This window comes from Chironomus tepperi, unplaced genomic scaffold (genome assembly GCF_022539635.2).
Source record: "Chironomus tepperi strain 1889 unplaced genomic scaffold, CSIRO-AGI_Ctep_v1 contig_429, whole genome shotgun sequence".
NCBI classification, from domain to species: Eukaryota; Metazoa; Arthropoda; class Insecta; order Diptera; family Chironomidae; genus Chironomus; species Chironomus tepperi.
Window position 1 is genome coordinate 542497 of NW_027226551.1, and position 144179 is coordinate 686675.

A 144179-nucleotide genomic window follows, 5' to 3' on the forward strand; every position below is an offset into this window, starting at 1 on the left:
GAAGAGAAATATTTTAAAGTTTGGAAAAACATTGTAGAAGGTGGCAAAACATTAAAGAATGTGGCAAAACATTGTAGAATGTGACAAAACATTTTAGAACGTGACAAAACATTGTAAAATGTGGTAAAACACTGTAAAATGTGGTAAAACATTGCCAATTAATGAATCCTTCTATCAATTTTTGGAAAATCATTTTAAAGCATTGAGGATCGTTGTAGAATATTCTACAATGTGTTAAATCATTGTGCATTCTGATAAAGCATTTTGCAATGTGTTGAAGCATTGTACAATGTGTTAAAGCAAGCATTTGACAATAAGCATTTTAATAAAGCATTGTTAATTCAATGTTGTAAAGCATTGTTCAATGTGCTAAAGCGTTGGAAAATATTTAAAAGCATTTTTCAATGTTGTAAAGCATTGTTCAATGTGTTAAAGTATTGTTCAATGTGTTAAAGCATTCTACAATGCAGTAAATCATTGTAAGACGTAATAAACAATGTAAAACATCCTAAAACATGCCAAAATAATGAAATTTACACAAAGCTATTTTCCCCCTGTCAAAGGATTTAATTAAAATTCACAAAAAGTACGTGACCGACTAGTTCAAAAATGAACGTAAAATAATATAATTAATGAATGTTTAGTTCAAAAAAAAAATGTATATCATAAAAAATTATCATTTATTTTACATGGTCATTCACTCATGACATCCAAGCATTTAAAGGAACCCACTTCAAAATCTGTTTGACAGAATTAAATTCTGCAGCAGAAAAGGGAAAAAGGTTTTAAATGACGTCATTTGTGAATAACCTTTTTAAATACAAGGAAGGATGTAGATGAAGAGTAAGCAGATATCATAATTGGATATAAAAAAAAAAAAATTAAAAAAGGAAAATTAAGATTGGCATTTCACCCCGCATAATGAAAATCAAAGGAAAAAAAGCGTTGGTCATTTCTTGATTCTCCAAAATTATTCTCAAATTAAATGGAAAATTTATCATAACTAAGCATAAAGAAAAAATGAGGAAATATATATAAAAAAATTATGTACATTGAATGGGATTTAACTACTGCACATAAAATCTTTTATGATTAATGTTTGTTCTGAATCTTAGAAAATTTATAATTTTGAAATTTTTCAGTTTTCCAGAAACTTTTCTACATACACAAAAAGTCTTTACTATCTAAATGTCACAAAAATATCAATCCAGTCGATGTAGAAATGAAAATATTTACAAAAAATAAAAAGTTTTCATTTTCATACTTTTTTATTTAAAAATAGACTTTAGTAGATGTGGGAAAACCTTGAATAAAGACAATTATTCAATCAAATATTTTTTTCACACATGAACTTGATAAGCACTTAAACATTTTTTTATTATATCCCCAGTAACCAAAATGTGATAAAATTGTTGACGTCTGTATAGAAAGGCTTTTAACTTGTTGATTATGGATAAACATACATGTACAATAAATTAATTATGTTCAAGACAACGGTTCCAGAATTTTTAAAAAACTATTTATTGTCCTCTTGTGGACATCAGTAAAGCAATTGGAATTAGTTATATTTGGGTCATTGATGTTATGCTGCTAATTTCTGTTAAATTTCACTTATTGTTAGGGTACATCGAAGTCTCGGCTTTAAGATATTCTTGAAGTCGAGACATAGACCGAAACCAAGAATCCAAGGAAAATTCCAGAACTCCAGGAAGTCTTGGTCTCGGTATCGAGAACCCTTGCATATTGGTGCAATTTAATTATGAAAGCAGTATCAATCCGTAAAGCACAAATAAAATCTGACACTAGACTGACGTCACTTACTTACATACTTACTTGGCCGTATAGATCAATTGTGACTCATAACATCGTATTAGCCTACGATCTACTTATCAATCAGACATTATGTCAAGTCGTTCACTAAATAAATAGATGCCACCTGAAGCTGGCTTAATCGTTGGCTTTCACTTACCAATTCAAGATTCCTAGTGTAATACTATCTCGATCGACAGCCTCTATCCATGAGGTCTTTGGCCACTTAGTGATCTCTTGCCAGATTGACGCAACAACAAATCGGATAATTCTGTCTTAAGTCCTTATTTTTGGACTTTTAGTGTCGTGTGCTATCCGGTGAATTCTATTGAAGAGTAGACTTTTAATAACTCTAACAGACAGCGAGCATACTCAGCTACATGAGCATGCTTATGAGTGCTTATGCTCAATCAATATAATTGGGCATGCTTCTTGTCTGTTCGAATAACAACTAGAACACGAAGTCGACTCGGAATTTGTATGAAAAAATCGACTTGAGTCGATTCGTCTTCATGAAGACTTCATGGAAAACTCGAACCGACTTCAGGTTATGGCATCAACTATTGAATATTTGAACAAAACATACATCATCAAATAATACCCACATTCTAAGAACTAGAGGACAATATCCATAACAGCAATATACAAGCTTCCCTGCAATAACACAATTCGATTAATCGACCAAAAAATCCGGCCCCAGGTCGGCGTGACTTTGACTTGGTCCTGGGTTCGGTTTAAATCCGGCACCATGGCTGAGTCACGCTAGCTTGCCGGATTATCGATCGATTAACTGACTTGTGGGATTTAAGGATACTAAGTTAAGGTTAACCGTGCATGCATTTTGGTTACTGGGAAGTCTTACAAAATACAAAGAAAAAAAAAAAAAGGAAATCGAGAGAGCATGAGCGACTAATAAATATTTTTATATTGAATGTTATTGTCAAATAAATAAAATAAAATTAAATAAATAATATTTCACACTTTAACTACTTAATCAATCCAAAAACTAGCATGAAATGTAAGTTTGATGGAAATTTATCAAAGAATTTCGCTAGAAATTGAGGAATGAAAAAAATTGATTAATTATCATTGACAATTATCTTTACAAACTTATTGTGCTATACATATATATATATATATTGATATATTTAATAAATGACAAGAAGAGACAACCTTTACAGAGAATCTTTATTATAGACAATTATTATCACACATATTGACAAAAAAAAAGAAGTATATATATACATATTATTAATTATGCAACAGCTGAATAATCATTTAGCTCCTTTTGTTCCTTAATTTATTAATTAATTTTTTGTAATTGTACAGAATTTATGAATTATGAATTTATTTGAAGCCTATTTATGAAGTATATATGTATATTATACATACACAGAAAGGAAAACAGATGAAATATATAAAATATGATCATTATTCATCATAAAAATGCAAAGTTTTATTCAATTTTTTGGTATTTAATGGAATTTTTGGTTAGATGATTTATTAGCTGGAAATGGAAATGGTATTGACTTTGTTTTGAGTATATCCCTAATTTAAAAAAATGTCAATGATTATAATAAACTAGAAGAAATTGAGAAGACTTCATACAATAATATAGCCACGAGCGACATAAATGAAAAAGACTCAGAAATGGAGCATTTAAGGCTCTGCTTTAGAATTTTTAAAGTTTTGGCTTCAAAATTGAGCTTTAAAAGCTCTGAGACAAAGCTTTAAATGCTCTTAAGCGGAAAGCTAGCTTATTAAATTTTAAGCTATTTTGTCACTTCGGAGCTTTTAAGACACAAATTTGGAGCTTTTAAGGCTCTGATTTGAAGCTTTTAAAGTTCTGATTTGAAGCATTTAAGGCTTTGATTCGGAGCTTTCAAGACTCTAGTTCGGAGCTTTAAAGACTCTAATTCGGAGCTTTTAGGACTCTGATTCGGAGCTTTTAGGACTCTGATTCGGAGCTTTAAAGACTCTGATTTGAAACTTTTAAGACTTCGATTAGGATCTTTTAAGGCTCTGATTCGAAGCTTTTAAGACTCTGATTCGGAGCTTTTAGGACTCTGATTCGGAGCTTTTAGGACTCTGATTTGGAGCTTTAAAGATTCTGATTCAAAGCTTTAAAGACTATTATTCGGAGCTTTAAAGACTTTGATTTAAAGCTCTGATTCAAAGGTTTTTGAAGGTTTGTTTCTAAGCTTTTAAAGCTCTGGTTTGAAGCTTTTAATGCTTTGATTAAAAGATTTTATGGCACTGTTTCAGAGCTTTGAAAGCATTGCTTCGAAGCTTTTAAAACTTTGCTAAACACCAAATGGAAGCCGCCAAATACTGCTGTCTAAAAATTTGGCTTGTATCAATAAAAGAGCTTTAGACGCCCGCTTAAAGCTCCATGTCTGAGCCTTTTTTATTTGTATCGCTCTTGGCTATATATGCTTGTTAAGTAAGCAAGTCTTGATTCAATTCGAAAATGTCAAGCGAATACAAATTGAAGAAAAATCAATTGTACGCATTGTAAAAAGTACAAATTCAATTCCATTACCATATTCAGCATCCTCAATTTATGAATTTTCATTTAACAAAAAAAGTAAGAAAGAAGAAAATCGTCCCCAAAAAATTATTTGTTTTGTTATCTTTCATCAAATCAAATTTTATGTTATTTCCTTTCCTCATTTTGATGAATGGTACGAAGTAGGATGAATTGAATGACAAGATGATGGAAAGAAGAAGAATTTCATCGAATATCGCCAGAGTAGGGGCGTATTCGCAAATACATCAAAAAAGTTTTTACAAATTAAGCTTTTGTGATAAGACAACAAATCTATAAAAAATGATGATGAAAATACAGAATTTCAAATCTTTTGTTTTATTAAAAAAGTCTAAAAAACCTCAAAATATTAATGACTTTTAATTTTAATCAACTTTTAAAAGTTTTCAGGCACGACAAGTATGCTGTTCATGTTAAAAAACTTTCTTTAAAAAGAATCAACAATCACGGAGCAAAAATGTTTCTTGAAGGCACATCAAGGTCGAATTTCTTGTAGTATCTTGCCCGAGTGACACAAATGACGTAAGATTCTCCACTGAGATTTTAAGGTTCCACTTCGGAGCTTTCAAGGTTTTGCTTTGCAACATTTAATTCTCTACTTCGGAATTTTTACGATTATATCTACTTAGGAGCTTATAAGGCTTTGTTTCAGAGCTTTTAAGGCTCTGCTTCAAAGATTTTAGAACTCTGCTTCGGAATTTTAAGGTTCTCTCTACCTTAGGAGCTTTAAAGGCTCTGCTTTGAGCTTTTAATTTAACTCTGTTTACTTAAGGTCTGCTTCGGAGCTTTTAAAAGCTCTGCTTCATAGCTTTAAAAGGCAACTGCTTCAAAGCTTTAAGCCTTTGCTCTGCTTAAGAGCTTTTTTAAGGCTCTGCTTCGAAACTTTAAGAGGCTCTGCTTCGGTACTTTAAGAGACTCTGCTTCGTGACTTTAAGAGGCTCTGTTTCGGAGCTTTAAGACGCTCTGCTTTGGAGCTTTAAGACGCTCTGCTTTGAAGCTTTAATACCCTTTGCTTTGGAGCTTTAATACCCTTTGCTTCGGAACTTTAAGACGCTCTGCTTCAGAACTTTAGGTTAACGTCAAATAGAAGTCAACTCGGATTTTAGCGTCGATATGGCTGCCAAAACATATGGGTTCCTAATATGGACTCTGCATATAAATACTGAACCGAGGTAACTACCAAATAAAGGCAGCCATATCCTTGAAGCTAACCATCCTTGACCAAGGCAATGCAACCTTAAAGATATCAATTCAAGGCAGCTTCCATTTGGTAGCCATCTTCACTTGTGTCGCTCGGGACTGTTTTGATCTGTGATGTATTTGAATTAATTTCATCACATAATTGAGAAATACGTCAGTACAGATATAACAACACTACATACAAACAACATGCTTGCTTCGATATTAAATTACATTAACAAAATGACATCATTCTTCGTTGATTTACTTAATATGTTTTTTGTACCCGCAAGCTGCATTGCATGGCTTTAAATTTGTAAATTTAATTTTAAAGAGTTTAAATTAATATCAAATTTGTGAAGACTTGATTATGAGTAGAAATAGCAGTTCACAACCTTAGTAAGCAACTTACTGAATTACAGACGTACTCTATATAGAACCTTAAGAATTTGATTTCGTTACAGATATCTATCGGACATGTACATACTTGTTCAATCAGTGGTTTTCAAATTGTGTATCATGAGCAATGACATAATGTTGAGAAACATAAAAATTGAGTTAGAATGAATTCAAGTATCTGCAAATTTGTGCTTTTTCAGATGTTTAGATGCTTCAATGTCTTAATGTAGATAATCAAGATGAAATTGGAGCTCTGGTCAACATTGGATTAGGGAACTTACTTACTTATTTGCTTACTCACTTACTTACTTAACTGATGTGCACGTGGGTCCATTGCCGTGAGGAGAGAACATCTATTGCCGACTCTATCCTTTGAAAACTTCCGCCAGTTTAGAATGTTAAGTACTTTAAAATATTTTTGGACACATTTAATCCAGGAATTCTTTAGTCTTCCTTGAGATCTCTTACCATCCACAGGATTATTAAACATGTCACGAAATGGAACCTGTTGAAATGGCACTATACTTTAGACCTAAATAATGGGTTCAATCTCAAGTCATGTTAAACTTTTTCATGTCCTGACAATGTGTAGGGTTAGCAAGTTGTTACGAATTCCGAATTAAAGCAGAATTGAACAACCTGTGTGCCGCGGCATTATTCTAGAGCTGAGTTTTAGCCATGACATAAGAACTGTTGCTCTTCGCTGGTCTTAACCATGAAATTAAACAATAAATATATATTAATGGAGCCTACTAGAAAGTATTTGTCAGACTAGAACAGTGGTCACCTTATAATTTTGGTTTCACACTTTGGTGATGAACCTTGATCGAAACTGCATTCGGCACACGTTCGACTGTTCTACTGTTATAGAAGTTCGAAAAGAGAGCTTAAATGTACAAAGGGATTGGCAAAAGAATGAGATTTAAGTGTCAACGCTCTAGGGCAGTGGTGAGCAACCTATATGCTGCGGAACAGTAGTGTGCTATCGACAACGTTTGAAAATGTCATGAACCGTATGTTTTAGTCAAGACTAATAATCAAAGTATGCCACGAAAAATACAAGGTTGTCCACCACTGCATTTAGAAATCACCCTTAACTGCATTATAATGCAGAGATTCCGAAGATTATCTTGACAAGTTAAGTTAAACAAACCTAATAGCTCTATAACAACATTTCAATGCAGAATTATGCAGTTTTAATCTGTTACAAACCCAAACAAACTGCATCAGTTAAATAACATTTAAAGTTCTTCATCTTCCATAACTCTATTATACTTATTCATTAGAACAGAATTCATGACATACGAAATTACGTACTTGACACATATCTCATACGCATGCAAACAATCTCTGTTTGTGACCACAAGCAATTATCAATTTTTTTTTGAGAAGTAAATATCTCTTTATCACAAGCTTAGTAAGAAAAAAAAAATTCAGAAAAATATTGTGACTTGCTGACAGTTTTGCTTATCAGCTCATTTGTTAAAGACGTGCAAAGAGCAATTTTTAAAAATTTTTTTATTCCTGAAAAAGTTAGTTGGATCTTCTGTAAAAATGACAGACGAACAGAATGTGACATTTGAGGATATGGATTGTGCGACAAAGCCTGACACGACAGATGTTACTGAAACAGTTCAAGATCCATTTTGTGATGAAAAGAATCCACGCGTTATAACATTTCAAGATGTTTGTCAAGCTGCCTTCATGATAAGAGGTGTTTATATTTTACATACCTAAATTTCAATTCAATTATCAGGCCTATAAAGTGATACTTGACATTTTTTTTTTCGTTTTAGGCGGAATTGAAACAACACCATGCACGGTAAGAATTAAAGGCAATTACTTGTCTAGTCACGTATTTTGCTAATACATTTCAATTTCCCCTATTTTTTTCATCCATTCTTGTGGTAAATTTACATACATTAAAGCGTTCACATTTAAGTGATAGTCTGGGTATGGATATATATTTGAAAAAGGAATTTCTGCAATTCACTGGAAGTTTTAAGGAACGTGGCGCTCGTAATGCTTTATTGCATTTGACACCCGAACAAAAGAGAGCTGGAGTTGTGTCTGCATCGTTAGGTATGTCATGATTTGTGTGGATTTTATGAACATGTATGTTGCCCGAGCTGCACAATGGTGTGAACTACAGTTTTTGCCTTAAAAGTTGTTTGAAATCAGCCATCAAGGTGCCGTTAGAGCAACTTTGCCTCTGAAAGTTAATACGGCAACTGAGCGGTGCCTTATGAACAAATTGTGCTGTTCGGGTAACTCAGAATCCTTAGAAATTCAAGTATGTCTTTGTGCAACCAAAAATAGAGATGGATCTGTAAATTTTACAAAAAATGCTAATATTCCTCGTATTGCTAATCGAGGGAGTTAAGCGCAGTTTTGCATAGTGATCAGTATTTGATTAACAAATGCAAGTTACTGTATGCCTTTCCAGATCATAAAATTAGAGATTTGTCTTTTAACGCTTTTTTCCATTTTAAATTTCTTAACGGTTATTAAAAATTCGAATTTATCATTCCGAACCAGAGTTGCAAAACTGGTGCCTGTGACAGGCTAAAAAACCTGATGAAAAAACGGTAACTTTTTTTGCAAATTTTTGTTACGGTTTTTGCCTGTCTAAGGCACCTGTTTTTCTACTCTGTTCCAAACTAAAAAAACATTGAAAATCGTTGCATTTAAAAAACAAATGAGAAAACCATTCAAAAATTTCTTTGAAAAATAACGGTTTTTTTTAAAAACTTACGGTCAAAAAATATTAAAATTTTGTCGAGGGGAAAGTTTCCAAAGAGTTTAGTAAATAAATTGGAAAATTCTCAGAAAAGTCATTAATTAAAGCATTTAGAGATAGTTTTAAGCAATCAAACCAAGCGAGTAGCCAGTAACTTGATAGTACTTAGCTAATTCTTCAAACAAGAGCTCGCAACGATGTCTGATTTTGGAGCCATCTTTAGCGCTGGATCATAATTGATTTGTACTGCCAGCAAAGTAAGTAAGTAAGTCTGGTTTGAGAGATCTCGCGTCTCAACCAGACAGCCATCAGATCAGTCGATCAAAGTGAAATTATAAGCTTCAATGTCCTCTAAAAATGCACAAAAAAGTCAAATAATGATTCTAAGGACGACAGTTCATAAAGTACCTGCACTTAAAATCCCTCCGCCTACATACTAATATATAATAAATGAAAAATTCAATAGGAAATCACGCGCAAGCAATTGCGTATCATGGTATGAAGCTCAATATACCAGTGACTGTTGTTATGCCTAAGGAAGCATCCATCATGAAAATACAAAAGTGTAGAAACTTCAAGGCAAATGTTCTTGTGCAAGGTAACATCGAGTCTAATATTTTACAAAATGATAAAATTCGGGAATTTAGTATTAAAATTTTTATTACAAAAGGCGCGGATATGGCGGCTGCAAAAAAGATTGCTATGGAAATATCACGTGATAAAGGAATGCCATATATCAATGGATATGACCATCCATACAGTTGAGTTCTCGATAACTCTTTTGATATGTTTTTAGATTTATTAATTGTATATTTTTCGATAGTTATGGCTGGACAAGGAACAATTGGACTAGAAATTGTGGAACAATGTGATGGGGCTGATGCTGTTGTTATTCCTGTTGGCGGTGGTGGTTTGATTGCTGGAATTGCTACTGCAATAAAGACACTCTCGCCTAATACTAAAATCATTGTAATTATTGAATGGAATTAGGCTGGGTTCTACCCGAATAGCTTAAATCGGTTAATCGATCCACTGTCGAGCATCAGGCTGGCGTGACTCTGACTTGGTGTCGAATTCGGATTCGGGATCATGTTAGAGTCAAGCCGTCTAGATGCCGGATTAGGATCCAAGATCATCCTAGAGTCACGCCAGTCTCATGCCAGACTATGGATCCATTAACCGACTTGTCCAATTTGGACCAATGACTCTATATCCTTTCCTTTAATTTCCAGGGTGTTGAATCCGACAAATGTCCATCATTTTCAAAAGCTTTAGAGAACGGAGGTCCAATTTATACTAAAAATTTAGCAACATTAGCTGATGGTCTTGCTGTACCGAAAGTTGGCGTTAATGCATACAAAACAATTGTGCCTTTATTAGACAAGATGATTGTCGTCAAGGAGGAATGGATTGCATTGGCAATTTTGCGTCTAGTCGAGATGGAGAAATGTGTGGTTGAAGGTAGATATGATTGATTATGACGGATAGGCTAGATTGGCATGATTCTGACTTGATGCTGGATTCGATTTAAATCCAGCAATATCTCAGATCCAGAATCATATCGGTCTGGCTATTTGGGTATTATAATCCAGTAATAACAATCTAAATCTCTTTAATAACAGGTGCTGGCGCCAGTGGCTTAGCAGCTATACTTGCTGGTCACTTAGATGAATATAAAGGAAAGAAGATTGTACTTTTGATCTGTGGCGGTAATATAGACACAACAGCATTAGGAAGATGTCTTGAACGAGGTTTGGCTGCCGAAGGACGATTGATTCGTTTTTCAGTTACAGTTTCGGACCGTCCAGGAGGTATAAGTGAATTATGTAAATTAATTTGCTCAGTTGGTGTTAGTATAAAGGATATAATGCATGAACGTGCTTGGTTAAAGGACATTTATTCTGTGGAAGTTAAAATAGTTGCAGAAGCAGCCGACTGGGAAAATAGTCAACAACTAAAGAGAATATTGAATGAGCATTACGATCATGTTGTTTTTAATGACATTCCAATGGCTATTCATCGTGCAGAAGCACTTTGAACTTGTATTTGTATTATATTCAAAAACATTAATCTCATCTGTAATAAATATGTTAGTATGTACGGAAATTTCTAGAATTTTGATTTCATTCCTTAGTTCCAGAGCTTGATGTCGACTCGATTAAAAAATAATAAATGAACAAAAAGTTATTTTGAAAAAAACGGTCAAATTAGTTTTGAAAAATAACGGTTTTAAAAAATTCAAATCTTTGACGAGGGGAAATTTTTGAAAAGTTTTGTGAATAAATTGAAAAATTCGAAGAAAAGTCATTAATTAAAGCATTTAAGGAAAGTTTAAAGCTATCTAATCAAGTGATAAGCCAATATTTCAATTAAACGGAGCTTATGTTTCAAATCCTAGATCTTTAGACGCCTGGTTGTTGAAATTTCACGTTTTCACCAAACATCCAGCACAACCAGGACAATAAAAGTAAAATTATATGCGATAATATTCTTGAAAAAAGCACTAAAGACCGAGCCGACTCAACTTAAATACAGTCAATTTCGAGTTCTGCTTAATTCCAACATGTGTTATTGATGTGAATCCCGCAGAAATATCCAGATTATTCTGTATTGTTGAACAAATCTTTTTATAGCAATCAAAAATGACAAAATCAGGAATAAGAAGAAATGTTTTGTAATATCCGCTTCTCGTGGCTATACTCCCGCAGTCTAGCATCTAAAAATTCTTAAAATGAAGGTGAATTGAAGTCAAAGTCAAAAGCCATTTGTAAATCAAATAAAATAGAGAATTTAAAATTCATTGAAGAATGAGCGGAACTAACTCTTATGAATCAGAAACATATATCCTTCCAAGAAAGACACAAACGACCGTTTCACATGAACAACTTCAATGGGGATTTTTACATGCCGTTCACAATGTTCAGTGATTTCACAGAATTAATCTTCGATTCAATGAACTAAATTACACATTTTTTTTTTTTTCATTTCTATTTGCGGTGAGGTAATGGATGATTTAACATGAATGGAAAACAACAAACAGGAACAATATAGCTTCGGGATCAAATGAAATTAAAAATCAGTTGTTCGTAAGAAATAAAGAAAGTTCAATATTTAATTAATCAGAACTTTACGCGTATTGAATTACTCCTGTCTGCCTACGTGTTTAGTGAGCATTACGTCACAATACAATGCTGAGTTCATTCATAACTTTTTTATGAATTCGTTCCTGGAACTTATTAATTTTCAATGTTTGAGGGTCGAGTGTAGGAAGGGAGGCCTTAAAAAATGGATTATGATTGTTGACTTCACGCAAATTTTCTTAGAAAGCATCATGCTGCGATACTCACTACATGCTAAGTGTTTGTAAATAACGTCTTTAACAGATGAGATTATGAAGGCTTAAAATTGATTTCAATTAACGGTCATTTTGAAATTCAAATTTGAAAACCTTACAAATTACACTCAAAACCGTACAAATTATTCAGTATTTTAAAACATTTGTATTGTTTTCAAACAGATTTTGAATTTAAATAATCCGTTAAAAATTACAACATAATGAACATCTGGCTTTGCATGGAAAATGTCACTTTTATCTGTTTGTACGATACCTAGTGAACTTCTTTTTATTGAATTTTATTCAGTCTTTTATAAACAGAGAAGCTTAGTTACAGCATTGAAATATATATTAAACATTATTAACTTAACATGGTAAAAATATATTAAAGTATGGCTTTCGAGCTCCTAAAGCCTTTTTACACATCGGACATTTTTTGGCATTTCCAAGTGCTTGTATAATGCACGCTTGACAGAATATATGACCACATATTGTTGAAACAGGTGTTCGATTGACAACTGAATCTAGACATATTGGACATGTTAAAGTAATTTTTGGCTGACTATCGTTCATTGAATCGTCTAAATTTAATCTCTTGTTTGCATTTGGCGTTGATGTTGTTGGTCTATGAGTTTCTGGTGCTGAATTATCATTTACATATTCAGGCTGTTCATTTAGTCTACTTCTTCTTCTTCGTCGACGAACTGGACCAGCATGACTATTATCAGTTCCTGGACTGTCTGTTATATCTATGACTTCATTACGTAAACGGAGTGGAATAGTCATTGCTTGTGTACACAAATCAATTGTTTCAATATTTTGCGGAATTAAAATTACATCATCATCATCCTGGACATTGGATGGCATTTGTGAATCATTAATTTCAATTACTGGAACATTATTAGCACGTGCCATTTCTTCTTCTACATCATATGTTTCTGTATCATTTGATTGAGATGATCTACTCGAATTGTTTGATAGATCAGATTCACTTACATGACTATGACTAGCCGAGAATGACTGATCGCTAATATCAATAGAACTTTCTGAATTATTATTTGTGCTTTCAGAAATTACTTGATTATCACTGGATGATCCTGAACTTTGTGACAAAAGATTCTCCAATCGTCCTCGTCTTGTTCTTCCTGCCATTGAACTATCGTCAGATGATACAGAACTGTCAGATTGTGATGAAATTGAACTTTCTGATCTTGCTGCTGTAAGTTTAAGAAAAATGTCATTTGTTAATTCAAATTACGCTGTAATGTGATGAAATCAAGGGCTTACATTCAAATGTCGACTCCGAGCTAATGTCTGAATCCTCAAACAGTTCTGAAGAAGTCTCAAATAAACTCATTGGATAAAAAAATATAAAATAATAATAATTGTAGATTCTGTTCCCGAAACTTAACTAATCACATCACTTGAACTAATTATTATCTTAATTTCTATTTTGTCTTTAATTTAATCAATTACAAATCTATTAAATTACAGTCTTTTTTGCGTACTTTTAATTTTAAATATTTTATTAAAGTTATTGTTGTGTTTTTTCAGATTTTTTGTTCGTTGAACGTTCAATCGGTTTTGCGCGGGAAAATTTGAATTTTTTCAAACCGTTAAACTTTTTGTATGTAAGAATTTGCAGTTAATAATTTGTGTGTCTATGAGTGTGTTTATCAAGTTCCTGCTCTAATTATGACAACAAAGTATGCAAATACTAAAAGGTATGAATCATAGTCATTAGAATTTCCAAAACAATCAGTTCATTTTGTTAATTTGAACACATAATCACAGTAAGTTATGCATTTGGGTAAATAAATCAACCAAAAGTGCCAAATTCCCACTTAATTTGAGGAAAGGCAGGAAGATTGTTTGATTTCGAAATACAATTAGCCATTCAATTCACAATTATGATTACCGTTTGTGACTGCTGATTGAAATTTGTGGATATTTGTGCAAAGATTGTTGCAAATTTCTATGAGATTCACAAACAGGTTCACAAATGTATGGATATGAATAAACACAGGCATAATGGGAAACAACTATCGTGTGGTGCATTATTGAAAGCCACAATAAAGCTTAACAATAATAGTAATCAACAAAGATTCGGAGCAGAGCAGCAGGACAAATTATTTCATCGACATTGCTTCTAGAAACCTACATTAAGCACTGCTTTCAAAAGATACATTAAGGAATAAGTACATTCCTAGACATCTATCTATAAATGTCAGATTTTACAGCGTGAAAAGTACAAACTTTTTATAAATTAATATCTCACAACATGACACAATTCACACTGTGTCACAAAAACACACTTCCCATTCAGCTAAAATTCAAACCTTTTTATTGTGTCTCATATTGATTTATGTACAGTGATAAAATATTTTAACCGCAAACATTACGCGTTGTCATTTGCTGGAAAAAGAATTTTTTGAAAATTTTAGAAAATAAAGAATTTGACGTTGATAAATTAATCAAATATTCCACGAACTAAGAGCACGATTACTGTGGTCAACTCAAGCAACAGGCGCATTCATCATTTAATAATTAAGAAAAATCTCGAGATTATTCATCTAGTGGGCTGGACGGCTGGATAAGACGTGAGATCTTAACAACCAAACTTCTTAGAAAGCTCTAGTTTGAAGCATAAGCTCTGTGACATCGAGTTATTGCGGTATCGACTGGTCTGGAAGTGCAAAGCCTTCTCTAAACACTTTAATTAATAATTTTTCAATTCAAAAACAATAAGTAAATTTTAAAGCGTTGCTTTCAATAAGTTTAAATTTTAAAAAACCGTTAAAAATATGAATTTTGAAAAACCGTTAAATGGAAAAATTCTTTAAAGTTATAAATTTATTGAACAGCGATCTGGAATCAACTCTATCGCTTCCGTTGCCATTATTATTTTGTTAAGTTACATCAAACATAATATTACATTATATAACAATAATTGTGTTGGTTGGTGGCGTATTGGTTTATGGTTCAATAATTAATTATCACACATCAATATAGCGATAATCAATTTAAGACTACGTAAAATAATTTACATGCAGCTATTTCGAACGATGTATAGGCTTCAGGCAGTAATCTATTCAAAGATGTAGTTTGAATCCTATTATAAACTGAAGGACTAAATTTAAACTATCAATAACCCCAAAACGACCTTGCTCATGCTTGCTGATTGTTAAAAATAATCTCATGTCTTTGATGGTGCTGCTTCACTTTATAAAGAGTTTAATTAATATGAAAATTTTCAAATACAATTAGGGATACAGAAGATTCTAAAAATATTTTTAGTTTGATAAACCAAAGAAATTCTCTTCTAATTTTTTAGTGCCTTCTGTGAAGGAATTGAAATTTTTTTGACACAAGAGAGCTTTCATTCTTTTGATGGTAATTAAGACTTATTTTTCTATTTTTACTACAATTTTAATAAAAAGGGGTAACTGGATATTTTTAGTTTTGAACTTAGCCAGGGTGCGGTTATTGTTTAACGTTATAAAGGAAAGAGTTGGGACGACATTTTGTTATGACTCAAGCAATGAAATGGAGATTTTGTTACGGAATGGGTGAATGGTCCTCAATTGCCATATAAATTATTCGTGATGTGAGCATTGAATGATTTGCATTTTTGAGAGCTTGGATGAATCATACAATACTTCATTTGATATAAAGCCAGACGTTTAGATAATATGAATCAAACGAAGCAGTTTGTTCTGAAATAGTTACAATTTCTTTGGATGATCAGTGACAACATTCACAAAAATTGTACAGCCGTATGTTAAGATTGTTCCAACATAAGACTTATAGATTCTGAGTTAAGAATCTGTAGATGCAATGTATTTCTAACTTAATAAAGACTTAAAAAAACTAGCAAGAGCTTCTTGAGAGCTTGTGTCAATGTGTTGCAGGATGTGTTGTTTGAATGTCATGAATCTAGTAGTGTGCTAGACTTTACAGTTCACCAAGAGATATTTGAAATATTAACAAAACTAAAAAATATGCTGCCAAAAATTTATAAATGCAAGGTTCAAAGCCAAATTGAACTCGTCACAGTTAGCTAAAAACCGATTGAAATTTGTATGAAATGTTATACTTCACAAGTGTAAGCAGAAAAAATTCCATGCAAATTTTAATCTACTCGATTGGGACAAGTTTTTCATGACAGCCAGGTGGCAGCAGTTTTGAAAATTGCTACTTGGACTGCATATGGCAGCCAATTGTTGGAAATGAATAATTTGTGCCGATCGGTCTGTTTTTGAGCTCAGCTTAAGTTCTTTTATTTACACTAAATGGAAACCGATATCATGTGGTTTACATATGGCTCTTAAAGCTCTGTGGAGGAAGCTACTACATTTGTGTCGCTCAGGAACGCAAGTAGACTTTGACCTCTGACAAAATTTGGAAACAAAGAAGTTCAAAAACATTAAATTATGAAATTATGTAGCCATAATAGGCATACTTTGATGATTGTTTAATCATGACTGCATAAAATGCCTAAATCAGCATTTCAAAGATCATAAACAGACTTTTTTAACACGCGATGTGCATTAAACTTAAAGAAGAATAAATGATGACGCAAATCAAGGTATTATCTTTCCCATAAATTCTTAACGATGTCATTAGAAACCTTTCATAATTATTTATGACAGACAAAATTATTATGAAAAGGAATCTAGCATTTTATGATGGGAATGGAGTAAAATTTAAAAAGCTTCAATTAAAACTTCGTCTGAACTGTTGTGAAAAAAGTTAAAATCATAGCAATCATGAAAAATAATGAAATTTTTTAATTGAATGTTGACTTTTCAGCTACTTCTTACTTCCATTTGTTTATAAAATTCTTAATCAAAGAGAAATTTTCATTTTATTCAATAATAAGAAGTTTCAAAATCCATTAATGATTGAATTTTAAAATTCAAGCTTCAATTGTTATCTCTTGTATTTATATAATAACAATCAAAAAGAAGCAGTTTCAATCGAATGATAATAGTTTCAATTCAAGTATTATTCTCTGTTTTATTGGTACTGCAATCATTTAACAACACAAGAGAATCATTTCCTCAAGTCTGTAAACATAATATTTAGCTTTTCCTTGATATTTTCACAGTTCAGAAAACATGGACTTTCTATAAATTGCTTGAAAAATATAATTGAATGTTAGCAGGTATTTTTCCATGGGGGAAATAAGATGAAACTTAATAACAATTTCTATAAACTATTTTGGGGTTAAAGATCAAACCTGAGATCAAAGCAAGATGCACAAATACTCTTATATGTACGAAAAAATCGCCATTTTTACAGCCAATGATTTGAGTTCTGTGTAAGCACTAACACTATGAAACTCAACAAAGTCAAGATTAAGATTCAAGTTTCCGTAAAAAGCAGCTACAAACGGATTCTCAGAATCTAATTTACTGGGAATCTGGAAGATTGAACGAGTAGCTAATCTACAAATAACAGGACAACAAGGTATCCATGAGAAATTTCAGATGAGGAAGTTCGGCTTGATAGTAAAAAGAATTCCAAAGAAAATTTCATTTTTGGAACAGAATTACAAGTTTATTTCACCGCCATTTGTTAGAATCTGTAACAAAAACGTCGAACAGGAACTCCAAAAGCTACTTCGTGCAAAACAATTATGAAAGAATGTGAGCTCAACGTGTGGACAAAATAGGTGTCAGAGCCAGCAATTGAATCCGATGGAGCGTTTTTTTGTAACGTAAGATTCACAAAGGTTACAGCAAGTAACAAAATTTGATTTCGAAAAATTCTACTTAATTCAAATAGAAAAACCAATTATTTGGATTTTCCGGGAAAACTAAGGAAAACGGCAAATCATGATCTGTTGCAAAAAAGTTTGTAAGCGAAATTCTGCTTCATAATCGAAAATCAGATTTGAAAATAAGAAAACAGTAGAGAAGGAGGCAGAACAACAACAAAAGAATTTAGCAGAAGTAGCCGTTATAGCCCGGAACAGAGATCTGTTCAATCGCTTTATTAACGCCCTACAATGGACAGTGGATCAATAGGAAGCAATCATCAGATTTGAAAATGGTTGAGGAATTGCTCGCGTTACGTAATAAATGAATAGTTCCATGAAAAAAATCCATATGGTCGAGTAAACTCTACATCAGAGAATCTACATATATGTATGCATATCTTGGTTTAATGATTCAGATCTTATGATAGATCCAGATATACGCGTTTTATGCTTCACGTGGCTAATGAGAAAATAACGAGTTATGATTCCCTAAGACACCGCACTCACACTCACATTTACAATTTATAGTAGATTCTTAATCAATTAACCTCCGAGCAACACAAATGAAGAAGGCTCCGCCACGGAGCTTAAAAGGTTGCGCTAAACCTCTTTAATTTATAGCAAATGGAAACTGCTTAATGTGGAGGCCAAATGTCGTCGTAATGGCCACCTAACGGAGATGGCTTCCATTTAGTATTATGGCAAGAGGTTTATCGGAGCCTTAAAATTTACGTATCGGAGCCTTCTTCATTTGTGTCGCTCGGAACCAACCATTAAAATCCACAGTTCATTATTCTACGATTCAATGAACATTGATAAATAATACAGTCATAACAGCGAGACATTAAATTTGTGCAAGTAAGCTGACTAAAACGCAAGCAATAATAAATTCATAGAATAAAGTCAGATAATAATCTTCTTCTATTGTAATCTCATTTAATTTAGTGGTGAGCAAACTTTTATTTTTCGCAGCACACTTTAGTGGTCAGTCTCGACCGCCAACCGCAAACGACATTCCTCTCATGAGATTTGCAAAAATGTTGCCGCGACACACATATCGCTCTCCGATATCAGGAAATATCACGAGCAGGTATACAATAGACATTTGGTCAGTTTCATAGTCAGGCTTTGGTATCTTCAATTCGTTGGCGACCGAGCTATGTGCCGGGATAAGTACATTAAATGATGAGAGTAAAAGCGGGTAAAAGCCTATCCAAAGTATCTTGTCTGAAGAGTGCCAGCCTCACAATCAGGCTAGAATTGGTAAAGCTTACAATAAACCCTTTCTGATCAACTTGTACAAAGAAATCATTTTAAGGTAAACACAGACCCTAACAGACAAATAGACCGCTTTTAGGTTACTTTCTTACTTCCTTGGCTGAGGCGCACGAAGGCCAGTTGCCGCGCGTAGGGAATGTCTCAAGACAGATCTGGACAGATCTATCCTTCGAAACCTTCTGCCAGTTCGCGATATTAAGGACTTTTGTGTCCTTTTCAACACATCCAATCCAGAAATTCTTCGGCCTTCTTCGCGATCTTTTGATTCTGAACCGGTATTTCTGTATCATGAAAGCGTTCTCTTTACATGTTAGGGAGGATGCCCACCACTGCTCTAATTAAACGTTTGATTGAAACTAGTCGTTCAAACATTTAGAATGGGAGATGCATGTTTACTCAACAACCTGAATGACGCTAATTTGAAAAAATCCAGCAATTGTGCATTTTTTTCAATTATAGAAGTCATTTATAACGTTCCCATTAATAAAGTAATTTTAATTCCGATTTTTTAATCATCTTTATATGTAAATCTTTGACAAAAAGCTATTAAAACATCAATGAGTAAATTGCACCCCAGTTATAATTATAAAACATTCATTATCAGGTGGCAAACTGCATTTGTTTCATGAAAATTCAATTATTCAGTGTCGAAATTGTGATGGAAATTGAATATAAAAGAGCGTTAAGCATGAAAATTGTATATTTTGCATTATTTTCTGTTTATTCATTTTCATTAAATTCATTATCGAAATGAATATAAATAAAGACATAATAGTCTTTATGACTGAATGCTTAAGCTTTGTAATAGCTAAATGAAAAGGAAAAGCGGAGAAAAGAGAATTTTTTTATAAAGCTCCAACTAATAATAAGGAAGAAATACAATAGTAAATTTTGAATAACGATAATGCTATGCTGACTTTTATTCTTAGAGTTTGGGATTTTTCGCTGCTGCATGTTTTCCGTGGAAACATAGCTCTAAGGATTCAATTTATTCTTCATTTGGAGCTGTTGCTCTTTATTGTAGTTCACAATCATTGACTTGACGACTTAACATTTAGGTCATGAACTTGTGGCTTTTTTGTCTTCCTGTGTTTCTGTCTAGGAATCAATTGAGATCAAATTCAAGATCAAAGTCTATGGTTGCTGAGGCAATAATTGTATGTTTTCTAAGTAATTGTGATGCAAGCAAGATGCAAGTGTGAAAGGACAAAAATATGGCATAACTAGTATGAGATGGTTCAGTGACAAAAGAGTGTCAGCTGAATATGTGGACAGAGAATATGCACAATTTAGGTTACAAAGCTAGCAACGAAATTAGATGGAGAATATTTTATTGTAACCTAAATTCTACATGGGAGCATGGTTCATGTAAGTAAGTAAGTAAATAAGAACGAGGTAAGTAAATGCCTAGTTAACGACTATAGTCGCGACTAGTTCAATCTGTTCTTGTCACCATAGGAAGAATTCTGATTATGAGAATATACTTTGCATTTAGTTGCTCATTATTTGAGTGTCATAGTGCCTTAGTGATGGAGTGGTTCAGTACTTTGGAATCTAATTATTGCAATATACCGACTCAGCGATCATAGGTTCGAAACTCGTCAGGAGAAAATTTTTCATTTTTCCTTTTTCAAATCATGTTTAGTGGAAACACGACTTCACATTCTTCCTTTGTAGACTACATACAGAAATATCATTATCAAAGGGGTGATTCTGATCCTTCTATTTATATACTGCAGATCTACTAAGTACAGAGATCTGACGCACCGTTAAACAATCATTATCCGCAAAACACTCTAGCGCAGCTCTTAGATCTTTATTTTCTGAATAGCTAAACCTTTTCCCATTTCATATCTGATCTTTCAAGCTAGAATTCAGGAATAAGGGCCATAAATTGATATCTCAGAATTTATCTCACTGTCTTTTGTTCTCTATGCTGAAGACAGAAATCTTCATTATAAAATTTGTTTGAATTCTTAACATAAGATGTATGTAGGTTTCAGTTGCTGTGCTACATTTTTTTCTTTCATTCAGGTATTCATACAAGATTACATACAATGTGTGGCATGATGAAACGTTTTAATCAACGCCTTACATACTTTTTAACAACTTTTATCTTTTCCGGTTGACACACATTGAAGTGTTTCTACTACGGAAGCTGTTTTATTGAGATTTGTTGATTAATTGAGTGCTTTACTTAGAACGAATATGGTTAGAACGAAGAAGCTAATTGATAGATTAAATATCAAAGCAGGCTTGAATTCGCTTTGGTGAAAATCTATTGAAATTTTCTCAGATTTTTTGTTCTGTTACCACTTGTGAAGTATATAATTTCATACAAATTTCAATCGGTTCTTAGCAAACTTTGTCGAACTGAATTTTCTTAAACTCTGTTATTTTTTCGGCACTTTGTTTCACCACGACGTCATTTGGTTATTTTCCACATTTGGCTTTCAATCTGTGCTGGCTGGGCTCCTTTGTCTGGAATTTTCATTGATCTTTTTATAAAGAACATCAAGAAGTTAAGTCTTGAATTTTTACATTCTTTTAAATGAAATATTTTTGTCATTTTTGAGTATTCTATGCATAAAGACAAAAGATGATAAACGTACCCGAGCAACACATGTCATATGGTAGATATTGGATTTCACGAAGAGGCGACTACCATTTGATGTTAATAAAAGAGGAGTGGATGCTGAAAAGGAACGATTCAAAGGTGCTGGAATATGTCAAATGCCATTTAATATTCAAATTGTATTTGGAACTAAAATTAGTTGATTTTCCCCTTACGTAGTTGCATGCCCCTTCATTAGAAACTGGCAGGTGATATCCGAAGACAGATCCAGTAAGGAATGATCCTTAAAAGCTCCGTAGCGCCTATAAGCCTTCTTCATCAGTGTCGCTCGGGTTATAGTTAAGCAGAATTCAAACATAGAAATTGGAATGACTTTTAAGCAGGCTTTTGAGTAAAAAATTCGATTTTAATAAGAAATTCCTAAAGTTCGCCACTAGTTCCATACTTTATCTTGACATTATCTAACTTGAATTGGTTCAAAATTTGTTTACCAATTCTCCTCCTATTTCCCATAGAAAATGAAATTCATTCATCATTGTTCTTTTACTACAAAAGGAAACTTAAATATATATACAAAAAAAAGCAAGTATATACGAGAATACAAAAAAAATGGGAAAATCGTGAAGTCAAAGGAGATTCTCCTTTGCATTCTATTCATGTTTGTTGAGTTTCAAACTTATTCTTTATTTTCTTGTGTCACAAAAAGAGAACGGTCCAAAGTTGAATTCAATGCTGCTAGATAATATTGTTATATTTCTTGTAAAAAAAAGATTACGGACGCTCACAAAGCTGTAAAATCGCAAAGTAATTTTCTTTTATGGAACTTTAAATGTTGATTTTACTGAAATGGATTATCCTTGGATTTGGATTATCTGCTTTTGGATTTCTAGGAATGTTGTTGAGGAGATAGATCAACGATGCTCAAATTATCATATAAATAAGTACGGATTTAAGTAAGCGATGATGTTTATGATGATTATTGTTTGAAATTAGAAAACAAAATGAAATATTTACCAGAAGGGGTCAACAACTATGAAAGGGGAAAATCAACTAATTGTTGTTACAAATATAATTTGAATATTGAATGACAGTTGACATATTTTATTATCACGGAATATTGGGGATTTTTAACAATTTACTAAGCAAGATAGAGTGTTGTAAAACTACTAAGACTAAGGCTTACCACCCTAGCGACTAAATGAAGAAGGCTCGCCACCAAATGCCAAATTGAAGACGCCTCCGATTTGGCGTCCATAAGGCTAGCTAAAAATAGATCCAAGCTTCCATTCGCTGTTAATTGTTAAAGACGTTTATTCCTGGAGCCTTTAAAGTTAGGCGTGACCCTTCATCATTTGAAAAATCGCTCTGGCCAGTTTCAGTCTCGAAAATTCGTCGAGACCAAAATTTAATGAAGCCTTAGTTATATTTCAAAATCAGAAGCATATCCCAAAAGCCAACACAACGTGAGAACGTCTGAAAACATTGTCTCCAGGTCAACGAGACTCTAACGTGGGAATCAAGCTGGTCTCGACGTTTCTTCATTCCATGTGCCTTTTGAATTGTTCGAGATATTTTAAAAAAACTGAAGCTGATTATCCAAAATTCAAAATTATCCAATTTGGTAAAATCAGACGCACAACCTTTTTAATGAATTTATGTATGCTTAGCACAAACGTTAGCATGAATTTTCATACGTAGGTACTTTTTAAAATTAAAACAAATGTCTAAAAATAAACTCATGAAAAAATATACATTATCGGATACAAAATGGTCAGCATACATGCTAGTGTGGGATGTCTTTTAATTAGAAAGTTCATCTAACTTTTGGCTTCCAGTAACATTCATACACTGTATTTTTAGATTGATTTATATAGTTGGGGATAACTAAAGTGTAAAAAAGTTACAATTAACAGCATTTACATAACTTCATTAGTGTAGGTCAATTAAAAGCAACACGTAATAAGATCATTACTAGTCCTGAGGAGCACAACGTTTTCGCAAGGACACCAATAAGTTGACGGCTTAATGGTAAGACACAAAATTGTCCTGATGCCAGAGGAACAAAAATTAAGAATGCTTCGTCATGGAGCTTTTAAGGCTCCTTTTCGGAGCATTCTTTATTTATGTTGTTCGGGATTGAATTGTAACTGCTCATTTTAAACCATATATACGGCAAATATTAAGGTTCACTGCATTGTGTCGTTCGGGATTTATAATGTACATTTGTCCTCAATTCGATCATGAATCCTTATCCCAAATTTCTAGATAAGCTTATCTAACCTGCAAAAAATTCGAAGAATTCCTGGATTCCATGTGTTGAAAAGGACGATAGAGTCCTTAATATCCCGAACTGACAGAAGGTTTCGAAGGATAGAGCTGTCTTCAGACATTCCCTACGCGCGACAATGGGCCCTCGTGCGCCCCAGCCAAGGAAGTAAGTAAGTAAGTAACCTGCAAAAGAGTACGAAGACAGCCAGAGAACTCTTGGAGAAAGGCTGTTCATAGAATCAGAGAAGTATTTTGTAATGGTAATTGGTAAAGGATAGCCAGCGATAGAGCCAGCATCAGACGACATCTGAGAAAGGTCATGGATCACAGATAATATGTATGCTCAACAAAGTAAGTAAGCAAGTATAAAGTTCCTCAAATTACACATTTATTCCCGGGCAATACAAATCGGCGGGTGCCTTCGTACGGCTTCCATATGGCTACGGGACGAAGGCGGCTTCCATATGGCTACGGGACGAAGGCGGCTTCCATATGGCTACGGAAAAGAGACGGCTTAATGTAGTGTCAATGAAAGAGCTTTGGCAAAGCATTAAATGCTCCGTAGCTTCATCCTTCTTAATTTGTGTCACTCGAGACTGCACTTTAATGACGTGTTTGAGCAGAAAATAGAGTAAATCATATTCTAATGAATTTGCCCTTTTCACGAGAACTTTAAAACTTTTATAACTAAACTAATGATTATGATGAATTTAATTAAGTTTCAAATTGAGTGCCAATATTCATGAAAAGGCGTGCTGAACTTTTTTTAGAAACTTTATCATTTCTTTCATTTCAAAACAGTTTTATATTTCTTCTTTATTAATTTATGTATCGGTATCAGTGGGGAAGTCAGAATGTTGAAATGAGGTTAGTATTTCACATCCTAGATCTACGCCTGATTGATAATTGATTTTGATTGGAATAGCTTCATGAAAATTTTATAATGATCCATAATAATTAAATTTCAAAGTTATAAAATTAAAAGTTTATGCCTGTATATAGGTTGAAATATACTGTACCTTATATTTATGTAGATATCATCCTGGCAGTCCCGAGAGACACAATTCGTATGACTGTCATTTGGCCTCTACATGGAGGCGGTTTTTAGGAGATGGAAATAGGTGTAGGAGTATCGCAGAACTGTAACTGACAAAGTTTCAGTTGTTTAGAGAGGCTGATATCACAAAAAAAGTTACAGTGAGTTGGATGCAGTTAGAATACCTTCAGAAGCTCCATTACATTGTCATTAAATGGGCTTTCAGAGCGACACAAATGAAGAAGACTTACGTGGCCATAAAACCTTCGTGATAGATCTACAAACCCGAGAGACTGGAAGGAAGAGAAGGAACCTTAAAATCTCCTTACGAAGCCTTCTTCATTTATGTCGTTCGGGCTAGTAGATGGCAAAATATCACGACGGCTGAATCCAGAAGGCTATATAAGACAGAAATTGTTAAATGAAGCCAGGGATAGAGCCATTCTTAGAACTGAGGGAAGTCCTGGACCTTAATTTATTTGTACGACAGCAAAATAATTAAGGACCTCTGAATGCGGCTTTCGTTTGTGTTAATAGAGAGCCACATTAAAAGCTCCGTAATCATATGTGTGCGGGATTAACACTAAATGGAAGCCAATTCTATTTGGCAGCATTATTGAAGACACATTAAGAAACTCCGTAACAGAGCTTTAAAAGCTCAATTGTGTCGCTCGGGCTGCATCTCATATTCAGGAACTAAATTGAAGATATTTATTTAGCACTTTAAAAAAGGAGCATAAAACCTTTAACATGATATTTAATCGAAGTCAATAAATTCTCCATTCTTACTCCTTTGAAGTACGTATGTCCTTTGGAAAAATGCATCAAAAAGAAGAAAAATGTCCTTCACAAGTTTCAGTACAAAAAACTTTTGGATCTACCTTTACACTTTTAAATGAACTTTTTATATAAGTATATCTATATATTGAATTTCACAAAAATAAATCATGTTTATGACACCTTTCTTTTTTCACTTCCTCAGATTAAAGTTTATAATTAAAAAAAAAAAAAGTGTATAAAATGTGGAACTGAAACAAAAGCCGATAATTATTAGATGTCACAAAAAGTTTGAAATATTATACTGCTGAAAAAGGGGAAAAATTACAAAAGTACTTGACCTTATCGGGTGGCTGCAGCGCATTTTTGTTCCTGGCATCAGTAATTAGCGAAATGAACATGAATCAATTAGATTATCCACATAAAATTTATAACGGTTTTTAAAATTTAAATTTTCTAACGGTTTCTCAAAATTCAAATTTATTGAAAGCAACGCTTTAAAATTGATTTTCATTTCTTTATGAAATGGAAAATCATTAATTAACGTGAAAATAGATAGTTTTGGTACCAGACCAATTAATACCGAGACTAGTTGCAGAGATCTCGTTCCTAACCGTCAGCCAGTCATCCAGTTGAACAAAGTTTATTATTAAGTGCCCTTTTTTCAAAAATGCACTAAAACTTCAACATTCTACAGAAAAAAAGAGTACAGTTTCTAATGAGTATGCCTGAAGCATTATAATGCTTTATTTAATATGACATCACAGTGTTTAACATCAATCTTGCTTCTTGTTTATTTATAATAATTATAATAATGAAATTGATATAAAAAATAAATTAAAATAACTTTGCATGTCCTTCACAATTGCTTATTGCAATGGTTTTTTTGTTGTCTTCGGTATTAGCCAGCATACAGCACTGCAAACTTTGTATTTTTAAAGAATATTCATTCATTATTATGCATTTCTTGTGGATTTAATTTTATAATTAATTTTTTATCCTTACCAAAAGCTGTAAGGCTTATCACGGAAAACGGTGGAAGACATCCAAGCGAAAGAAGTGTTGGAAATATCAAATTTCCAATGACTGCACCAAGACGTCCAAACATCATTAGCAAAGATACCGTCATTGTGCTATTTCAGACAATAATACAGACATGGATATGATTATTTGTATGCAGCATAAATAAATTTTCATATTTTACCGTGTTGATGTGGGAAATAATGACACTACAGATCCCACAAGAGTTGTTGAGGAGAGACTAGCAATCGATATATATCCACCCGATAGAAGAAGTGTGGCTAAAGCATTTTTAGCCCAATATAATGATAGAGCACATGAGCCAGATATCATTAAACCAAATACTGTCGGAATTAATTCAAAATTATGTAAATTAGCCTTAAAATAATTGATTATCATGTATTATCATACTTAATAGATTTTTGTTACCAATTGCATTAATTACAAAACTTGCCATCAAATATGCAATAAGCTGAATGATGCTAATGAGCATCGAATTGAAGAACATTTCACCATCTAAATTCTGGAAATGACACAAAAAAAATTACAAATGCTAATTGCTTTTGCCTTTTAAATTATCATAATTTCTATCATACATCCAGTACCCGAGCGACACAAATGAAAAGGACGTCCAAAAGACTGCTATGGATGCCAAATGAAGTTCAAAAGGCTGCCATACGAAGGTCAAATGGCGCCATATGGCTGCCATGCGAAGGCCAAATTGCGTCCATATGGGTGCCATACAAAGGCTCAAATGGCGTCCATATGGCTGCCATACGAAGGCCCAAATGGCGTCCATATGGCTGCCATACGAAGGCCCAAATGGCGTCCATATGGCTGCCATACGAAGGCCCAAATGGCATCCATATAGCTGCCATACGAAGGCCCAAATGACGTCCATATGGCTGCCATACGAAGACAAAATGATGTCCACATGACTGCCATGCGAAAATCAAATGGCGTCCACATGGCTGCCATACGAATACCGAGGCGACTTCCATTTACCGTGTTTGCGGAGCCTTAAAAGCTCCGTGATAGAACCTTCCTCATTTGTGTCGCTCGGGCATCCAGTATTCAATATCATAAAGCCTTTTAAAATTTAATTATTTGATTCAAATTTAATTACTACAAATGAAGCGAAATCCATTAAGAAAATCAATCATGCCACAAATGGCTTTATGTTCATGGAACGATTTTGATCATCATAAATTATGTGACACTTTGCCTTAATCTGCATTATTGGGATTATTTGAGATAATTGAAATGTCTTGATTTTGTGGATGGGAAAAGAACACGTGGGTGGGTGAAAACTGTTGGAAGGGTGTTGATGGAGACAATGTAATAGCAGACATAGAGCATGCTCTCAAGTGCAGAGTAAGCTGATATCACGCTCGTGAGCAATGCTAGCATATTTGTATAACATGCTCTTTGATTGTTATTGGCAATTAGGGGTTTCAATAGATCCCGGGATCCCGGACGTTTTTCCGGTCCCGAAAATTGGAGAGCAGATCCCATTACGGGATTGAGAATTCATTTGATGTTGATACAAAAACTTCAAGTTTAAAGTCTAAAATTTTAAAAAAATTAAGAACCACACGTTTGAATCATGTCTAATAATATAATATAGTAATTTCATCCACAATTTTTGAAGTTAAAGTTAAAAATGAGGCTTTACAGTATCGGATTACAAAAATTGATGAAACTTTTTTTTTTCATATTAAATTTTTAATATTTTGAAAGGCCAGAAATTATTTATTGTAATGTTAAGGCGTACCAAAGATCTCTTGCAAATTCTGTGTTAATTAGAATCGGGATTTCGTGAAAAATCCCGAGTCCCGGAACCCAAAAATCTAAGAATTTTGGAAAGCATGATAGACATCTTGATTTCGGCTTTGATCACAAATCTTGGCAATTTTTTGTCATTAATTTGTTTTGTTAACTATTTAGAACACAGCTGGAAATGATTTTTTTCATCCTCAAAATTTCTAATAAAACAGTATTACATTTGCACTTGAATTGGACTAAGAGATTAAGCGGGATTGAAATTTCATGAATCCCGGGATTATTTTGTCCCGGGATTGAAACCCCTATTGGCAATGTGTAAAGGGCAACGATAGAGCTTGCTTCAGACGCCAACTAAGCGAAGCCATAAATCAGAGTTAATCTATACGACTAGTGAAGTAAGTAAGTAATTGAAATAGTGGAAAATCTATTATAGAAATTAAACTTTGATTTATGAATCGTAAAAAAGTAAAAACAAGAATTATTATTCAGATTTTACTCATAATAAACTCAAGCAGTTAAGTGCTTTGGTAGTGGAATAAGTAAAATGATTGACTCAAATTTGGTATGATAACTTGAAGATAGTCGGTTCGAATCCTCAACCATTTCAAAATTTGTTCTTTTTCAGAAGTGAATTTGACAACTTAATGCTTACTTGCTTACTTACTTCACTGATCGTACAGATCAATTGTAATCCATGACCTTCATAGGAGTCGCTATAAGATGGCTCTATTGCTGGCTTCCACTTGCCAATTTTCCAATATCAAGCGTGTAATACTATGACTGACTAATGTACGAGAGATCAAGATGAAATAGGAGTTCTGAATAACTTTGGATTAAGGAATGGACGAAAATACTTGAAGTGGACCAAAAAGCAAAAGGGACAAGAGCTATTAGATTACCTAGCTATTGGAATATTGATAAACCCCGAAAAGCACACAGTGTTGAAATGGCCAACAATCCGCCAGGCCAGATTTGATAAAATCTTTTTTAAAACCAGAATCATGCTAGATTTAGTGCCGGAAATTTGACCATTTCAACGTCGTGTGCCTTCTGAGAAACTGACTAGAAAGCATCATGTTATGTCTATAGAAGATCGAAACGTGAGCCTGAATTTATCCAAAAACCTGGCTTTGCAAAAAATTGTAAACTTGATCCTACATATCAATGTGTTTATAAATGACTGAATATCAAAAAATTCAATTGTATAAAATATAACTTGAATCCTTTTTAGGCTATGTACATTAGGGGCTATGTACATCATTTTCCACGAAAAAAAAAAAATCTAAAATTCAAACAAATCATTTCAGCATTAAAGCAGTGTTTCCATGCTTTTTTGTGCCACGTTACACTTTGGTGGTAAGCAATGACCGAAGTCGCACACGTCATGTAGTTCATGGCATTTCCTAATAATTTTGTCGGAACATTAATGAGTCGCGGTACACATTTTGGGCAATTGTGGCATATTTGGTATGTAGAAACCCAATGCGGACATATTCACACCTGGGATCGTGGATTTGTCCAGGATTTTTTTTTTGAGGGATTATTGGGTGGCTCTTTTTTACTCCAAAAAAACCCCCTGTTAACGACCCTGTTCATACCGTACTTTGGAAAGCCTCCTGTATAGACCCAGCGTGTGGCCGTCTCAAATTCAAATTTTTCGACATTAGATTGTCGAAAAATTTGAACAGCTCAAACTCAACTTATTTTAAAATAAAAATTTACGTTACGATGAAAAGTAGGAGTAACGGTCAATAGAAATTTGAATTTTTTGAGAACAGCCACACTCTGGATCAAGTTATTCTTGGCATATCCTTGAGAATTTCAATCTCGAAATAGACTAAGCAACGCTTGTCATATGTTTGAGGGTGTAAAGATCAATGAATTAATATACATTTGAGGATATAAATAATTTCTCGTTTTGGGTTCATTATGATTTGTAAAGCACAACCATATTAGTGAAATTCAAGCGAAATTATGGAAATTCAGGCAAACCTTTAGAATTTGAAATGTCAAATTTGCACGTATTTTCAATTAATTACCTCGTATTATGATGTTTATTATAAAATTATAAGCTATTAAAATGAAAATCAGTGTTGGAGTTAATATGATGTGCAATAATAATGGATATCCAACAATAATACGAATCATAAAGCTTCATTGATATTGTTTATTGAGTGAGCAAATAATGATGGAAATGAAAATCCTTTTGAATTTTAATAATTATAATGAGCATTCTTACTATACAGCAATCTCATTTGACTATAAGGATTGACAGACTCTGTCAATATGAAATATTTAATAATTTAATAATAAAACTCAATATTTCCATTTTTAATCCAATAATAAAATATTGAAAATAATCAATCCTATCGAGCTATTTCAGCGCATTTTTTTGTCACAGCAGCAATCAGTATGTGATTGGCACATGTTTCCCGAATAGCACACAAATCGGTTAATGGATTCGGTTTAAATCAAACACCATGTGAGAACCACGTCTGCTTACGGAGAGACACAAATGAAGAAGGCTTCGCGGAAAATAGGTTGCTTTTATTTGGCAGTGCCTTAAAAGCTCTGTGGAGAAGCCTTCATTTCTGCTCGGGCCTGGAGCCAAAATTGAACAAATTAACAAACACATGGGTTCGGTAATTAGCAGAAGGAAGTCAGCGATTGAGACAGCTTTAACGTCTAAGGGAAACAACGTCTAAGGAAAGTCATGGATTGCAATTGATCTTCACGACCAACGAAGTACATAAGTAAGTAACCGCCTTGGACCAGAGTTGTGAAACGGCCTGATTTTATCGGTTGGCCAAAAACGGCGAGCAATAAAAACGGCGGGCCGTTTATCAAAATGGCGGCCGTTAAAAAACGGCATCAATCAATACGACAGACATGAATCAATACAAAGAATAATTTCTTCATTTAACGGTTTTTTAAATTTCAAATTTTTAACAATCAAATAAATTTCAAATATTTGAAGTTCAAATTTTGAACTTGAGAACCCGTGCTTTTGTTTATGAAATGGAAAATCATTAATTAAAGTGTTTAAAGATTGCCTTAAGCTTTGAGAGCAATTAACAACGAAATAACTCGATCGAGACGAGCTTATGCTTGAAACTGGAACTATGTCTGGTCATCGAGATCTCATGCTTAAACCAGCTGTTGAGCCAGCCAGCCACACAAAGTGTATTATGAAGCGCTCCTTTTAGAAAATGAAACAAAATATATTAAATGTCCATATTGCATGGCTAAATAGATGACCATGCTGACCAAGGGTACGGTCAGTGGTTGTCTGTCTACCTCGATTAATTTACTAAACTTTCCCGAAAAAGTTTTGAGTTCAAACAAAATAATTTAAACTTTATTTGATAAATTTCTGGTTCCGCTTCTGCTACTTTGTTGCAAATATACATAATTTATAGCTTATAACTCAATAATCTATTTAGTGAGATAAATCTGAATCTTTAAATGAATTATCTTTTTTTGCATCGTAAATTTGACTTCCTCATTTCCATTTTGCACTTCCAATGCTGATAAATGCCAAATAAAACACGAAAAAAAGTTGTACTAATTGAAACTTTTTCCTTATTATGACTGTAAATAGTTAGCATAGTTGACAAATATGATTACAAAAAATTAAATGCTTAGTCATAATAAAAAAGTTCCGTATTTAGTTTGATAAATTAAAACTTTGACGACGGGGCTTGAAAACTTCTTCATTTCATCCTTCTGTCGATTATCATATTATAACTCTGATAGTTTCATCATACCAGTATGAGTTTAATGTACGAGTAACTTTTCAGCTCTTGTCATAGGAGAGACGTTATTAAAAATCCCGAGCAACACAATAAAGTGTGGCTTTCATATGGTTGTCAAAGAAGGAGATTTCATTTGATATCTCATATGGTTTCTAATTAAAAGCGGCTTCCATTTTGTGCCCGCTGCAACTTCCATCCGGCTGCCAAATAAAGGCCAAGTGGAGTCGGTTTCCCTTTGGTGCCCCGGTGCAACTTCCATATGGCTGCCAAATAGAACTAACCTTCCTTTGGTGCCCCGGTGCAACTTTCATATGACTACCAAATTGAGGCGGCTTTCACTTTGGTGCCCCGGTGCAACTTCCATATGGCTGCTTAATAAAGCGACTTCCATTTGGTGCCCCGGGGCAACTTCCACGTGGCTGCCAAATGGAAGCGGCTTCCATATGGCTACCAAAAGAAGCGGCTTCCATTTCGAGCGACACAAATGAAGAAGTTGCACGGGATGCAAAATGTAGTTTGTACAGCTTATGGCAGCCATGACAAAGCCATATTCATATGTGTTGCTCGGGATTTTAACAAAATATAAGCGGTGATAATTTAGAAATAAAAAGACATAAAATGAATTTCCTCATTCCTTATTTTGATGTGCAATAAAAGGCGAAGCAAGGGAAATCGTTCCTGAAAAATCTAACGCGGAAAATTATTCAAATTTAATTAGATGGAAACGATGAATAAAAAAAAAATTTTTATAGCATGTTGAAGACTTCAGACGGAAATAATGCAGAAGCAAAAGACATGAAGATGAAGTGTCTTTTGTTTAAAATGAACTCAGACTTATAATCAGGTGCAATTTGTAATTTAAATTCCTCTTTTTTTTCTAAAGCGCTATGCAAACTGATGTAACATTTTCAAATTAATTATAAGACTAAGTAAAGTAAGTAATGCACTCACCGGTTCACAAGTTCTATTGAAATTTTCATCCGATCCTAGGAGGATATGCTCAGTCTTGTTCACTTTGTATTCAATCATTTTACATAAATTTGCATCCATTGATTCCATTTCATGTGCATTTTCCACTTCATACTCCTTGATGATGGCAAATAGCTGAACAACCCACAGACGAAATGTATTCAAGCTGAACGACGTAGAGGAAAAATTTTATATATTAATGGGGATATGAAAATGATGATTTTGATGCTATCAGCTCAAGTATTATTAGCGCATTTTTTAAGGATATACTTTTACATTGATTTGAATATTGTTATCGATGGACAATAGGATGAATTAATATTCATAGAGAATGATTGATTCCCGAGTGACACAAATGAAGAATGGTCCGTTTCTGAGTTTTTGAGGCTTCACGTCTTTTTATCAACATAAGACAAATGACTGAGGTGATACTGAGGCTCTAAATGGAACTCAGACTGAGGCTTCAAATGGAACTCAGACTGAGGCTCCAAATGGAACTCAGACTGAGGCTCCAAATGGAACTCAGACTGAGGCTCCAAATGGAACTCAGACTGAGGCTCCAAATGGAACTCAATGGAACTCGAATGGACATATGAGGCTCCAAATGAAAGCCATTTCTGTTTAGCAGCCACAAAGAGGTTGTGCCATGATCTTTGTCTTTTAGGGAAAATAGCTTTAATGAAGCCTTAAAAGCTGCATGGTGGACCCTCAATCATTTGTGTCGCTCGGTATTCATCCTAAATGCATAAATGCGTTTGTTTTTAATTTACTTAAAATCACTATCAAAAACTATACGTACGATTGATAGCTTTACGAATATCAATTTGAAATAATAGATTTGGATTGATATGATGGATTGTTCACTTATTATGATTCGTAAACGAGGGAATGAGGTATAAAATGTAAAGAATGGTGATTGGGGATCTCAGTTTGTTATGCTTCATGTTAGTTTTAGTCAAAATCTGTAATTTGAGTTAAAAAGTGTAGTTTTGTGATTTTCAGAAATAATGCTTGTCAAAACTCTACTTAGGTGCATATTCAGTGTAGAGTTTGGAGTCGAACCAGAAAAGAGAAGAGTGGTGGATCAAACTTACACCCCCAAATCAATTATTTAAGGGAGAGTTGTGACGTCAAAACAGAGAGAGAGAGAATTAGGGTCAACCAGGGCAGAGGAAAAATTTAGACCAAATCCCCCCAAATCAATTATTTAGGGAATGCTTGAAGATGTTAGAAGTAAAACCAAGAAAGAGGGAAGTTGGGAGCCAAACAGTCCAAAATCAATTACTTAGTGGGTAAGGTGTTAGGGAAGTCAAACCAGGGGAGATGGGAGCCAGGGGGTCAAATTGCTGGTCACCTCACCTTCAAATCAATTATTTGGGAGGTTCGGAGGATGTTGGGAGTTGGAGGAGAAACCAGAGAAAGGAAGTTGGGGCCAAACCAGAGAAGGCTGGGTAGGTAGAGGGAATTGGAGGTCAAATCCTCCAAAAACAAGCGCTTGAGAATTTTCCAAAGAACTCTTTGAAGGAAGCTGTCGAAAGAGATAGTATTGCACTTGGTATCGGAAATTGGCAACTAGAAGCCAGCTTCAGGCGACTCCTGTTGGAGGTCATGGATCACAGCTGACTTGAACGACCAGCAAAGTAAGTACATTAGCTTGAGAATTTTGGGATCGATGGGATAAAAGATTGGGAGAACTAGGGGAGTAATTCAATCGGCTAGGGTGTTACGTCAAAAAATTCCAGGCTACGTCTCTGACTCATCTTATACTCATAAAAAGGCATTTCAAAAAGTCTAGATTAAGGCCAAGGTGTACCTAATAAGCAGTTCAATCAATTTGAATGCAAAAGCCCTTCAAATAAGCTTGATACTAAAACCAATCAAATCTCTCTGTATTATCTCATGTGCTCCATGACACAACTAAAAATAAAACTTGTAACAAACACCGCAAGCATCAAATGGAACATAAAATTGAAAGCTTTAGCTCAGATTATCGATAAATTCACCTTTGAGTCTTTTATACTTTTTTTTTGTAAAGAGTTCTATGTAAAGCATGATATACAAATCAAACGAGTCAAAATGAACAGTTAAACCAATATCCTTTTTTTCATACTTTCTCAACACAATGTCGAGACTCGAGAGCTAAAGAGAGGATACACGGAAATTCAATTTTGGATATTGTGCAACAATAATTCACTCACCCAAAGAGAATGCAAAATTGAATTGTGTATGCGATGCAAGCATTTTTTAAATGTGGCGGCTTCAACATGACAGCCATCTGGGAAAGTCCGTTTCGAATGCCATGAAACAACTTCGACATTGGCCTCGTGTTTATATTTTCAATTAATTTAACTTCTTTCATCCTCTCATTGATTAAATTTTTAATCTGGATGTGTTTTTAATGAAAAATTGGAATTAAATATAATATTATTATATATTTTGAGTGGCATACCGGATAGACTGCATCATTTCCATTGTTCATACGATGAATATTAATAAATATTCTCATTGCCTCACTATTATTCCCACGAGACATGAGAAATTTTGGACTTTCGGGTAAACACATGACGGCAAGTCCACTTATGATACTGGGCAGTGAGCATACAATGAGGAACGTTTGGAATGTATATAGTTCTAAAAATAGCATTAAACATATATCGTGATTAAAGTTAATTAATCTTTAAGGAATTATACCATAATGACTTCCAATTAGCTTGATGTTAAACATAGAATTAGGGATAATCAGCCATGCTAATGATGGTAGAATTATATTTCCAATGCTAAAGAATATTCCAGTTGACAGCATAACTCGTGAACGATATTTCAATCCATGAAGTTCAGAGAGATAAGCCATCAAGACAGCAAATGGACCACAAGATCTAATTTGATGAAATAAAATCATAAAAACATAATTTAGTGGTTGGTTAGGAAAAAGGATAAGGATGGAGAGCATTGACTTGTTACGTGCAGCAATTTGGGGATTTAGAGCAGTATTGTCCAAACTTTATTGTTGCCGAGGCAAAACTTAATGGTTAGCATCGACATGACATACGGTTCAATTTCAAGGTACTCTTTTGTACCGCGGCACACAGTTTAGACAGCACTGATCTAGAGCAAACGACAGCAGAGTGCTTTTTTACAATGTTTGTGCTTCAATAAGTTTGTTTGAAGCATTCGTGTATTATTGAATATTTCATCCTGTTGACTTTTCCTCTTTGTGTCTTTTCGGCAACATATTATAAAAGACGTCATTTTTGAATGACTCCCAGAAGTAACAAAAGCGACACAAATAAAAAGAGCTCGGTTATAGAGATTTGATATTATTGGGATTGTATATAATTATGAGTGTAGTAGTGAAGAGTCCCAACATATAAGTATGTACCAAATGATTATCTTACTGTGCTTAGTAAGCATGCTCCTTGGTACCGTAAGATGCTCATTATGCATATGCTCGTATGTTAGGGATGGATTCAGAAAAAGTATAATTTATATATGGATTTTGGCCATATAGTCGAATAGTCCCTCGATAGCTCATTGGTAGGAGCACACTATTGAGAATCATAGGACATGGGTTCGAGTCCCACTCAAGATCCGTTATTCAGAATATACTTTTTTGTCAGATCAACATTAAGACCAAATAGAAGATTCCTTAATTTAGCAGCCAAATCGATGCCGAGAGAGCTAAGCTGTTGACAAAGCTAAATTGGCAGAGACAGTCAAGCTATTGGCAGAGATAGCTAACATGTTGTCAGAGGTAGCTACGCAATTGACAGAAGTAGCTAGGCTATTGACAGAGACAGCAAGGTAGCTAGACAGCTAAAAGTTGACAGACACATTATTGCATTTAGTATTTGCATGCGGTAGCCAGCAATAGGACCAATTTTAGGCGACATCTGAGGGCGGTTATGGATCACAATTGATCTTTATGGTCAGCAGTGTAAGTTAGAAAATATAGACTAGACGTCGACGCCTTAAAAGCTTCATGCCAAAGCCTTCTTGGTATGTGTCGCCCGGGTAAAAAAAATAAATTTTATTAAAACTTTTTGCTTCTTTCTTCACTAAAGAAACATATTCAAGGCAAATGAGTATGACAAAAAGTAAATTGCATTTAAGGATGAAGAGGTTTGTAACGTAATTTGTGAAAGAAATGCCGATGGACAGCTTTTAAAATCTAATTTCGGTTTACCCAGAAGTTTGCATTCTTTTTTTGTTGCTTCAAAAAACTTTTGGCAATCTACCAAAAAATTGCAAAACCAATCCATGGGAATTTACATGTAGGATATGGAGTATGTATGTAAAATTTTTTAAGCATTATTGAGTCTATCCAAAAAATTCATATTCATAAGATGATGAAACTATAAACATACATTGTGAAAAAATGATTGCAATTTTTTTCCCCATCGTCTTGATCAAGCCTTACTAATCTTTTTATATATTCTATATCTCAACATGTGCAAATATTTTCTACACTTTTGAGTTTACCCTCACGTACGTCATATACAATTCAAATATTAAGGCTGTAAATCAGTGGCATTTTTTTTTCATGAATTTTTTAAAATGTAAACTTTTTTTCTCGTATTCGCGTGCTACCCTCATGTATGATAACATGATAACAGGTAATCCCTCTAAATGTACATTTGCAAAGTGGTTCAGATTATCATGAGAATTCCTTACATTTGTGAATTCATAAGTTTTTTTTTTTAATGCAAAAATGTAATTCTTCTCACAATATGTATGAGGTGTGTGTGTTGAAAATTTTATAGTATTTATCACAGTATATCAAGAATAGAGAGTCATAATTAGGAGGTGTGGCAAATAGACTAGTTATTCAATTGAAACAATACAGAAAACCGCATTTTTCGCCGTTAAATTGCAATGAAATCTGCTGTCATGATACATTCAGGGCAATTTTGAGTCTTACTGTTTATACGGTGACGTAGCGGTGCCCCAGCTAACATGTTGTATTTCTCGAGGCTAAAGTTCTAAGTACTAAGCTAAAGACTAAGTGAAGACGCCTCCACAATAGTAAAGTCTGGATTCCACCTTTATTTAGGAGTCTGGAATCCAGTGGTAACAACTTTTTGGACTTTTGCAGTCTGAAATCCCAAATTTGGGTTCCTGATGCTGAGACTTTCCGTGTAGTCTCGGTCTTGGTTTGGAGAATTTGTTGAGACCGAGACTTCGGGAAACTTGTCAACTTTATCGAATGCATAATTTTCATGAGTAAAAGTAAAGCAATATACTCAAAAAATTGTGAAATGAATAAGGTGTACCCAAGAAGCACAATGTAGATTGACTTAACGATTGCTCATTATTAGATTGACTATTAAATGTCCCGACGGCTGATGACGACCGATATTTACGATTAAAAATTAAGTTTGCCACAACGTATTTTTTTGATACAGCTAATGGAACGTTCGGAAATTAGGAAATGTTTATGCAGGAAGGGAGAGTGGTTTACAGTTTGGATGCAGAGTTCCAACATTGGTTTAGCGTTACACCAACCATTTCGTTGGATGCAACTAGCTTTAAAGAGTCTAATAAAGCAATTAAGTAATTAAGTAGCTTCTGAATTTTCCCTAAGGAAAGCTTCATTTGCTTGTAGTTATACATTAACTTTGGTAGATTGCCAAAAATAGGCGCTTATTATTAGCAGCAAAGGCGTATTCAAAGAACGGAGAGAATGAGGATGATTGCTTAAAGCATTCATTAAAATAGCTGCTACCGTGACACATCCCTAGTTATTTAAATCTGTTACTTAATGCCATTATAAATTTCGTATTTGTGCAATGCTCTGTATAGTCAACATAAAATATTAAAATAAATAAATAAGGAATAATACTCACATAAATCCACCGAAAAATTTAAATATCATTATCGGAATGAATGATTGACTGAGACCACACAGAATATTTACAAGACCATCTAATAGATATCCATAAACAAGCAATTTTTTCCTACCCAGCACGTCTACAAAGATTTTTTTTTTTGTTCATTTTCACGTTTTATATATACTTATTTCAATGTGTTTCTATTCGAATATACCCGATAAAAATCCCCAGAGAATTGCTGAGCTTATCATGCCTGATATAAAGAAAAAGAAGAAGATTGTAAATAAAAGGAAATAGAGTGAAACAATCGTGCTTGTATGACTCTTAATGTAATATAATTCAATATAAAATCATGCAAAATCACAATGGAAAGACTTTAATATTTTTTTTTACCAGCATACGTAACTGCATTCAGTATTCCTTTGTCAACTAATGAAAGGTTTAGTATACATTCAGCACTCGGTAAAATTAATGACATCGATGTCGTCTCAAAAACACTACTAGTACAACATGGAAACGCAATCAAAAGCAATAAAAAGTTAAATTTTCCATATCCAGTACTCGCAATTGCTGTTTCAAAATCACTTCCATTTTCTTCTGCAACAAAAAAAGAGGAAATGAAAAATCTACAAACTGAAAAATTTGTTGAATTAAATTAATTGAAAAGACTTCCATTTCAATAAGCGATGAAATTTACATTTTAAAGGATACGATGAAGCTTAAAAATCGATTTTATCTTTTTTTATCATCAAACATATTATGTCATCATCAATGTCTTCATTCCCTTCTATTATTTGGAAATATCTTTATTCGTGTATTGAAACAATTTCATTTGTTATGAAGCAACAGTGGTGGGCAATCTTTGATTTTTCAAGGTAAATCTTAGGCTATACTTTCTAAAAGCTACTTCTTACTTCCTTGGCTGAAGCGCACGAGCACTCATTGCCTCTCGTAGGGAATGTCTGAAGACAGCTCTATCCTTCGAACCTTTTTCCAGTTCGGGATATTAAGGACTCTAGCGTTCTTTTAAACACATCCAATCCAGGAAGTGAGGTTTTTAAAGGTAGTGAACGTGTATACATGTGGATTTAGCCGCTCATAGCTTAACTCCACCATGTACCAACCTCACCTTCTCACGGTGAAGTCCGTCAATCCAAGCCACATAGTGGGATGGAGTCAAACGAGGCTCTGGTTAATACAAGATGCGTTGGGCTAGCAAGCTGTCATCCTTAAATTCAAGCTAAGAGAACCTGGAACTAATAAGAGAGAGCTAGACTAGAACTAACAATGACGACCAAAGCATAATAAATGGATAAGGATTATGACTTAATTTTTGTCAACTTGGGTTGTTGCTAAGCCACGAGCTCCGTTGAAGACATACGAATCATGGCATTTCGAAACATTTTGGGCAGTTCACTAGAGTTCCGCGACACATAGGTTACCCACCACAGTCATACAGAGTTACAGATTCTTTCGAAAGAAGCAACTCAGTACACATGAAATGTAAAGCTAAATTGAATTAAATTTTTAAGAAAAATTAAAATTGGGGTTCTCTTGTAGAAAGCTCCGTTGTCATGACTTTGAGGTCGAATTTAAAATTTAAGTTTAAAATCTTGACGCAAGCTTCAAATTAAATTGTTTAAAAATTAATCTTTGGAGAAGCTCGTCAAGAAGAGTTTGAGTCAGCTTAATTAATTTGATTAATCATCGTCAAGTAATAAATTGTTGTTAAGTGTTTAAGAACTTAATCTAGGTTTTTTTACTCATTATCACCCGAGCAACATTAATGATGAAAGCATGAAATCAATTGAAAATGTAAAATTAAAGCTGCTTCTGTATGGTATCAATATTGATTCCAACAGTAGGCGGCTTTCATTTATTATCAGTAAAGAAGGTTTAGCTGAGTGGTAAAGCCATCTTCATTTGTGTCGCTCGGGACAGGAGCGTAGCCAGCAGTGGGTGGTTATTGGGCGTAGAGAAATTTTTCACGAAAAACCGTAGCAAATTGAAGAATTTTTTCCAAAGTTAGTAGGGAGAGGTTTGACTTAAGGATTCCCGATGCCGAGATCGATACATTCCGGGTAGTCTCCAAGTATTCCCAATCTTCGTCTCAGTCTCGAGAATTTGCCTAGAATCTGTGACTTCGGGGAACCTTAGTTAGTCATCCCTTCTCCTGAATCTGAATAAAACCCTACTCATTAGTAATCGGATTAAAGGGTTGATGCACAAATTGCGGGGATTAATAGGATTAAGGTAGAGATCCGGCAGTAACGTGAAAATTGTTTTAAAAAACGTGAATTGAAGAAGTTTATGAAATTCCTGTAAGTTTTTGAGTATTTATATAATAGCGCTTGATCATTGGCGTATCCAGGAGAAGAGGGAGGATTACACTTCTTTTTGGATAAAAATCTTCAATTTTTTCAGAAGTTATCGAAAGAGAAATCAATTTCCCACTTCCTTTCACCTTTGAACCCAATTTCTAGCTATGCTTTTGTGCTTGACCTTTGTCAAATGTTTTTTTAATTTGTTTGAAGATTTGATTTTCACGGAATAAACTCTTTGTATCCGAATTAAAAAATAATAGGCTTAGTTTAGCTATCAATGCTTAGAATTCACTCAATATTTTATAGGATCCAAATAGCACAGATCGGTTGATTGATCTAAATTCTAACCTCAGGCTAGTTTCATTCGGACTTTTTCCTGGATGCGGTTTAAATGTCAGCATCTTGCTAACCTGATTCCAGATATTGAATCTATTAACCAACTTGTGCTATTCGGGACAATACTTCAGAAATCAACCATGTATATCCACTTACGGCTCTCTGATATTTTGCTTTTTTTCCGCTCGTTATCCATATTTTTACTTTCAATTATTTCTTTAATGGCTTAAAGGCAATATATCATATCCACTTTAAAAATCAAAAGAAATACTTTTTTTTTCTACTTTCTTGCAAGCGTTACCGAAGAGAATGTTTTATGAAGTTCGACTTCCTTACGATAACTGCTGAATTAAATTCTCTCATATCATCTTTATCTACATTTTGTGTGTACACGAACATCAGTCAAATTATGAAAAGTTTGCATACTGCTTAATAATACTTACTTATATTTACATTGATACAGATAAGAAAAGAGGTGAACGGAAGTAATGAGATCGAGACATGTGAAATTGAATCAGCTATTGAAATGGTGCTTTGGGGTTGTTTTTATTGCTGGAAATCTAGGCTGACTAATTATTCAGACTAGTGATGAGCAATCTGTAAAGCAGTGGTGGATAACCATTTATTCCTCGATCCACACTTTATTTGTAAGTCTTGGCCGAGACCGCACATGGTATATGGTTCATGGCACTAGTGTACCGCACCACACGTGTTGTCAAGCACTGCTGTCTGGAAACAATAGTGTGCCACATGTCGTATGCAATTTTAGTTGAGGCTAATCTCCAAGGTGTACCACGAAAAATAAAAGGTTGCCCACCACTGATTTAGACATCCAAAAATAACAAATGTTACATATTGTTTACACATTAACATGTCAGTCTGAATTAGGTCATATGAAACCTGATCGATGCTTAATCTAATGTTGTTACTTAGGCGACGAGGAGACAATACACCTAGAAACAATAGGCGACCCACTTGGCTAAAATTACTTAATTTGCTATAAATAATTATTGGTAAGAAAAGAGTCAGAAGTTTTAATGTTCTATGTAAGGTAACACCTTCAGGTCGTCTGAAAAGCTTACCTTATCTGGTAGGTAAAATGCTCCTAGCAACAGGATAATGGTCTGAGTCCGGCATTACCTTCTAGCAAGAGCAAATGTAATCACTATTCACGGGCATATCCTAACATTTTTTGATAGAAGAAGGGAGGTTACAGTTTTCCTCTGAGCCTTATCCTTATCGTAAGTTCCAAATTCTAAGATAAGGATAAGTTCTAATATTTGAATCCAAATTTTAAAACTTGCGTTCTTTGTCTTCACGCTTGCAATTTTGTACGAATCCTACGAATAATCTTAAAAAATTTAAGAATATTTTTCAAAACCCACTGTGTTCTTCCTTACCTTTTCCTCTTTCTGAATACGTCCCTGACTCTAATCACTCGATTAAATTACAAATAAAGCTAAATAGAACAAAAATTGTTCTAACAACTTAATTATGTCTTACTAAAATATTTAAGTATCAAACCGTATCAAATTAGGAAGCATTCGGAAATTACATAACGCTTGGGAGAGGGTGGAGATGGGAGAGAACTCATGAAGAGAAACTTCCGATAGAAATAGCATTGCAGTTGGATTTGTAATTGGCATAAAAAAGTCATCTTTGGGAGACTTCGGAGGTAGGTCATGAATAGGGCTAAATCATGAATGGGTAGGTCATGAATGCTGTATTTTTGTCGAGACGCTGCTGTACTTTTCAGTCTTGCTGCTATGTCACGACAAAGCCTCAAAGGTCCTAATTTTTCAAGAAGCCAGAAACTCCATACAAATTTTGGACTTTTTGACAACTTTTGAACATTTTCCTTCGTGCGAGTTCAAGCCTACGACTGAAAATATTTTTTTCAAAATTTTAATTAATTTCTTCGCTTTTTAGGAAGTTTCAAACGTAATTTAACTAGTTCTTTGAATATTATGGCTCAAAATAGTCTAAAAGTACCCCAATAGTGCCATGTCTCGATAATTTGCGAAAATCCTCTTGCAACTCTAATCATGAATCTGTAAGAACAACAAAGTAAATAAGTGCGTTGAAAAGGAGGCGGGGGAGAGAGGCGGTTCCCAATTTTGTTACGGATTACAAATTTTGATTCATAATTTCGTTGTAAAATATTACAGCAGGTAGACCGTATTATTTTTAGGGTTACGTCACTTCCAAACCATCCCCTTACAGGTATTTAATTAGAATTTTTCTTGTAGATGATGTAAATAAAATTAAGAATAATTTACATGAATACACTGATGAATACTTAATATCAGACATATATCTTTGCATAGCTCAACAGCTGTATCTAATGAAAAATATTAAGGTATACGTTGCGTTGATAATTAAGAAAATTATGTATATCTAAAATTATACACATGTCATGTTTATTCACTCAGCATTGTCAAATGATACAAACAAGTGTCATCAATGACAATTACAATTTAAAGCATTTAAGCATTCTGCTTATATTTTCTGTTTATTCATTTGGCTTGACATTGTACTCAAATTCATTCTGCTGGAAATAAACATAGATGTGAATGTACATGAATAAAAGCCGTAAATACATTACAATTTCATATGATAATGCAGCATTCGCTGTCACTTTTTATTTTTTAATCCTGTAGATTCAACATGTTTTAATTCTTTACATTCACATAACAGTTATCACTTTTTTTTTTTTAATTAAACAGATATCACGAATCAATCTCGTTGCATTTTATAATTATACGTTAATCTAGCTATTTAGTTACACTAATATAAATCAATTAAAATTAAGTACATTTTATAAAGATTAATCACCTTAAAGCTTTCCACATGAAAGAATCAATTTTATTCACACATTATGCTGATTGAGTGGAAAATTTTTGTGCATGCACAATAAATCAATGTCACAACCCAGAGTGTGGCTGTTTCAAAAGCGACCGTTAGTTTTTTTCAAAAATTCAAATTTTTTTTGACCGTTATTCATAACGTAAATTTTTATTTCAAAATAAGTTGAGTTCGAATTGTTCGAATTTTTCGACAATCTAATTTCGAAACTAAAACTATATAAACTATATAATTTTGTCGTTAAAATTCAAAATTTATTTGACGGTTACTCTAACTTTTCTTCGTAACGTAAATTTTTATTTTAAAATAAGTTAAGTTCGAAATGTTCGAATTTTTCGACAATCTAATGTCGAAAAACTCGAATTTGAGACGGCCACACTCTGATTCAACCTTGTAATGATTTATATTATTATTTTACAAAATGCAGCATGTTTTATGCATTTTTAAAGCTATCGAAATAAATTTAGTTAAATGTTAGATTGAGCATTAAAAAGGTTTTAAATTGAACTGCTTAAAGCTAATATTATTTTAAGTATGAATTGAAATATTTCTTTTGGAGCTTTTAAGTTTTCTCGATTCATTTTATTAAGCTCTGCATTTTACATATCAAGCTCAGAGTTTTGTGCCATTCGTTCATGTCAATTATTTAATTTCGTTTCATTTTAGCGTTGTTTCTTATTTATTTAATTTATTTTTTAGAGCTTGAAGTTGACTCATGTTTTATATGAAGGCAAGTCGACTTGAGTCTACTGTTTCATACAAAAATTTGAGTCGTCTTCGGGCTCTGGTATTTTATGCTTCATTTCCACATTAGATTTTTTACCATTTTTTATACATTTTTTCCGAGCGACACAAATGATAAAGGTTCCGCCACGGAACTTGACTTGCCACATTGGGTGTTAATAACAGAAATCCGCTAAAGCTCACTTAGAAACATTAGAAATGTACTAATAAATTCCAAATCTAGGCAGCTTTAAAGGCTCCGTGGTGAAGCCTTCTTCATTTGTGTTACTCGGGTTGCCCATGAGCTTCAACAGTGTAATTACCTAAAGGTCATTCACATATGATCTAATCAAGTATAAAGAGAATTTTCGAGAATCAAAAACTAAGACATCGTCGGACGTCAACAGGTCTATATTACAGTTATCCTAGATGATAAAGTAATTACTACGTATGTAAGGATATTATGACGTACAGAAAAAAATCGGAGAAATGATTTAACAAGAATTAATCATTAAAGACCTATTATCATCGCAAAAATTAAGTAAGTCTTGATGAGTAATAGGCAGTTACATAGTAAAGGCTTTCACGAAGAATCAATTAATTATAATTGAATAAGAGTTTTGGGTGTTAATGATGTCTACAAATATAAAATTAATTATATTACGGGGCATTAAGGCTAATCATAAAAATAAAATGGAATTAATTAATGAAAATCTATCAATTAATTGCCTTAACATTTTTACAACGGAAAGCATTTATTGAAATTGCTTTCCGAGCGACACAAATGAAGATGACTCCGTCGCCTAACTCTTAAGGCTCCATTCTTCTACTATATGGCGTATGACAGCCATATGTCGTTTAGTAGCTATATGCCATGTGACAGTCATATGTCATGTGACAGTGATATGGCGTGTGACAGTCATATATCTTGTGACAGTCATAAGTCCTGTGACAGTCATATGGCGTGTGACAGTCATATGGCGTGTGACAGTCATATGGCGTGTGACAGTCATATGGCGTGTGACAGTCATATGGCGTGTGACAGTCATATGGCGTGTGACAGTCATATGGCGTGTGACAGTCATATGGCGTGTGACAGTCATAAGACGAATGACAGTCATATGTCGTGTGATAGTCATATATCGTTTGACAGTCATAAGTTGTGTGACAGTCATAAGTTGTGTGACAGCCATATGTCGTATGACAGTCATATGGCGTATGACAGTCATATGTTGTGTGACAGTCATGTGTCGTGTGACAGTCATAAGTCGTGTGACAGTCATAAGTCGTATGACAATCATAAGTCGTATGACAGTCACAAGTCGTGCGGCAGTCATAAGTCGTGCGACAGTCATAAGTCGTGCGACAGTCATATGTCGTGTGACAATCATAAGTCGTGTGACAGTCATATGTCGTGTGACAGTCATATGTCGTGTGACAGTCATAAGACGAATGACAGTCATAAGACGAATGACAGTCATATGTCGTGTGATAGTCATATATCGTTTGACAGTCATAAGTTGTGTGACAGTCATAAGTTGTGTGACAGCCATATGTTGTGTGACAGTCATAAGTTGTGTGACAGCCATATGTCGTATGACAGTCATATGGCGTATGACAGTCATATGTTGTGTGACAGTCATGTGTCGTGTGACAGTCATAAGTCGTGTGTCAGCAATATGTCTTTTGACATTCATATGTCGTGTGACAGTCATATGTCGTTTGGCAGCCATAATGTCGTTTGACATTCATAATGTCGTTTTACAGTCATAATGTCTGTTAATAGCCTTCTTCAGTTGTGCCGCTCGGGTTTCTTGCTATATCCTTGATTTGACTCCATTTTTTGGGTAAGTTTAACTGCAGTTCTTTTTGTTCTCTCTGTCATTACAAATCATTAATTACAATCCATCATTTGTCATTTTGACAATGATTTTTGAGGCTTATTTTATAAAAATCGATGTGTAATATCAGCAGCTTTCACTTTTTGCACCATAAACATCATACGAGTTTGACGTATGATGAAATATTATTCCAGTAACCGAATCCTGTGGCATTATGCAATCACATTTTGTATTATTTGAAGCGCTTTGTGCATTATTGTTAACCATAAGCGGCGTTGTTGCGGTAGCTAATGATTCGTGGCGAGATAGATATTCGTGTGAATCACTTAGTTTAGGTAATTGTGGATGATTTTGTAATGACGTTTCTTTGATTCGTCTTGATACGGTATAATGCTTGTCGTACGTTCTCATTTCATTCATACTCTGATTCCATTTTACGGAAAGTGTTTTTTGACGTGCTAAATTATAAATTCATAAGGTAGGAAATGATATAATGTGAAAATTGATATACATGATATGACCATAAAAAACAAAAAAAAAAAAAAAACTGTACATACACTTACCCAGACGTGATTTCCCCTGTATAATTTCCGAGTTTGAATGCTTCCCAAGTAGTATGCCCTGTGGAGAATTATTTCGTGTTTGTGATTTTAAAGTTGTTAGACGACAGCAACAGCATATGATTTGTTGGAAGTAGATTCGAAATCTGATTAAAAACCAATGCAGGAATTAGACAGGAATAAAAGAACGCGTACCATGGATCATCATATTAAGCAGTGGTGGACAACCTTTAGTTTTCGCGGCACACAGTGGTAAGTCTCTAATGACACCGCATCCAGCATGACTGTGTGTAATTGTCCATTAGTGTACCGCGACACTCAGGTTGCCCACTCCTGTCATAAGATTTAATGTCCAATTTACCTTTCATTCATGTAATAGTATATACAAGGATTCACTCCAGCATTAGACATTGCGAGGAAATAGAATGCCAAATATAAATGCTGTACATAGCTTGCTGATGCCATAGATATATTGTGATACGAATAGATGAAGAATAAGTGATATGGTAACCAGAACACAGCAAACATTGTCACAATCACAACAAACATCCGAACGACCTAACGATGCACAAAAAAAAAATCATGTCTTATTATTTCCATTAAATTTTTTATGCTTAGAATTTTAAAATAAAAAAGATAGGTGAAGGGATTTTCATTTCCTTTTTACTGTTATTGCTATTATTACATGTAGCAATCCAGTTATGAAGCATGATACATGTTATGATGGGGACAATGAATTTTTAAATATGGGAGAATTGTACATTCGAGAAAATTTATCTTCCGTTCAATTCAGAGACATTTATGAGAACAGTAAGCTTCTTACATTCTACCGCAAACTTAAAACAATAAAAGAGATATAAATGATTCCGACCGATTTTGTAATGACTTGAATTGAGAATTTTTATTGAGCAATTATGAAAATTGCGGTGGTTCGTTCAATTATTGCGTAACGCAGGAAAATGATGTCTTGAATTCCATCTGTAGAATTGATTTTAAATCATTTAAGCCAGTGGTGGGCAACCTTTGTGCTGCGGCATACTAATGTGCGGCCAAGAATCTTTGGAAATGGCGTGAATCGTTTCGAATGATGCACAGTGTAGAAATGGCCGAAAATTCCATCTCAAATCGACTTGACTCTGGACAGAGGCCCCGATCTGCACATATTCAAATGATGCCACGACGTCGACGAGATGGCAGTTTACTTAGAACCAAGTGGCAGCCACTTGGCAAATTTGGTTGTTTTCACGTCGTCGCCAAAATTCCCAACATTTCAATTTGTGCCGATCGGGGCGGATTGTATCAAATCGAGCTTGTGTCTAGGAAGAGTTCTTGATGTCGAGGCTCAAACCGAGACTTCGGAATCCTAGTAGCTAGATTTATGCTAGCCTGGTGTCAGATTTTTGGCAATTGAATGTCTCATGCTTTCCGGACGTATGCCGTATGTGGTTTCGGTCAAGGCTTACCATGAAGATGTCCCTCGAAAAATAAAAGGTTGCCCACAACTGATCAAAGCTATTAAAAAACCACAATCACTCTTCCTCATTAATGTATGTACATACTTATTGATTGCTCCTAAATTGAGTTCTCATTTAGATTCTATGCTAAATTGTCTGTTTAATAGATTTAAATTTTTTGCGACAAATGAACGTCGAGATGATTCTTTTGTTAGCGATTCTTTTATTCTTATGAATTAATTTAAAGGGTTTCTGAAAGCAGTTTTGTGGTTTCAACAATTTTATGCTCTCAATTTTCTTTATATGCATTTAAAAATATAAGTTTCGTCATATATGAAATTTGAAACTTGTATTTCCGAGTTGCATATTGCGGTAAACCAGGGTTGTAACCAGAAATTTCTATGGACCCCATCCTATTAAAGTAGGACGACCATCTACTGTATTTTTGTCGGGACGCTGCTGTACTTTTCAGTCTTGTTGCTGTGTCCCTTCAAAACCTCAAAATGTCCCGATTTTTCAAGAAGTCGAAAATTCCATTCAAATTTTGGAATTTTTGACAAATTTTGAACATTTTTATTTTGAAGGTCCGGATTCAAGCCCAGGACTGAAAATAATTTTTTCGGAATTTCAATCATTTTCTGCACATTTTTGCAAGTTTCTATCGTAATTTAACTAGTTCCTTGAATATTAAAACTTAAAATGATATAAAAGAACCCCAAAAGTGCCAAACTAAGAAATGTCCTGGAAAATTTTGTACTTAGTTTGGCTCAAGCTTCTTAAATCTCCCTTTCCCTCTGGCTACGCCGCCGCAGCGACCCGCAATTTTCCATAAAAATTGGGTCTAAACAATCTGGTACGGTGTTGTCAGGGGGACTTTCTCCACCATTAATACGGCAATGTAGCGGTACTCCAACTGACATGTTTTACTTCTGTTATGTGCAAAGAGCATATTAAGGGCGTATCTAGATAACAAAGGTTGACTACTAGAACTTGGGGTTTGTAAAATCCTTCCCTGAACACACTCGGGATAATTACCCTAGCTAGGGTGTTTGAGGTTTAACGTTTCCTGAATACACCTCCTTTAACAATCATCCGAGCGACACAAAAAGAAGAGCTTTAGCGAAACCTTATAAGCTCCGTGACGTAGTCATCCTCGTTTGTGTCGCTCTGGTTACAAACCTTTACCGCAAAATACACCCGAAATAAAAATTTATAGTAAAATTGCATGGAAATTGAGATCAAAACTTGTAATTAGAATCCCACATCTGAAACCCTAATATTAATTCATAGAACTGATTGCCATAAATTTTTGGAACTGAGAACTTAATTGAATTGAACTTTAGAACTTTTTTCATATTATTCCATGAAAAAGGCATTAAAATGTTTATAGCGAACTTATAAATAGTGTTGAACATTGAGCTGCGAATAAAAAAAGAAAATCATTTACGCCTCACGCGAGTCATATCCATTGAAATGGCGGAAATAAACTCTCACATCAATAATGTACATTTCAACCATTCAAAAATGTTCAAATATGCATGAAATGATGGGTGAATATTAAACAAGAGCTTTTATCATACCTTCCGCTTCGACTTCATTGATTCAAGCTGACGTTCTGTATGCTCTCCAATTGATCGACTGCCCCATAGCTCACGTCCCATTAGTGAATAACAGAAAATCATGACGAATATTGGAATGGCATATGTCAATATCAAAAATACAATATTATAACTGAAAAGAGAAGGAACAGAAACATGATGAACAGTTATTGCATGTTGTAAAATTTGTCTATCGTCTTTTGCTATTTTTAAGGAGTAATAAATTTGACTATTGATTCAATTTGATAGATTAGCATGTTGCCAGCAAGACTCACGCAACTTACAAACTTTTTCCCTATTTTTACTTTATTCTTTGTTGATAATTTGTCTTATAAGTAGCTATTTTCTATTTTATTTACATAGCAACGTTTATTTATCTCCTTCCATTTCTACAATTACGCAGTTTGATGTGTTTGTGCTGAAAATAGGGATGTCAAACTCAATTTCTGAAATGTACATCAATTTCTAAAAAATCGATTCTTGATTAGGAGCCGTTTACTTAATACATAACACGGAATATGTTTTTGAACCGACACTCTCACCAACCCTCCTTCCTTCCTCCCTCAATAACTAAATCTCGATCCTCTTCCTAAGAGCGCTACGTAATAAGTGAATAGCCTTTTAAGAAAACGTTCGAAATTACGAAACGCTAATAATAGCATTTTCAGACTCCTTGCCCTCACTAGGTCATGATCTAAAATGTGTCCCCCTTAACAAAATAATTGTAACTCCTTCTTCCCCTTAAGCGTTACGTAAATCCTAAACATTCCTTAATCTAGAAATAAATTGAAAGATGCAAAAATGTTTTATAAGCTCGGATGCTTGTAAATTTTACTAAGAAAATCACTTTCTCAAGTGGCCGTTCACTATGTATATAACACAGCTCTTAAAGAGCTTACGACCCAAACACCCCAAATTCCATTTCTTGTTCAAAATTCTAATTTCTTACCAATCATATCTTTTAATGTGGTGAATTCTAATACAAATTTAGAACAGAGTTTGCAGGAGTCCAATGTGGAGGTACCTCTGCAAACCGGACTTCCAAAAAAAGTGTAGTCCGACAAGATCGAGCCCGGAATTCTTGGAATTTTGGAGTTCGGATTCCAAAGTCCTGCCAACTCTGATTTAGACTCTTATTAAAAGCATCCATTCCTATCCCGAGTGGACAAGTTAAACGCTAGTTCCGAGTGACACAAACGAAGAAAGCTTTCGCTAAAGAAGCCTAAGAAGGCCTTATGCAAGCCAAACGGAAGCGACTTCCATTTGATACTAGTAAAATAGGATTAGTCTTCTTTAATTGTTTCTGGAGTTAATGTCTAGTTATTGACTGGTTCTATTTATTCTAGTTCTAGTTATTTCATAGAAGGACTTACAAGTCCTCAATTTTTGTCACATTTTCGGTACATTTCATGCCTTAAGTTTGACATCCCTATCCAAATCATCCTTTAGTCTTGATAAATGAAAATACTTATAAAAGTTCAATTTTCTGATAAGACATTTTTATCGAGGGGATTTTGTATTGAAGGAAGTAAATATTTTAGCATTAATGTTATGTCAACCCCATATTTATTATAACAGCAACCAAAAATATTTCCATTATATCTTGATATGTCTTGATATTTTGTGGTTTATTTTGGTTCCTTACTAATAAATTCAACTTTTTAAAAATATATATTCTCTGTGGATGCTCTTATCAGCATGAATATTAAAAAATGGCAATGCCCGAGCGACACAAATGAAGAGGATCTCTTTGGCAGCCATATGGACGTGAACCGAAGGTGGCTTCCATTTACTTACTTACTTCGCTGGCCGTACATATCAAGTGTGATACATGACATCCCTCGGTCGACGCCTGAAGCTGGCTCTATCGCTGAGTACGGCTATCCAATTTCCAATTCGGCTTCCCTTTGGTATCAATCAAGGAGATTTAGCAGAGCCTTAAAAGCTTCATCACGGAACCTTCTTCATTTGTGTCGCTCGGGAGAGCTTTCAATTTTCCGTGTGGTATTGCATATGGCTCCATCCATGTGGTTGCTAAATACAAACCACATAGAGGCAGCTTCCATTAGGTGTTAATAAAAGAGCTTTAACGACGTCTTTAAAGCTCCTTTACTGAGCATTCTTTATTTGTGCCGCTCGAGATGTATTTTTAAAAGCAATTAATGACTCACTTTAACTTTCTTCTTCCTACTCAGAATTTCAATTAATAAAGCTTCTTGTTGAATTGAAAACAAACTTAGCCTTGGAGTCGTTCACTTATTGAGTTTAAATTGGAAGAGAGGAATTGCATTAGAGGGTCGATAATTTATTGCGTAGCGAAATCTCAAGATACTCTTCCTTCTTAAGAGCGTTACGTCCCGAAAGACACAAACGAAAAGATATCCTGCACGGAGCTTTTAGGACTCCGCTAAAATTCTTTTACTAATACCTAATCGAAGCCGGCTCCGTTTGACTTCCATAAGGCTGGACAGATGTTTAGCTGAGCCTAAAAAGTTCCGTCGCGACGCCTTTTTGATTTGTGTTGCTCGGGCGTAATAAACCCAAGTGGACGAAAATACATTACAACAAATTGATGACAAGTTAATATCCAGTTGAAAGCTGGCTCGAACCTATTTTTGTACACCCAGTATTGAGCGATTCCTTACTCATTTTTTAAAAAAGCTCATTATTCTATGACGTAATAAGCACACGGTCCCCTGCCCAAAAAATCAAAATTCAATACCAACAAAGATTTTGGTCGTTCTGGGAAAAATCCAAATTTAGATCCAAATATTAAGCTTCTTATGGTTTTACCGTTTTTGCGTCTTTTGTGTAGAATGTTCATGTCCACGACTCTTTACGTCCTACAAATGCTTTGTTACTGATTCACATTAACAGATTCATATTAACAGAATCAATCGTGTTTAGCTCAATGATTTAACTCTGCCTCAACACTTTGTGTTAATGTGCCTTGCTCGAATGAATATGTATCATGTACGTTTCAAATAAATCATATGAAGTATGGAGCTAAATGTTCATGTTTACTGTCAAACGAATTGTGTGCCAAGATTATCAGTTATCGATGATTATTGACAAAGAAATTCTGTGCAGGTTTGACACAAAAAAACATTGGAAATTGGAAAATACGTTCTAATTTGATAAATCTTTTATATAATTTTTAAATTGAATTTCCGAGCAGCACAATTGAAGAATGCTTCGTCTTAGAGCTTTGAAGGGTCCGCTAAACTTCTTTTATTGACACCAAATGGAAGCTGTCTCTATTTTGCGGCTATATGGCATTAACTGTTTCGTTATAGCTCTTTTTAGAGTTGGTTCCATAAGGCTGCAGCTTTAAAAGCTCGCAATCAGTATTACAAGTTCCCTGACAGCTTTAAAAGCTCCGAATCAGCTCTGCAGCTGCTTTCGTGTTACTTCCACTTTGCAACCAAATTTAGACTTTCATTTGATGTACAAAAAGCTTTGGTGGAGCTTCAAATGCTTCAGGTGATGAAGGCAAAGCCATCTTCTATTGTGTCGCTCGGGCTTGAAAAATTTCTCAATAAATTTTCCAATGTTTTTGTGATCAAAACAATTTCGATAATTGAAGAATGAATGAGTTTTGATGATTGAAGATGGTCTACAACTGAATTTTTATGAAGAAATATGGCATGACATTAAGAGTGAATTTCAAAAAATTTATTCAGAATTTACTTCTTTTCAACAAAAGAATGCAAAAATTTCTTTTTGTCAATTTAATAGATGAAAAATAAATAAAATAACAAAAAAGACGTAAAAAAAATATAAAATAAGACGTGATTTGGAAATGAAAAAGGAATAAATAATCTCGAACGTTTTCTAACAAAGATGTTTGTTCAGAAATATTGAACAATGGCCTCAAATTCAAGCATGAAAAGAACAAGCGCTTAAAATCCCGAGCGACACAGATGAAGATGAGTCTGTGTCGGAGCTTTTAACAGCTCTGCTAAAATTCTTTCATATTCACATCAAGAGGAAGTCGCTTAAATTTGATTATAATATGGAAGCAACTCGGAAGCGGCTGCGGAGCTTCTAAAGTGCTCACAGAGATCTGAAATCGATCACGAGTTGTTTTAAAGCATCCACGGAGCTTTTAAATATCCACTAAAGCTGTTCGTACGCCAAATGAAAGTCTAACTTTGGTTGCAATATGGAGGCATCACAGAAGCGGCTGTTGAGTCACAACGGAGCTTTTAAAGCTACCACGGATCTTTATAGTCCAATTGGAAGTCTAAATTTAGCAGCAATTTAGCGATTTAAAGCGGTCAAGGAGCTTTTTAAACTCTTTGTACATCAATTGCAATGCTTAATTTAGTTACATCATGTAAGTTACACGGAAGCGACAGCTGAGCCGCTACGTAGTTTATAAAGCATCCACGAAGCTTCCAAAGCTCCATCAAAGCTAAGTACATGAAATGGATGTCTAAATTTAGCTTCACTATAGAAACAAGATGGAAGCGGTTTCTGAGCCGCTATGGAGCTTTCAAAGCTCAACAAAAGCTCTTTTGTTAACTCCTAATTGAAGGTTCTTTCCCGTCCTTACATGTGGTTTGCATATAGCTGCAAAAGAGAGACGGCTTCTTTGTGACTTTGATATGACTGGCAAATAGAGGCGCCTTCAATTTAGTGCTAATAAACAAGCTTTCACGGAGCTTAAAAAGCTCAATAGATGACCTTGTGTCGCTCGGGAGAGAATACATCTGGAGAACAAATGAACATCGAAATCTATACAATATGAATTATTCAAAAGATAGAACATCTTCGCTGTATTATTTGTGAAGAGTTAGTAGATCGCAAGACAAGTATATCTGTTGATATTTGCTAAACAAAAATAATCAATAAAATGATAAAAAGTAAATAGAAAATAATTGTGATACGTTTTCGAAAAAGAATGAAGGCATAGAATGAATACAAAACGAATCTAAAAATGATTTCATGGAAATTATGCATTAAACTGTGCATTAAATGTCGTCAAAGAGTAAACAACAAATTGGAATTGAATTGCTTGACGTGTTTTTTTAAAGCAGCATAAATATAGAATGTGCAGGAGTGGGATTTGGAAGTCAACTAGTCATCAACAAGTGGGATCTGTATCAGACTAAGTTATGTCACCGCATTCATGTGTGGGGTGCCTGAAGGCTGATTGACGGCTAATTTTAGTACAGTTTTAAGGCTTAAAATTAAATTTAGCTGCCAAACTTTTTTATATCCTGTCCTTTTTTTACAGTGTTAGACATAAACTTTTGGGATATTTTAGAAGGTTTTTAGGACATAAATATCAATTCCCAGCCTACACATTTGTGATACTATATTTACTTACTTCGGCGGAAATACAGATCAATTGTGATCCATGAACTACTATATGCGTAGATAATTTGTGTGTAGGATGTATTGGATGCTTTCTTAAATACCCTTAAGTGACTGCTGAAATTTACATTTTTTAAACAATGTTTACATGAATTTCTAATTAATACATATAAAATGCCTTTCCTAAAAACATATTGTGATTTTAGAGCAGTGCTTGAAATTTTTCTAAAGTATTAAAAGCCTTCAGGACGTTAATGAACTTTGCTCTCTATACTTAAGAGCCCGAACACCTCAAATCGGTTTATTGTTCAAAAATCCGCAAACAGGATAGCGTTATTCTGACTTTATACCGAGCAAACAAGGAGCATGATCATGATTACGCTTCCAAAATTGAGCATGGTCAGTTATATTGATTGAGTATACTTATAAGCACGCTCATTTAGGCGAGTTTGTTTATTGTCTGTTAGGGATGCCGGATTCAGCTTAAAACTTGCTTAAAACCGGAAGTAGATGCAGGTAGAAATAATTGATGATAATTCACCAAGTCACGACTTACGAAGGAGGCTACTTCCCGAGATTGCAATTTGTCAGCGTTTACAGCAAGGCTTCAGTTTCCGTCCCTTCTGCAGATTGCCACATTTCGTCGGTGACCCTTTACGCAGGTTGCCATTTTCCGCCGATGGCCATCGGAAGATAAACTAGTATACGACAAAAATCGGCTATTGCCAACTCTATCCCCAACTATGTCAGCATCAAATTTACATTTTAAATCGATAAACTGGCAAGTGCTATTCGGAGAATAGATACCCAATAAATCAATCGAGTAAATCACCTCTGGTTAAGTTCTCCTTCTCTTATTATCATTTTATTCACTGAGTTTGAAAACGATCTGAAATGAAAAGTAATTCCTCTCCAGGTTCCTCTTATTTCTAAAAGCAAATACTTTAAAGGAACGCTTCTCGTACATTAAAAAAAGACTCGATGAATTTGCATAGAGAATCAAATTCTCTTTTTGAGTTTCAGTTCTCTTTATAAAAATAGAACACAGACGGAATCTGAATTGGCAAATTTCATTAATAAATTACGAATTTTAATAAACCTTTCTCGTCAGACATATCGGTTCGCTGAGCTCATTTTACAATTATTATGTAGAAAAGTATCAAATTCGCAATTAAAATGCTTTATGCTTTATGAGTGACATTTGGGCAGACCTCAAAATTGGGTAGAAGTTTCTCGACGATATGCAAAGTTTGTTTTAGGAACTGATTTTAATTTTAAAGCAGTCCCGAGCGACATAAATTAAGGAAGCTGCGCCATGGACTATTAATATAAGGCATAACGTACGCTTATTTGATAGGATCAAATAGAAGAATTTGTGACAAATGACAACATTTGGCGACATATGGATGCAATAAAACAGCTTTGACAGAGCTTTAATGCTCTATTGCACACCCTTCTGTAATTGTGTAGCTCGGCAGTGTTACTCTGCTTATACTCTGCAATACGTCGCAGTTCTAATAGATTGCAAAATTTTAAGTGGTAATTCACAAGAACGTGTCCCAATTCTTCAATTTGCTAGGGTTTTTCAAGACAGCCCGAGCGACACAATCCATTTACGTCCATATGGGCCAAAAACGTCCACTCCAGTGGTGGCTGTTCTTTCATAAAATACAAGTACAGCGACTTACTATTTGGACATTTAGTATTATCAAAAGAAGTTTAGCAGAGCTTTAAAAGCTCCGTAACAGAATCTTCTTCATTTATGTCGCTCGGACAAAAATCCTAGCCATTCCTAGGGCGGCCATCTGCTGTATTTTTTCTGGTACACTGCTGTACTATTCATCATCGCTGCTGTGTCTCGACAAATTCTTTGAACATTAAGACTCAAAATAAATTTAAAAGTACCAAATTTGTCTCGATTTTTTGCGAAAATCTTCTGGCCACCGGTGGCCACCCTAGCCATTCCTGAATCTTTGGGTTTAATATTAATACGCTTCAACCATCTTTCCACTCCTCCATTCTTTCAACAGAAACATAACCTGTTAACTATCCCCAGACAGAAAGCTATGCAACTTTCAAAGAAACTTTTGATGATTTCAACATGATTAAAATGGATTCTCCTTTGTAATAGCTTGGTAATAGCATTATTTGACTGCGTCTTTAATGATATACACATACAGCATAAACATACGCAAATTTCAAAGAATAATGAGCAATAAATTTTATGTAAATTGAACAATAGAATTTGATTTTTGGAAATGCTGCTACTTATTTTTCATATTTTTTTGCATTTACCTATGAGCATATCTAGAATAATGGTTAGACACATTACGTGCAGATTCGTATGCCTTGAAATATGCTCAAGTGTGTTGAGGAAATATTTTTGGAAACCCTCAAAAAAGTGGTTTAAAGAAAATTTTAGTATTTCAAACTAACGAGCTATGCCAAAATTTAAAGTTCAATGCTATGCTATGCACAAATGAAAAGGCTTCCGTAAACCTCTTTTATTAACATTAAATGGATGACTCTGAGTGGCTTCCATATTAATTTGCCTGTCATTCCATGTGTGTCTGTCATCTATAATGATGTCAATGTGTGTCTGTCATTTCAATGTGTCTGTCATCTCAATGTGTCTGTCGTTCCATGTTCTGTTGTCATGTGTCTGTCATCTCCATGTTTCTGTCATCTCCATGTGTCTGTCGTATCCATGTGTCTGTCGTCTCCATGTGTGTCTGTCGTCTCCATGTGTCTGTCGTATCCATGTGTCTGTCGTCTCCATGTGTGTCTGTCGTCTCCATGTGTCTGTCATCAATGTGTCTGTCGTCTTAATGTGTCTGTCGTCTCCATGTGTCTGTCGTCTCCATGTATCTGTCGTCTCCATGTATCTGTCGTCTCCATGTGTCTGTCATCTCCATGTGTCTGTCATCTCCATGTTTCTGTCATCTCCATGTGTCTGTCGTATCCATGTGGCGATCTTCATGTGTCTGTCATCTTCATGTGTTGTCATCTTCATGTGTCTGTCGTCTCATGTGTCTTCGTCTCCATGTGTCTGTCGTCTCCATGTGTTCCGGGTGGAAATATTTGGCGAAGCCTTCTTCAAAAAGCTCGGGAGTTTTTTTACAGAAAATATAGTTAGAATTTCAAACGGATAACGTATCCGTTACCGGTAATTACCGGTAAATCCATTACCGTTACCGTTCATTTCTATGGATTATCCAGTAACAGATTTTTAACGAATTTTTTAAAAATTCATATATTAAGACCGCAGTTTATTTTTTTGTTAAGGGTAAAAAGTTTTTTTTTCGACATTTTTAATTTTTTAAAACTTTTAATGCTTATCACTCTTCGCATTAAACTAACAAATATTGAGGATATTTCAAAGTAGACTGTAAATTCCAAGATATATAATTTTCAAAGTCAAATGTAATATTTGTTCACATCTCGCAGTGAGCATTGGATATCTGGATATATTTACAACTTCATTTGCTGTCATGTCGAAAAATGTCGTAAAAATGTACATCTGAAAATCAGTCTCCTTGTATGATGTCATCTCGATGAAAAAGTCGTCTTCATGTGTTTGAAATCGTAATATCATGAATGATAGAGAGATGAGAAAGGTGACTTTTTGTGTACTGTCATCTCGATGTGTCTAGTCGTTTAGAGCATGTGTCTGAAACGAAAACTGACCAAATGTTCGGTCGTTTTCATTTTTCTTTTGACATTTTAAACTGCATGAAGTCCAATAGTCAAAAATTTTAACGTTTGTCGAATGTCTTTTCTTCATGTGTCAAAAAAGTGACCAAAAATAAAAAAAATTCTCCTAAATATGTCTGGAAGCCATAGTCGCGAATACCTTCGGATCATTACCGGTGTCACTCGGTAATTTATCCGTTACCGTCAAATACAGATTACCGGTAATTTTATAGTCATAATGAAGCTTATTTTGAAAAAAGATTGAACAAAAACGATCAAAGAGAAAACAATTCTTGGAATAGACTGTGAACAAAATAATGATGAATGAATAAATTCTGTAAATTTTTTAATGATTAATACTTTTTGAAAGTACTTAAATATAAATACTATATCATCTGTTCATCTTCTTTACAAACATTTGCTCCCGAAAAATTCGACAAAAACTTTCTCATGCTCATGAAAAAAAACTTTGAAATCCTCAACATCATGGGTGTAGCAATGTCAGGGTTTGAGCATTTTTTGCAGGGGTTGTAGTCAAATTGAGTTTGCTTCTCGAGCGGCACACATGAAGAAGGCAGTCATATTAGACTTTAAATTGAGACATCTTCCATTTGAGCTTAGATTGATTGAAATGTGTATGAAATTTTATACTTCACAAGAGTTAGCAGAAATAAAATCCATGTTAGTCGATTTAAGAAGAAGTATTACAAAAAACCAGCAGAAAACGCCATTTCAGCTAGGACCATCCTAGCACGATTCAATAGGAACTAATCATCATCATCAAGTCGTTTTCGACCTTTGAACTTTTAAGACATACCCTGAAAAAATTGAAGAATTTGGTCCAAAGAGGATAACAGCGCTGGGAAGGGGGACATCGTGGTTAACCCTAACAACCCCCTTAATACCTCCTGCTCAGCAAATACACAAAAAATCCTCAAAAGACGAATAATGTTATTTGCCAAAAATATACACATATGTTTGAAGGAATCTCTCTTTCTCTCTGTACATTAAATATGATGTTCTACCCTGGTGTTCAATTCATTTATGGATTTATGCAATTTTATTATAAAGACTTATCCATAACTTATTTGAATTCATATTTTAATGTGAAACATGTAATAAATATAAATTACTTTTACGGTCTACTTCCATTTCAATTTGAGATGATTATTTTGACGTTTTTGTTACTAAGTTTGTCTCTCTTTAGTTTAATCTGTAGGAGGATTATTAGACATAGAACGGGCATAAAACGATAAAATATGTTAGAAGTTTTGTTTTGATGCTGAATGACATGAGTTTTGGAAGTATATCAGCAAAAAATGAGATTTTAGCAACAAGTTGGTTCGAATGGGAATCGAACCCGCGTCTTACGATTTCCGGTGACATCCCTGAAAGCACATGACGTAAAAATCCGACACTAGACCGATTTGATTCTGTTTTGAAGCTGGATTTAATCGAATCTGATGGCAATTTCCATGCCATGTGCGTTCCAGTTGAATGCTCCCACAACTAAGTTATCGGAGTGACTTAAAGTGATCAGCACAATGCCAAACCGTTCATAGAACTTTATCCTTGACGCGGTTATACTTGAAAACTCCAACAAACTATAAAACTTTAATTTATCTTAATGACAATGACCACATTTTTTATAAAAGATGCAACTACCGTTCCACTCTAGTTCCCACTATGCATTATCGCCATGATACCTTATTGACATAATTGAAGACAAGAGATAAATTTAGAAAAATTTTATTAGCACTTTATTGTAGTAATCTCTTTGCATTTACATAGCATTAGCTGTGGTGCATAATTTATTTAAATTTAAAGAGAGCAGGTAAGCTATCTGCTTGAATTTGTTCTTTTCTCGCAAATTACCTAACGGTTATAAATAGAAAATGATATACCCTTCCCCACCCCTAAGCGTGATATACAAACATTCCCTTACATTTTTTGTACAGGAAGCGGACAACACGAGTGACAATGTTTGTCACTTTTATCCCTTTTTTGTCACTTCTTGGAAGAGACACGACGTAGAAATGACTGGAAATCTGGTCATAGGCTGACTTGACTCTAGCCTGTGGCTGGATTTCATCGAATTTAGCAAGTCAGGCGAAGGTCAACCTGACTTTCCAGGCTGAATCTTTTTGGCATTTATTGTCACGTGTTAATCTTCCCTCATCATTTTGTTACTCTTGCCCCACCCTTACCATACTCTTGCCTTACTCTTGCACTAATCCCTTGTCTTACTCTTGCTCCAGTCTTGCCTTACTCTTGCCCCATCCTTGACTTACTCTTGCCTCACCCTTGCCTTACTCTTGCCCCATCCTTGCCTCACTCTTGTCCCACCCGTGTCTTACTCTTCCCTCACATTCTTGCCTTACTCTTGCCCCATCCTTGCCTCACTCTTGTCCCACCTTTGCTTTACTCTTGCCCCACATTACCCAATCCCTTGTATTTAATTCAAAAAATATAGTCAGCCTAGTTTAAGCAGAACATTTACTTTTATTTTCATCTTAGAAATCTTGGAAGTAGATATTTTGCAAAAACTTATAGGTACAAGGCTGACATAAATTTACGTAATTCGATTTTTCTAAGATTTATTCTAAAATATTCTAAATTATTCAATAGAACTTGGAAACAACTCAAGCTTGTTGAAGATTAATGTTAACATTTGTAAGCTGTTCTAAAAACAGCAACAGCTGAATAATTTAGGTAGATCACTTAAACTTCTATTGTCGGATCAAACAAAATTTAAACTAAATTTCAATTGTGACAGCCAAACAATATGATTTTGTCCTTTTCAGCTATGCCTCCAGATACGTAATGAATTGTTTATTCAATTCTCCCGAAGAAGCTTTGATGTTGGACAAACAAAAATATGATTTTAATTAACAATAATTAATTATATTCATTTGATGGCGATTTTTCCAACAAACAATTTATATTGTTTAAACAGAATGCAAATGTTGGACAAATGAATCAATGTGTGCTTTATAGGCTCTGGAGTGTAGCCAGACGGAAAGGGATGAGGTGCATTGGAATCCGGGTGTACCCTCGGACAAGAATTGCGAATAGTAGTGTTTTCTGATGTTATATGACTGTAAATAGGACAAGTTTCAAGATTTTATAACCATAACCACACCTTCCTCCCCCTCGCTACATTCCTGATTATACATGTAATTTGGACAAAACCTAAATTGGATGTGTTGATAAGGACCTTGAGTTCAACATCCCAAACTAACAGAATTTATCCAAAACTGTCTACAAACCTTCTCTAAACACGACAATGTGCTCCCGTGCGCCCCAACCAAGAAAGTAAGCAAGTTTGTTCAAAACCATGGTAACATGAAGACATAACCAAGGGGCGGTGGTTACTGAGTATTTATTTATTTTTTTTTTTTTGAGTGGATCGCATAGATTTAGGGGTTTTTAAGATTTCGTAGCAAGAAGGTAGCCAATAAATTCTTGGAAGGAGGCTGTTGATATAGACAATTTAACCCTTAGTATTGTGTATTGGCAGTTGGCAAAGGGCAGCCAACGATAGAACCAGTTAAAGACGTCAACTTAGAGAGGCCATGAATCATAGCTGATCTTTATGGCCAAGTAAGTAAGTGTTCACCCTAAGGTGTCTCTCGGTTCACCCTGCTTCCTCCCTAAAGTGTCTGTCGGTTCAACCTCCCTGTTTTATGATAATTTTGTTTCGATTTATGCTTGGAAGAAGCATATTATGGGGTGAGAAGGGTTGCGCCTCCTCCCCAGCCTTCCTAGGGTGTCTGTCGGTTCAACCCTGCTCCCCCCTTAATACGCCCATCCCAAACATAACCCGAAAAACGGCTATAAATCATTGTAATAATTTCTGAAAATTCTTAATCAGAATACTTTGTCATAATTGGTATTTGACCGAAAATCTCGGAACACATAATTAGCAGCAACACGTGTAAAATATAAACAGGATTACAATTTTCCCCAAAAATATTATAATTTGAGACAACCAATAACATTCTTTATGATAATCCTCTTAATTGCCATTCCATAATAAACCATACCAATGTGTATTTAATATTCATCGGGGGCTTTTGTCTGATAAAGTTCAAGAAGAAAGCTTTATTAAATGATGTTGATGTTGATTTTGAATATGAAAAGCTCCCGCACATAAATTATTTTTTTATTAATTTATATCATTCAAATATGTAATAAAGCATGCTCAATTAATCACATTATTACGTAATTTCGAGGTTTGTGGATTGTCCAGCCATCGGACCACGACCAAAAAAAAATCAGCGAATATCAAATCGACAAGGACATATAAAAAGTACTAATGCATAATAAATTATGATGCTTACATGTAATCCATTTTAGAAGTTGGATATCCTCCATCCGGCCATAACATGTAACAAACAGTTCTTGTTTTTCCATTAGAGTATCTGTCGGTGATGAGGTTTGCAAGATAGCGTGATAAAAAGGGTGGAAAATGAATGGAAAAAAGAAGTATGTATAATGTGCAGCTTTCGTAATTACGAGTATAGATAGTAAGCGCAAAGGAATGATAAAAATGCGTTAAAATTTATTTTCTGTATTAAAATAAATAGGTCGAAATGATTGTGATGCTGCTGCTTTTCTCCTTCTGGGAAGTACATAATCACAGATACTAAAGTATAAGATGTAATAAAAAGGAAAAACCATATGATGATGCTGAGGGCAGGAAAGATGACAATTTCTCATGGGGGTCGTTCACTTATTATGTAATGTTGATTAAGAGCTTTACGGGGGACTATTCCTCCTAAGAGCGTTATGTAGCTCCTCGTTACGTAAGAGCGTTACTTAAGAGCGAAACGTAGCTCGTAACCCTAAGAGCGTTACGTAACCCAACTTAAGAGCGTTACGTAACCCATTTTAAGAGCGTTATGTAGGCCATACTAAGAGCATTACGCAACCCAACCTATGAGCGTTACGTAACCCAACTTAGGAGCGTTACGCAACCCAACCTATGAGCGTTACGTAACCCAACTTAAGAGCGTTACGTAACCTAACCTTAGAGCGTTACGTAACCCGACCTATGAGCGTTACGTAACCCGACCTATGAGCGTTACGTAACCCAACCTATGAGCGTTACGTAACCCAACTTAAGAGCGTTAGGTAACTAACCCAATTTAAGAGCGATACGTGACCCAACCTATGAGCGCGTTACGTAACCTAACTAAGAGCGTTACGTAACTCAACCGTAACCCAACCTATGAGCGTTACGTAACCCAACTTAAGAGCGTTAGGAGACCTATAAGCATTCCTTAACCCCTTAAGTCTTTCCTTCAAAAAGTCAATTCATTACGTTACGTAATAAGTGAACAACCCCCCCATGACCTTTATTGTAATTTGTTTGAATTTCATGAATGAAAATCTTGATAAAAATCAAATCTCATAGGAAGATAAAGGTACACTCTTCTGTTGTGAATCATGATATGAATGAAAAACGGAAATATGTAAGCGACTGCAACCCAGAGGTTATAAACTCAAAAACACAAGACTGTCCAACACACAGTACTAATTGTCAAATAGCAAATGAAATACAATTTTTCATTAAGACACAAAGTCCAATGAAGCATGTCATACAAATAAAATTAAGTATTTAACCTGAGGATGTAAATAATAATATATTGCATCATGTCAGCAAAGTAGCAGTAAAATGTAACAAATACGTTGTGGTTATGAAGACTTGAACTGTAAATTATTTACCTTTTTGTTGATATTTGAGAATATATCAGACATGGAGCTGCTAAAACACAGCTTGTGAACCATATTACAAACAGAAATATTCGAGCTTTTTTACGTGATGTACGGTGATGGAGAGGCGTCACGATGGCAATATATCTAAATAAAAGAAATTAAATCAAATGTCACATTCTATGAGATATGATAAATTGCGTTATTTATTAAGCATTAAGTATGTCAACGAATATGCTCGTGTGTCATCACTGTAATGTGATTACAAATCTAAGTTCCATATGCTACCTGTCAAATGATATTGCAACGAGTGTAAAAACGGAAGCCGCAACTGATACATTTGCAATGAAATTGTTGATGATACAGTATACGTAACCAAATGGCCAATCTGTAAAAGGAATCAAAAAAAAAATTTCATATCTGAATTTACATCGATGTATGTCTATCTCATACCTGAATCAATCATGAATATGAAATTGAACACACAATTCAATGATGCCATAAGTAAATCCGAAATGCTAAGATTTAGTAGGAAGTAATTTGTTACTGTACGCATTCTTCGATGTGCTGACAAAAACAGGAACAAATGATTTGCAAAATACAGATTTTCTGTCCATTCATCAAATTTAATAAATGCAAAAAAAAGTAGGAACGTGACTTACCAAGGACAATCCATAGTACTATACAATTGCCGGATATTGCTATGACTAACATAACGCTGAATAAAAGGGACCAAAAAATTCTTAGTTGCCATGACAATTCATAGGGCTTTCGATTCAGTGTGCTAAAAAGGCATTCGCTCAAGAATTCTCTGTAAAATAATGAAAATTTTTTTGCTGTCTTATTGTGCATTAAATACCAAAAGTTGTATATTCACGAAAAAAAAAAAATTCATTAGGAAATTTTTCACATTTCGTTTTGCTCTAAAAGCTTTCATTAAATATGATTCCACAAATATTCTATCTTTTATTTCGGTATATATGAAAAAATCACTCTCTGTTGAATTAACATGATGGAAACTATTTTTGAATTGCCCGAGCGACACATGTGAAGAAGGCTTCGTCAGGGAGCTTTTAAGGTTTTGCTAAATTTCATTTAATAACACCAAATAGAAGTTGTCTTAATGTCGATGCCACATGGATGTCACATGGCTGCCATATTGACGTTTCATGGATGTTATATGACTATTACATGGATATCACGTGGCTGCCACATAAAAACCACATAACTACCACATGTATGCCACATGGCAACCACATGGCAACCACATGGATGCTACATATATGCCACATGGCAACCACATGGATGCTACATGAATACCACATGGCTACTACATGGATGCTACATGAATACCGCATGGATGCCACCTGCTGCCATATAAATGCCACATAATTATAACATGGATGCCACATGGATGCTACATGAACATCACATGGGTAGCACATGGATGGTACATGAATACCACATGGCTACCTCATAAATGATACCACATGATGTCATATGGCGTAAATAAACAAGCACACTTTTCTTCAAATGTGTCATTAGAGTGAAACTGTAATATCACCATAAACAAGCAAATCCTTCTTCACATGTGTTGCTCAGGCTGTGTGCTAGGCAGTCGCTTTTTCTCTCATCAAATATTCTCTTGTTGACTCAAATTCATAATGAGAGGTAATTATATTTTAATTTTAAATAGAGATAGGTAGAACTAATTTAATTAAATATTGAATTAATTAAAAATTTTCAGTGAAAGGAACCACATGTGCGACAGAAAGTTAACATTATCATTATCAGGGAATCATACACCGAAAATCAACGTGTTTATGAGTTGATGCATGAGTAGAGTTTACTATTTTTGAATGATTGGTGTGGAGTTTTAAATTTGAAAATTTAAGGTAGTGTAAAGCTATTACAATGAGTATGCAGATCAGTGGAGGGCGATCTGTGTGTCCAAGTAGTCTTTAGGTATTATCCACATTATACGCAATCAGTTGTACATAGCTTCTCATACCCAATTGTCTATCTTCGACATTCTCGTAGTGAATTTCTTTAAATAGCCTAACAGGAACAAATGAAGAGAGCTTTACAGACATGTCTGGATGACTAAGCTGGCAATCCCAGCAGCATGCTTGACGTGACGTTCGTAAAGTCACTAACTGAAACTCACTTACAACTGAATCGTTAACAAATAGAATCGGAAGGGACTTTTCTGCTGTGTGCCGCAAAAAATGTCGATGTGTGACAATGAAGTTACACAAAAAAGGTAGAGTAAGATGTGTCATGGCACAAAAAAGACTGCCTATTACTTATCTAGCAGCAAAGTGTCTATCTTATCCTCTATCTTTATAACTTCTTTGATTGGCAAACACTTCATGGACATAAATAAATCAGATCAACAATTAATGAGAATAAGCTCCTAGTTTTTCTATCAAGGTACTTGAATATTTATAGAAAAGTAATTTCTTCATTGTCTTATTTTTCTTCCCATTTATGCCACGTACACAGAATCACAAATCCTTATTAAATAGAAAAAAAAATTGGTAAGAAGATTTTGGGGGTCATTCAGGTGTTACGTTTGCTTTTTTGGTGGGGAACAAGAGGTTGTATGGATCTATTGATCTGTAACAGGTGGTTAACAGCTGGAACCAGTGGTGGGTAACCTGCGTGCCGCGGTTCACTAGTGTGATTTTGGAAATGCCACGGACCGTTTACCGAATGCGGTTTCGGTCGAGTCTTATCAAAAATGTGCCACGAAAAATAAAAGATTGCGCACTTCTGATTTAGACACACACAAATCATTACAGGAAGGGGAGAAGGTTCTGAAAATTTGATTTATTACGTGACGTAATAAGTTTACATCCCACTTCTTCTTCTCCTTAATTTTGTAAATGTATTAATTTAATTTGGCTTAAATTCAATTTGTTTTTTTGATGACTAAGGACTTTACCAGTATTTTTCCAAAAATAAAGGCATACCTAAATCAAAGCATTACATCTCATTCTTATAAATCAGTTCTATATTTGCTTTGAATGAAGAATATTCTAGCATTCCAATTTCTTCCAAGAATTCACACATACAAAAATGTTTCTAGAAAAATGATCTTTCATAAGAAGGTAAGAAGTTATGTAAAGTATGTCCCAAATTCGCCCTTATAAACTTAGCAAGGAATTCTTTATTCTTCTTAGTTCGTACGCAACTATGAATTTTCTAGAAGATCTGTAGGTATTATAAGCAAATCTACTAATAAAGGCACATTAATAGGCATATTACGTAATATTCCAAAACATCCAATAAAGCTTCAATACTCTGAATAAAGCAAGTTCAAATTTAAAGCCATAACAATAGACAATAGGTCTCGATCCATAAATAACGAAACCATCCAAGAGTATTTGATTTTTTCAAATAAATGTCAAACATGATGCTGTATTACATTTGATGTAAACATTCTTTTCGTACCTGTGGTGTCTAAGTGGAATTTGGGTGGGTATCGAGGCATATGTAGGCGAGACTGCAAGTGCTAAAGTAAGAACTTTGCGGTTAAATGGTAAGGCAATAGACCGGATATCTATATCACTATTTTGTAAGTGCGTGGGTAAGTGGAATGTGGAATATTGAGGCATAAAAAGGCGAATATGCCACTGCTAGTGTAAGAACTTTGTGGTCAAATGGTGAAGCGACAGACCGGATATCTGTATATTGTCTGTATTACTCTTTTGTGAAAACGTGCGTAAGTAAAATGTGAAGCCAAATGATTAAGCACAGGAGCCCATTCAGGGAGGTTTAGGGAGTCGAAATCCTCCATTTTTGGAAGAATATTCTTCAATTCGTTAGGATTTACTAAGGTTGCATCCTAAAATGATTCTTGCTACGTCCCTGGTTAGGCATCACCGGATATCTGTTTCATCCTTTTATGAGTACGAGAGTCCGTGGAAAGTAAGGCAATGATCCATACATAAGCAGACCTGCAAGTGCAAGAGTAATGCTTCGGTCGTCAAGAGGCTAGGCAACAGACTCTGTGGACACACTAAGAACTCTGTGGTCGAGAGGAAAGACAACAGATTGGATGTCTGCATCATGTGAATCAGAGAATAAGTATAATGTGGGGTGATGAGCCATATAAATGCGGATCTGCAAGAGTGCAAAGTAATGTCTGTCGTCAAGATGTTAGTCAAACAGACTGGATATCTGTTTCACTATTTTGTGAATACGAGAATCAATGGAATGTGGGTGATGAGCCATATAAAGGCGAGTCTGCCCATCTGACAGTAATGCTACTGTCGTCAAGAGTTTAGGCAGCAGACTGGACATTCGTTCTTCTCTTTTCCAAGTGCGTGGGTTTGTTTCCCACCAAAGACCGTTTTTCTTAATCATCATAAACAGTGTTGTCAACATGATAAGGGTACGCACGATGCTTAAGACATTACAGCACCAAAACAAATAATTATTCAAAAAAACTAAATGTTTTCTCTTATTTGTGCTTGTATTTCATGCTTATTAATTAAAACAATATTTATCGTATAATTAATAATTTTCGTATTTTCAACAACAACTTCAGAATCCCAAATATTTTACCAAACTCTCTAAAAATAAGCTCTTTTCCTTAATATAAACAGTGTAGCAAGCACAAGCAAGTAAAATTCATGGGAAAATGAATGTAAACTTTAAGAATTTTTCTTTTCAGATTTTAGAGAAAAAAGTTTAGCAATTAAGTTTCTAAAAATACATTCCTTAAAGTGAAGCTTTCTCTATTAAGATTAAGCATATTTCAGTCGTATTGCTGCTGTTCATGATTGTCTTCAAATATATTTCATTCGTGATTCTCTAAGCCAAAAATAACACAAGCATTCAATCTTTTGAAAATGAAGAAATAATTTGATGAAGTATGTATGGGAAAGGAATTGATTTCTTACATTTTGCTATTCTCGTCATGAAATGGTGCATGAAGGAGATAACAATTAAATTTTTATATTCACACTGTTATCAGGTGAGAGCTTGGAACTTTAAAATATTTGCTTGGTCGAGCTTCAAAAATCCTCAAAAGAATACAGAGCTAAATTTATCTGAGCGAAGCTTAACCAATCTGGTCGTAATACTCTCAAATGAATGCCGAGCGAAGCTTAACCTAATAGTTGAGGTCCTGGTCGAGCTTAATACTCTCAAATGTATGCCGAGCGAAGCTTAACCTAACAGTCGAGCTTCTGGTCGAGCGTTATACTCTCAAATGTTATCGAGCGAAGCTTGGCTTAACAGTCGAGCTCCTGGTCGAGCGTAACACCATCAAATGAATGCCGAACAAATCTTAACCTAACAGTGGAGCTTCTGGTCGAACGTAACACTCTCAAATGTATATTGAGCGAAGCTAGGCTTATCCATCGAGTTTAAACCCCTCAAATTTATTCCGAGCGAAGCCTAATCTGTCAGTCAAGCTAGATCCCTCAAATATGTGCTAAGCGAAGCTTGGTCTATCCATCTATCCGCAAAACCATCTATAGCACAATGTGAATATATCCGCATTGAGTTTTTACCTTAAATACTCTCCCATATTTATTTTATACAGGAAAAATACATTGAATAAAGACAAGCAAGAGAACTATATGATTTATTGAGTTTTTTGTAAAAATGATTCTTCCACTACTTGATGCTTCCTCAACCATATTTTTTTAACTTTATATAAAAATTAATGTAAATTTATTATATTTACATAAATTTCCATGATTTTTATTCTCACAATTTATTTGGGGCTTGAATAAATTTTTTGTGTTATGAAAAGGCAAATACCGTGACCAGTAAGCAAGAAGAAATGGAACGTCAAAAAGTTTCTTTCGAATGCTGTTTTTATCAACTTTTTCAAGATCCTATTAGAAAAGTTTTCAGGTGTCGCAAATGACTCGACTTCTTAAATAAAATAAAAGTAAAGTCAAACTTTGGATCATTTGGATTTCCACAAATACAAATTCATGGGCATTTTAAAAGTTTTTTTGGAACTGTCCACAAGTGAATAAGAAGACAAGTTTTTTTGGAACTGTCCACAAGTGAATAAGAAGACGAGTTACTTTCTGGTATTAATATTTTATTTTTTTTGCTATTTTGTAAGAAATCAGCACAAAATACCAAAGAAATGTTGCTCTCATAAAATCTGTTTTGTGAATTAATCACATCCAAAGTTTTGTGAAAATCAGCGAATTCTCAAAATCTGTAAAATTTTCTAGTCAGTAATGCTTCCGAACAGCACATTACAGCAGAGTTGCAACACAAGTGCCTGTGACAGGCAAAAACCATACAACGGAAAAAATTCCTACAAAACCATACAAATTATCAAGAATTTGTACGGTTTTTGCCTGTCACAGCACCTGTTTTGCAACTCTGCAATACAGATGCTAGGGAATCGCTGTGGAACTGTATTAAAGGTAAAATACGATTTTGTCCTGACAGCATCATGATGTCAGATTTTAAGTCAATTTATGGCGAAAACTGCGACTTGCTGCATTGTTCTTCTCGAATACTATAGAATTATAGATAGTGTCGTCCTAAATTTATTCCACGGTAAACTAGGGTGGTCAGAGGATTTTCGAAAAATATCGGGACAATTTTGGAACAAATCGGAACACTTCTGCATTGTGCTGGGGTTCGGGACTGAAGTACTAATATACAAAGAACCGGGACCTTTATGTTCTAATTATAGTATGGAATAGTTGTCGGGACATTTCGTTACCATGTCGGGACACAGCAGCAAAGCTGAAAAGTCAGCACGGTAAAAAATTAGATATGCCCTACGGTAAATTAGTATGCTGCCAAAATTTTTGCAAAATGCCTTCCCATGCAACACAAATGAATAAAGTTCCGCCACAGAACATTTAAGTGTCAAATGGAAGTCACCTCTTTTTGACAGCCTTATGGACGCCAAACGGAAGCGACTTTCATTCAATATTAATAAAAGAGAATTAGCAGAACTTTAAAAGCTCCGTCACAGAGCCTACTTTATTTGTGTAGCTCGGGCATGACTCATATAAAGTATGCAGCTATATTCGCAGTTTACCACCAAGGAGTGCCGTAGCACAAACAAGTTTGGACAACATTGCTTCAAAATATAAACTTTTCCCACTGTGTTTTTATTATATTTTTCCTTATGTTTTCACTCTTTTGCACTATTTTTCTTATAATAAACTTTTAGGTGAGGAAACTTCACATGCTGCTTGTTTGTTGTAAACTTTTTAAAAAAAAAATAATCTAAAAAGGTACTTTAGAAAAGGGGGTAAATATTATCATCTCAAGATCTGGTGAATATGGAGAGAGAATGGATTTTGCTGAATCTGACTGAATGCCAGAGTCATGCTGGTCTGAAAACATCAGAGCTTAAAGTCGACTTGAATTTTGTATGAATAAGTCGTATCGACTTCATGTAAAATTTGAGACTCCATGCAGCACTGGAAAATAGTAATTTTCACCGTTTCTACGTCGTAGGCAGGTGTAGATGCAGGATAGAGGTGGTTTGTGGGTTTTTCGGAGAAGTTCTTCAATTTGCTACAATTTTTCCAGTGCAAAAATCCAAGAAAATCCCTCAATTTTTGCGTTCGATAGAAAAAATGCCCAACCCTCACTTCCGGAGGCTTCCTCCCTCTCCCAACTTTAACAAATTTCTGGCATCGCCCATGGCCGTGTACCTTTCCGTGTTAAATATAATTTTTCATGCTCGAACCTGATAAAGGTCATAAAAAATTCATTATGGAGATTTTATCCCATTTTCTGGGAACTGATAATCTAAATTAAACAGGAAACCTTAATTTTTTTTATGATTTGACTTTTAATGACAAACTTTTTCCTACTTATGACTCAAATATGCTGGAAAACATTTAAAAAACCTTTTTTTAGAAAGTAAAATCTGTCATCATATAAAATGTTGTGCCTGCATAAATGTTGTGGGTTTAAATCAATGGTAAGCAATCTGTGTGTCTCGGTAGACTGCTGTGTCATGATAAAATCTCAGGTGTGCCTGGATTTTCTTTTCCACAAAATCATAAAGATTCTCAAAAAAATGAGTCATAAAATTTTGCAAAACACAGTTTGAATAGCACTGACACTTATGATGGAACCGACCATCATTACGAAATTTTTCGTACATGAATTGTATCTGGGGAGAGTGTTGTAGGGTGCAAATGTACCCTACATTTGGTTTTATGACGTAATTATGTCCATGGAATTTATAGAGCTTGCAAGTGGTTCAGATCAGAGCTCAAAGTCGACTAAGATTTTGCATGGAAAAGTCAACTTGGGTCTACTCGACTTCATATATAATTTGAGTCAACTACAAGCAGAGTTGACAAACAGACCTGTCCTGAGACACTTGTCCTGCGGCGCCAGTCATGAGGTACCTGTCCTTAGTCACCTGTCCTGCGGCACCTTACCAGAGGCACCTGTCCTGAGACACTTGTCCTGAGGCACCTGTTCTGAGGCACTTGTCCTACTGCACCTGTCCTGAGGCACTTGTTCTGAGGCATTTGTCCTGCGGCAACTATCTTGAGGCACCTGTCCTGAGTTGCCTGTTTTGCAACTCTGGCTTCAAGCTCTGGTTTGGATCCCACTATATACTGTAGGTCTAAAGCAGTAATGGGTAACCTTATATTTTTTACGACACAATTTGGTACTGAGCCTTGATTGAAATAGCACACGACATGAGATTTCCAAAATATTTTGGCGGCACACTAGTGTTCCGTAGCACACAGGTTACCCCACACGAGTCCAAAGGGTATGGTGCGATATATTATAAATCACACTGCTTCTAGCTCTTAAGGCTATGCCCATAAAACATTGTATATACATTCACTGAACCTTAACATTCACAAAAAGCTTGAATGCACAATTGATGTGGTTACCTGTAATATTTCTTGATTTACCAAAGTAAGGATGTATAATTGGTTCTATTTTTAACTTACAAGAATCGTCAAAGAAATGTAAAGCTTGTGTACAGTAGAAGGACTAATGAATCATAAAAAAAGATAAAAAACAAAAGAAGTAAACATTTTTCCCAAAACATTAAGGGTAGAGTGAATGTGCACGTGCACAAATTGTTAGTCTACATTAAAGTAGCTCGTGGTGAGACTTCAAAAAGCTACCTAAATTTTTCATAAGAAAAAGTCACCTACACCAAGTTTTTGTTTGTTCATAAACATCTTGGTTATTTAAACTCAAATGCTTTGTGTTCATTTAAACAGATTTTTGGAATTTTTATGTCATAAAGACAAGGAGGAAGCAAGGAAATAGTTATTTGCGGTTGCGTATCCATAGCAGATTTTGTGAATTAATTTTGACTTAGAATTATTCCAAAAATGATTTTTAGGAACTAAGCACCTTCATCCAATTATTTTTGAAATTGTTTCTGTGTAGGCATCAATATTAATATACAATGTAGAGGAGTTCAAGGAACAGCTTTTCTATTGAATTTTAGGTTTGATAACAATTTTTTGTTTTAGACACGTTTTATATGCGATGAAATGCAGGAAGATATTTTTTTTTGATTATTTTGTCATAAATGACTTTTTCCTTTTATGCTGCTCTACACAGTAGCATAGCATTTGATGTATCAATGCAATCTCAAATAGAACAATTTAGTTAATTGACTTTGACTTGGTTCTGAATTCAGTTTAAAATTTAATTTAAATTTTATTGTGCTCGACAAATTCTCGAGACCGAGACCGAGACTATGGAAATCTTAGACACAATTCCAGAGTCATCCTGATAAAATACTGGATTTTGAATCGATGAAACGAATTTTGTTATTCGAGAATGCATTTGGCAATAAATTGTGTAGAGCAAATGACAAACCGAGTTGATGTGATTATTTGAGAGGGGATCCATAGGGATCTTTGGACCTAAGAAAGAACAATACAAATGTAGAAGCGGATAGAAGCAACTGTAAAACTGTACCTTCAAGGATTATTACAAGAATATTCAAAGTAAACAGGCTTCGATGTGCTGGACATGTTATTAGAAGACCTGTAGAAACTAGGCTAAATAAGGTCTTTAAATCAGACTTTGTGGATGTTAAGAGAGCTCGTGGTTGACCGAAAATTTCCTGGAAGGAAGCTGTCGATAGACAGCATTGCATTTGGTACAGCAGGTTAGCATTTGAGTATGGATCAATTGATCTGTAAGTCAAAGTAGTAAGTAAGAGTTGATGTGATTAGATACCGCAAAAGAGCACCTGAAATCGGCTATACTTTCACTAGAATTGAACTCAATTGTGTAAAGCTGTACTAGGTCAGAGACTGTACTCAGAAGTAGGAGGATTTGGGGCCAAAACTGTCCAAAACTTTTTCAAAAAAAAAATTTAATTTTGCTAGAATTTTTTTAAAAAAAAAATCCCTAAAAATTCAATACTAAAATAATCGTTCCTAAAAATTGTCTACTAAAGATTTTCCGACTACCCCTCGCACTACATAACTGCTGTTTTTTTGCTTCCTGCCTTCCTCTAATGTTCAATAAAAAAATCTGTCTACATCTGATTGAATGAATTTTTAATTTTAAATTCTGCCTAATACATATCCCTCAAATAACATAAGTCGGTCAATCGAACTAATATCCAACAATAGGCAAGTGTGACTTTTGAGTTGTGTCGAATTGAAATCAAATCCGGAATCAAGTCATTGTCACACCAACCTGAAGCAAGATTTTTAATGCAACAACCAATTTGTTCTAATTTGCCAGGCTGAGAATCTAGGCACAAATACCGCGTTATACACACAAATTCCGCCAAGCTTCTCAGCCCGCCTAATTTGTGTTTTAAATTTTTAAACATTTTACGTCATATTATGACTGAATTATATTAACATAAATTAAACAAATTTTTAAAAAATTTCTACGAAAAATTGTCTCGAAGTTCAAAAGTTAAATAACCCGAGCAACACAAATGATGAGGGTTTTGTCACGGAGCATTTAAGGCTCTTCTTAACCTCTTTTATTAACATCAAATGGAAGTTACCTTTATAAGACTGCAATTTTATATATATTAGCCATTTTATATACATATGCCTATTTTTGGCTGCCTTATATAGACGGATTCCATTTAATATTAATAAATGATGTTTAGAGCAGCCTTAAAAGCTCCGTGACAATGGCTTCATCATTTGTGTCGCTCGGGTACTTATGTAAAATCAACCCGTTTCCAAGCAGGTATCTTTGCAAAATTAACACACAATATTTCGTCGATGACGTTAATTCAGGCAGAGTAAACAATCAATAATGATTTTCTTTTTCCAATTTCCCAGAAAAATTCTCAAAATTGTGCAAATGATGAAAAAAGTTTGAAATATATCCAGGTGCTTCATTTTTTTCTCTGTGCAGAACAATTCTAGCGAAAATTCATTTCTTGTGTAGGAATTGTGCGTGCTTAAATTTTTCAAACATGAGAACAAGCCACAGCACTTAAAAGTTCAAAAAAGAATCTCTTCCTGTACTTTTTAGATCTTAATTGGATTTTTGGTAATTTCGTGACTTTTTGTCAACTTTTTTTGGATATCATTAAGCGACACTTAAGGCAGTCTTTTGACCTAGTTAAGACTTGGCATGAATGGCACTTACTTAAAGATAATTTGGGAAGTTGTCTCCGTATATACATCCGAATACTTAATAAATATATCACTCAAAATATCCACTACGTTTGATCTGTTATAGCTAGCGACATCCGTGATGTTTTCATTTGAAAGCTTTGGATAACGATTAATGACTTCAATCGTACAATTTTGAAGCACATTAGTTGGCACTGAATCTATCATTTTATACTATAAACTCGATTAACTTTTTCATCTTTTTTCACCTCATTACTATCATAGCTTTATAAGCTATATACTGTGTTAATTTTTTTGTTTTCATATTTCACTGGATATCCAATTTTATGATGCATAACTATGACTTGTTCATAGTTCTGATAATAAATTACTTATGCATGATGCAGCATAAATCCAATTTATATATTGTTGATCACATCCTTAATATCTTATATCCAATTTTTTACACTTAATCTAAATCACTTGATGTCATCAATTTTAATTCCTGATTGACGACCAAAAAATGGTTCATTGAGCTTTTCACTTTTTATTTCCTTTAACCACATGAGCTTTATGTCTACACATTTATTTTTCCCGATCCGTACGGATAGAATTGTTGCAAGAAACTAAAAGAAATGATTAAAAAAAATTTTTGCCTCCGGAAGCAACAATTTTTTTTTTATATCCTAATACTCATTTTCTCTTCGGAGAGACTCATTTACTTTTAAAAAAAGAGAATGAGAGGATGGATATAAAAATTGAAGAGAGGAACTCTAATGCTGTTATCCATTGTCTCTTGAACCATATTTTTTTTTCTGCATTTTCACAGTTATGAGAATGATGATTGTGATGATGATGACTGTGGAATGTTTGGTGGATAATAAGGAACTTTTGACATAAATACATACTTTTAACCTTTGTGGACTTTGTACTTCCATTGAAAAATTGGGGAGTTTGAATAAAATATTTGTACTGGACAAGGCATTTTGTGAATGAAGGCTTTTCATTATAAATATATTTCTGCTTATTATTGTTCCTATCCCGATCAGCAATGACTGCCTAACAGTTAATGAGCAAATTCTCCGAAATGAGCATATTTATGAGGAACTAAATCAATATTATTGAACATTCTCAATTTTGTTAGCATACTCATCTCAGGAACATGCTCAATGTATCTAGTCTATTGAGGATTATTCATGGCAGACAAGTAGCTTTCTGATATGATGTCCATGTGGACGTTATGTGTTCGCCATTAAACTTACTTACTTAGTGACTTACTCTCTTGGCTTGGGCGCACGAGGGCCCATTGCCGCGCGTAGGGAATGTCTGAAGACGGCTCTATCCTTCGAAACCATTAAACTACCATGCAAAATTTATGCTGATCGGGCAAATTTTTAATAGCTTTTGTTTTGGTAATTTTTGATAAAAATAAAAGGTTTGTCTACAGACCTGCAGACAAAAAGTACAAGCTTGTGGCTCTTCGCCGAATCCTATAAAATAACATCTAGTACAATAATAGAGTTCGCCCAAATATTTGATAAAATACTGTTGTTTCAACAGACCTACAGTAATTTGTGCTCAGTACAGGACACTACCAAATAGTGCTTTAACATTCTAGTAACACACTCACTTGATTTAAAAGAGGAAAGATGAATAAAAAATAATAATAATAAGTTTTAGCTATTTTGATCTAAAAGATCCATAGCATTATATCCGTCTGATCAGAATCTGTTCAACTGCTTTATTAACGCCCTACGATTCACAATGGTTTAATAGGAACTAATCATCATCATCATCATCATATCCGTCTTGTAGCTAATAGCAGTTTTACCCTCACTCAGGCTCATCAATCTCCTGGATTCAGACTGTGTAAAGTTGGAACCAGAATCACTCCTTTGACGACATTATAATCTAAAGTCTACAAATGGAGGATGTAAGTTGCATTTCTAGAGCATATGATTCGAGAAAAATAACTCATGCCGAGTCTCCAACCCACAATTTCTGGGTCTATGTGTAAATATCAAGTCCAGATGAATGGAACTTTCTAAGTACTCCCTAACATTCAAAGACCGTTCTCTTAAAAGCAGAGCAAGCTGAGAACAACGCTTACTAGCATGTCATCTAGTATATTTCAGATGAGCAAGCTCTAGACAGCATGTTCTTTGTCTATTAAGGAATTCGACTTAGCAAAACACTGTAAAGATAGGAAAAATTCAAGTATGTGCATCTAAAATGCAGGAATCCTCTATTCTGTGCCAATTCCTTTAGGACTAATTCTTCATTTGTGTCGCTCGGATATAAAAAATTAAATTTTCAAATCTAAACAAATATTATGAAAACATTCATCTTTTATTGAGTGTCACACAGCATGTTGCATCATCGCAACCACTTCCCTTTGAAAACTGATTATTTGTGAACAGCCGCTCTTAAACAATCTTATTTTTAGCATTACCTTCATCAAAAAATAAAGCAAAATTTTAAAACGCATAAACCGCTTGAAAAGCTATTAGAAAAAATAAATTGAATATTTTTTTAAGGCTTTCTGTAAATTGATCCACATGTAAAGCGTAGTGAAAACAACAATGCTTATTGCTACTGCCAAGAAAAATTAAATTAGATGTATTAATAACATACATAGCTCTTAAGATAAACTTTTATTTCTAAAGATTTATGCTTATGTAGATGAAGGTATATAAATAGATTATTTTCTAAAAACAACATGTGTGGGCTGCTTTTTTTCAATTTTTCAGGCAGTGAATATGGGTGAATGTGTGATGAACTAGAAGTGATGAGGATATTGATTGACAAATTTCCTATATGGAGCTTTCATTGAGAATGATTATACGTAACTGAAATTAGTTTAGTTAATCAACAGTCTATTACCATAGCTTGGCTGTAATTATTGGAAATTCAATGCCATTTCATCTGATGTCATGGAAAGGATATGGCGTAGAAATGACTGAAAATCCAACAACAGGTCGTCTTGAATCTAGTTTTAGACTGGATGTCATTGAATCTAGCTTGAGGTCAGAGTCAAGCTGCCCTAGAGCCAAAACTGTACACTGTGTGCTTCCTGGGTATCCTAACAGACTAGCTTGAGAACAATGCTCGATACCGACTGTAAATTTGTATGAATCCGAGTCAATTCAAGTCGACTTTATCATACAAATTCCGAGTCGACTTTTAGCACTGCTATAATGTCGATTAAGTCAGGATTTAATCAGATCTAGACAAGGTTATCAGTCACGCTTACCTTTATGGAGTCAAGTCTGCTTGAGTCGAATAATTCGTACAAAATCCGTGTCTGAATCTGGTCTGAGACATGAGTCTCCTGCGGTTGAACTTGCGGCTATTACTACGCCATGTGCTTTCCACATTACTAAGCCATGGGTATCCATGAACAGACTTCAATAAGAACTGATACAATCCTCTTGCATTAATTCCTATTGTGTATGAAATGTTTGAATAGCATGAACAGATAAGCAATCAGTCAACACTAATAAATGATGATGAAATAGATAGAACCCTTTGAGATTTACCCAATTTTCATCAATCTACATATCAATACATCTAGTTTTTTATCAATTTATCAAGAGATAGATTCATCTAGATCTAGAAGTCTTTAAATAATTTCTAAAACTTTGCTATTCTTATATGTTGATTTTAAATTCTTATTATAAATCCATTTGGGAATATTCTCAGATATGTATGCTTTCTCGTTCTGTATTCCGAGCAACATAAATGCAGAATGCACCGCTAATCCTCTTTTATTGACACCAATTGGAAGTTGCATCCGATTGACATCCATATGGCTCCCAAAAATTGACGGTAAAGCGGACCCTAAAAGCTCTATGACGTTAATCTAAAAGCTCCGTGACGAAACCTTGAAAGCTCTGCGACGGAACCTTGAAAGCTCCACGACGGAACCTTAAAAGCTCCTTGACGGAACCTTGAAAGCTCCGTGACGGAACCTTGAAAGCTCCGTGACGGAACCTTAAAAGCTCCGTGACGGAACCTTGAAAGCTCCGTGACGGAACCTTGAAAGCTCCTTGAACAAGCCTTAAAAGCTTCATTACAGAGCCTTAAAAGCTCTTAAAAAAGCTAAACCACGGAACCTTAAAAGCTTCATGGCTAAGCCTTCTTCATATGTATCGCTCGGGTATGAATGCTTATTTTCTTATTTTTTAGTCAAACTGTGAAATATCAAATCCAGATTTCGAATAATTTTAATTCTCTCTTCCCAATCTCCTATTGACATAAACTGTTACTTTTATATCCGTTCTTAAAATATTCCGTTCCTATCAATATTCCATTCTTAAAATAATCTTTTAGTTCTCCTTCCCATTTTTATTTTTAAACTTTAAGTTTCCGACACGTTTCCAACGTTGCCCAGAGCTTACCACACCAAACTTGAACCTCAAGTGTCTTACCAATTGTTCCACAGAGAACACTTAACTGCTTAAATATTGATGCAATCTTTCTTTCAAACTTTAATATTACGAAAATAAACTTTTCTCATCCCGACTTTTCTAGCTATTCCTGATTGATGGACTCATTTATTTATTAAGTACCACAATAAATTAAATTTTAATGAATTTTGAATTCCTGAAAAGCTTGAGAAAAACTTTTTATAGACAAAAATCACCACAATAAAAGCCAATGAGACCGCTTTTAGGTACCGTAGTGGTCTTTTTGATCCTATAGGCATGCTCTTTTCCTGTTAGGGATAGATATTCTAATACAAACTATACGACCATATCCGACTATACTGAATTTTGTTGATAATGTTATTCAATCATATTTGACATCAAATTTTAAAATTTCATCTAGTTGTGTGCCTTCCAAGATATTGTCAGAAAGCAAAGAAAGGTTAACCACCTCATTTGACAGAAAGTTTTATTCATCTGGTATGGATTTTTGTTCCATATTTGAAATGAATGATAAAATGCATCGAAATGGTACATTTTGTTCGTTCTGTCGTTGGGCTGAAAAGGAAAAAAATCTTAAGCCAGGTTTCGTACCCGAGTGACACAAATGAGGAAGACTTCACCAAAAACTTTGATTACTTGGTAACAGATTAATGATAGGATCGTACTGAATCTTCAAACATTTTATTACATGGAAAGTGATCTACTTACTTACAGATTTCTCTTTTGGTCGCTAAACGATCCCTGACTGGCCCATTGGAGCGTTAGGAAGTGTCTAATTACTTACTTCCTTGGAAGGTAACGTATCCATTCTGCCTGGGAATTTCTAAAGACGTATCCTATTCCTTAATCTTAAGTTTTTACTAAAAACTTGCGTTATTTTCAACACATACAATCCAGGAATTCTCCGGTCGTCTTCACGATCTCTTGCCATCCATAAAGTCTTCAGTTTTTACTTTAAGAACTGAGAAATCACTTGGTCTTCTGTATGCACGACCTGACCATTTCAAGTTAATAGCACGTAGACATGCTAGAAGAGACTTACTTCGCTTACCGTACAGATCATTTGTGGTCCATTTTCTTCCTCAGATGTCGCCTAAAACCAGTTGTATCGCTGGCTATCATTTGCAATTTCAGATTCCAAAAGTAATACTATCTCGATCGACCGCTTCTTTCCATGAGTTCTTTGGTCATCCAAATGACCTTTTGTCATCTACAAAGTCTGCCTTTAAAAGATTATTCACTGGAAGAACCCTGGATCCTTAAAAATGCTCTGAAGTCGCTAGATGTGATCGAGCACTATTTTAGTTTTTTAGACCAAAACTTGACCATAAAACCTTTTCATATCTCATAATTTTTTGTCTAATATTATTCCGACATGTTCAGTCTGATGTGCAATAACGATAATTTCTAAAGCTTACCATAAATTGTTTTAGGTTGTCTTATAATCGCAAAAAATAGCTCATTTTTTCTGTTAACGTAAGGATATTTTCTGAAAAACTTTCTATCTTCATTAGATGATAAAAAATATAGGAGGAATATAGGAGGAAGTTTCACAAAAATTTTCCTGCTTTCTATGTTCAAAATTAAGGAAAGCACAAAAAAAACTTGTGCAATGTATAATGATATCTATTTTCATCAACACTTAGAATTTTGCTCTATTATCTTACTCAAGTGTAATATATTATCATGAGAGTACGCTTGAACCAGCTTCAATTGTGTAGAATTTGTCTTGAAGCAATAGAAGGAAAGAAATACAGAAAAAGATTCAATTCATGTTCCCGTAACACATACAATAATTTTTATTGTGTCACATTTCATAAAATATTGTGGTTAGAATGTATAAATAGAAGTAAGAATGCATGCTGCGATTCTCGTAGCCACACAAAAAGAATTAAAGTCGTTAAGTGTAAACTTTTCATAGCGATCTTAAATCCTTGCCCGGGGGACATAAATGAAGAAGGCTTCGCCACAGAGCTGTTAAGGCTCGTTTATACTTCCTTGGCTGAGCCGCACGGGAGGTCCATTGCTGCGTATAAAGAACGTCTGTAGACATCTTTATCTTTCGAGGCTCGTCCAGACTACTGCCAAAAAAAGTCAGCTTCCATTTGGTATTAGCAAAAGAGGTTTTCATCTTATGTGCTATTCCAGATAAGTAGTAAGACAGTTTTTATTAACACCAAATGGAAGCCGACTCCATATCCAAATTGCGTCCATACGACGCCAAATAGGCTTCAATATAGATGCCAAAGACGTCCATAAAGCTATCAAAAATAAGCAGCTTCCATTTAGTGTTGAAAAGAAGTTTTGACTTTATCTCTTATTCCTGGATGCAGATATAGTGACAGTTCTACGTGCTAATCTGTATCCTCCCATTGAAATGGGCAGATTGAATACGGAAGTCCAAGTAATGCCCGAGTTCTTAAAGTAACAAATGCAGACTTTGTGGATGGCAAGAGATCGAGGAAGATCGAAAAATTCCTGGATTGGATGTGCTGAAAGGAAGTTAGTGTCCTTAATATCCGGAAATGTCAGAAGGTCTCGAAGGATAGAGCTGTCTTTAGACATTCCTTATACACTGCAATGAGTCTCGTCTGCTCCTGCCAAGGAATTAAGTAAGTAGGTTACTTCCCCAAACTTTAAAACAATCATCCAGTTTATCCTATCACAGCTAAGATAAATGAAACATTTAAGAGTCTTTAAAGTTCCTTGTCGTAGCCTTCTTCAATTGTGTCACTCGGTACATCCTTAATTGTTGAAAATGAAATCTTTAAAATTGTGTGTTTGGAAGTTAAATTAAGTCAGAAAGGGACTAGACCACGATTTAGAAAATTTTCTGAAAATAAATTACTGTTTTGGAATGTATAAATACCTACCCATAATAAATACACAAAAAAAAACTTTTTGTGGCTTTGTTTCTCTTACAAAAGGATTGTTTTAAATTCAATTGTTTTCTATTTACCAACAGTATGGCTTTTAATGATACAATAGAAGAATAGCCTTTTACTAATTGAAAATATTTTTGTCCATTTACTTTCTTGAGTATTTCAGCAATTTGTGAATGAATAAGTATTTCGTGGAAAAATTAACCAGTAAACTTCAATATCCTTTTGGAAATTGAATGTGGAGATTAAAAGGAAGATCTTAGTAGAAGAAAGGCATCTGTTAGTGTCAAGATGATCTCGAGACCAACAAATACTTATAAGATGCTGATATTTACTTACTTACTTGGCGAAGGCGCACGGGGGCTCATTGCCGCATTTAGAATTCGTCGACAGCTGGATCTGTCTTTAGATAACTTCTGCCAGTTTCTAATTTCCAGCACTTTTGCATGGTTGCTCACACAGTAATCCCATGAGCTCTTTGGTCTACCTCGAGATCTCTTTCCATCCAGAAAGTCACCAGTTGTCTTTTTAAAGACGCCGACAGAAGCGCTTTATGGTTCGAAGCTTTTGAATATGTCTGTTGCAGATGGGCATGCAGTTGGTGTATTTGAGAGGAGGATACTGAAAATCATCTTTGGACCTAAGAAGTGATGGGCATCTTTACATATGCAGGAGCAATAAGGAGATCTATCACCTAAACAGACTTTGTAAATCGAATTAAAATGAGCAGACTTTGATGTCCTTGACATGTTTAAAGAAGAGCTCTAGAGGCTCCTAAAGCTGACTTTGTTGATGTCAAAAGATCACGAGAACGACCCAAGCAGGAAGCTGCTGATAGTGAGAAATAGTGTTGCATTTAATGCTGGAAATCGGCAAGTGATGACCAGCGATTAAGCCACTTTCAGGCGCACAACTGAATGAGACCATGGATCACAATTGATGTGTACGTCCTGCGAAGTAAGTATGTGATATGTGGTATGTCGTGATAAAGTGTTAATGTAATCGGGTTTAAGCCTACACACGATAATTTCTTTAATGCAGTAAAATGTACAAATTTCATCAGCAGTCCATGCCTCAGATACAATAGCAATTTATTATTAAAAGGCTTTAATCAGAAAGGTTGTGAATGTCCTAATTATTGTTGCTGTGCTGAAAATAAAAACAATTTGTTATACCCATTTGAAAACAAATGAATTAATTAAAGCTGAAATCAAATTTTTTGATTACTCAATTAAATATCAAAAATTAAAGCAAACAAATCTGAAATTTGACCTTTACCCAAATAAGTTAATTAAAGTTGGTATACTTTTAATACACAAATAAATTTTTATTTTAGAATTTTCATTATAATCTATTAAAAATACAATCCCGAGTGACACAAATGAAGAAGGCTTTGCTAGGGAGCTAGCAAGGCTTCTTTAGGAAGGTAGCAAGACTTCGTTAGGGAGCTGGCAAGGCTTCATCAAAAGCTCCTTTAGTTAACCTCAAATCAGTGTGGCATTCATATGGCTGACAAATAGAGGTGATCCTAACAGGTAAAGAGCATGCTTTCATGATACAGATGCACATCTATGGCACCTAAAAGCGGACTATCTGCTTGTTATGGTGACTTAAATAGACTCAGATCGTTGAGATTCAGTGCTACATTTGTGAGTTCCGAGGCTAATAACAAGTGAAGCTGCATCAAATCTTTTCTTTTAGATCCACTTCTTTGGTGACATTACTGTCTGTAGCCTGCAATGTAAGGCAGTTCCGAGTAGGCAAAAATACTTAAAAAACTAGTCATCAACTGGACATTCCCTTACCATCAACTAGATATAACATATTTTTGTCAACTCGGGACAGTCTTATATTTAAGGCTACAGACAGAAAAGTCGTATAAGGAATAGATATAAGTGCAAATGTCAGGCGTAGCTTCAAGAGCCTTGTTTCCAATTACATATGATTTAAAAACGACATTTCTCTTGACTAGTTTCGAACTCATGATCATAGGTTCAGTAATTAGATACAGTAGTCCTTATCCATTCCACCACCGAATCACTTTGACTCGACCATTCGACTTAGGCATGGTGACAATATAACAATTTCCGTGAATCCTTAAAATCTCCATAGCGAATCCACCTTTATTTGTGTCACTCGGAAATCACAGTACAAGCCTTATACAACAACAATTTTACTTAACAACAAATAGTCGTTCCTCTTTAATGTTTGATGATGAACGTTTTGAGCAATATTGATTAAAAAACTTTGGTTAGTTAAAGAAGTTAATGTTTGCTTTTCATACAATTTCTTAGTAATGTTGTAGTAATAATTTGAATGATGTGTTATTTACAGTCTCTCTCATCAAGTATTGACTTGGATAAATAATACAACAAAGTATGTATAGGTCTGTGAAGTGAAAGAAAAGAGTGGGATTTTGTGGAATTTCTATGAATATACATTGATATGGTATCACTTACATTAAATTTGTATAGAATGACTTCTTTGCCTATGACTTAAATACAATACAGTTCCATTTAACATAAGAATATTTCTTGTTAGTTCGACAGTGATATTATTGCCTCCTTTTATATGAAAAACAGCCTGCATAACAACAAGGATATATTTTTATGAAACACTGCAGATTTCGTTCTGTTTTTCTCGAGTTCTCGAATACATGTACCTTCATATTTCTTAAGAAAAACATTGAACTTTTTGGATCTGTCGATAACATTAAGTTTGTATAGAACGTAAATAAAAAAATAAGAGAGAAATCTTTCAATGTCGAAAATTTACATGCTATATATAATTTTGTGTACGGAGGAGGATGAAAGAGTGTATATACGATAGAATGTACTGTAGTTCCATCAATATTTGAATCAATGTCTGATAGTCTGTTGATTTTCTTTTATCACGTAAATCTTTAAAATCCATCACGTAAATCCATATACCAGAATGACTTAGGGAATTTTCATAGAGTTCCTAATGCTCGAATCTCTAAATAAGTAAATCGTATTATCAGATGAATTGAGTGCATTTGATCTCATAAGTGGTGTTGATGCAGTTGCTAATGACTCTGGACGTGAATAATAGTCATTTGAGTCGTTAAGCCTTGGCAATTCGGAACGATTGCGTATAGGCGTTTCCCTTATTCTTCTTGATTCTATATAATTTTTATCATGTGATCTTATTTCATTCATACTTTGATGCCATTTTACAGATAATGTCTTCTGTCGTGCTATTGAATAAAAAAAGGAAACTACGTATGAATATGTATCATAAAACAAATAAAGCATATTCACTTACATAAACGTGATTTCCCTTGCATCCCATCAGAATTTGAATGCTTTCCAAGTAGAATACCCTGCGGTGAGCTAGTCCTTGTATGAGATTTTAATGTTGTTATACGACAGCAGCAACATATGATTTGTTGGAAATATATTCTAAATCTACGTAAAATATTACAATGCAGATAGCAAGCAGGAATAAAAAAAAAATAGTTAAAAAATAGACCCAAGAATGCGTGCAAATATATGCAAATGTGTAATAACATACTAGAGTCATCATTTTTGATTGAGTATACCTTTCATTCATGTAGTAGTATATACATGGATTTACTCCAGCATTGGACATGGCAAGAAAATAGAATGCTAAATATAAATGCTGTACGTAGCTTGCTGATGCCATAGAAATATTGTGATACGAGTAGATGAAAAATAAGTGATATGGTAACCAGAATACAGCGAACATAGTCACAATCATAACAAACATCCGAACGACCTGTCAAAAAAAAAAGAATAATTTTTTTTATTAATAATCATGAGTCAACTTTAATCATAAAAATGAGGTAAGCTTCTTATGGCTAATACGAAGAACAAAAGTTCTCATCAACTGCCACAACAATTCCATCAATCATGCTTCAAGTTGAGCATTTCTCTCATTTCTTTTTCCCCCTTTATGGCTACAATCATCAAATTAAATACTAATCATCTTATTATCTCCTCTCAGTTCTCCCCTTTATTTTTAATGAAAATTTCTTGTCGTAATTGAAAGCCTAAAAGTTATGTACGAAAAATGCTTTTGAGCAACTCTTTAATGAGACCTGTTCGTTGCTAACTAATTAAGAAGTCAATATGTTAAAGTAAGGAAATGTTTGGAAATTACAAGAAGCTTAGGGGGCTCCCCCTCTCTCAAGGAGTTTACAATTTTGTTACAGAGTTTTAATTTTGGATGTTTTTGTTAGGAAGCGTTACGGTGGGATGGGTAGCCTTAAGGTATTGTGCTAATAATTGTTAAACGAGTAAGAGTGCTCACGACTACCGCACTAAGGAGACCTACAGATTATTTTGGGATCAGAATGACTCCTTTGATGATATTACTACCTGTAGCCTAGCCTACACAGGAAGGCTGTGAGTCGCGCGGAAACCATGAACGGAATATCCATAATTAGGGACTGTTCCACCACCGAGCGACATCGACTTACTGGAGTGCCAGGGGAACTAAAAATGCTATTTATAACGTTAAGTAACTTCCGAATATTTCTTAAATGGCAGACTCCTTATTACGAAACATTCTTAGGGCAATGGTCAACGACACAACGGGAAACCCACGGGAAAAAACCCCGGAATTCCCGAGGGATTCTGCGGGAATCTGAATATTTTTTAAAAAATTTCGAATTTCTCAGAAATTTGTTCCCACGGGTTTCCCGCGGGTTTTTCCCGCGGGTTTTTCCCGCGGGTTTCATGTTGTGTCGTTGACTAAAAATCCAATAGTGTGGGAGATTTGATTACAAAGGCAGGAAGGAGGTCTAAAAGTAATTTTTCACATTACGTAATCGGTGGACGTTCCCCAAGGTGTATTGCAATTATCACAAGGGACATAAAAATAAAAAGAAGAAGGAGTTGATTTATGAAGAAGGTAAGAGGAGAAGCATTTCTGTTGTTAACATGATGAATTAGCTTGTTGTAATAAAAAGGACGGTAAGTTAAACAATACAAAACGTGTCTGCAATTTTTTCCGATAGAATGAATTGGACAGCAATGGTGTAAGCATGCCTCAAACTTCATTCTCGTCTTGTTTAGATTGAAATAATTCCATACTGCGATCATACTGGATTACAGTCATGTTTTTTACAATCGTTTGAACTTGGATGAAAGACTTTTGACTGTCATAGGCATCATATTGTAGAAAAATTATTTTAGGGAATATTCGAAAATGACGTAGCACTAGAAACAGCACTTTAATATTGTTTAATTGAATCTGTAGGCCTGAAGCCTTGGATGAGTTATGAATACAACCAAAATCTGCAAGACTGAGTATCTTAAGCGCAGGAAATGCTGGTCTGTAGTGCTTGGTCTAACCCTACATATTAAAACCCCCTCCGTCCACCGTAAGACTGTAACAAAATCATGAACCAAAATGTGTGTCTTATAGTAAAATTGACCTACTTCCCTAACAGGCTTTTAGATACCAAAATTTCATTTCTGTTCCATGAAAGCATGCTCTACGTCTATTAGAATTTCTTTCCTAACCGTTACATAACTTCCAAACATTCCCTAAAGGTAATAAAAATTCTCAAAACTTATCTTATTAAAGATAATTCTTTTCATTTTAAGTAGCTTTTGAGAATTTTCAAGTAGATAAATAACTTTTGAAATTATTTTCGCATTCTTACTTCGACATCTGCGGAAGAATCTTAAGTCTTTAATATTTTTAAAGATCCACTTTTCTTATGAAAATAAAATTTTTGTAAACTTGTTGTTTTGTTTACTTTTGAAATGTTTTTCAAAATTAGACAGCATATTAATCTTAAACAAAGCTTTAAACCAGCAATACCGAGCGATACAAATCGACCATTCTACGTAATGGAGTTGCAAAAGCTCTTTTTTTGGTCCAAATAGAAGCCACCTATTTTTGGTAATCATATGGACTGTCTGTGGTGGAGCCTGCTTCATTTGTGCCGCTCGGATTCGGAGCTCTTTTATTACCTCTCCGTGAAGCATTCATATTAATGCCAAATATAGAAACTTATAGCCATTTACTCATTAGTACTCTTTAGGGAAGGATTAGGAGGGATTTTTCGCGTTACGTAATAAGGGAACGGCATCTTAAGTACTAGTAAATGCTTTACCGAAGCCTTAAAAGCTCTCCCGATCGGCATACATTGAAATGTTGCACCACGGCGACAAGGCAGTAGACAAAACCAAGTTTGGTTGTTTTCGTCAAAAGGCTGTCACTTGGTTCTAAGTATGTACACTACCAACTCGTCGCCGTGGTATCAACATTTCAATATGTGCCGATCGGGTCCATGGTGGATCTTTATTCATTTATATCGCTCAGTACAGCAACTTCGATATATATATATCCAAAAAAAGTCAGTGTACAGTTACAAAAATATTGGTGTATCTTTTTCACCATAAAATAATTTTTATTAATCCATGAAATTTTATATTTATTATGTATGTATCCTGGTATGCATGCAGTATTTGGTTGCCTCCGAGAGATAATAAAATAGCCAAGCTAACTTGACAGTCACATTAAAAATTCATTATCCCCACGTAATGGACAATTTAGTTACAAATCTCAAATTTAAATATACCACGCTCGTGTCCTTAATATTCTGTGATTTGCATCTACTTGTGTACAATATTGTGCTGAGAAAAATGTTGTTTTTAAATATCATCGTTAGGTTTTTATATCCATTTATCTAAATGTCATTTTTAAAAATAAGTATGAATACAATTCCAATAACAATTCCCTGAGCAATTCTTAAGTAAGCATCAAGTGCGTATTATTGGAAAGGCGGCTGGTTTGAGATTAATATTTGTCTATTTGTTTTGGATTTTTCGAGGCATAACCTACTGAGTTCCTCTACATTTCATGAAAAATTAGATCCAGTAACATCCAGGACTAACAGACCAGGGGCAAATCCACTGTAATAAATGCATCCATGAGCAGAGTTTTGCAGGACTTTAGAGTCCGGACTCCATGAAGTCCTACTCCAATTTTCTTTGGAGTTCGGACTTTTGGAATCCGGACTCCAGTGGAGGCGCCTTCACATTGGAGTCCTGCCAACTCTGTCCATGAGTATACTTAATCAATATTATTAAGCATCCTCAATTTTGTCATCAAACTCATGAATATGCTCCTTGTCTGTTTGGGATAGAACTGTGATGTGACATGACTCATGTCCAAAATATCCAGCAATATTCAGAACCATCAATAGAATTTACGTAACTCAATTTTGCACACACAAAACTGTTGCTGCTTTTTAAAAAAATTTCCCAAACAAAAAATTTGGCTATTCCGATGAAACTAACCGTGTGCTATCTAATCTGATTATCTCATATCCAAATTTCACACATTCACTCAACTGTCATTGGGGTATACGAATGAATAAATATTTTGATAAAAATGTGTCCATACCTTTCGTTTTGATCTCATTGATTCCAACTGACGTTCCGTATGCTCACCAATTGATCGACTACCCCAAAGTTCACGTCCCATTAGGGAATAGCAGAAAATCATTACGATTATCGGAATGGCATATGTGAGTATTAGAAATACAATGTTGTATCTGTAATAAAAGTTATTATTATTTCATAATTAATGTTTGAAAGATTCTATCAAGGATGAGTTGATTAAATTATTTAATACATAACATCCTACATCCATCCCGTTATATACACAACTAATAAATAATTTTATTATTTGAAACATTTCACTTTCTGTGTTGTTTATTGACTTAAAGATAGAAAAAATATCTTCGACATGTTCGTACAGTAATAAAGAAACTTCATTTCTTATATAGAAATTCCTTTCAATAATAAAACTGATAAGGGGTTGTTCATAAATGATGTAATATGAAAATCTTTTTGACCTTACTATGACGCTTATCGTCGCTCATTGTCTTTAGACAACAAAGTGTTTCTACTGTATATGATTCAAAAAAGGGCAGGTTCAAGTTAAAAGTTTCTCCAGCCTAGTCTCGAACCCATGACCGCTTGATCGGTATCACAATAATTAGGTATTAAAGAACGAAACCATTCCATCACCGATACACCTTGACTCAAATTTGAAGAGTAACTATATTACAAACACACCCTTCCTCTGCTATAAAGGGTTACATCAGTGATGGACAACTTGTGTGTCGCGACACATTACATTTGGAATTACAATGAAGTATGGCGTGTACGGTTTTGATCGAAGGATCCTACCAAGGTGTGCCACGAAGAATAAAAGGTTGTCCACAACTGGATTACGTAATAAGTGAACGACCTCTAAAGGTTGTATTCATAAATGACGTCCATTGAAGTCCAATTTAAAAGAAAAGTCGCAAAATCTTCATGCAACTGTGTTCTAAACTGCCTCAAAACTCCAATCCTTAATCTCTGCATTATTAGACATCATTTCCAACTTACCCCAAGGCAAAAAAAAAAAATAATATTTCATTGCAAAATGACAGATGGAAATAAAAAAAGAAACAAATTGCAAAAGTATGTGATTGGAAATTGTAAAAAATGAATCTGATGTAATACAATTCAAATAGTAGTAAACAGCAGATGATTACAACATTCCATGAGTCATAAAGCATGTTGATTCCAATTTTACAATTTTATGAGCATTATTGCAGAATCATTAATATTTCTAAAATGCATATTAAGCAGGAAAGCTAAGGATTTGATATCTCGAACATATCCGTGAGATCTTCGCCGTGGAATTTGCCCTAGTACTGAACGAAACTTTAATGTTCACTGTTTCTTTGTTGTTGTCGATTTGCCAACAATATTTATGCTCGATGCCGCTTTATATAATGTTGGTGTGTTTTGTTCCTTTACGTAATGCAATGCTGTTCCATTTTTATTGACACAATTTGCATTCAACACTGCCTTGTGTAATTCTGTCCTTTGTTTTTCTTTATTTACCATAGAGGCGATGAACTATATCCTTTAGTATTTAAAAGTACTTTTCAAATTACTCGTAATTATGTTATCCTTTATTTCGTACTTAAAAGTGCTCTTTAAACCTTTTGCCTTTTACACTTAGCCTTTAATTATCCCTTAGTATTGTTTCCTTTGATTCAGCCTTAATTACACGCTTTTTAAAATGTTTTAAACTGGAATGAAATTTTTCATCAAAAATTCCTCGTTTTATACTAAAAACTTCCCGCCAAAATACCCGAAGGTCAAATTTTGAACTTCATTTTTGAATTTTGAACTTCCGTTAAATTTTAAATTCTGAATGACCGTTTTTTATTTAGTCTTGATTTTATTAAATTAGAAGCTAGTTGGCCTCCATATGGTGAGTATGTGTTTAGTAAAAGAGGTTTAGCGGAGCCTGAAAAGCTTGTTCATTTGTGTTGCTCGGGATAGTTCCAAAAATAATTAATATTAAGAAGCTGTCTATTGCTACTTATCACACGCGTAACTCTAAAGACGACTTTTAAGACCTCTCTTCACCGCTTGCCTATCACAAAATTTTCATAGAGTTCTCAATATTGGATAACAGCTTGACTAAATTAAATTTGCTTTGTATCAAAAATTTATAATTAAATGAGAACAAGACTCTAAAAGTTCGCTTTTTTTCAGCCACTTAATAGGTGAACGTTGAGTAATGACCTTCTTCTATCTTATCAAATTCAGATCTCCGTAATAAGAAAGTACTTGATAAAATTTTAGATTGTTTATTTCAAGCCTTGAAGAGCCCTCATTGTCAAGTATGAAATTATGATAAAAAGATGATTAAACTGAGAATGTCAGATTGGTTTTCTTCTTGAAATCTTGAATCTTGTTCTTTTGCTTGTCATTTATTATATACAATTACCAGAGCTCGAAGTCGTCTTGACTTGGCTCGGTTGTTTGAAGATGACGGCAACTGACACACTCAAGTCGACTCGAAAAATTTATACAGCACTCAAGAGCTATTATATACAATGTTTGAAGAGATCTGCTTTATGAGTTGAAGGCACTGCGATTATTAATCTGTTGTATCACACCCTTTAGATCTCCAGTTTGTTGTGGGATTTGATCCACTTGCAAGCTCTGCACATTACAAAGACACGAATTCGTCATAAGACCTGATGTACACTGCAATGTACCTAGTTACAATTTGTGATCCAGATACTAGTATATCCTTTTATACCTAGCAGTAGGGTCACATTATGTGCCAAAAACCTCAGAACTCCAACCAACACACGAACTGAGCTTCACGAAAAAGACCTTTGAAAATTAGACATGACCTGGAATTGAGTCCAGAATCTTTCGAACGTAAGGCTCTACTGTTTAGACTACTGATGCCATTTCACCGCTTAGAGACTTCTTAAGCCGAGTGTCGTTATTTTAAAAGAATACAAGTCGACTCGAGTCTATTGAATTTGATTCGACTCCATTTGACTTCAAACTGTGACAATGTCTAAATGCCAACGACAAACGAGTTTCAGATTCTCGCAGAGGGAGCCTTCAATGATCCTCCCCTGTCTCTTCCCTTGATTAAAGCTGTATTCAAATATTACGTCTTAATAATAAACAAACATGCGAATATTAAAATTAATATAAATCCATTATCAATGCTTGAGGGTGAAAAGAATAAGCTTCAATATTTTATCAATAATTTTAATTCGGTTTTCTTCTTTTGAAAACAAACCCCGCAGAATGTGTATCAACATAATGAATTCTCGAAAATCCTTTTTCGGAAACTTTTTTGTTTATTTCGAACGGTTCCTTTAAGAAAAAATATGATTCATCCAACAGAAAAAGTTTTATGAGTCTTTGAGGAATATATCAAGTTCTTATTATTCACTTATTTTCAAAGTGATAATTTTGAGGTTTTTATTACATATGTGGGATCCATAAAGATTCAATATTTTTTTATAGCTTGATATTTTTATACGATTAGGCAGTAAATAGCACATACGACGTCAAAGTTTTTCAATATCGATGCTTGAAGTTTCAATTTTTGCGAAAATCTCGTTTTTCCTTATTCTTGGAAGCAACATTTTATTTCAAAGTAAACAAAGTTAGGTAGCTCAGAATTTGAATCCAAAAAGTGTGGATAAAGTTCAATCGTTTATTGATTTTCATTAAAAAATTTTGAATGACGTATTTTAGATGGAATCATTGTGGGTGGTCAAAAAAACGTTTAAATTAGGGAAGATCGGATATCCGAGAAAATATAGCAGAAAATGAGAGAAAAAACTATAAATTCGAAGATTTCGTTTGGAGTAGGGGAATCTGCCTAAAGAAATAGCAACGTCTAAATTTAAATAATTCCGATAAAATCGCACTTGATAATTAAATTCAATAAGTCTTGTCATTATCCCGAGCAACACAATACGGTCAACTGAATTTTTGGTTTAGGTATTAGAGTTCAATATTTAAAATGCCAACTGGTAACTTTCAAAAGTGATGGAAAGAAACTGGCAGAAGGACCAAAGACACTTCATCCGATTCATCCGCCCATAGGAAATCTTTCAGTAGAGTTACCATCCGGAAGACATCTTACATTTTGAAAGGGGTGTAAATACCTTAGGGAAAAGCCTTCATGAAAAAAGAACAGGAGATTTTACACCCCTAAAATCCCCTTTATCTTTGTCCTTGACCGATGTCCAGCATTTTATGGATTTTAGACGCGCAGACTTGCAGTGTTATGCAGTATCACATAGTTCTTCCAAGGCTCTAAGTCTGCATTTCTTGTCTGCCGACTTGCAGTTTTGGACGAACAATAATTAAAAGAAGCAGTCATTAGTCCCGTCAAGGCAAATTCATGTCTTATCGTTAATACGGTGGCTTTGCGATGACCTATTAATTTCGTAGTGCTGTTCGAGCTTACAGCTTAGTTTTAATTTTATGAGATTTCAAACTTTAATACTTATTTACAAATAAAGATACAAACAATAAAGTTTAAGGCTTGACGTAATAAGTCTATGAAGTTTTTTATCACGTAATTAGTCTATTAAATAGCACAGTGACGAGCAATCTTTGTTCCGCGAATTTCTTTTGAAAAACACTTCCTTTTAATAAACAATTTTTTAAAAGTTGTAAGCTTTTTATAGGAAAAGGTTGGGAAAAGTTAGAAAAAAGTTCGCCTTTTCACCATTAATGCTTCTATTTTGTTCATCGTATGCTATTATGACTAGTAAGTTATTTTAAAATTTAGCCATTATCAAGCCGTAACTTTTGATATATAAACATTGGCTCTCATCCTAAAATTTAGAGTTTTAGAGCTAAAATTGTGCAAAGGCAAAGATTCACAGATATCAACACTGCTAGAGAGGATCTTGATGCTTAATCAGCATACTTAAAGAGTTTGACAATTGCATGTAAGTATGCGTATATAAATTCTAGTCCTTGTACACAAAACTTGCAATCAGTATACGCATACTTGCTGACAATTGTCATTCCTTGTTCCTTTATAATTTTAAAGAATTTTATCTCTTAAATTAGTGTGCTGTATAAATAGTTTGTTTGATAAAAACTTTCTAAGATTGAGGTAAGCCATTTCACAAGAAAGGTTGCCCACCACAGAAATAGACTTATAAATATAGTAAAAAGAAGTAATTCGGAAGTAATACTATCATTTATATTGAATTTCAGCACAAATAAATATAAAGAGATTAAATTAAATCACAAGGAACTTCAATATATCTTTGACGAAAATAGCTTACAAATTACTTAGGTAGGTGTCGAAATATTTATACTTTTGAAGTCTACATCCACGTGAAATTTAAGTCATAAGAACACAATATTATAATTCTCGAAATGTCTCAAATAGCTTTTAACTTTAGAATTAAGCAGAGATGCTTTAAATTTCATTATAATTTATTAATAGAAACGTTCATTCTACCTGATTCCTCTACATCTGTATCCTCAGAACGTTCATAAGACACTATAGTTGAAAAAAATTAAATTTATGATACTTACATGTAATCCATTTTTGAAGTAGGATATCCTCCATCGGGCCATAACATGTAACAAATAGTTCTTGTTTTTCCACTAGAGTATCTGTCATGTAGCAAGTTCAAGAATATTGAGAGAGATATAGAGATGAAATTAAATTTATGACTAGGAACTATATAGTAAAGTAAGTATTGCTTTCCGATGTGTAGATAGGAAAGGAGTTACATTATAGTAAATTGTGCTAATATTGACCCGAGTGACACAAAATTTGAAAATCATGTGGATGCTAGACGGAAGCAGTCTTTAAATCACATAGATGAAGAAGGTTCCGTGACGGAACTTTAAAGGCTCCGCGACAGAACTTTAAAGGTCCGTTGGCAGAAGGAATGCTTCAGACGGAAGCTTTAAAGGCTCCGCGACGGAATTTTTAAAGGCTCCGCTAAACCTCTTTTATCAACACCAAATGGAAGGCGTAGTGTCTAAGCTGACGATAGGGAAAGTAAGCATTTGGTATGAAATTGGCAAACGGAAGGGATAAAGTCAGCTTGAGCGTCAACTGAGGGACAGCCATGGATCACAGCTAAACCTCTTTTACAACACCAAATGGAAGGCGTAGTGTAAGCCACACGATAGCCAAAGTAATTTGGCACAAAATTGGCAGTCTTGGATCACAAAACCTGTATGATCAGTCAAGTAAGTAGTTAGTATGGATGCCACACGCATTCAGCTTCCGTTTAGACTAAAAGAACTTTAGTTGAGCGTTAAAAGCTCTTTGATGAAGCTATCTATATTTGTGTCGCTCGGGTTTATTAACCTACTAAGTCTTACGTAATACGTAACTCATTTAGTTCAAAAAATATAATCTCAGATCCTTTCTACTTTGTCTTTTTGATGCAAACTGATGTATAAAGTCTTTATTGATATAAATTACATTTAAAAAGATGAAATTGAAAAATAAAGACAAAATGAATGATAATGCTATAAAGAAGATGTCTTTATGTCCTTTGCACACTGAATATATATATATATATTTATAGCTCAATCTTAAAATTAAGAACAATAAAAAATATCTTTTTACCTACACAAAAATATAATAAATTCTTGAAATAGAAAAAACTGTATAGATTGTCTTGGATACCAAATAGATGAAAAGGAATTTATTATGATACTTTGTAGACGAGACCAACATCAGATATAAATCGTGATGTAAATTGCGATATAAATGAATATTTACCTTTTTGTTGATATTTGAGAATATATCAGACATGGAGCTGCTAAAACACAGCTTGTGAACCATATAATGAATAGAAATATTCGAGCTTTTTTACGTGATGTACGATGGTGGAGAGGTTTCACAATGGCAATATATCTAAATGAAAGAAATTAAATCAAATGTCACATTCTATGTGATATGTCCGAGCGACACAAATGATGAAGGATTTGCAACGGAACCTTAAATGCTTCGCAATGCAACCTTGAAGACTTTGCTTAAACTACAACTAAAGCAACCTTATGGACGCCAAATTTAGATCGGGTAAGGTCCTAACGGAGCCTTTAAGGTTCTATGATGGAGCCTTTAAGGTTCCATGACAGAGCCTTTAAGTCTCATGATGGAGCCTTTAAGGTTCTCATGATGGAGCCTTTAAGGTTTTCATGACGGAGCCTTTAATAGTTCCATGACGGAGCCTTTAAGGTTCATGATGGAGCCTTTAAGAGTTCCATGATGGAGCCTTTAAGGTTCTCATGATGGAGCCTTTAAGAGTTCCATGATGGAGCCTTTAAGGTTCTCATGACGGAGCCTTTAAGGTTCTCATGATGGAGCCTTTAAGGTTCTCATGATGGAGCCTTTAAGGTTCTCATGACGAAGCCTTTAAGGTTCTCATGACGGAGCCTTTAAGGTTCTCATGATGGAGCCTTTAAGGTTCTCATGATGGAGTTTTTCAGGTTCTCATGAAGGAGCCTTTAAGGTTCTAATGATTGACCCTTTAAAGCTCCATGCCAGAGCCTTCATCATTTGTGTCGCTCGGGATGATAAATTGCATTATTTGTTAAGCATTAAGTATGTCAACGAATATGCTCGTGTGTCATCACTGTAATGTGATTACAAATCTAAGTTCCATATGCTACCTGTCAAATGATATTGCAACGAGTGTAAAAACGGAAGCCGCAACTGATACATTTGCAATGAAATTGTTGATTATACAGTATACGTAACCAAATGGCCAATCTGTAAGAGGAATAAAGAATTTCATTTATGATTTTTCATCCACATTTCGTCTGCCTCATACCTGAATCAATCATGAATATGAAATTGAACACACAATTCAATGATGCCATAAGTAAATCCGAAATGCTAAGATTTAGTAGGAAGTAATTTGTTACTGTACGCATTCTTCGATGAGCTGAAATAGAAAGAAAAAGGAACAGATGATTTGCAAAATTGAGGCTTTTTTTGTCTATTCATCAAATTTAATAATTTTAAAGAAGGGGATTTTGACTTACCAAGGACAATCCATAATACAATACAGTTGCCGGAAATTGCTATGAGTAGCATAACACCGAATAAAAGGGACCAGAATATTCTTAGTTGCCATGATAGTTCATAAGGCTTACGATTCAATGTGCTAAAAAGGCACCCACTCAGAAATTCTCTGAAAGTAGCAAAAAGCACGTCTTCTTATTTACTGCTATATCCATAAAAATAAGAATCTTCATGATCATCAATAAAAGGGTTGTTCATGCTTTTGCAAAAAAAAGGAATTAAAAACCATACAAAAAATTTTACTTCCAACATTGATTTTCGACCTTACTTCATATGCTTTGAAAATTCATATGCTTAAAAAGCTTATAATTTGTTACCCGAATCATAAAGACATGATACAGTATTCATGCTCAATTACTTTCATTTCATCTGATGTGCTTTTGAATGCATTAAACTTTGAAACTCATTAACTTTTGTATAATGAATTCATTATACTGTATTTTATTAACTAAGCTGATTGCAAGCTTTGAAATAAATTCAAGACAGTTCTTGAACTTGATGGATATAAATAACCATTTTCTTTAAAAAGCATATACTCAATGTTCAAAAATCTAATTTATTTTTGATTAGTTCCCACGTTTAGTTTCAGCAAACTGCCATTTAGAGATGCATCCAGAAGTTCTTTACCACATACATCCTGTAGTTATTAACACTTTCATGTGTTAACTTCTGTTTTTCGTAAGAATTTTCCGTCACACATCACATTACTTACATATTACGTTACCCTACTCAGACCCCTACTTCCATTGTCATTTGGTTCGGATCTTCATTGTTACTTACTTATTTCACTGGTCTTCCAGATCAATTGTGATCCATGACCTCTCACAGGAGTCGACCGATGCTGGCTCTATCACTGGCTTCCACTTGCCAATTTCCGATACCAAGTGCAATACTATCTCTATCGACAGTTTCCATCCAAGAGTTGTTTTTACATCCACGGGCTCTTTTACCATCTAAAAAGTCAGCTTTGAAGACTTTAATTAATGGAGTTTCCACAGGCCGCCTAATAACATGCCCAGTCCATCGCAGTCTACTTACTTACTTATTTCCTTGGCTGGGATGCACGAGGACCCATTGCCGCGCATAGGGAATGTCTGAGACGGCTTTATTTCGAAACCTTTTGGTCGTTCCATCACAGCATTGTAAGCATTGTTATTCCTGGTATAATTTTGAAGCTGATACCCTTCAGACAAGATGGTAATTTACCCCAAATTAAAAGCCTGTCTAAACCAAACCTGAAGCATTGCATCCCCATCATCAGGATAGGATTTTTAAGATTTACAATCTCCCATCTCCGAACCCAACATGTACAAAGAATGCAATCCGTCAGACAAGGTGTTTTGGATAGACTTTTACTCCATCCTTTAAAATACATATCCCGTCACAAAGCTCGCCCAAACAGGCAAAGAGACTTCATTTAGGTACCGGAGTGATATTTCTGTACCACGAAAGCATGCTCTTTGCCTGTAATGGTCGGTCATCAGCTGTGTATTTAATGATATTAGGGAATACCACGAGAAATACAAACTTGACATTCGGTCAGCTTTGGAGTTTGACTTCGGTTTCTTTAATTTACCCTTCTTCCCTCCTTCCTTATTTTGTTCAAGCTTCTACAAAATTGTTGATTCCCCTTTCTCCTCAAAAACATAAATCATGATCCATAATAAGTGAATAACCTACAGAAACATTCATTAATTTTCAAATTTCCACAAATTTTCCATTGTTTCACATTGTTGATTGTCTTGTATATGCATGAAGATTAGATGATCATCCAAATTATGGAAAGACAAAAGATTCAATTTGCACGTATTATTCTTGCTTCGAGGAGAATCATTGATATGTATCAGTGCTTTTTCAAACAATGCTCCGAGATAGTATTTACTTTAGTTGTTACTCTGTCTCGACATGATCTCAGGTGTGTCACGAAGAGTTTGTATAGCGAGTCATTCAACAAAGAATATTGAAGATTATTGACCCAGACATTGGAGCAGTGGTGGGGAATCTTTTGGTTGTCCGGGCACGCCTTGTCGGTATGATTCGTCCGAAACCATACACGATGTATGGTTCGTAGCATTTCAGTGTTTGATATCATGACAATGACTATGATACGGACTTTGCGGACTTTGTTGAGGATAAACGCATCCAAAGCTATTTGGACATTGTTGGTTTCAATCAAGGACAGAGACTTTAAGCTGGAATACAACAGATTATTGATCGCAGTGCCAATTTTGGTATAACAAATCCTACATATATTATTCTCTAGTGTACCGTGGCACACAGGTTGCCTGCCACTGATCAAGACAACTGAGTGTCAATGGCTGATAAACAGTAAGTTAAGCCAGTATTTCATACCCTTCAAGTTATGAATTTTTGAATGTCTTTCTCGAATTTTCTCATCATTTAAAATCCTTAACATTTGAACTGAACAGCATTCAAATTTATTATCACCCCAGAGAGCATACTGCAATGTCAATGGAAACGTGATTGATTATAAATATAATAAAAAGGATCATAATTTTTCATAAAAAATGTAGAAATGTCTCGCAAAGAAGCATGAACATTGAATAAAAGGCTTTAGAAAATCTGTTGGATGATTCATTTAAAAATAAACCCTTTTTAAAAATATCCTGGGATTTAAGCGGTTCTTTTAAATGATATTTATGGTGAAGGAGGATCAATATGCAACTAGTTTCATAGTCACGTTTGTCATAATTGATAGTTGGTTAGATAAAAAAATTACATTCGAGTATTGCGGACTATACCACAGGATCGTTCAATACCGCTGCATGTTATAGACCAAGACGTGGAAATGCTATATAATTCTGAATAGCGCAAGTTGGTTTTTCGATCCAAAATCCAAATCCAGAGTCACGCTAATATGGAGTCAGATTTTAGATTAACTAATCAACTTAGGCTTAACAATGCTTAATTCGAATCCGGAACTAATTCAGAGTCACGATGGGATTTGTCCGAAATATGGATCGATCAGCCGATTTGTGCTAACTAGGAATCCGACATCAAGTATGATTTATGCTAGCATGGGGCTTGATTTTCGATCGATTAACTGACTTTGTGCTGAATTTAGATCCGGCTCTAAGTCAGAGTCATATAGGCAGGGGACTGGATTTCAGATCGATTAATCGACTTGTACTAAATCCGAATCCGGTACCAAATCAGAGTCACGTTGGTAAGGAGTGTGATATAGGATCAATTACCCGACTTATGCTAAATCTGATTCCGACACCAAGTTATTGTCATGCTGACATGGGGTCGAATTTTGGATAACTTTCTTGTGTTAAATTAGAATCCGGCGCCAAGTTAGGGTCATGCTGCCAAATGGCCGGATTTTGGTTGCCGCTTAAATACCACGAGAAATACAAACTTGACATTCGGTCAGCTTCGGACCTTTAGACTCCGGTTTCCCCAACTCCCCTTCTTCCTTATTTTGTTCATTCTTCTCCAAAATTTTTGATTCCCTTCCCCTTAAAAAATTAAACATCATAATCCATAACAAGTGAACGTCCTCTGAATAAAACATTCATTAATTTTCAATTTTCCACAAATTTTCCATTGTTTCACATTGTTGATTGTCTTGTATATACGATGAAGATTAGATGATCATCCAAATTATGGAAAGACAAAAGATTCAATTTGCACGTATTATTCTTGCTTCGAGAAAAATCATTGATATGTATCAGTGCATTTTCAAACAATGCTCCGAGATAGTATTTACTTTAGTTGTTACTCTGTCTCGACATGATCTCAGGTGTGTCACGAAGAGTTTGTATAGCGAGTCATTCAACAAAGAATATTGAAGATTATTGACCCAGACATTGGAGCAGTGGTGGGGAATCTTTTGATTTTCGGGGCACGTCTTGGTGGTAAGCTTCGTTTGAAACGGCACATGACATAGGTTCTTGGCATTTCCAAAATTTTTTGAGCATTGTGCAAGTGTGTCTTCATACCACGACAGTGAATTTGATACGGACTTTGCGTTTGATGAAGAAATACCGGATACAGCGCTATTTGGACATTGTTGGTTTTATCAAGGAAACAGTCATTCTGTATAGACTTTGGAATAGTACAAAATATCACCAGATCACGATAGTACGCCAATCACAGTGCTATAAATAATCCTTACAATATATTCTATTCAACGGCACCGTGGCACACAGATTGCCCACCGCTGATCCAGACAACTGAGTGTCAATGGCTGTTAAACAGTTAACTTACTGGCAAGTCATTCCAAATACTTCAAATTATGAATTTTTGAATGTCTTTCTCGAATTTTCTCATCATTTAAAATCCTTAACATTTGAACTGAACAGCATTCAAAAATTTTTATCACCCCAGAGAGCATACTGCAATGTCAATGGAAACGTGATTGATTATAAATATAATAAAAAGGATCATAATTTTTCATAAAAAATGTAGGAATGTCTCGCAAAGAAGCATGAACATTGAATAAAAGGCTTTAGAAAATCTGTTGGATGATTCATTCAAAAATAAACCCTTTTTAAAAATATCCTGGGATTTAAGCGGTTCTTTTAAATGATATTTAGGATGAATGAGGATCAATATGCAACTAGTTTCATTTCTAGTCACGTTTGTCATAATTGATAGTTGGTTAGATAAAAAAAATTACAATTGTGTATTGCTAATACACCACAGTAATGTGCTATACTGCTGTATAGTATAAATCAGGACGTGGAAATGCTAGAAAATCCTGAATAGCACAAGTCGGTTGATCGATCTAAAATTCAAATTCAGCACCAAGTCAGAGTCACGCTGATATGTAGTCGGATTTTAGATTGATTAATTGACTTAGGCTTAACAATGCTTAATTTGAATTCGGAACTAATTCAGAGTCACGGTGACATTTGGTCGAATTATGGATTGATCAACCGATTTGTGCTAACTAATAATCCGATATCAAGTATGAGTCATCCTGACATGGGGATTGATTTTCGATCCATTAACTGATTTAAGCTAAATCAGGACCCGGATCTAAGTCAGAGTCACTTAGGCATGGGGCCGGATTTCAGAGAGATTAGCCGACTTGTACTAAATTCGAATCCGGTACTAAATCAGAGTCACGTTGGTAAGGGGTGTGATTTAGGATCAATTTGACGACTTATGCTAAATCTGATTCCGATACCAAGTTATAGTCCTGCTGGCATGGGGTCGAATTTTGGATCGATTAACTGTCTTGTGTTAAGTTAGAATCCGGCGCCAAGTTAGAGTCATGATGTCAAATGGCCGGATTTTGGTTGCCGCTTAACCGACTTGCAAATTTTGGGAACGTTTACTGCTGATTCTATAGGATTCTGTTACTAAAAACTCTTGAATCATTAAAATATAAGAGCTTCTATTTCGAACTATAGAGCCTAATAGTCAGTGGTTATTACTATTTGCCCATAAATCCACATAGATCAACAGTCAAAGCAAACATACAGCAACTCATAAAATATGCAATAATTGAATCAAGTGAGGGTTCACTCAATCAATATTTCATCAAAAATCCTTTAGATTCTCAACCATCATTTTTATTGAAAACATTTTTATATCCATTTTTCTAATAATCATAAGGCTTGCTAATAACTTTGGGATTTATTTTAACTTAGCGATAATACTGTACATAACAGATGATGGTCATTTGCACGTTCTCGCAAACATTTCAATATTTTCTTAAAAGCACTGTGGAGTGTCTATCAAAATTAGATTTTCGAGCAGGTATGGACAACCTATGTGACGATGCTTGCTCTCTGGTATGAAAATGTCATGGACAGCCTACCCGAACATGAACACCGGTTTTGATCGAGTCTCACAATCAAGTTGTACCGTGAAAAATGAAAGGTTGTCCCCCACTGCTTTAGAGGCTTAATACTTAACAAAATTGAAATAAACATGTAGCAAGTATTAAATTTTCTTGGAAAAAATTAAAATTATTTCCATTTTCTGTAATAACATGCTTCCGATCTTCACTTATTGAGATGTTATTGTCATGGCAACTTTGCGTATTCTTAGAATTAAGTGCCAATTCGTAGTGAAAACAACTAAATTTGAATATTAACTTAGAGACAATATGCTGCCTCCTCACGGTCGTGATGGCAACATCTCAACATGTGCTACTCGGGTTTGCTATTTTTGGAGATGAAGCAATCACCAGAATCAAATAATACCTAAAATCAATAAATTGAAGTCAATTTGAAGTATTCTGAAGTGTTGACAAATTTATATCAAGTTCATTATAAGGAAAAAGGCTGAATGGTTCACTTCTTACTTTTGTGTTTTAGAAAGGACTTAAAGTGTCTTAAGTTATGAGACAATTCAAATAATAAGAAAAGTGTCTGAAGTGATTTATTTTCTTAAGACTTGTTTAAGACATGCAATGAGTAAATGACTGCTGTAAAAAATGTTTATAAATGTCATTTGTGAATGGTAGGATTATGAACTATAAGCCATAGGTCAAAGCTAAATTAAGCGCTCCACAGTTTGTTAAGGACCGATTGAAATTTATATGAATATTGAATATATTGTATGAAATGATATACTTCACAAGTGTTAGCAGAAAAAAATCGGTAGTAAATTTGTATGAAATGATATACTTCACAAGAGGCAGCAGAAAAGAGTTTCATGCAAATTTTAATCGGTTTTTATGGAACAGCTGCAAACTTCAACCCCTGCTAGAAACAGCATCAAAAATATTTTATCGGATATAAAACTTTTCCTTTTAGTCAAGAGCAGCACGATTTACGAATATTGCCTAATAAGATTATTCACAAAGGAGCAATGCAATTTATTTCAAAGCTTCGTTTGCACCAAGGGGCTGTTGTGAAAAATGAAAGACTCGTGTTCACTTTTTTTCTCATTTTCTACCATTTTAATAATAGATATAAAAATAACTTCTGGAAAAAAGAGTATCCAGGACATCCAAAAATTAGCTTTTAATATTTACACTTTGATTACACCAACGTGCTGCTCATGTTGTGAAAATTTCATGAGCAAGTTGCGGGTTTTAAAAAAAGGTAAGCATAACCACAAGTAATTCAAAGCTGCTATCCTTCATAAAAGCCACAGAATGATGCAGAGCAAAAAAATTATTGCTTGATTTTCAATGAACTGAAATATGAGATTCATAAAATATTAATCTTGGGTACTCAAAAATCCTAATTTTAATATTAAAGTTGGCAGTAAATGGAGGTAAATGACATTTAAATGAAGGTGTACTCAAATATGTACTATTGGAGTTAGATTGAATTGAGTTACAGACACACGATTAGACATAGATTAGACATAATGTGCTGTAAGATCTACGAATGAGAGACGCATTATCAGTTTAATGCAGTGGTGGTCAACCTATGTGTCGCGACACTCGGATGTTCTATGAAGATATCCATTTCAGATTGTAAGACAGAAGTATCGTCTGCATTGGGTTGTCACTGTTGTTCCAATCCTAATATCCTTTCGTAGCCTTCTTTGTCCAGGTTGGGTTTGGAGATAGCAACAAGCCTACTATCTCTAGCTTATTTGTGTCTCTAACTCTACAAATGAGGGATTTGAGTACGATTTTAATCTACTCTTTTAAGGACATATCGAGGCACAACTTCGGTCCCCAGCGGTGTGTTTGGTGGTACCACGTGGAGGTACACACTTGACATTTGATCAGCTTCGGAGACAGACTTCAGATTCCCCAAGGCAGAAGTATGCCGTCGGACAAAAAAAGATATCCCACCACTGCTTTAATCAACGTTAATTCCGCTAGATTCCTAAACAACTAATCCTTTTTGATTTCTGTTTGTGTTGCCATAGAAATAAAAATAGGTTTTGGGTAGATTCACAAACATTCCTTTAATTCACCATCCAACACACATAAAATACGATAAAATCTTTTCACAAACAATCATGATCCATTTTCGATTCGAAAACTTTTTTGAGTGAGAAAGGTAGAATGACCCTTGAGTGTAATGTTTGGTGTGCAGATGTCTGTCCAAAAATGTCAATATTTTACTGTGAATAATTCAGGTTGAATGTTTTAAATCAAAGTGATTTAATGTCACATAATCGATTTTTGCTAGCTTGAGTGACAAATTTGAAGAAGAATCCTAAACGGAGCTTCAAGCTTCTCTAGAAATCATTCATTAAGAGCCATGTGCATGCCAAATATAGTCGGCTTCCATTTGGTGTTAATAAAGGTGATCCAGTGAAATTATTCCCGAGCAGCAAACCCTAACAGGCAAAGAGCATGCTTTAATGACTCAAAAATATCACTACGGTACCTAAAAGCGGCCTATTTGCCTGTTAGGGACAAATGAAGAGTCTTTAATCATCAGAGCTTTTCAGGCTCCACAGAATCTATTATATCAATACCAATTGGAAGCCGTCTGCATTTGGCAGCCATACAAATGCCAATATATGTAAGCTTTGGTTTGATAATGAAAAATATATTAAAATAGAAAATATGCAGAAAGCTTTATTGGCCTTGATCCTCTAGATTACATATAACATTGTGTTGCATTCAACAGTCTGGTATTTTCTCGATTGATTCTAATGAAAAAGCTGTACATGTATTCCATTTGTTGTTAATTAATCAATCCATGATGGAATAATAAAGGATTCAAGGTATCCGAGACACACATGGCGTCGGTAAATGATGTATCCAAGCCGGTGTGAGTCTGGCTCCGAGTTGGATTTAACAAAACGACTATAGAGTCATGCTGGACTGAAGACATTACATTCCAACTTGTTCATGCTGTGTGCCTTTCGGATTAGAGCTTTTTCAAATTTTTGACATTTAATAAAACTCAATTTTCTACAATTTATCAAATAAAAAATATTAATGGATGTCTATGATAATAATTCACATCCATTCAATAGATTAGTGCTGTTCAACCTTTTTTGAGCCATGGCATACGTTGTTGAAGAATGTCAGCTCAACGTGCGGACAGAGAATTTGTACAAAATTGTTGACAGAGCCAGAAACAGAGTCAGATGGATAGACTTCTGCAGTAACCTAAATTCCACACAGGATCATGGGGAGTTGCAATAAGTAAGTAAGTAAGTAAGTACACTTTGGTGGTATGTCGCGGCCATAATTGTATACGTCGTGGGTTTCATGGCTCTTTAATATTAGGCACGACACTAGAATTCCACGGAATTCCTGAACTGGATGTGTAGAAAAGGACGATAAAGTCCTTAACATTCCGAACTGGCAGAAGTTCTCGAAGCATAGAACCGACTTTATCCGTTCTCTCCGTTTAATAATAAGCCCATGTGTGTCCTAGCCAAGGAAGTACTAAGGTAAATGTCCCGCAACACACAGTTTAGACAGCACTTCAATAGATTTATGATTACTTTTGTTCGCATTTTTCTAAAACCTCATTTGCAGACATTTTTCCCTGCCTCACTTTCTGTCTTCTTTTGCCGCAATCTCTTCTCAATTTCAAATTATAATAATAAGAAAGAAAAAATTCTCAAGTCGGTGAGGCTTTCTCTTTTGGGATCACACTCTTAATATGTTAAGGATGTACTTTAATGTCAAGAGAAATTACAGCACATGATACAAACAAACGTCCCTTTTTTAAAGGAATTGAATTGAAATTCAAAGGAAAGGAAGTAATTTTCATCAAAAAAAGCAACAACCATTAATGATCCAGCTCAGGCTTGACACAAACTAGAATTTGCATAATTAATTAAATTGTTGGAATGAATAAAAAGTTAGTCAACCCATGCTGTTGACACCATCTCCAGTAAAGTTGGCCATAAAAAAAATGAAATTCAATGATTCTCATCAGATATCCCAGAGTGCGGCTATCTGAAAAATTTCTGTTAGTTTTTTGTTTGAATTATTTTTTTCGTTACTTTTTTCAAAAAATAAATTTCCGTTATGAAGAAATGCTTAGTAAAGTTTGCCATAAAAATCATGATATGCTTCCAAAAATATAATATTAACAAATTAGAGATGATTCTCATCAGATATCCAAAAAAACGGGTGGATTTTCGGTAATTTTTTGTATCCCACACGAGTAATTATCTAATTTTAAAAATAGGAATTACTAAATTGCGTCATTTGTTCATAGGAAGCTATTTAATTATTTAATACAAATGTCAAGGAAGCGGTAAAAGTTTATGTTGCTATGTAGCATAAAAGAATGAAATTCAATAATGTTGCTACATAATATTCTTATGTGCTGTATTTTTTGATGACCAATATTTTTTGGTGATCAATTTTGAAATACATAGCTTGCCGAACGACATAGATGAAGAAGGCACTACCACGAAGCTTTAAAAAAGCTTTTAAAAAGCTCAATAAAAGCTGTTTTATTGATGAAATTAAGAATAAAATTTGATAGAAAAATAAATTAGGAATTTGTATCGGGGACCGTTCACTTGTTACGTCACGTAACAAATCACCCCTTCCTTCTCCTTCCTGTCCTCATTAAATAATTTCACTTCCTCCTGCCACTCTTAAGAGCTGTTCACTTATCACCAAAAAACGAAAAATGGGCTTTTTGACAGTAACCCTTCCCCTCTTCGGAGCCAATCCTCCTTTGATTGTTTGAACTTAATTTCGATCCCTTCCCATCCTCGTCCTCGTAAGAGCGTTACGTAGCAAGTGAACGACCCTTTAAGCGTGTTATGTAGTAAATGAACAGCTCCTTGAACCTTTATCAAACAACAAATAATGGCAATCAAGATTACTTGACACATGATTACCACAATACCTGCCACAATATAAATCAAATCTATGTAACTCCATAGTTTCTTATAAGAGTTAAAAGGAAAAAATTGTTACTTGAATCCCGAGCGACACGTGACTCCGTTTGGAAGTTGAATGGATTTCGGAGTTAAATTTAATTTCTTATGACAGTGGTGGGCAACCTGGATACCGCAGGACATCTATAGTACACCGTGTGCGGTTTTGGTAGAGGCTTACTACGAAGGTATGCTTTAAGAAATCAAATATTGCTTACCACTGCCTCTAAAGGTTGCTCACCACTTCCTTATAAATTCCATCTCCTACGTTGTGTATCTCCAACTTAGCCAGAAACCAGACACCTGTTCAACAGCTTTATTGCCGCCTTACAATTAACAATGGATCATCATCAGAATTAATCATCATCAAATTTGTGTCACTCGGCATAATTTCGGCACGTTTTCCTTCTTATATCACTAATCCTCTTTATCGTATTTTGTCAAGGATTATAGTTATTTTCATAATGACGTTGGATGTTATTAATTAATTATTCAGAATAATAAAATGGTAATAAAAGTGATGTAAGAAGTTATTCCATCAATATTTAATCAGTAGAAGGTTACAAATTCTCTCAATGGATATGAAATTCTTGGGTGAATTATGCCTTAGGATGAGAATTTCACATGGATTCAATTTCCTATTATTCCGACACACTACTTTTGGGAGTCATGTGACCGCCAAACGGAAGCTACTTCCAATTAATTTTCATAAAAGTGGTTAAGCGGAACCATTAAAACCTCGAGGCTTCTTCATTTGCGTCGCTCAGGAATGTGTCGCTCGAGATTGGAGTCTAAAGCTATAAAGCTACAAACTCAAATTATCAAAAAACAAATTTTTCTGATCCTTTATGTAAATAAAAAATAGAACGTTGTGAGCATTAGCTTGGAAAATATCTAAAAATAAACATCTTATTTAGCCTATTTGGATGAAAAATTACAAAAATTCTCGTTCTTATTGAGTGACTTCAGAGCATAAAACGTAGCCAGAGGCGTAGCCTGAATTTATTACTTCTGAAATTGTTTTGCATAGATCGCAAAAAATCAGAAAAATAGCAGCGAATTGATGAATTTCATAAAAAGGGGGATGGTTGACCCACAAGCATTCCAATAAATCGATCAACGCAATCAATGCAATAAATTTGAGCTTTTTACGATGTCAGCTTGAAAAGTTTTGGTTTGCAGTCGATTTTGACCTCAATTCATTTGTTTAAACTTGATTCATGTCATATTAACAATTATATCTCATTAAAACATTTGATTTAAAACCGATGAGCTTAATATTAAGCTAGACTTATTCTTGTTCCGACTAGTGTTTTCAATCCGGTATTGCTTTGTATGAAAATTTCATGAATTTATAAGAATTTTTAATATTTTCTCAAAATCCCGGTCCCGATAAATTTTTTTTGGGATAGGGATCGGGATTATAATTTTCGGGACTTCCCGGGAAATATCGATAGCGAGAAAGCATAAAGAATTTTTATTATTATTGTCGTCAAACGACCGAATAAAGTGTATTAACAGCGGTTACCCGAGTGACACAAATGATCCGCAATTAACACCAAATGGAAGCTTTCTTTTTTTAAGCTGCAATTTGAAAGCTACACGATTTCTCCAGTTATATTTATGTTTTCCCGAAATTCCGGTCGCGGAAGATTTTCGGAACTCGGGACGGGACTTTCAAAGGAATTCCCGGTACCGACATCGAAACAGCATAGTTGTATCGGGTCGCACGTGGAGCTGGCTTTTTGAAAACAAGCTTTTAAGAATGCGCTACCCAATTTTCCTCAATCATTTAAGAATCAAAGCGGTGTTGGCAACCTTTTATTTTTCGTGGCACACCTTTGTGGTAAGCCTACGCCGAAGATGCACACGGTTCATGGCATTTCAACTTTTAGGCTGGTAACCACTGAATAAAAGGGATGACTTCTTTTATGAGAAACTCCTACATTGTTTCTTAAAGAATATAATTTTTGACGCATGCTGTAGGTGTCCTTTTGGGAATTCCGTTATACTTATAATCCTTAATCTATAGGTTGATAAAAGACAAGACAGTGTTCTAACTCTTAAAAATTGAATTATGATGCCCCACAGCTTGAAAGATTTATAAAAAAATACCACTAAGAAGCTCCGTCTGGAATATAAAATGTCTAATAATCGGATCTATATCCAACATTTGAACTTGGGTTTAAAAAAATAATCAACACAAATATATCCCTTCTTTATCATAATTTTGTATGACTTGTGCGTGACATAAATTAAATGAGGCATAAACTTTTTTTTCGTCATATTAAATTAATCGGAATACGAATTGGAAGTGATGAGATACAGGAAAGCGATTTTTTTGTGTGCTAAAAAATCAATTTATTTTCATGAGCTGTTCAAAAATATAATCTCACATTATCAATTCGGTGTCTACATCGTATAAACTGAAATTGAGTTTCTAATGTATACAGTCTTTGAAAGCTTGTCGCATTTGCTTATCGTATGCCTTTGAGAAAACTGCTTAAATTTACCTTTTTAATTTCCTACTTTTTTTTACACGAGAAAATTTTTCTTAAACTTTTTTTTGTATTTTTCGACACAAAATTGTGTCAATTATTAAACGAAGTCTTTCACAAGTCACGTCTATCAAGAACAATTTTATTTATTTTTTTTTTTTAATTTCCTTCATGTGTCACAAATTCTGTTATACTTTTTTGACACATTGCTTCAATTCCCATTCTTCCGATAACTGATCCCGAGGGACACAAATGAACATCCGCATGAAGCTGCTGGCTTTGCTTAAGCTCTTTTATCCATTGAGCTGTTCATGCTGCACCCAAATGGCTCTCAGGTTAATGCGACACACATAGCTTTTTACCGAACACATTGTTGTCCATAAAACACTCCGTAGCTGAGTCTTCTGTATCTAATTTGTGTAGCTAAACAGCTTCGATCCATTTTGATAAATAGACCCACGACACAAATAAAAAGACAGTATTGAGCTTGTAAGGTTCTGTTAAATAACACTTAATGGAAAGTGCTACCGTAGCATCCAAATGGTGTGACTGAATACGTCGGCATGATATCGCAAATCGAATTAAGTAAAATAACTTAATTTTTTTTCAAATTTAATTTTGTAAAAAAAAATTTGAGATCTGAGATTATTATTGTTTACTAACAATCTCAAAAAAATTAATCACAAGAACCAAAATTAAAATTAATTTTTTCACTTTTTACGAAAAAATTTGCAATTTTTATAAATATTATTTATTTTCGATCCTTATAAAATATTAAGTTAGGTATTAAAATTGTAAATGATAAAATCAAATTATTAATAATTTTACAGAATTTGATTTATTAAGTTTTTCCGTAGCAAATTTGAGTCTTGCCTATTACTTTTAACTGACTACAGTTTATTTAAGGAGCAAAAGTAAGATATTTTAACAAATTCGTCAATTCTTGATAAAATTAGATGTGTTTAAACATTAACATGTCAAAGACGAAATTTTTAAATATTCCCGTCTACAAACTTTAAGGGACATAACAACTTATGAATTTTGATTAATTTGATTTTGGTTAATTTGAAATCCTGATGAAATTTAGATATGATTAGCTAAAATGTCATACTAAAAAACTTTTTTACTTGACTGTACCTTCAGGTGAGCTTAAACAAGCTTAGATCCTGTAGATCACTTCCGATTTTGAAAATTTTTACAACAAAATTCGACGAAATTAGTAGATGCGTTTTGATCATAATATGTTATAAAATATTTGTTTTGCATGTCAGCTGAAACGTCGGTATTTTTGTCCATTGGACATGCTGTAGCTCGGCAAGAAGCCTTGACGAAATTCGGGAATGACGAAATGACGATATTATGACAAATTATAGACATGTTCTTAATTCGATTTGCGATATCATGCCGACGTACTTCAGTCACACTCTAAATGACCAACAACCAAGCGACATAATGAGGCGATCAAAATCAGCAGCTAGGGCAACTTAGCGTCTTACCGCTAAAACATCGACGAAACGATGCCCTAGCGAACAAGCTGTGTTGTTCGGGTGGAGTCTAAAATGCTCCGTGGCTGAATATGGAACAGCTTCAATTTCCATTTTCCTAATAACTGTTCCCGAACGATACAGATGAATCTGTCATTGAGCTCTGTCATTGAGTTCTGCTAAAATTCTTTTGTTAATATCGAATGGTAGCAGTCTCCAATTTGCACCCAAATGGTCAGCACTCGAGCATTAAAATACGACGAACCACAATTTTTTATCCACAAAATGGATCATAATCAGCCGTCAAGGCCACATCATTTGTGTTGCTCGAAACAACATAAATTTCCTTTTTTTCGATAATAGTTCTAGAGCGACACAAGTGAAGTAGGCACCGTTAAAGCCACGCTAAAGCTCTTTTAATAACATTAAATCGAAGCCACTTTCATAAAGCACCCAAATAGCATAAAAATGGTCAGCGTGCGAGTGACACAATGCGATCCAGGCAACTTCGTATATTACTGTTAATTCAGTGGTATAGATATACTCTAAAAAACTAGTTGTGCGGTTCGGGTAGAGCCTAAAATGACCTTCTGCAATTGTGTCACTCGGGACACCTTCAATTCCCATCCTCACAATAACTCTTTGTACATCACTCATAAACGACCTCAACAAGAGAGACTTACTTAAAATATATTTGTGATGTAGCATCAGCATAAACATCTGAGAATTTAACAAATGTATCACTTAATATATCCACAACATTAGATCGATTATAAGTTGTAATATTCGTAACATTTTCATTTGATAGCTTTGGGTAACGATTAATTACTTCTATCGTACAATTTTGAAGCACATTTGTTGGCACTGAATCAATCATTTTACATAAAATACACTATCAACTTTGTCATCCTTTCACCTCATAACTATCATTGCCTTTAGTGCTATTTGATGTTTATGTGATAAAATTTCCAATTGCATATTTCCACTTTATATTCAATTCCACTTTTTAATGAACTTCTCGTATGTATAATATGATAAATTATTAACACATGATCAAGCACTTTAGACTATATATTAAATGTAATAAATCATTGATCACATCCTTGTCATTTGAGACACAATTTCACAAATTTGATCTATACCATCCATAAGCTTATCACTTTTGAGTCATCCTATTTATGGCTCATTAAATATTCAATGATCTGTTCTGAATTTCACATTATAAAACTTGTTGCCATTTTTGTGATATTTTAAACCATACGAATCGAAGTGTTAGAGCAAACTGAAAGAATATTTGAAAAAGTTTCCTGCGGAAGCAACAATTTTTCATTTCTTTTTTTTTTGCTTCTTCATACTCGATGCCTGAGAGACTTTCGATAATGTGGAAAAAGAGAATGAGAGGATAATGAAAAATTGAGAGGAAAGCATACAGCACAACGTCTCTTATAGAAACAAACATTTTCTGAATGCTTGCCAAAACTGTAATGAAAATCCTGATGATGACTATGGCATTTTTTGGTGGATAATCGCAAAAGCTTTTCATAAATACTTTTACGCTTATTAAATGAGAAGAGAGAGAGCACAACAAAAACATGGAAATTCCAACTGTAAAAAAGTGATTAGATTTAGTAAAATATTCATTCGGTTACTGAAGATTGTTTTGATGAAATTTAATAAATGAATATTTTTTGTTCCATAGATTCCAATCATAGAAAGCAATTTTAATTTCAGAAATTTTTCAAAATTGAGTACGGAGTGATGTTCTATTTTTAATTGTATAAATGTCAGTGGTGAATGACCTTTTCTGAGCCACATACTCGACCGACACAAATGAAGAAGGCTCTCTTCAAACTCTTTCATTAACATTGAATTGAAGTCGCCTCCGTGCGGTATCCATAAGGATGAAGAAATAGAAACGATTTCCAACTGCCTCACTTGGTGATGATTAAAGAGTTTTGATGGAGATTTTTAAATGTCAGCAGTGGAACATTCTTCATTATTGTCGCGCGGGACAGCACATCTTAGCTCTAGTTCCGTGCCACAAATGACAATTTTTTACGGCACAGTTAATTGCTAGAACTACATATAGTCGACATTTTACGGAATGTTCCTGATAAAATGTCATTAGTAATCGTATGTCTAGTTATTAGCTAGACATTATGTCAAGTTATCCATTCGGGAGGAAATCTGTTCAATTGAGTGAGATAGAGACTTTATTTAGACCAAAAGCTCAAAAAGATTTGAAGAACTAGATTTGAAACTTTAACTGTTTTTTTAACTTTTTTATTTTAATATGAGAACTTTTTGAAAACCAGATGTTCTTGGGTTTTTCGAAAAAGTTTAAAGACACACCAAAGATTTTTGAAAAGTGTTGCTGCAAAATTGTTGTCCACCACTGATATAAATGACTAAGAATTCTCGAAACGAAAACAAAGACATCTCAGTCTCTTAAGAATTTCATTGCAGTATTGGCCTTGGTCTCAGTCTCGCCCGACCGGTACATGCTTATCATGGCACTTTGACAAGGCAATGCCATGCAAAATTGTTTTATCCAATACAAAGACACACTTTCATTCAGAACAATATGCATAAGAATGAAACTCAGGCCTTGACAGCCTTGCATCCAAGTGACGACTACATGGAATTCAAATGGCAATTTTTATTATTTACTTAGTTACTTCGATGGCCGTACAGATCAACTGTGATTCATGGCCTCCCTCAGATATCGTCTAAAACTGAATCTATCGCTGGATATCGCCTGCGACTGATTACGATTAACATTATAATTACAGCTTGGACGCCACTTGTCAGTCATGAACAATTTGTTCCTTTCGAGTCGGTCTTGAAAATTCGTGTAAATCGGGAAACCCCATAAAAGAAATCGTTTTGTGTACCTTTTTATGTGCCTATAACAAAATGAAATTTTGTCTTGCCGACCACTCAAGCCACCTTTTTAAACACTTGTCTGATTTGTAGTCATAAAATTTTAATGTTTTTTTGTAAACATGTTTACAATATTCATTCCTAAAAATACACTTAAGTTTGGGCTGCTGTATTTTTTTTGTTATTATTATTATGTATGTAAATTTTATCCTTATAACAATGAAATGTGTCTTAAATATTGAAATTTCTTAGAAATCTATCGGCGTGGAATTTTCCCTTTCTTCAGTTATTACGCATTGGACCCTTCCATAAAGTACTTTAAGCAATGATTTGCATATTTTAATTACGAGTTTGACGCATTTTAAGGAAATATGTTAATTTTTATTAAAATGTTGTTTAGAATATGTCAACTGTCGATTAATATTCAAATTATAATTGTAACTTTAATTGGTTGATTTTCCCCTTTTATAGTTGCTATCCCCTTTATGTAAATATTTTAGTCTGTTTTCTAATTTAGATCAATTAACATTCAGTGATTTGGCCAGAAATAGAGTCAGATGGAAGGTCTTTATAACAATCTAGGCTCCAAGTTAGAGAATTGGTCCAGTAAATAAGCAAATAAGTAAATAAGTAAGTTATTAAGTAAGTAAACATCATTCGTCCTTTAATCCATAAGGAAGTTCTTTAATTATACTGATTTGCATGCTTATTACATTGTTGCTTTATTTCCTCAACAGTTGGAAAAGCTTTAAAGTACTCTCATTAAATTTCTATTGAATTGGTTATGTGCAGTTTATTGATGTATTTTGAATTGATTAGAAGCTATTCCAAACAGCAAAAGTCGAATAATTTACCCAAAATCCGGCACCAGGCCGACGTGACTCCGATATGGTCACTAAGTCACGCCACCCTGGAGTTAAATTTTAAATCGATTAACCGATTCATGCTATTCAGCTATTATAATCAAATTACAAACAGTTTGTGTTTTTCTCGGAATATATCCAACAAGTATCCAATTTGTTTATTCATTTTTCTAGGTTTTTTGAAAGGTTAAACATTTGTTTTTAGACGAAAATTTTCATTGCTGTTTCTCGGAAGATCATTTTTTAAAGGAATTTCAAAAATCTCTTGCATAGCACTTGATTTAATCTGGCAGAACATGTGTTCTCCAAATATTTCGCTGAATAAAATTACTTAGGAATAAAATCACAACCGAATGAAATGGAATGAACAAAAAAATATTAAGTATGTTGTTTATTTTTCCATTTCATAAATCATGATTATATGTTCTGTGAGAGAAAATATGAACAGTACACATACATTTAGGATGTATCATCAAATGGCAAAATACATACATTTTCATCTGTTCTGAGACGCATAGAAAAATTGCCATAAAGGCGCTTGTCATTGGACTTGTGATAATTGTATTTACAGAAGCTATAATTGATAAAACTATTGTCCTGATGGCTGCTCATAAGACAGACATAAAATGGACATAATTGCCGTTTACGGTAATCAAAAAAATTGGATATCCTTTCAATTTCACATGAAGTTCATTCGCTTCGCTGAATAAACAATATGTCAGTATTAATATTACTCTTACAAAGAACAAAATAAGACAAAATTTAAGAAGCAGAAGCAACACGAGTACTTCAAATTGAATTTATGAGAATTAATTGACTATCATTTAGGTGCTGTGTTTTCTAGGTATTTAAATTTCAAAAATTTTCTTGATTAATTTTTACCAAAAATATCGCATAAAGCCACAAGATCGTTCATAAATGATATCTGGCTGTGGCATGAAGGTGGTTGGATATAATATAAGATTTAGATAAAATAAAAGGCTTTTCTTATGAAACTTGTTGCTACTCACCTTGTAATTGGTGACAGATTCTAGGTAGCTAACGATTTCGTCTAAATAGAGTCAGATATCAGCAACAGTTTTGATACATCAATGGTGATTAATCGAAGGGTTTGGTGAGTATATTTTACAGTAAGACATCTACTCGTGTCAATGAGAATATCCAGATATGCCATGTAATAGCAATTTACCCCAATGTAAAAGACGCTTATTCGCAAGGTAGCATTAAAAGGCTATGAGTCATGAAATATCGCTATGGAGGATAAGATTGTGGTTGGCGTTTTTAAACGGAAGGTCGTTCAAAGCATACTTGGATCAAAAAATTAAGGAAAAATTATGCGAAGTGCGAACAATGTCAAAGAAATCTGTTGAAGGGCTGTTGATTTAAACTGTGTTACATTCCGAAGGTAGCCAGCCATTGATCCAGCTTAAGACGTCAACTAAGAGAGAACATGAATCACAGTTGATCTCTTCCTCGAGCGAAGCAAGTAGTTTTCAAAATAAAGTCGTTAATTAAAGCCTTAGTAATAGACATTAACATAAGAAGTTTCAAGCTACCCCTGAGCGGCTAAATGAGGAAGACTCTGTCACGAAACTTTAAAGGCTTCGTTAAACTTCTTTTATCGACATCAAAGGGAAGCCATCTAAATTTAGCTGTCTTAAAGACAACACAAAGGAGTTAAGGCTTCAAATTCGAATTCCCTTCAATCTCTGGTTGTTTAGATCTATTGTCTCAGCCGGCAAGCCGACTAACATGATTTAATAAGTGTATTTCTTTCAAAATTGCACTAAAAACTAAGATTCGACTCCAATTCATGCTCAGGATGAAAGCGGGCAGAAAACCAATTTTTTGCATTACGTAAAAAGTAAATAGTCCCTTAAGTTTATACAAGCAAGAACTGCTCTAACGAATAATAAATTCCATAAATTTTAATTAAAGTAATTCAATGTAATAGATACTCAACTAGGTATTTTATAATGAAATATTCTCAGAATTCTTTTTTTAAATTTAATTTAATTACCTATACGAATTTTATGTCTATTCACTAAGGATGTTTAGGGCGATTTAAATGTCAAGCATTAATTCAACTAAGGTAAAGTATTTGTTTACTTTAATATCTCTTATTTCTCGGTCAAACAGCTTCGAAAATTTTATTATACTAAAACTCGATAGGCAAATAAATTTTATTATCAAGAGAAGAAGTTTGAAACAAATGCTTATTTCCATTTCCATTCCGATATTTCCTTTTCCTTATTTAATTTCATACCCATCTAAATATGGAGGCAATCAAAAGTTTCTGAATTACGACTTTTACCGCATTTTTGCGCAAAAATGACGTTTATTGCTTCACTATGAAAGGTTGGTTGGCTATCTGGCTGGGTGAAAAGTGAGATCTCAGCAACCAGTCATCTTAGAGAATTCGGATTTGGAGCATTAGCGCCTTATTATCAAATTACTGTCTTATCAATTTGTTTGGTAGCTTAATGTTATCTCTAAATGCTATAATAAGTGATTTTTCTCTATTTGTTCTAAATCCTTCGGAACTTTGGGCACAAAAGAATTTGAATTTTACAAATCCGTTACAAAATTTGAATTTGAAATAGCCGTTAAATGACAATACCCTATAAAATTCATCAGTATATTGCATGAAGCAGCTTACTAATAGATTATCAATGGAATCAAATACTGACCGCTGGCCAAAAATGCGCTTAAGTCCATCGAACAGCATCAAGAGAACTTTCAACAATTTTTTTGAGGTTAACTTCCTTCAAGTTTTTGATGTACGATTCATCTGCATTTTATTGCTTTATTGATTTTGCTCCTTTATACATACATTAATATTAAATAAAAGGCACAGCTGCAGGAAGGAAAGTCATTGCAAGATTTAAATACTTTGTCTTATAATGTTTACCACAAAAGTAATGCAAAAGCTTACTTCCTGTCCAGATGGGGTTTTCTTATCAATTCTTTTATAAGTTCATTATGTGTGAAATGTTAAGGATGAAGAAGCTCTTTGTTGCCATTTCCTTTTGCTTTATTTATTTATGAGATGTAAACCCGAGCAGCACAATGCGTCAAACCGGAACCATGCCGTAAAAATTGGTCGGAACCTAGGATCTTGTTGCAGATTAGGATGTCTTACACTTAACACCACGACGTATCGATGTCCAAATAAACATTGTGTGCTGTTCGGGAAATAAACACAAACATTTTATTATGTTGACATTTAAATCGAATTCTAAAGTTCCACATACGTTTGTCAGAAGGTCGTCGTTAAGACATCTTTCAGGTTCAGTAAAATTGAGAGTATTATTGATTAAAAATGACATTTTCATCGGCAAGGGCATCAAAATTATATGACTTCAATAAGGTTACGCCTCTTTCTCTATCACCGTCACTACTCGTAAATTGGAAGCCATTTCAAAGAAAAAAAGCTTTTGAGATAGATTGTCACATAAATACCAGATCTATAGAATATTTTGCACATAGAAAAAAAAACCTTTTGATGTTTATAGAGCAAATTAAGCGTATATACATGCATGCTTAAACTTTTTTTATATTGTACATCAAAAAGTAATAACTTTCCGTTTTATAAATCTCAGATCTCTTCAAATGGAACTAGTTTTTTTAGCGCTTCTTTGGAAAAAGCTCGCTTAATAATACAATTTGTTCGGCTGGATGGGTAAGGGACGAGATTTCGGCAACCTGACCTTGTAGAAAGCTCTAGTTTGAAGCATTAGCTTAGTGTCATCGAGTTTTTCGGGTATCGATTGTTCTGGAAGTGCAAAACCATGCCTATGTACGTTAATTAATGGTTTTTCATTTCATGAACAAAAGAAAAATATTTTTTTAAAGCGTTGCTTTCAATAAATTCAAAATTTTTAGTAACCGTTAAAACTTAAATTAAAAAAATCCGTTATATAATTACTGAAAATGCGCTTACGTCGCTCGATAAGGTCGAGTACTTTTGTAGTTTTTTTCACCTCTTCTTCAAAGGATGTCCTTTGATGTTAACTCACATATATAGATGATAAAAGTAAAAAATTAGATAAAATATTAATCTACCTAAAAACCAAAAAATATTTTCTATTTCTTTTTATAATAAAAAAGTTATTGCTCATATATCGTTTCTTCTACAGGATGTGAACTTTAAATTAGATATGAGAAATATTTTTTCATAAAGTTATTAAAAAATATCACATGAATATGAAACGTGTTGATATGCAATGTCAACTCTTGATTGGATATGTTATAAATTGTATTAGCATGTCATAGCAGACTGAGTTTTAGTAAAATTTTCAAAATGAGACACAACCTGACACAACATTTTATTGTATGTTTGTCATGCGATTATCTGAATTAAGCTATAACATAACATGATAAGTTTCTATATAGCCGGTAATAGTCAGTTTAGTGGTAAGTGTTGATTTAAAAGCATTAATTTAGCTAATATACGTGCCGTTGGGAATTGCCTTAGACTAGGACATAAATGGTTGTTGAAGAATTGGTTAAGCTGAATTTTTTTTTTGTTTTTAAGATACAGATGCCACCTGTTTTTGAGGTACAATCTCAAGGGACCGTTTGCTAATTACAAAAGGAGCTTTTTTCAGAAATGAACAATTAAGTTCTCGGAATTTCTATTGTTTACATCGCATTTACTCTACCCTCTGAAGTTATAGTTAAATTTTCACCGAGTGATGTAGACGCATCGTCATGTTGACCGGACCTTGACGATTAATTTCAGCCAATTTAAAGGGTAAAAGACCATTTTGCAATCAAATGCCACTGGATACCGTTACGTCGTCCTATTAATGGTAAGGTGTCAAGTATCCCTGACAGCACCTTGACGGATAATTTCGACCATCCGATTGTGCAACTCGGGAAAATGTCGCTCCGAGAATGTACCCAACTCACAACTCAAAACTCAACCACCCATATACAAGTACTCAAAACTGTATACATCTCCAAACAAGCTTTATATAAAGAGCATTTCTAGCACTTGTTACTGTTCAATTCTTAAGAAACTATGTTGTTCGAGTAGTTTCAAATGTTTTGTAAATTTTCTTAGGACTTAATCAACATAAGTACAAGCTTGAATTGTTTTGTTGTGTAGAACTTTATGTCTAATGTATCTATGTTGTATAAGCAAACAATGGACATTATAGTATTGTGTCACATTTTAAGAAAACATTGTGGCCAAACAGCTACAAAACAAATGGAAAAAAAATAGTGATGGCATGTACTAGACTTTAAATCATTGTATACAACATTAAACAGGAAAACCCCAGAAAAAATGTTAAAAACTTCTGATGGGGAACTTTTATAATAAATTTTAATTATAAGCAATTTTTAATTAAAGTTGTGCAATTTTTCAATTATTTTTGTCTGATATTTGTTTGCAGGTGGTATGACTTACAAGCTATATCAGATTTTATTGTAATTAATTTAATTAACCCGATCAGTGCGATGTAAATTTAATTTTTAATAATCCAAAAGCAGCAACAACATAGTTGTCATGGTAACTTTAGTTTTAGCGTCATCGTGGAGATGAAGTAGTGCCATCTTTACTGCATTATGCTGCTCGGGTAATTGAATTAAATTTTGTTTGAAAGTGCAGACATTCTAACACGATTTTTGTAAATATCTCCTTAATATTTTATGTTTAAGTTATTTGCTTTTTTCGTCGTTAAAACATGAATTTAATGCTCTTAATATGAGACTTCACACTTGCCTGTCTTGCTGGAGTAGAATACTGGAATCAAGAGTATCTGCAATTCAAGAGTATTGCCACTGTGACCGATTATTCAAGAAACAATTGTAAACCTCTTTTTTGTGATTACTTGAGTTCGATTCGCATCAGAATTTGATCTCTATATGTTGTACTGTAAATAATAAGAACTCAGGCCAACTATGCATATCAGATTTTATTGTAATTAATTTAATTAAGCTTTAATAATAATAATAAAGATGTTTTTTGATTGAAGTTATAAAGCAGACTAAATATTTATCTGAAGGGGACTAACAACTATGAAAGGGGAAAAACAACCAATATAAGTTGCATACAGTTCAAATATAAAATAACCGTTATTATATTCTCAACACTATATCATTGCATACAGTGTTTTCTAAATGTCAAGGATTCACACAATGTTTACGACAACACACTGACCTTTGTTTCTCATTAAAAAGTTTTTTTCTATTATGTTTTACTACATCCATTTGAGAAATTGGGTACATAAAATAAAATAAGAAGATAGTCGTTAACATTCGTAATTACGACTAATTACTTAAAGCACTCAATATTGAATTTTGTGTTTTTGTCCAATACTGCGATAAGAGCTGTGCAATAAGCACTGTATGGAGAATAAAGTTTAAGTGAGCATTGTGTGACACTCAAGTAGAGAAGCTGTTGACAGAGACAGTATTGCATTAGGTTTTAGAATTGGCAAGCGGAAGTCACGATAGGGCTAGTTTCAGGTGGCATATAAAGGAGGCCATGGATCACAATTGATATGTACGGCCAGCGATGGAAGTTGTGCGACACTTTCAGCAACAAATGGTGGTACAGCAGTTGTGAGCTTGATATGCAATTAAGAGAGCGTGGGTGATTCTCATTCGGGTTCTTATTTGGGAAGTGCAGTTTTATTCAGCAATGGTGAGTTACCCTTTACTGAGGTACACCTAGGTGGTAACCCGATCGACACAAAATAATCCTGGCAGCCACATAGCGTCCAAGTGAAAATTTTCATGTTAATTACCGTAGAAAGTGTCATTTTGATCTCATGGCATGCATAGCGTTCCGCGTCACGCAGACTACCCACCACTGCTCTAGAGACTTAGTAGCAGTGATAATATTCTAGAACATACAAAATGTTAAACTTCATTCCACTAGCAACAGTTTGCCGTGATTATAACTCAAATATGAACCGTAAATTTCCCATAAAAATTTGATAATGTTGATACTATGTAGAAGCAGATTGATATTACATTGTAGGAGGTAAATAAATATTGTAATGTAATTAAGAACTGCTACATATCCTATAGCAAAGTTATGAAAAATGAGGTGTGTAAAAAATATCTGTCTATAAGTACATCATATGATGTACATTTTATTAAATTGAGTCAGAAACATTCAGCATATTGCAATTTATGTACCTGTAAATATACAGATATGTATCTGTAACCTTATCCTTTAAAGCTTATACTTTTTTTCATTTTTCATGTCAATGGTATTGTGGTCATCTACATGCTTTATCATTTATGCACACAACACATCTTCAAAAAGATGAAATATGACGGAAATGTACAATAAAATGCTCTCGTACGTTATGGAAAGAAACTTTTTATTATTATTGTGGCTTATGAACAGAAATTGCATCTCATCCGGCCGAGGTCACATGCTTCACATAAGGAAAAAATCGGCATCATGTCATAAAGTTAAACATTTAGTTTAAGTTTCAAAGCTTTGAGTTCATCAAAGACTACGAGAACCAGTACAGAATGAAGTCCCATACGGTAATAATGCGGCAAGAAGCCCTTATAAAGTCCTCTAAAGCCTTCTGCTTTAACAGTTTTAATGAAACAATCAATCACGCCCGAATAATAAAGTCCTTGTCCTTTTGCGTTTGTTCCTTGATTATATAGCCTCGTTGAAATGACATCAGGCGGATGCATAATGATAGTCATAACCGTTCCTGCTATACAACCGCTAATAAATGAAATTGTTGTTGGATTTAAATTTGTTTTGCGCTGTAGGACGTCCTTTGAATATCCAAAAGCAGCAATTTGACTTCCTGATCCAAGCATTCCTCTCGGAATCGTGACTAAAACACCTCGATACAGCCCACTAAAGCCATGAGCATTATAAATCTTTTTAAATGCACTGGACATTGTTTGATGTTTATGTTGATATCCAACAGCAATTTGTTCAACGGCAGCAGATTGCAATTGATTGCGTATCATAAAAAATGGACTTGCAATTCCTTGACCGAGCGTTCCACCAATGCCTCCGAAAAGTGCTGACTTGATTATTGACACATTACCATTAGAGTTTCTCGTCCATCCACTTTCATATGCTGTGGTATATACTCCTAAACTAAATGACAAAGTTTTTTTTCAGTAGGAACTAAGTTTTTTTTAAAGAGAGGAAGTAAAAAGTTTCCGTACCGACATGCATTGAGAATAAATTGAAAGCACAAAGATGCCGATAATCCTTTCTGTAAAGCACTCATGCCATCATGTTTAGCAATTTGTATTAACCCTTGCAGGATATTCTTATATGGTTCAATATGGTGTCCTTTAGCCTTTAATTCGCCTTGCAGCTGTAGTCTTGTCTTAATAACCTTTGAAAAAATTTAATTCAATTTTTTTTTTATCACAAGATCTCAAATTATTAAGGTAAACATTTACTTCTAAGGGATTAGTGAAGATTGTAGCAATTGACGATGAGAATCCACCCAATAAAATATTATCCATTGTCTTTAAATTACTTCTTTTATACACTAGACTAAACTTTTTTGGTATAAACTTTCTTGTTTCTTAAAAATTAATGGAACTACTGTGATCACAGATATCTTTTGTTTGTAAATAAAAGTTATATGTTATGAAACTACGGACAGAAGATGTAGTTGAGGAAATCGACGACTGTCATTTGAAAAGTTACCGTTATGGCTTATTATGGTGAAAAAATTTATATCATTTTTGGTACATGACTGAATTATAATTTATGGACTTTTTGACTGTCAAGTTACTAATTAAGGCTGCAGCATGTAAATTATGAATTATATTAATATTAAGAATACATTTGGGAATTTATGGATATAAAAAATTATTAAATCATGAGATCAGTGTCCAACAATAAGATTACTCGATCAACTTCATCTTATGTCCAACACACAGTCTTTATCAGTAAATACTTGAAATTTTTGAATAATTTAATTCAGTTACTTTGAACGAAAATACTTGATTGCAATGATTGAGATAATAGCCAACGGTAATACAGCTTTGACTGCAAATCCTTTCATTCCATATGAGTCAGATCCTTTAAGCACATTTGGTACGATTGATTGAGTTTGCTTTTTTATCAATAATGGACGTTTTGTCACCTTCATTGTCTTCATTTTACGGTTCAATTCGTCAATTTGATTTTGAAACTTTTTAAAATGTTCAATGGATATATCTTCAAAGGGATAATTTAATCCATAATCTGCTTTCAATCGTCTCAAATAAATCAGTTGACTTTTCAATACAATTGTCTGTCGTAGGATGTTGGCAAACAAGTAGACGAAATCGACGGGTGTTAGATGAGATCTAATATTCTCGGGTATGTAAATTGAGTTTTTGGTCCATTTTGCTTTAAAAAAGTTATGTAAACCGAGAAGTATCATTCGCCGTTGATAGGGTAATGGAATTCCAATTTCTTCAAGTTTCTTTTCATCGATAGTTAGAAATTGTTCCAATGATATATTTGCTTGAGAAAATTGTGTTATAAATCTCTCACAATCCATTCCTCGAAGCATAGTTACAATATCCGGAAAGTATGACGGACTGTTCATATGAAAATAAAGTGAATATTATGTATTTTGAGCTAAAATTGAACAGATGTTTTTTCGTAAGCTTACATGGAATTTTCTCCAAGAGTGTTAGGAACTAGTGAATCAAAAGAACTATAGCTGTAATATGATGATGGTGTCACATACTTGTACTCTTCTAAAGGAAATAATTCCAATATCTCTTCCGCATTGCATTCTTCAGCATACTTCTTTGGAGTAGTACCATAGCAATCACGGACATCTAAATCAATTTCCAATTCAAAGAGCTTTTTTGCAATATCTATGTTATTTCCTTCAATCGCATAAAACAGCACCTAAATATATGGAAGTAAAAAAGTCATAGATGCATGTGCACAAAAGATATTATTTTATGACAGTACTCACGTTTCGACCGGAGTTGTTGACGATATTGTATGACTCCCCGATTTTTATCAAGTATTCAATTACATTCAAATGACCCTTTTTTGCTGCCAGCATTAAGGCATTCTCTCCCACGTAATTTGTGCGGTTTATGAGTTTAGGTTCCGTTTTATGAAGGATTTTGATGATTTTAAGTATCTCATCCGAATTTTGAGTTGATGAACAAACAATCATAAGAGCTGTCTCACCATCAATCCGGATATCCACGTTTACACCTCTTTCTTCAGTTAGGAATTCAACAACTTCCGAAAATCCATATGAACATGCATAAAAGAGCAAATTCCAATGACCATCAATAGGTGAATCGATGTCAAATCCAGATCGAATTCCTTTATCTAATGTTTTACGTAGTTCAGGTACATTGTTGTCTCTCAAATGACTCAACAAGTTGTCACGAAATTCTTCGAATTCACTTTTTTGCACTTTTATCATTGGCTTTTTTGTTTTCTCGAAAAAATATCCATCACAGTCGTCGTAGCCTTCATTCTCGGAGTCTGAATAACCAGCAGGTAAATATGAAACTGATGCCATTATTATTTTGTTTTAAATATCTTAATTAACACTAATTTTTATGTGTTTATAAAAGTTATGCTTTTAGTAAACTTTTCTTTGTACTAAATTTTTTAACGGTTTTTAAAAATTTGAATTTTTAACGAAACATTCAAAGCAGCGCTTTGCAATGAAAAATAACAAGACTTAGTAAACTTGCAGAATATTTTTATTATCCAAAAATTAAATTTTAATTAACTAGACAATTTTAAAGGATGTTTAATGCAAAAGAGCAACGAAAAAGGCAAATTGATACTCTAAAGGTGTTTAATGATAAGTAAGTAATTCACATAAGATATATTAGTACTACAAAAATGTTTAAAAGTTAATTTTAGTGTTACAGAGATACAAGACGGTGAAAAATATACAATTAAGTTCCTTTCTGGAAAGAATGAGATTTCACTAATAATTGAATTAGATCACGACTTTCCATACAACATTCCGAAGTTATCTGTCGAGCCAAAGTTCCAGCATAAATGGATAGAAAATGATCAGATAACAAAGGCACCAGGAATTTTAAATGTAATTAATTAATTCAATTAGATAAAGTAATTCACATTACTAACAAAGCCTTTGTTCACAGTTTACAATCAATTCTGATTTGGGGAGAGTATGTCAAGTGATAATAAGAGAGTTTGAGAAGAATCCTGTTCAGCTTCAATCGCAGCAAATTGTAGAACCAGTAAAGATCCAGTCATCAATAAAGGAGATTGAAGGATTAGAAATCGATCAATTAAATGCATTACTCAATGATGACCAATATTTAGATGACTTTATTGAAGAGCTCCAGTCAGTAAGATCATTAAATGTTGAACTGGATTCACTAATTGAGAGTAATGAGAAGCAAGCTGTGAATAATTTAGAAAAGGAAGCAAAATTGAATAAGCTTAAAGGGTCAATCGAGTCATTATCTGTAGAATTTCTTAATCTAGGGGCTAAATATGAAGACACAAGTAGAAAGTACCACGAAAAGTCGGAAGAATACCTGCCAGAGAATATAAGACAACTCTTGGAGATAGCCGTGTCCAATGGAGAGTATCAATGTGAAGAATCAGTCGATGCATTTCTAAATGGCAAGCAGTCATCAAGTCAATTTCTCGAGAATTTTATGGAAATAAAGAAGCTCATTGCCATAAGAAAATTCAAAGAGGAGCGACTAAATTTTCAACTAAACCAACTCAAATTGTGATAATAGATATATAAGGCTATTCCAATGAATGTTATGTCTAAAATAATTCCAGTTTTATACCCGGCATCAAAAATTTCGTTAAAATTATTCCATCAATAAAGGCCCACCCCATCCATAAAATTTTTATTTATTGCACAGTTTCAAATTTTTTCTTCTCTTCTCAATTTATCGACTCAATCTTACAGTTTGCTGAGACATAGCTAACAATAAATTAAAATGCCGATGAGATATACGCATGCAATAGTCTCAAGGTAAGTGAATTAGTTTAATTCTATTAAAATCACCAAACATTCGTGGCTGTTAAGAAAAAATCAATAAATTTATCCAATAAAAATATTGATAAATCCAGTTCCTTAATTTTATTAATTCAATTAAATTAATTAATATGATTTCAGGATCCCATTGTCGTTAAGAACGAGAGGAATAGAAATTGATGTAGCGAAAAAAGAATTTGAAGCATACGTGCAACTATTGAGAGAACTGGAACTGGACGTCATTGAAATGCCACAAGATGAGGAGCTTCCAGAATCAGTCTTTATTGAGGACACGGCTGTTGTGTGCAATAATATAGCTCTAATGACAAAACCAGGAAATCCAACAAGACTTAAAGAGGTAAGCAGGTGGACATAAAGAGGAACGGATATTAGAGCAGCTTGACATACACGCCTAAATTGTTCTTGATACAAAAAGAAGAATGAATTAGCATAGCGCGAACAAATTTATTTAATATAAATTACTTTGCTTCGCATGCATTGTCATTTATAATAAATTATATTTTAAATAAGAAGGTGCTGCTATTTCCGAAAGAGATCAAAATCGCACGATATAGTGATATCAATTGAATAGAGACATTGACATGTCATGTCATGGAAAAAGTGTGTGATGTAATTGTTTAAGCGGCAATTTATGCTAGTGTGCTAAATTAAAATTTATTTACATTTCATTAGTGATGAGCAATAGCTGTACACCTCCTATAAAAAAAATTCTTGTTAATTTGTTGACATTAAGTCATCAAGTCATAGCCTTGGCTGGAGCACTTTTTATGAATAATTAATTTGAGGAGTTTGTGTCTTAGTGAATATTGAAGTGGAAATTAATAGAGCACGCCATGTGCTGTTGGATTTAACGGTCATTTAAGATTTTGAAGATTCTGGTTGAATTTAACGAATTTTTGAAATTTGAAACTCAGGACGAGTTTAACGAACTTTTGAAGTTTGAATTTGCTTCACACATTTAGATTTGAATTTGCTTTTGCTATAAAATATCCTATAATTTATAACGGCAATTTCAGATTTGAAATTTTGAACCAAATTTGAATGAATCTTGACCGTTATAAAATTTAATTTGCAATTCACTGAGTGGAACTAAATTAAAGCAAGCAAAAAAACCCACAACTAGTCCATAATTCAATCAAAATGAGAATAATATAATGCAAGTGAATGTAATAAATTACGCAAACAGTGAAACTAAATGATCATAAATAACTTTATAATCATATTTGGCTAACAAAATCTCACTCACGCCACACAGCACTTCCATTAGCGCTCACTATTTTAACGAAAATTTAATTATCATCTTTTTTTTGTTTAAAGCATTTATCTCATAATCAATATATTACCAGACATACACAAGCAATAAATAAAAACTTTTTCAACATACATTTTAGGTGGAGAACGTGCGTGCTATTTTAAGAAAGGAACTGGATTTGGCACTGTTTGAAATAGCTGATCCAAATGCCAAACTTGAAGGCGGTGATGTTCTATTTACTGGAAAAGAATTCTTCGTTGGAATATCTGACTTTACGAATGAGGCAGGCGCACGTGCTGTTGCTAATGCATTTCCAGAATTCCCATGTGTTCCAATTAGGGTAAGATTAATGGCTGATTTGGACTCACCTTATATTTCCTATAAACTAACACAAATTTTCATTTAATTTACCTTTTTAATGTAAAGATACTCTTTGTCACATAATTATTGTATTTTATGTATCACGTGTCTTACTACTTAACTTCCTCTAATTCACCGAGTAATTGTTTTTCTCTGTAAAACCTTTTTTCCCTTAAATGTTTTAACTAATGTAGGTAGATCGAAATGAACCGGTGAATGCAATAACTTTGGATTTAGTGAATGGACAAATTCAGGTTTTATTCTCTTTAAATTATGTCCTAAACAAATTCTGAATGCAAAATAAGAATCGGATTTTTTGCCTATTTATCTAGACGTTTTTTGCATTATCTATCCTTTTTTGACTATTATCATAATTGCATTTAAAAGCTTAAAGTAACTTAGATGCTCAATAGATCTGCTTTAATAAATCAAGTGCATTTTTGGGTAGAAAATTATAACGGCTGAAAAATATTCGAAAAATAACGGTCAATAAAAATTCAAATTCGATGAACCGATTCGAATCGGTCCTAAAATTTTCAAATATTTTTAAACCGTTAAATTTGTAAAAACGTAATTTTTGTCTTAATTTGCTAATTGCTTTTAAGGTAAAGATCCAAAAAAGCACTTCCAATAAATTAATTTTACTATCTTCTTCTGCACATAAACATCATTCAAAATTTCTGAATGCTACACAACATTTTCTTATTCTTTCACTTACTTTAATAATCTTTTAGGAAGAATGACAGATTAATAATTTTATTGTCTTAATAAAAATGACATTGATAACATTTCGGGTATTTTAGGTGACTGAGAAGCATCATCTTAAATATTATATATCAATGGCTGGAGAAGATCTAATGTGTGTCTCAAGTTCACCGCATTCTCAAGAAATTTTAAAGAGAATTGAACGGGAAGCAACCTTTACGTACCAAACCTTGACGCTCAGTGAGGAAAATGCTGCCAATGTTTTGTCCATTAATGGAACTTTAGTCCATCGATCTATCGATGAAATTCCAATCTCGTATCAAATATTAGCGGAGAAAGTCGACATGCCTAGACAAGTGCTCAACATGACAGAGTTGGGAAAATATTCGTCAGGATTGACATCCTGTTGCATTTTGGTAAAACGATCGCGTTACATCAGAAATTTATAAAGTTCAAAAGCATTTTAAATAACATAAATATGACAGTTACTTCCAGTTAATTTCTTCAGCAGCTAATTAAATGTTGTGTACTACCAAGAAATGATATTTTACAAAATAATTTAAGTTAATTTCACAAATCTCAAGAATTAAATACGTTCCATTTTTAATTATAGCTTATTAATACTTTTTCGAATTACATATTATGGACGGAGGTGTATTATTATGTTTAGGAAGCAATACGAATAGGCTGATCAATCAGTCATCGACACCAGGTACACGCGACTCGCATATTGTCGGGTTTAAACTGAATCCTGCATCAAGTCAGAGTGACGCCTACCTGGGGTCGAAGTTTTGATTGATTAGCCGTTTTGAGCTATTCTGGTAATGTGGGGATGATTGCTCTTTATAGACGGTGGATAGGAGAAATAGTAGACAATTCAGCTCATTTATAGCTAGTTTTCCACAATCTTATAGGATATAACGTAGGATATGACCCTTAAAATAAAGGCCAAATATGAAATATCATCAACATTAATCTTCATGCATGTTATAGATGAATTAGATATATCCAATCAAATGATACACCTCTAATAGATATTTAACAAAATACAATTATCATCCAATCCATATTGTCCAAATTTTTGCATTTATTTCTACATTTTTGCATCTATTAAGCAAATGAATCATAGAAATTGGATTCTAAGCACTGACATTTGCGCTAATTAAACCACTTTTTGGTCTGGCATTCTTAAAAATTCTACACAATTGGCCTAAATCTTATCTTAAATAATTTATATAGACGTGTTGTGTCACGAAAATTGGACAATATTGGTCAAATCTCTCTAGTCTCTCATGCATCACAATGAATCTCTCTTTTTTCTCGGCAATTAAAAGTATTTTTTAATGAAATATTTAATTAAATAAACTTTATACCTCAAAAAAATGTTTAAGATATTAAAAATTTATAAACGGATACTAATGGATATAAAAAAAAATTGATAAGCAAAATTAATGTAAATTAACTTAGACAATTAACTACTTTCTAAGAAGGATGAATTTTTTTTATCTGCCAAAATTAAAAATTGCTTATTTTTTCAGTCTTAATATTTCCACTTAATTTTATGTATCAATACTTTTTGTTATGATTGTATTTTATATGATATAGTAAAAGAAAACTAAAAGTTCAAAAATGATTTGTGCTGTTGTTTTTGATTGGAAAAGTTTCAGGAGCTGTCGCTGCCAAATTACAAAATTTATTTGATTATTTTGAATTTTAACGATTTTTAAATTTTCGAATTTTCAAAGCCATACAATTTCATGCTACTGTACAAACTGTTGTACGGTTTTCAGTCATTCAAATATCCAAAATTTGAATTTTTAACATTCCACCGGTTATAAAAATTTTGAATTTCTAAAACTGTACAATTCCAAGTGTATCACAAACTGTTGTATAGTTTTGAAGGTTCAAATATTTAAGTACCGTTAAAATTTACTGAATTTTGAATTTCTAAACCTTTCAATTCCAACTTTTTACATAAACTGTTGTATGGTTTCAATCATTCAAATATCAAAAAACCGTTAAAATTTACTGAAAAAAACTTAATTCCTCTTTAAATTAAAAACCAAAAACCTTAAGTCAGTGAATATTAAACATTAATTTATTTACATTTATAACGAACAATTTTATCTAAAGCATGTCAACTAATAATATTTATAAGCTGTCACAGCTCGTCCATTTGCTTCTTGTAGGGGTCTATAATTCTGTATAAGCTTTCTTCCTTTAGCATTTCTCATTTTTCTAAGTTCATACAATTCATTTTGTTTAATTACAATTGGGTGTGTAGAGAGCATCCATAATACATTTTCAGAGCAATTTGGTGTCGTTAAACTTCCTCTATAACTCAATAATCCTCTAAAGTCTACATCTTTGATGATATCACGAATCGGAAAGACCCATTTTGTTTCAGTATAAGTGCTGTGTGCCTTGATTACTTTTGTGATAAATTTCACCCAAGGATTATCCTTGCCAGTATAAAGCTTATCATACTGAAAAAAATTAAATAGAAATGTCGTGAACATTTTTTGTGGTTTACAGCATGGGCACTGCTTCATAGCTGACTTAACGACAAAAACATCAAAATGATGTCCATAATTGTTCTGACAGCTATGAAAAATAAGATTTTGCCGCAGTGTAATGTTCAGGATTATTTATTTGACACAGCTTACCTCATAAAGGATTCCCAAGACAGCTAATCCCTTTGGATCGGACGCTGCCGCTGTAATTGTTTCTAGAAAGTGAAAAAGTTTGTAATTAAAATTATGGGATATTAAAAAATGGTTAGTTTGGTGGGGGAAGGCACGGTAAATTTTATTAAGCTTGAGGGATATGGACATTGATAAGGACCTGAGTGGGACAGACAGTGATTAGTCGAATGTATGTCTAATTATAAACATGATAATTTATGGAAATTGCCATTAAAGAAATGTTAGGAAATTATTAACGCTTGGGGTTCTAGCCTCCTCTGTAACGCTAAAATCCCTACCGGATTTGTAACAAAATTGCAACCGTTACCTAATTTCCGAACATTCTAAGGGATTCTAAGAATTTATGTATAAGGTGAACTGACGGCAGCCACATCGGACGAGAAGTCTAATATTTCTAACTAAAAAGTCTTCAATTTACTAGGATTTTCATAGAAACTAAAACCGATTTCTCCGAACTGGTCCAGAACTGGGACAGTAAGCATAGGTACACCACTGTGATGCACTTGATATGGCACAAGTGGTATTCCAATATCAAGCCTATACTGTATCAATGGTATACATCACTATAATGTACCGTACCTTACAATCGCCGGAGAAACCTGCATCAAGGTCCAAAATTTTTGACAACAACACTTCCCAGCCGAAACTATTAACTACGTTTAATGGAAATCCCACCTGATAATCAGCTCTGATTTTACGGAAATAATAAATTATTCATAACAAAATGTTTATCCCTGATAATAAAAACTATTTAAATTGCATGTCTAGATGACTATCTTACCGAAAATAGAATTGTAAGTCACCATATGTAATTCAGCAGCGTATCTTTTGTTATTGATCACATGCTCACTTCCACTAGAGTTGGAACCCCAATGAATGTGAATGTTGTCGAGGATGAATGGATTCTTCAATGGACCTCCAGAAATGTAAATTTTTTGGTCATCCTGATACTTGAAGGTAAGCTTTAATGAATGTCCATTGTTCTCGACAGTCATAGATTCTGGAAGTAAATCCACTCCATCAATTATTAATTTGTCAGCATTTTCTCTAACTGTGACATTCTCAGTATCTATAGCAATTGGACTTTGATTGCTTCCACCACATTGTGGATTAATCTCCTTCCATTTAGACGGTCCATCACGATCCTTCTCATTATAAGAAAATTCAAACTCGATTCTTTCATTTCGGGTTGCATTTCTATCGAAGACTTGTTCACGAGTGTCGTAGCTTGTTGCCGATTTGATTTTATGCTGCCTCTTGATCTCAATTAATAATTTATGTAAGGCATCATCGGCTACAATTTCATTGCTTCTGCTATCAAGTCTTGTATATCTTTGTGGATAGTGATATCCTTGATGATATCCATGAAAAAGGTTAGAATATGATGAGGCTGAATAGGAATAGAGAATGAAGATTTAGTCAGGTAGGCTTATGACTGAAGTCAGGATTTAATGCATTTTTTCAAGGCTTCGTCTCAAATTTTAGGTCTGCTGACAGAGATGAAGCCAGAAGTTTCCGAGGACAGAGCACCTGCTTGCTGACAAGAAACTAGGATTCAGCCAAGAACCCCCTATACATTTCCTGCATTTTAGATGCACAGACCTGCAGTTTTGAATTGTACCTTATAGTTCGTTCAAGGCTTTAACCCTGCAATTTCGGACGAACCCTAAAAAATCACATCTCGGCAACCTTGAACAAACTTTAAGACACAGCTGAATACTTGTCGTTCTTGCCCGACTCCTATCCGTTTTCATACTAAATAATGAATATGAAAGTTGTCAAGTAACGAAACTTCTTTACTCGTGACTTTTGGAAACGACGATAAGTTAAACAATATATTGTAGTTTTCAATATTTAAAAGCTAATATTTTCTTTAACAATTTGGTACGAGAAATTCAGGAAAAACAATTGCACGTTCTCACTTTTGCTAACGAGACCAATAAAAAAGGAAATGAGGAATTCACGAATATTTTGATGGAAGTGTGACCAGAAGTAAATATTGATTGGATGGATTTACATAATGTAAGTGATGAAAAAGTCATTTGTCTATTTAAGACAGTAGAATGTCATTTAAAATCTCCCTGAGTTGCAGGCAAAGCTCTAAGCCGACTAATATTTTTTCTGAAGTCGAGTCAACTTAAGGCTACTTCGAGTTGTGGTTCCAAGCATTGTGACGTGATCTTTACTTAGATAGACTTTAAAAAAAGCGGGTACTTTCACAGTCCCGAACGACAAAAATGTAAGAGTCTTCGGTATGGAGCTTTTAGGGCCCCGCTGGCTGTTAAATGCCACATTAAGGAGGCATTTATTTGATGATAATGAAAGAGCTCTGGCGGAAACCTAAGAGCTCACTCTTTATTTCTGTCCCTCGGAAGTTCCAACTAAAATCGAATATTGTCCCACTTTCAGGAATAACTTTCAAAGAAGCTGTCGACGGAGAATGTATTGCATCTGTTATTTAAAAAGGACAAGTGGTAGCCAGCAATAGAGCTAGTTATGATGCTAGTCAGACATGTATGTGCGATTATGGATCACAATTGATCTGTTCGGTCATCGAAGTAAGTGCGCAAATCCGATTTTCGGACATTCTAGAGACACAGAACTAGAAAAGTTCATAGATATGCTCTGAGCCAGAGGGGTCAAAAACCCTTCAACCACCTTCAACTTGGGAAACGGTCTGAACACCACCTCCCCTAAGCATCACGTAATTTATGAACGTTCCTTAAATCTTTACTTACATACTTCATATTACTTCTCTGCCCATACATATCAATTGTGATCCATGATCTCCCATGAAGGGTCCATGAAGGACAAAAACAAGCCCCTCTACCACTAAACCCTCACAAAAAAATGTGTGTCATTACCCCTGCGGAACATTTTCCAAACAATACACCAACAAGCAGTAATTGAAACTTTTTATTACCACACGAAACACTTCAGTGCCCAAAAAAGATTTTCGTGACTTACTTTAGCAATATAAACTTGATTTTTGAAATATTTTCAAGAATTTTGTGGCACACACTAAAGCAGCTCAGACTGATTTAATTATTTATCAATGTTGCTGAGGTTTTTGATCTTAGCAGGCTTATTTTTGTTTTGTTTTGTGGGTTGAAAGTCCTTTTTTGTCATAAAATGAGTTTTTGGGTGACAGAATAAGTTTGGAACTGTCTGAATAAGGCTGAATCAGGCACAAAGTTATCAAAATTCAATTTTCACTTCTGTTACGCAGTCGTAGATAATTAGTCACTTATATTTGGATTATTTAATATTTTGTACAATGACAGCAAGCTTAGAAATTGAAAAAAATGCACAAAACCTTAAAAATATTGCAATTTCTTACCTTCTTGAAAGCTTCCAAAATCGATATTTATTGAAATAATTGTAAATGTAAACAGGATCGTGCGCCACATTTTAAATGACTGAAATGATTGTTAGTTTTTAACAGAAAGTCTATCAAGCTTAATAAATATGTTATTCAGTTCTTTGCTCTCGAGTCAATCACGCTCTAATGAAGGGACGACTTATTGGTAATTCAAGGGAATAAATCCACAAGATGTTGAGTGCCTTCACCATTTATTCAATGATTTTTTTTTTTTGAATATCAAGCACTGCCAATTGACCGTGAAAAATATTTTATTTGCGGACGAAAATTTAATAATTTTGAGCAGTTTTGAGAACCGCTTGTAGACTAAGCTTCTGCCTTTTTAAAAAAATTTTTGCGTGCAGCTAGTGCTCATCATTCGTTTGCACAATTTTTACTACAACTATTTGCACTTTAATGTCTAAATGAATGAATGCAACAATATATAAACATTTCAAGACTTACTCACGTGTTGACAGAAATGATTTAAAACTTGCTGTTTTTTTTTGGAATTGTTATAATTTTCACGCTAGACAAGTATGTTTCGGAACTACTGAGCGTCAACTATTGGCATCTCGTAATGAAATGATTTGCACTGGAGATTATCTATTTTATATAAGCAGATAGTGACCGGCACTATGCAAGATGATTAATTTATTGATGCTTATTACATACAATGTTGCATACGGGAAGTGCGACATCGAGTTAATCTCCAATAGAAATGAATTTAAATATTTAGGGGTCATTCACTTATGACGTCTGATATTGGATAGTAAGGATGGATTTAGCACAGTGATGGACAATCTGTGTTCCGGGGCTCACTAATGTGTGCCGCAAAATTTTTTGAAATGCCATGGATCAGTGCATGCATGTTGATAACCAGACTATTAAAAAAATAATTTTATGCATAGTTCGGCCAAGAACTGCATGCCTGCATTTTCTGGATATTAAAGTGCAAGCCAACTGTTTGAGTTGTATCTTTTAGTTCATCTGAGGCTGCAGGTCTACGTTTTTTGCTAGAAAGCCTCGCATTTTGGACGGACACTAGTTTTGATCAAGCTCTCTAATCTAGTCTATGAATTCAGCTTAGCTATAGACTTGATGATTAGTTCCTTTTGATACTTTTGATCTATCCTTGCTAAAACAGTTACCTTTTCTAGTTAATTTTGATGTTTTGTCTTAAAGTGTCAGTATGCTCCTTATTCCTTTTCGTGTTTTTGCACAAAAGCTAATAATTGTCGTCGTTAAATCCCGTCCATCATTTCTAGTTAATGTTTAAGTTGTAAATGACTCAAGTGAACAACTAGGCATAGTGTCTAGTCAATAGTTTGACCTAAGGAGGGTTTTCAATCCCGGGATTGATTTGTATGGAATTCTGGGATTACATACATTTTGATTCCGGGATTGAAAACCCTAGACCTAAGGTCGTCAAAAAAATAAAATAAATTTTAGAAAATGTCATTAATCATCGACCGTTTAGTTAATTACTGGATTTCATGCCAAATTTTCCACTCGGGGTAGTTTAATTTAATTACTTTCCAAAATAGCCTAGAGTTGAGGTTGTCAGTTAAGACATTTAGACAAGCCCATAAAGCCCTCTTCATTTGTACCAGCTCAGTCTGGATAATAGCACCTGACAAACATTCCCGACTGTTATAACTAGACATTAACTTGCACTTAAAGTATTTTTGTCCACTCAGGATTTGGTTACAAGAAGTTTGGTGTAAATTATTAAGCATCGTACTCTTGGACATCAGCTATAAGCTTGCAAAAAATGAATTTTTCAACGGTCTGGCTACTGAATAATCTGATCAATTAAATACGTAAAATTTCAGTCTACTCTGGTCACAAAACTTTCGATTTCGATTTCGAGAATCAACACACTCTACTGAATTTGTAGATTTAGAAGTCACTAACAAATGATCATTTACATACTTACTTTATGTCAAAACTACTAAACAGGTATGAGAATTATGAATAACTAGAAGATATCAATTCAGCTGTAACTGAATTTTGCAACTGAAATTAGAGTAAAGTAAAGTTTCTGATGAATATTTGGAAGTAACTTTAAAGCAAAATTCAGCACTTAAATATTTACCGAGATAGAAATAATTCAAAGCACCACCAAGAACTTAAGAAGCACAACAACGAATGGTTTGAAGCATGTTAAGTAATTTATGAGTTTTGACAATTCCCCACACAAGCAATTTTCATGCTCAATGAATGGCTAATTTATGTATGAATTTACGCTTGAGCATATAAAAAAATGTTTTGCACTTGTTTATTAATTAATTTAAATCATTGGCCAATAATTAATTAAGTTTTAGTGATTCTATTGCAATTTTAAAAATTGGAAGGAAATGGACATTTTTTTCTGAAAATTTTAAATCTTTTGTACACGGATCCAAGGAATTGACACTGCTACAATTCTTTCATTACCTTTCATCCGACCCATTGATTCATGCCTGATTTGGCAGGTCTTTGGTAGACCAGACTCCAAAAGATAAAAAAGGGAACTGTAAAAGAATCCGGACTGAAGTGTAATGATCTCCATTATGCAGTCCTGTGTATAAAATTTAGTCTTCATTAGAGTTACTATCTTGGTTAAGCATGTATTACAATTGGATTCCTTATCAAAGTTCAGAGTGCATTAATTTTATAATTTTTTGATAAATGCATTACTTCCGCGTTCTACTTTTCACTAATTAAATATAATACATTTTTATCAATAGTGACATGCAATCCGCCGCTTATAAATTGCAGAATTAGTTCCATATTGTGCTTCAATTATTCATATACATAATTCTCATCACTTTAGGAATAAATATTAGACATGTGCATTTCCGAGAGTTTTTGCATAAAAGTAATTAATGAAATTTTAATGAGTCAATGCTAATCAATGCTTCATTGATATCAATAATATGCGGAAACAGAGATGTACAACAATTCCTTGTTTTCAGTTGTAAATTACTAGCAAAACCTGAATTAATAAATCAAATTTGATTAAAATTAAAATGATGTTGTTCAGCTATGATGTCTAACATTGAATTTGGAGTCTAAAGCTATGATTGCATCCTTTGTCACTTTTCTGCTGAAATCTGTTTCTTGTGTCAACTTTCATTTCCATTTTTTAGCAAATAACCCGAAAATCAGAACTACATTTCCCGAACAACACACTTACTTCCTTACTGGAACCATGCTCCGACTTGGAGCCTAGGTTATTACAAAAAGCCTTCCATCTGACTCTGTTACTGGCCACATCATAAAGCTTGTACAAATTCTCTGTTTTGACATCTAATTGACATTCCCGCATTACTGTTCTACGTCAAGTTGCTTTTGGAGCACCAGGGCGCAGAATTAACAGACCAAACATACGAGCATACATACAAACATACTAGTGAGAACGGGACTTTTGTCGGTTGGTACCATCAGAAGATTATTAAGCATATGCTTGTACTTGTGAGCTAAAAGATACGAAGTTTCTGTGACGGCACCGTTACGACTAATTTTAGTCCATTTTATCAGCGAAAAATGCTGTTCGCCGCATTGTGTCGCTCGGGTTTAGAAATAGATATCGAAATCAGGAACACTAAGTGGACAAAATACCGTTAAAACTAGTCATTAAGTTGCCTTTAATTAGTTATATCGCATTTTATCCACTCAGGAACTCATCATTGCTTATAAATGTGTGCATCCACTCAGGACTTATATCTAATTACAAGATGATACAGGAAGACTATAATTCATGAATGAATCTTCTGAGAGCCCCAACTGCATGTTGACCATGGAAATTAAATTGAAAATCACTGTCAAAATAAATTATACAACCAGGAAACGTGATCATCAGGAATAAATCATATGGAAGGATTTAATTTACCCATAATTAAAATATACATCATTAACAACAAAAAAAATCGTCGCTTTATTTACAATCAGCTTTCATCGATTTATAAAAAACCATTGATCCGACTGCGGTGAATGAAAAAGAAGAGAACGGAAAGTGTGTTATCTGTGTGAGCACGTGCTGTGCATTAAAAGTACGTTAATCTTTATTTTGTTCTGGTAGGTCAGTTTTACACAAATAATTTTACATTTGTACGATTCTTCTGCTTCATTTCATAAATTTGTTACTTAAGACTGGCCATTAATGATGAATATCTTGTAATCCAGGCGTCCAATTCCATCCATATAAAAAAATTGAGAACATAAAACAAGATTCAATGGAATAAATAACTTCTCGTAGCCTACTTAATGTCGATGACACATATTTTCATTCTTACATGCTCCATATTCAGCACCAGTTTCATTTTCTGCTGTCGTCTATGACATCAAACATGGAATAAAAATGTTCATGTACATTCATTTGGAATTTAATGCTGAACTATTTACGTACTTGAAAAACTTCTTCACTTTCGAAATCGGGAGAGATTTCTGTGTAGATTCTCTTGTAAGTAAATACAGTCCGCATCATGATGATAATGAGAATCTGAGGTGAAAGAATGAAGTAAACAGAATTAAAAGTTTAATGACTTAATCTCGAGATTAATTTAATCTTTTTTTTAATTCATTGGATGGTGGGAAGTCGGTCAACTACTAGTAGCTTGAACTTGACACAGGAAATGCAAAACTGAGCATCATAAAGACAGGAAATGAATTCCAAGAATTGCATCTAAAGCACTGGAAATTGGAATTTGTAATTGGTAAGCCTTCCTGTTTTTGGTACAATCTAATTTTTGCTTTATACCAGTCAGTGATGGACAACTGTGTGTCGCGACACATTCGTGTGCTGTGTTAATTCACATGTGTGCCGAAAAATTTATCTAGGGCTGTGCAATTGCATAAAAAAGGCTGTCCATCACTGGTTTATACAGAAAGAAATAGAGGAAGTCTAGAACTAAACAAGTTTAAGGAACAAGGCTGAAGATTTTCTGATTATGCATTTTAAAGATTGTGCATCAATGGTTCTAATGATGTTGGTTTGTATCTTGGTCGAATACAAGGATGAGAACTAACAGTGAGCACTGTATAGAACTATGGCTTATCACCGAAGGTGTGCCTTAGCACATGAAAGGATGCCTACCACTAGTTGTTCACTAGATAGAGAAATGATTTTAATGAGCATTGTGCCTCTCTGTCTAAATAACCCCCAGTAACTCAGAGTAAGAGCACTTGACATGTAATTAATAGGTTGGGTTTAAGTCCTACTCAGGTATGCTGTGTGGGGAAGTGTACTCTAGAACTTAAGATGTGAGTAAGGTTCCAAACAAATGATTCTCTTGAGCAATATCAAAAGTATGTATCGATAGTGTAGTGTGGAACTAGTGGAGAAGTTATGCGTGGCTGATGCTGCTCCAAGTTCCAGTTTTATAACCAAAATCCCATTTTCAATACACAAACTACAGACGACTCAACTCTTATTTTCCATCAAATACTTGTAAAATACATCCCAAAGTCATTATCCCTAACTTACCATAATAATTGCAATAACAACATTCATTGACACAGTAATCGAAATCAACATTTCAATTATATCCAAGATGATATAAAAACATCCTTTAGTGTAAA

General features: G+C 34.2%; 10 protein-coding genes across 11 annotated transcripts; 3 read left to right on the forward strand and 7 right to left on the reverse strand.

Moving 5' to 3' along the window:
- Positions 1-7385: 7385 nt before the first annotated feature.
- On the forward strand, positions 7386-10781 carry Srr (Serine racemase). The gene is made up of 8 exons (XM_070649639.1): positions 7386-7649; positions 7732-7757; positions 7864-8017; positions 9142-9273; positions 9346-9435; positions 9499-9644; positions 9908-10136; positions 10298-10781. Exons 1-8 carry the CDS (start codon positions 7490-7492, stop codon positions 10711-10713), a joined length of 1353 nt encoding a protein of 450 aa, XP_070505740.1. The 5' UTR covers positions 7386-7489; the 3' UTR covers positions 10714-10781.
- A 1460-nt stretch (positions 10782-12241) lies between these two features.
- Positions 12242-13524, reverse strand: LOC139097712 (E3 ubiquitin-protein ligase RNF4-like). The gene is made up of 2 exons (XM_070649660.1): positions 13297-13524; positions 12242-13226 (listed from the first exon to the last, which is right to left on the reverse strand). Exons 1-2 carry the CDS (start codon positions 13364-13366, stop codon positions 12376-12378), a joined length of 921 nt encoding a protein of 306 aa, XP_070505761.1. The 5' UTR covers positions 13367-13524; the 3' UTR covers positions 12242-12375.
- Positions 13525-26419: 12895 nt separating this feature from the next.
- On the reverse strand, positions 26420-42052 carry LOC139097708 (synaptic vesicle glycoprotein 2B-like). The gene is made up of 12 exons (XM_070649655.1): positions 41881-42052; positions 39458-39661; positions 39279-39317; positions 39080-39203; positions 35928-36112; positions 35686-35867; positions 35435-35619; positions 33219-33402; positions 27139-27250; positions 26912-27071; positions 26713-26840; positions 26420-26632 (listed from the first exon to the last, which is right to left on the reverse strand). Exons 1-12 carry the CDS (start codon positions 41918-41920, stop codon positions 26577-26579), a joined length of 1599 nt encoding a protein of 532 aa, XP_070505756.1. The 5' UTR covers positions 41921-42052; the 3' UTR covers positions 26420-26576.
- Positions 42053-46202: 4150 nt separating this feature from the next.
- On the reverse strand, positions 46203-47045 carry LOC139097724 (zinc finger protein 512B-like). The gene has a single exon (XM_070649674.1). The coding sequence runs from the start codon at positions 47043-47045 to the stop codon at positions 46203-46205; it is 843 nt and encodes a 280-aa protein (XP_070505775.1).
- On the reverse strand, positions 47039-77642 carry LOC139097702 (tachykinin-like peptides receptor 86C). Of its 2 annotated transcripts, none has more exons than XM_070649649.1 (10): positions 77073-77642; positions 66161-66309; positions 65952-66065; positions 65787-65886; positions 65511-65645; positions 64124-64204; positions 50748-50898; positions 48075-48271; positions 47717-47859; positions 47039-47611 (listed from the first exon to the last, which is right to left on the reverse strand). In XM_070649649.1, the coding sequence occupies exons 1-10, from the start codon at positions 77264-77266 to the stop codon at positions 47280-47282; spliced, it is 1596 nt and encodes a 531-aa protein (XP_070505750.1). In that variant the 5' UTR covers positions 77267-77642; the 3' UTR covers positions 47039-47279. The 2 variants fall into 2 exon arrangements, with proteins under 2 accessions (XP_070505750.1, XP_070505749.1); XM_070649648.1 differs by having other exon boundaries at positions 47711-47859.
- A 9362-nt stretch (positions 77643-87004) lies between these two features.
- Positions 87005-115649, reverse strand: LOC139097703 (tachykinin-like peptides receptor 86C). The gene is made up of 10 exons (XM_070649650.1): positions 115185-115649; positions 99725-99873; positions 99511-99624; positions 99350-99449; positions 98457-98591; positions 97247-97327; positions 91755-91905; positions 87913-88109; positions 87636-87778; positions 87005-87567 (listed from the first exon to the last, which is right to left on the reverse strand). Exons 1-10 carry the CDS (start codon positions 115376-115378, stop codon positions 87290-87292), a joined length of 1542 nt encoding a protein of 513 aa, XP_070505751.1. The 5' UTR covers positions 115379-115649; the 3' UTR covers positions 87005-87289.
- Positions 115650-125194: 9545 nt separating this feature from the next.
- Positions 125195-126928, reverse strand: LOC139097710 (solute carrier family 25 member 35-like). The gene is made up of 3 exons (XM_070649657.1): positions 126657-126928; positions 126414-126589; positions 125195-126342 (listed from the first exon to the last, which is right to left on the reverse strand). Exons 1-3 carry the CDS (start codon positions 126720-126722, stop codon positions 125685-125687), a joined length of 900 nt encoding a protein of 299 aa, XP_070505758.1. The 5' UTR covers positions 126723-126928; the 3' UTR covers positions 125195-125684.
- A 195-nt stretch (positions 126929-127123) lies between these two features.
- On the reverse strand, positions 127124-128796 carry Gasz (ankyrin repeat, SAM and basic leucine zipper domain-containing protein 1). The gene is made up of 3 exons (XM_070649675.1): positions 128183-128796; positions 127868-128112; positions 127124-127793 (listed from the first exon to the last, which is right to left on the reverse strand). Exons 1-3 carry the CDS (start codon positions 128747-128749, stop codon positions 127190-127192), a joined length of 1416 nt encoding a protein of 471 aa, XP_070505776.1. The 5' UTR covers positions 128750-128796; the 3' UTR covers positions 127124-127189.
- A 128-nt stretch (positions 128797-128924) lies between these two features.
- Vsp37A (Vacuolar protein sorting 37A) lies at positions 128925-130101 on the forward strand. The gene is made up of 3 exons (XM_070649641.1): positions 128925-129044; positions 129103-129289; positions 129351-130101. Exons 1-3 carry the CDS (start codon positions 128983-128985, stop codon positions 129954-129956), a joined length of 855 nt encoding a protein of 284 aa, XP_070505742.1. The 5' UTR covers positions 128925-128982; the 3' UTR covers positions 129957-130101.
- LOC139097699 (N(G),N(G)-dimethylarginine dimethylaminohydrolase 1) lies at positions 130067-133344 on the forward strand. The gene is made up of 4 exons (XM_070649642.1): positions 130067-130207; positions 130352-130568; positions 131623-131823; positions 132647-133344. The coding sequence occupies exons 1-4, from the start codon at positions 130173-130175 to the stop codon at positions 132995-132997; spliced, it is 804 nt and encodes a 267-aa protein (XP_070505743.1). The 5' UTR covers positions 130067-130172; the 3' UTR covers positions 132998-133344.
- The last annotated feature ends 10835 nt before the right edge of the window (positions 133345-144179 follow it).

Excerpts from the sequence above, each read along its gene's own strand:
- LOC139097712 (XM_070649660.1), bottom strand. The coding sequence starts at position 13,366 with ATGAGTTTATTTGAGACTTCTTCAGAACTGTTTGAGGATTCAGACATT. Across the intron at positions 13,227-13,296 it reads CTCGGAGTCGACATTTGAAT|CAGCAAGATCAGAAAGTTCA; the intron begins GTAAGCCCTTGA and ends TTAAACTTACAG.
- LOC139097699 (XM_070649642.1), top strand. The coding sequence starts at position 130,173 with ATGCCGATGAGATATACGCATGCAATAGTCTCAAG. Across the intron at positions 130,569-131,622 it reads ATCCAACAAGACTTAAAGAG|GTGGAGAACGTGCGTGCTAT; the intron begins GTAAGCAGGTGG and ends CATACATTTTAG. Across the intron at positions 131,824-132,646 it reads TCCCATGTGTTCCAATTAGG|GTGACTGAGAAGCATCATCT; the intron begins GTAAGATTAATG and ends CGGGTATTTTAG.
- LOC139097708 (XM_070649655.1), bottom strand. The coding sequence starts at position 41,920 with ATGGATAACGAGCGGAAAAAAAGCAAAATATCAGAGAGCC. Across the intron at positions 39,662-41,880 it reads AAGCAAAATATCAGAGAGCC|AAGAAAATGGAAGTGATTTT; the intron begins GTAAGTGGATAT and ends TTTTTGTTGCAG. Across the intron at positions 33,403-35,434 it reads CAATTTTGCATTCTCTTTGG|CTTGAATACATTTCGTCTGT; the intron begins GTGAGTGAATTA and ends TACGTCGTTCAG.
- Vsp37A (XM_070649641.1), top strand. The coding sequence starts at position 128,983 with ATGTTTAATGCAAAAGAGCAACGAAAAAGGCAAATTGATACTCTAAAG. Across the intron at positions 129,045-129,102 it reads CTAAAGGTGTTTAATGATAA|TGTTACAGAGATACAAGACG; the intron begins GTAAGTAATTCA and ends AGTTAATTTTAG. Across the intron at positions 129,290-129,350 it reads AGGCACCAGGAATTTTAAAT|TTTACAATCAATTCTGATTT; the intron begins GTAATTAATTAA and ends CTTTGTTCACAG.
- LOC139097724 (XM_070649674.1), bottom strand. The coding sequence starts at position 47,045 with ATGGCTGCCAAACGACATATGACTGTCACACGACATATGAATGTCAAA.
- Srr (XM_070649639.1), top strand. The coding sequence starts at position 7,490 with ATGACAGACGAACAGAATGTGACATTTGAGGATATGGATTGTGCGACA. Across the intron at positions 7,650-7,731 it reads AGCTGCCTTCATGATAAGAG|GCGGAATTGAAACAACACCA; the intron begins GTGTTTATATTT and ends TTTTCGTTTTAG. Across the intron at positions 7,758-7,863 it reads TTGAAACAACACCATGCACG|CGTTCACATTTAAGTGATAG; the intron begins GTAAGAATTAAA and ends CATACATTAAAG.
- LOC139097710 (XM_070649657.1), bottom strand. The coding sequence starts at position 126,722 with ATGGATAATATTTTATTGGGTGGATTCTCATCGTCAATTGCTACAATC. Across the intron at positions 126,590-126,656 it reads TCTTCACTAATCCCTTAGAA|GTTATTAAGACAAGACTACA; the intron begins GTAAATGTTTAC and ends ATTTTTTCAAAG. Across the intron at positions 126,343-126,413 it reads TTTATTCTCAATGCATGTCG|TTTAGGAGTATATACCACAG; the intron begins GTACGGAAACTT and ends TTTGTCATTTAG.
- LOC139097703 (XM_070649650.1), bottom strand. The coding sequence starts at position 115,378 with ATGATTGATTCAGTGCCAACAAATGTGCTTCAAAATTGTACGATAGAA. Across the intron at positions 99,450-99,510 it reads CATATTCATGATTGATTCAG|ATTGGCCATTTGGTTACGTA; the intron begins GTATGAGGCAGA and ends TTCCTCTTACAG. Across the intron at positions 88,110-91,754 it reads CAATGAGATCAAAACGAAAG|GTCGTTCGGATGTTTGTTAT; the intron begins GTATGGACACAT and ends TTTTTTTGACAG.
- Gasz (XM_070649675.1), bottom strand. The coding sequence starts at position 128,749 with ATGGCATCAGTTTCATATTTACCTGCTGGTTATTCAGACTCCGAGAAT. Across the intron at positions 128,113-128,182 it reads TCAACAACTCCGGTCGAAAC|GTGCTGTTTTATGCGATTGA; the intron begins GTGAGTACTGTC and ends CCATATATTTAG. Across the intron at positions 127,794-127,867 it reads ACTCTTGGAGAAAATTCCAT|TCCGTCATACTTTCCGGATA; the intron begins GTAAGCTTACGA and ends TCATATGAACAG.
- LOC139097702 (XM_070649648.1), bottom strand. The coding sequence starts at position 77,266 with ATGATAGATTCAGTGCCAACTAATGTGCTTCAAAATTGTACGATTGAA. Across the intron at positions 64,205-65,510 it reads TCTCAAATATCAACAAAAAG|ATACTCTAATGGAAAAACAA; the intron begins GTAAATAATTTA and ends CATCACCGACAG. Across the intron at positions 48,272-50,747 it reads CAATGAAGTCGAAGCGGAAG|GTCGTTCGGATGTTTGTTGT; the intron begins GTATGATAAAAG and ends GTGCATCGTTAG.